Below are 141,008 nucleotides of genomic sequence, written 5' to 3'. Positions count from 1 at the left end.
CACAAGGCTGAAGAGCACACGGCACTTGAGTCCCCACTCGCGCATGCAGGGTGAACTGCTCAGACCCTGTTTGTTTGTGAGTCCTGAGCTGTGTCCTGAGCGTGTCTCTGCCCACAGGCACCTGTTCCCCGCGCCCACGCCGATCTTCGCGGGCGGCGCCAACGACCGCTGGGTGCGCTCCGTGTGCTTCAGCCACGACGGGCTGCACGTGGCCAGCCTGGCCGACGACAAGTGAGTGTGCCCGGGGGCTGCTGCCCCTCCTGCCTTCCTGCCCCAGCACAGGAACCTCTGCACTGTCAGCTCGGGCTCCTGGCGCCTCCGCCGTGCTCCAGACTAGTTTCTTGTGCAGCGTACAGAAAACACCAAGCACGGTTAAAAACCCACTCTGATAACTTCTGTGTTGTCCTTCCCCCTCAGAATGGTGAGGTTCTGGAGAATTGATGAAGAATACCCTGTACAAGTTGCACCTCTGAACAATGGACTCTGCTGTACTTTCTCTACTGATGGCAGTGTTCTGGCTGCAGGGCAAGTACAAACTTCTCTTCCTTTTTAAATACAAAGGTAGCACAAGAGATTGAAAACAGTGGCTCAGTGTGCTGAAAATCTTCAGTTTGACTTGCAGCCTGGTGCTTCTGACTGGTACTGTTTGTTTAAACATCCCTGGAATAGCAGTAAAATCAATCAGCTGATAAGCTCATTTCTTATCTTTAAAAATAAATACGTGAGGGACCCAAAACATGAGGATTGGAAGAAGCCCATCAGATAGCCAAGGGCAGATGTTGTGTGTGTGGCACAGCAGTAGCTGCTGGGAGATCTCCTGTTGCATAGACGAGGCTTATTGTGCTGCTGCAGGAACTGGAGTAAATCAGTAAATCTGGAGCAGCTGGAACTGAGCACCAGCAAGTCCCCTAGCTAGTCATGTGTGTGTGAGTTGGTAGCAGGCTGAGCTGGATCACGTGGAATAACCTGGAGGGTTTTGTGTGTTTGTGCAGGACCCAGGATGGCAGCGTGTACTTCTGGGCAACCCCGAGGCAGGTGTGCAGCCTGCAGCACCTGTGTCGCATGGCCATCCGCAGGGTGATGCCCACCAGCCAGGTCAAGAACCTGCCTATCCCGGGCAAAGTGCTGGAGTTCCTTTGTTACCAGATTTGAGTTATTTGAGAAGAAAACAAAAAACGAAACCGACAACTGGGAGGTGGCCCAGCTGCTGAAACTGGCTACAAACACTTTACAGAATCCTCAAACTGTACAGCCTTTAAGCTTAAAACTCTACAGGTTTTCAAGAGCTATTTAAAGTGATAACCTAAATACTATTTTATCAAAATGCCTGACAGGTAATTTTTTTTACTATTTATAGAAAACACAGTAGAAGTATTCCTGGTGTTCTCAATTTTCTAAAATGTAACTGTGAAAACATGTACATATATAGACATAAGCTGCTACATGTTATCAGTGTACCTTTAAAAATTGCTTGTATGATTTTTCATGTGTCTCATGTATATATTGCTTTGGTAGAGCCATGATGCATCTGAGCTGTAAGTGGAAGGACAGCTGTTCTGGCACACTGAGGTAGGAAAACTATTGACTTACACAGCAGTTAAGCTTCCTTCTGCACATTGGTTGGGGTGCAGAAAGCTGCCCCCAGGTCAGACTTTGTGCTAGTTTGTTTGTGAGGAGGTACAGCGTGGCTTTGTAGAGAGCAGTGTGTGGGGAAGGGCAGGAGGGTAAAAGGGGTGCAGTGTATCTAACGAAACCCAGGACCATGCCTGAGTCAGCTGAAGGCCTTATGCTCCATAGCAGCAAACCAGGTGAAATTTCAGTATTGGGCAGTGTTAGAGAACGATTTCCTTACATTTCTGAAAATCTGACTACTGTATTTTTGCCTGATACTGTGTCTGTAACGAGAGACATTTGCAGACTCAGTTTATTATCCTTTAACCCTATAATATCTGTTTGGGGGTGATTATTGGTTAATGGCCAAAGATAAGCAAAATACTTGGTTTTGCCTTCTGTTATTTATCTGTACCTGCAGATATAAAGAATGTATGCATTGCATAAAATGCCTGATTATATATATTTTTGTTGAATTTTGTATTAAAAACTTGTATAAAAGTTTTCTGGTATCTCATCTGGTGACTGATTCATCAACACTGTCCGGCTGCAGCGTTCCAGGCTGAGCTGGTGAGGCCTGGTTTGTGCTCCCAGACAGATGCTACAGAGCTCTCTAAAGCCATGACAGTGTTATAAGCATGTGTGAGCTGCAAATCTGCTTATTTAAGCACCTTCATGAGCTGAGGTAAAAGCTGGGCTTGCCATGAACCTGTTTCTGCAAGATCACAGTTCCAGCCTTGGATCAGTGAGTAGGACTTAAGTGTGGGGTCTTGCAGGAGAGGCTTACTGAAGGGTCCCCTCAGGCTGGGTTCACCAAAAGCTCTGATTTATGGAAGTGGAGGAAGAAAACAACATCCCAGCTCCCCCTTTCACCACCTCTGAAAGCTGCTTCTCCCAGCTCTGCCTGCAGGAGTTCCTCTGTTTGCTCTAGCCTTTCTCCCAGGACACAAATGGCAGTGTTAGACCAAGTACACAAGCTTTCCTCATTAGCAAGGCTATTTATAATAATGTAGCACGTTTACAAGCCTCTTCCTGCCATGGTGGGACACCACAAGGTGAGGCCTGATCCCCAGCAGGTCCCAGCTGTGACCACAGCACAAAGCTGGGTCCTTCAGCACGGCTCCTCCCAGCTGGGGTTCAGCGACCGCTGTCAGGGGGAAAAGGGAACAAGCACAGGGCAACACCATGGAGCTACCAAAGAGCCCTGTCCCCACAGCCCATCCAGGGTGGGGGACGGGGAAAGGAGGGCTCAGGATGCAGGGACAGGGGACAGAGTGGCCTGTGCCTGAGGCACTGCCTGCAGTGGCTGTCTTAAACAGTGATGGAGAGAAGCAAGTCCAAGAGAAAACTGGAGCTTCAGACACAAGGAAGTTTCTCTGGAATGCTCTGAAAACTCTTCATTTTCTGCATTCATACATAGCATCTTAGCTGAATCATGACCAAATAACACTGCTAAGTATTGTGTGGGGTTTGTTGTTTCAGTGCTAGATGAGGACTTCCATCGGAGCACTTTAGAAATAGGGTGGATGAATCCTGTGACCTTCTCCTTATATATTACAATAGTCTCATAAAGGACAGAGGTTATGTAAGATCCTGTGGGAAATCTGTAGAGGTGTCAAGCAGAAACTGTTTAGCCAAGTAATTATTTCAGATTAGAACCACCTGAGTAAGGCAGGCAAGGTTCCTGTGGGATGCTGGCTTCTGCACAAGGACAAGTTTGTTTTATAAACACTGCTCCACACCCAAATCCCACTGCAATGAGCTGGATCAGAACAGCCCTAATTATTGATGTACTAGAACCAAAAGAAAGCCAGAGTAAACTTCAGATAAGTCATGATAACACTGTTAGTTATCAGCAAGGTTATGCCTTGTGTAACCAGCTAATTCCAGACAGAAGTTCTGGGGCAGATATGATTTATTTCTAACATGAGATTAGAAGCTTCTGAATGCTCACTTTTATTACAGCTGGCTGAGTGCTTTGTTGCATCAAGGAGAAAAATATTTATTTACAGTCTCTAATAAGAGTTGCTACACTGGGGTTCCCTGACAGAAATCATAATCCCCTCTCCCTCTCAGAGTTCACTTCTCAGCCTACACAAACTCCTGCTGCCCCCTGCACACTAACTCCCATTTAATTGGAAAGTTCTGCCCATTTCTTCAGGTGCCTGACACACAGCCCCATCTTCCAGCTGTGCAGCTAAGGACTACTGCCCCCTCCCGTGTGAAGCCAGGGCAGCTCATGGAGAGCATTTCACCAAGCCACTATGGTCACTGATTCCTCTCCCCTCCTGCTTCAGAAGGCAAGCACTTCTTTGGAAAGACTATCTCAATCTGCTTCCTGATATAACAGCAATTGTAGTAAAACTCTTGTACCAGAATAAATGCCAGGATGGAAAATTTAAACTGAAATTAGATGGGGAAAAATCTATCAGTGTACATTATTAACAGTGTAAATTCACACCTTCTGGGGCAGCTGCCCAGGAGCTATTAGGATGTTTTGATGATAATTATTAATGATGACCAGCTCCTTGTGGTCACTGCAGAAGGAACAACTCCAGAAGAAAGACTTAAAATATTGCTTCATCTTAATTGCATCAGAGGAAAGGAAAAAAAAAAAAATTCCAAGGTCCACTGCAGATAACAGCAGTGAGAAGAGTTTGGGCAGAACTTTGGTCCTGATGTGGCATGTCACAAGACTGAGATACGTGTTTGCTGCTGCCCAGTCCAGAGAGCTGTGCTGGTTTTTGTGAGGTCACTGGCACGTAAGGAAAAGGAGCAGCTGAGAAAGTCCCCTCCCTACCTTCCAACAGGCCTGTGACTCAGCCCCAGGGCCACCTGGCCTCTGAGGGAGGTTTGAACTTGCCACGTGGTTTCCTTCACGCTGATCCCAGAAGTTCAGATAGTTCTGGTACTCACGTGAAGCACCTGCAGTTGGCACGCTCTGAGAGCAAACAGCAACTAGGGGGTGCACGCTTCTTCTGTGACTGTATAAATCAGCACTAAATCTGGCCTGCAGTTTGCCATTTCCCTGACCTTAGTGGTCTCACAGATGAATTTGATCTGCTGCCTAGAGAACCCTCTCCTGACTCCAGCACAACATTACAAAAAAAATCTAATTAAACAGAGTCCATCATGGCAATAATCTGAGCAACAACTGACCAGGCTCTAATGAGGCATATTCATAGCAAAGGCTTGCAATAAAGCAAGGGAAGTTGGAGATACACACATGTATATCTCTGTGGGCTGATGTGGGGGGGAGTGCCTCCATCCATGTGTGTCTGTGTGGAACTCACACACAGGGGTGCCCAGCTCCTTGCCAGGGGTTATTCTGGAGCCTGGGAAAAGCTCTGCTTGCACAGTGACAGTACTGCACTGGGAAGGCAGCAACTGGGAGGGCATTTACCTCCTGGGGGAAGGTGCAAAGACCCCTTGGCATCCCCAGGTTTATTGACTCTGTCCACTGGATCATGAGACATTAGAGAAGCTGGAAGTGACTGACCTGCTCACAGCTTTGTGTTTGGTGAAGAGCTGCCAGGATGGCATTTGGCCAACACGAGTGTTGCAGCTTCTGAACACCAGCACAGCCCCAGCCATGCCAGTCACACACACTGCAGGGTCAGACCCTGCCCAGCACAGCCCCAGCCATGCCAGTAACACACACACACAGGGTCAGACCCTGCCCAGCAGCTCTGTGCAGCTCAGCTCCACCATCAGACAGAACTGCTACTGTCCACAGCATGGTACACGGGCCAGATCATGAGCTCTTTTGGCAGCTGACTACAACAGAAATGAATTCAAGATGTCCATCTGTGTGGATGGAGAACTTCTGAAATTACACTTTTCCTGTGGAGCTCTTTGCCCAAGGAAACTCCCCTGAACAGGGATCCTCATACATTGTCTGGGAAGACATTCTGTGCACTGTGGTGTGGTGAGAAGGGTTTCTTCTTTTTAGTACCACCTCTGCCTAGTAATTAATAAGAAATATGATGCTGAGGTGGTTTTTTTTAGCCTATTTTTTCTTGAATCTATAATAGTTCTTGGCTTCAACAGCAGATATTCTTAACTACTTATTATTCAGAAACAAGCCAGTATTCTGACTAACCAATTATCTTAAATCACACTTTAAACAAAACATAACTCAGTAGCATTTATGGAGAAATGTAAGGATAATAACATTTGGAATATTTATGGGAACCTGGAAATGTTTGAACTATCTTCATTTGTGCACTACAGTAGCATCCAAGCCTTTAATAAAGAAGTCTCTCTAATCCAAACAACTCCTAAATTAAACAGACAAGAGACAAAGATGTGAACAGAAAACATAATCCCTCACTTAGAGGCAAATAAATGAGGCACAGAAAGGGATTCTAAAGAAAACTGTGGCCAGCCTCAGAATCTGGTTTTCCTCCCTGATGTCAGAAAGTCCCTTTGGCACAGGCCTATCACGCTTTCCAAACAAATGTCAAATGTAAATGCAATTCCTTATGGTCAGTGCAGGGCCTGCTCCAGAGGCTTGCCTTCGTTCAGCAGTTCTGCTGCTGCCTTGATTTTCTCTGCTCTTTCAAACTCTGGTCTTGTGGTTTCACACCAAGTACCAATGCTCTTAAATGTTCAATTTCCAGAGCAAAGTGATCTGAGCTGAGCCCCTTCTCAGAGCAAGAGGAGCACGATTCTGTTGCATTTCTAGAGAAATGTTCCAGAACAAGATCTCTAATTAGTTCTGTAGCACAGTCCAGAGGTACCAAGGCACCACATTATTTTGAAGGCCCCGTGCCTTGCCAGGCTCAGCACCCCCGGGGAGTGAGGTGGCAGTGCCGCACCAGCCCTGACCTGCGGGCACCCTGACGAGTTTTCAGTGTGCCAGATGACCTCGGCGAAGCCCTGGGCACTCCTCCTGGAAAGGTTTGGCTCGTCGCTGTACCCTCATGCCTGAAGAGAAAGGCCTGGGAGGGCAGGAAGGGGAGAAACCCAAACCCCTTCCCCAAACTCCCAAATCCTTCGCCAACCCCAAATCCCGGCAGGGGCTCCGGGCGCGTGCGGGCACCTGCCGGGCGTGCGGCGCCCTCTGCCGGGCACGGGGACTGCACACCTGGGCACGGCAGCCCTTGCACACCTGGGCACGGTGGCCCTGCACACCTGGGCATGGGGGGCTCTGCACACCTGGGCACGGGGGCTGCACACCTGGGCACGGCGGCTCTGCACACCTGGGCACGGGGACTGCACACCTGGGCATGGGGGCCCTGAACACCTGGGCATGGCAGCTCTGCACACCTGGGCACGGGGGCCCTGCACACCTGGGCATGGGGACTGCACACCTGGGCATGGTGGCTCTGCACACCTGGGCACGGGGACTGCACACCTGGGCACGGGGGCTCTGCACACCTGGGCACACGCACTTCTGCACACCTGGGCACGGGGACTGCACACCTGGCACGCGCCCCGCCCCGATCCCAGTCCCGATCCCGATCCCTGTCCCGGTCCCGGCGGCTCTCGGCTCCCGGCAGGCGGCCCTGGGGCTCACCCTGGCTCCCCGTGTTCTGCACGTAGACTCGGAGGCCAGAGAGGAGCAAAGCGGCTGCTCCAGCCCGCAATAACCCCCACGGGAGTGTTTGCAGGGGGATCTGCAGTTTGGCCCAGGTTTGGAGGGGAGATTTCTGCAGCACCTCCACTCTGCATCGTATCAGTGCCTTGTTTCCTGCTGCAGGTCGAATTTGTCAGCTTTAGAGAAAGAAAATGAGCTGGGTGGGAATTTCTGTCTCATCAGGGTGCTGTGCTCTCATCAGTGGGAGCTGCCCGTGTACACTGCAAACAGCAGCACCGAGCATGAAAGAGTTCTGCCAAGGCTGGGAGACAAACCTCGGACTTCTTTTGTTTCTTCTTTGTTAATTAGGAAAGAGCCAATGCATGAAACACAAGGAGTGCCAGAAAAGCAAATAAATGTAAGCCTTTGATGCTTTCTTTCCCTGAACACACACCTCTGTCAGCTCTTTAGTCTCTCATCCCTTCAGAGGCTAAAGGTCAGAGGGGCCCCCTGTGAACTGCTGCCCTGGGAGAGGAAGAGGAAGGAAATGACAAATTAGCTCTGCTTTCCAGGCCTGTCTTGATACACTTGAGTGAGTCACCAGAGCGTGACAGCAGTGGCTGCACACTGGCATCTATCAACACTTGGTTCCTCTTCTGAAGCTCTCACGTGACATCTGCAGCCGTGTTTCCCTGGGCCCGTGAACAGTCCTGCAGCTCTTTGGTGGGGCTGCACTGCAGAGTCCTTTTACTGGGCAGCGTCAGCAGAGTTCCAGCTAAACCTGCCTATTTTCATCACTTCTGGGAAGACCAGACTGATTCCTGGCTTAAAGAAGAGTGGAAAAACTGCTCTTCGAGCAAGTAATGAAGAATTGCTTTCTGAAATTGTCCCAAACACAATAACGCTGCCAGTCACCACTTCACAGGCTTCCAGCTTCAGAACAACTGTGTCACACACAGATGACATTTTGTTAAAGAATTGAGGCTTTGTTGCAATTTCGAGGTTTTGTTTTGCTCCCCATCCCCAACCCAAGCCTTGCTAACACCATCTCTCACTGCTCCAAAGCTAACAGCTCCTTTTCCAGCTCAGCAGATGGGGGAAAGCTGGATTTAAGACAAAGGTAACTTGATTCCAGTTCCATTTCTGCAATCAGATTCCTGTTTCATAGTCTTAACCTCGTGGTGCCTCAATTCCCATTATCTAATGGATGACCTGTTAAACACCTGTATGCTTTCATTTTCTTTTTTTCCTGGAGTCCTGAAGAATTTCCTTATTTTTTGTTATTAAAGTGAAATCTGAGGATTACATGAACCCATGCAACTGCTGGCAATGGGGCTTTTAAGTGAAAACACTGCAGCATGGACTGCAGATGTGCAGCTCAGAACTGTATCTCCCATTCTGACACCACGCCTCCCTGGACCACTGAGGAAACTGTCCCGTAGCTGCTCAGGAACAACGGGTTTGTTGCTTTTCAAGGGATACCATCACTTAGACTCTGGAATCAAACACTTCCCAGAGATGGAAAGTTACAGCTGTGGCAAGAAAGGAGGAGCAGGAAATGCTGGCAGTGTGAGGAGGCAGTGGCAGAGCTGGCAGGGTAGGAATGAGGGGTCTCTTGGAACACTGCAGTGATAATGCCGTGTTTGACCCCTAGTCATCACACCCACACCTGGGACAAGGGGCCTCTTCCTTGTAGACAAAGTGACCTGAGGCCCACATCACACCCAGCACTGGCCTTGCAGCAGGCTCCTTCAGGGAGTGCATTTGGGAGGGGCTGCCCTGGGCCGTGCTGATGGTCAGGAAAGCAGCTCCAGGAATAGCAGGTAGGAAATGGTGTCGTGGGCCCACACACAACACAAGGGCTATTCTTGGGAGGAAGCTAAAGCAGAACTTTACCAGGGAGTGTTTTCAGACTTCTGTTACAGAGATGAGGTCAGTTAAGTGAGCAGTGCCTGAGTTTACAGTGTTACCTGAAACACCCGAGGGTGCCAAAGAGGGTTTTTTGGTGCAGGACAGGAAAATGCATGGGACAGGGTACCTTGGGTGACCTGCACGGTGTGCACTGAGAGTCAGAGCAAATGGTGCCCGAGCACCTGTGCCTTGGACATTCCCACCTTCCCTTTGCTCCTGCACGCCATGACCCTCATGGCCTCGTTCATAACATGTCTGAGCATCACCTGCTTTGACACCAGAACACCTTTGGGAGGTGGAGAAGTTCTGGAACACATCTGAAACACAGAGGAGCTGGGTACCTTACCCAGAGTCACACAAGGACTCACAAGGAGTGTCACACCAGAGATGTAAGCACAGCTTTGCTTGGTTAAAACTGCATTATGGAGGTGTGCATCTTCTTTAAGCTCAAAAGAGATGGGGCTTCCTGCTGGAAAGAGAAGGCAGCATTTTAATGATGCCCTCTTTCTAAGCAAACGTGCTGAGTATTTGGTAACCGTGTCACACCAGAGATGTAAGCACAGCTTTGCTTGGTTAAAACTGCATTATGGAGTTTCTAAGCAAATGTGCTGAGTATTTGGTAACTCTTAATTTATTAATTCAGAAAAAGAATTAACAAGACTAGCTAAACTACTTAATCTACTAATAAAATGTCAAGACCTATGGACGACACTGCTCTCCTTGGCTGTTTTATTGAGGCACTATAGTGGTCTCCACCTTTTTTTTATTACTTAGAACTTTTGTTTCTGTTCTTGTGCTCAGGACTTGCTTGCTAGGCCAGAGAGACCTGCTGTGCCTACTGGAGGTCAGTTTCTTTAAATAAAAAAGTAATCCAGATCAATGTGGGATTACAGGGCACGAAATCTCCTCATGGCTAAGCAGGGTCAGCGTTCTTGCATGGCAAAACTGCTCTGAAGTTTCAGTTTGCAGTAAAATACCTGGCTCCTTGCTGGCTGCTGTGCTCCCCTCCCTGCAATGAGCTGTCCCCAGCTCTGTTTGGGGTTGAACTCACCACAGACCACGGCCCAGCCAAAGGGGTGTGCTCCACATCCCCCAGGATCCAGCAGGCACCGAGAGGAGCTACCTTAATGGTCTGGCAGAAGCAGGAGCATTTTGTTCAGACTGAGGCTCAACAGAGGCACTGTTCAAGCAGTGCTCAGAACACACTTCAGGAAGAATCTTCCCATCAGGATTCCCCAGCACTGACACAGAGGGGGTTTAACTGCAGGGTCCCCCAGGGTGCCACAAAACTCTGTCTCCACAGGAAAGGAGGGATGCCAAGAGTGCCTGGGGGCAAAGGACAAGTGTGCATTGTGGCTGCTGAATGACACATCTGCCTGCTACAAACAGACTCCTGCAGAGCCCTGCATGCACTGACAGCTGGCCACCAGCCTGGAGGGACTTCAAAGAGCCGAGCTGGGCCCAAGAGATCCAACATCCTCTTCCTCTGAGCTGTACAACACCTGGGCTTAAGCAGCAGCCACCCCCACAAGCTCCTTTTCCAGAACAGAGATGCTCTGACCTACACAACAGGGGCTCCAGACAAAGCTGCACCAGGAACATCAAAGTCAATTTCTACTGGCAACTGAACGTTTGAGGAAAGTAGGATACTGCAGTGCAGGACATTAGCCATGATTTTTAAATAGCTGCGTTTGAAACAAAAATAACAACTTCAACAACAGGAAAACAAAGAAGGGAAGGACCTGAAACCAAAGTTCTCCAGCAGAGACTATGTTACTGCACAGGACTCCAGTGAAAAGACCCAATTCCACAAAACAGCCACCTGAAACAGTATCTCATTGGGATTGTTACTGTGTAGTTGAGATGGTCTGAGTTGGTCTGAGTCACTCCCCACATTTACCTCTCCGTTTCAGCTCCCCGTAGGGGTGCACTGGGCGGGTGGAAGGACAGGTACCACTCCCTTCAGGTTGCTCTCAATCACTAGGAATGTATTTAATTTCATCATGCCCACTACCAGAAACCATACACAGGCTGTGAGAGAAAGTCGATTTGACAAAGATTTATGCAGCAAGTCTGTTATGAAATTTTACACGCCTCTGCTATTTTATAACACACACAGGATGGGTTTTAAATGTTTTGGGGCAGGAATAATTTTCTTATTCTGGATCTGTCCCTAACTACATTCCTTAGTGATTCAAACAGTGGGGAGGCAGACCACCACTGAGGCTCCCAGGACAAAGCCATGAATAAATGCATAGCACAACGAAGAGCAGAATGTTTAGGTTCATAAATGATAGGCCCACAGGAGATGCAAGAGGCTTGTGTAAGCAGGCCTCGATGTGAGGGGAGCAGCTTGCACTTGTCCCCACTGCAAATGTTCCTTGTGCATGAAACAGCCCCTGGACACAAGGGGCAAGAGGACAGGGAGCACAAGGGCTGGCTCTCCGCGTGGTTATGCTGCTGTTATTCTGCAGGACTGCTCTTGATTTATGTGCATCAAAAGCGTGCAGGGCCCTTATCTGTGCTGCCCGGGCTCAGCCATAGAGCAGAAGGATCTGTCTCCAGGTTGTTTTACACAAATCACACCCGTGGCCGCACGACTCCCGCCCTGGCAGGCGGCGGCTCGGGCCGGGCGAGCAGCAGCGTGAGAAGTTAATCTAACGAAAGTTAATCTAACGAAAACAGCTGTCTCCGGCAGGATTACCGATTTTCATTGCCTGCCATGCTCTGCAGTTCCCGCCGGAGCCCCGGCCCCTCTCCCCGGGCCTCTGCGGCTGCAGAGGGCACCACAGCGCCGGGCAGGAGCCGCTGCTGTCCCTGCGAGGGGACAAGGGACAGCCTAGCGCCGGCCGCAGCGCCCAGAGAGCGGGGAGCCCCCGGTCTGTGACGGGTACCCCGAGCCTGCCGCGGGGAGCCATTCTCCCCCAGTTCGTCTGTTACGAAACGCTGCCCCAGCCTCGGGACCATCTGGCATCGCTGCTGCTGCTGCGGAACCAGAGCCGGTGCCGCTGTGCCAGGAGGAGAGCAGGGATTTACGGCCCCGGGGGACCGGCTTCGCCTGGGTACTGGCTGCACGCCAAAACAAGTAGCAATAAACACATTGGCCCAACCGCCTCAGTTTCTTACTTAAGTAATTTCCCGGACTGGGAGAAAATGCAGAATTGCACAATGTTCCTGGGCAGCTGTTTTCTCCCTCTTGTGTCACTTCAAGGCACAGGAGATGTCACTAAAAGTGACATAAAATGCTGAGTTTCAGGTGTGACCATATCCTTTGGCTTTTGATGAATTCAGTGAGCCTGTGTCCCTCCCTGGCTCACGGGAGCATGCTCTGCATGTAATTGGGGGAGAATGGCATAAAAACCACGCCTCGGTTTGGGCAGAGACAGCATTGATTTAGACGCAAGTCAGCTGGGAGCTTTTGCAAGACTTTGAGGCACTGGATGAAGTCCACAGGGAACAGGAAATAAGCACTACTCTAACATCAGTGCTCCTTGTTTGCAGCCCTCACTGCGAGCTGGCAGCTGTTCTGAAACTCCTATTGCAGCACAGAAGTGTTCACACTCCTTTATCCCAGCATCTTCAAACAGCCCCATTCTGTGCGAATATTGACCATTTTACTGTGATTTCCAAGTGCTGAGATCTCAGCCCTGCACAACCCAAACATGTCAATATTTCAGGTTTTCACCTGACTTTAGCAGACACGATCCTCCATTCCCAGTGACAGAAAAGCACTGCATTTTCCCTATGACCTCATCATTGCTCTCTTCCTGACATCACTGCAGAACAGTTATCTGAGCAACTCGATAAGCCCTCCAGGGCTGGGTTGTTGGGGTTTATTTTTCCCACTTTTAAATCGGTAAGAACTCCATTGTTGCTACAGATAAGCAGTCATTTGGGGTTATTTGAGTGCAAACTGCAGATAAGACAGTGTCTCCTGAAGGCTTTTGTTGTCTCTTTTTACCAGGGGCTTTTTGTTTCCCCTATCTTTATGCATAAGCTCTCTGAGGTTGTTCTGTGTGTGAGGGAAAGTACAGCGATCACAACTGCTTCCACAAGTGGTTGGGGAATCTGTACTGCCCCTGGGACACCCAGCCTCAATTTGCAAGTCTCACTTCCATGGTGAGCTGGCACAACCCTCCCAGGGCAGTTTCCCAGAACTCCTGCAGAGAAGGCTGGGCAGGTTCTTTACTGGTGAAAGCTTCTCTGCTACAGATGCCTGGGAACCAGGATCCTTCCGTGAGGAAAATGGGTCCAGCTCTAAGAGCCCTGGAAAACACCAATTCTATGAGCTTACAGCAAGATTCATGGGAGGAGAGCCCCTCCCCTTCTGAGTGCTGAAGTAAATGGATATGGAGTCTGGGATTTGGAAAAGGTAAAAGGGATTCAATTTCAGTTATAAGAGTGAAATAGTACTACAAGCTGAAGAGAAAGTTTTAGCCAGCCAGGATTGATCCAGCAGGTTCTGATTCCCAGGATTCAGCCTTGTAGCAGCCATTGCACTCATGAGTGCCAAAGGCTAATAGAACTTACCAACTGAAACACATCTTCCACAGCCCAGGTCAGGAGGATTTAATGTGTATAATCACTTGTTTTCTTCCTCTTTGCCAAATAATTTCAATCACAAAACTCATATGAAGAGCTGACCTACAAGCATTGTTTCTGTGTGCAGATAAGCTTCTGCTGGAGCTGCAGCATGATACTCTGCCTTTCATCTCAGTTTTTTGCAGCTCTCAAGAGCAGCAGGGAGGTGTTGTGACCATCCAGCACACATCTGGAGAGCCCAGGTCAGAGCCTTCTGTGACACCCTGACTGCATTCCTGTTCTTTGCTATCACAGCCCCAGGTAATAATCAGAAGGGAGTGTCCAGTCACATGAGGGATGAGCCTGTCCAGCCTGTTTCCTGATTTTCAGGATCAACAATTTCTTATATCATTCCACACTTACAGAGCATTTCCCAGGTGGAACAGCTGCAGTCCACTTTTCAGCTCTGCCAGTAGCCCACAGCTTCAGGCAGACACTTTCCTCCCTGCCTTTCCCAGGTCCTGCAGGACTTTGAACAGCGCTCATGTCTAAAGGCAAGTTCAGAGCTTGCCTACTAGGGCTTGCCTCCAAAGAGTACACTACATAGGAGTCATCATGACAAATTACTCCTAATAAAATAACCAGCCTTCTCCAAAACCTTGTGAAAGAGACAGCTGGGTAAGTTCTATCAGCCCCAGTTTACAAGGAGATCAGAAGATCACCTGTGAGATGTGCCCAGAGCTACATGTGACACACAAGGAGGAGGCAGCCAGTTCTGCCTTCCTCTCCTCTGCTGTCCTCTCCAGAGCATGCTGCCTCCAAACCCAGCCTTTGGCAGCACAGCCTCTCCTCAGAGCCCTCTTTTCTTCACCTTTCTACATGGTAGATTTTGCTTCTTTAACATGCAGGAAGAGGCACCTGAGCTGCACCGGTCTCTGAGGGGCCCCACCCTTGTTCCAGGCCACTGCACCACTTACTAACCCTGCCTTGCATCTTGGTGGGGCTGTCTAGGATGACCACTTCATTCTAGAAAATAGATACCCTGGGGAAAAAAACCCCAAACCTAGCAGGTGTTTACTATTTCTGCATCTCCTGGCCATCTTACTATTTCTTCTTGTGGTATATTTTCAATTTCAATGCATGCAACTACTTCAATCCATATACCTTAGAAACACCTGTTAAAAAGAAAGGGTTAAATACAAACACTGTGTGCAGCAGATGTGCATTGGGATGACTTTGCTCAGTATTACCCTCTCCATTATTCACAAGCTCCTACCAGTCTGCTCTCAGCAGGGATACCGTATGTGGGATTAAAGGAAGAAAGGAAACAAGAACCAAAGTCAGGTTTCCCTGGCAGCACAGTTTATGTGCCTTCCTAATGTGCTGCTTTATCTGTCTAACAGAATAGCAATAGCTGCTGCAGAAGAGAAAAATAAATTATGCCTTAATTAGGCACTTCTTGGTTGCTTTTCTAGTGTCCCCAGGGAGGCAAGGCTGTGTCATTCTAACTCCATCCATTTAGGAAAAAAATCCATGTACTTGGGACCCTTGGGAATATTCTGTAAGACATGAAAGCCCCTGGCACAACCAGCACACTGCAGTCCATGTGGGGATTTTTCACTTGCCCAAATGCAACCCTCTGTGTTCTTTTCTCAGCTCAGCTGCTAATGCATAACTTTACTTTTCCTTCTCCTCTGTAATTCCCAATTGATTTTCTGTGAGGAAAGCTACTGTGTTTGGGAATGTCAAATTGTGCTGACTGCAAGAGCCCGGATAACCTGACTGAGGTAACAAGCTCCAAACAAAGCATTTCTAATGGGAAAGTCATTGCTGAGAACCTTTCTTTGGTGTCTAATCAGTAATGAGTTCATGCTACAGCTTGGCACTTCCATCATAAGATTATTTTCCCCAATCAGGCAGGGATTTAATTATCACTAATACCTTTACCCTTCTATGACATTTGTTTGAAATAAATAAATACTTTATTAGGAAGTCACACAAGCTGCCTTGCTGTACCCAATACTTTCACAGCATGTGGAGCAGAACTCTGTGCCCCAGCTCCATGCTGAGAGCACAGCCCACCCCTACCTGCATGCCTCATGCCCCAAGACAGCCACTGGTTTGGACTGGGAGCTGTCTCTGGAATGACTAATGCAGTCAGAAGCCAATCTGGATTAGTCCTTCTATACATCACTCCTTTTTCCCCTGGAAAAAGAAGTGCATTAAGCCTGGCCCTCTAAAAGCTGGGTCAAAATGCTTTGACCACATCACAGTAACAACACTTAACAAGGCAAAATGTCTCCTGTCAGAGGCTATTCCCAGCCCTCCCTCACTGCTGCACCAAGCCAAGCAGCCGGTTCATTTTCCTAGCACAAGCTGACCTTCTGTGCAGCCAGTATGTGAAGCACATTGTCTGAGAGGGAGCTGGCAGCACGGAATGATGCAATCCTGTGAGTGCACCTGAGCGTTGGCACTGCCGACTGCACCCGTCCTGCTGGGCTGGCAGGCTCAGGCCCTGGCACCTGCACCTTTGGGCTGGGAATTCTTTGCAGATGGCTGTGTGTGCTCGGCAGAGGGCAGAGGCAAATTCCACCTGGTGCTCCCAGCAGCTCTGCCCTAGGGCAGAGGGGACATGCGAGCACAAAGGCACCTGCAGCCCCAGGGCTGCTGTTTGCTACGCAGGCCAAGGCTGATGAGCCCAGCTGGGCAAATTCCTCTAACAGCTGGTGGAATTTTCCCGGTTTGAAGGATACCAGAGGGGTCAGGATGTGGACTACAGGGAGCATTGGCTGAGCTAAAATTCCCAGTCTCACGGCACGGGTGAACAGCATGTTATTTTGAAGACATCTAGGACAACCAACAACTGCTAAAATTCTACAGATGTCTCATTTTTTAACAGAAATGCAGAATGGAAAAGGACCACATGGGTTCTTTCATAGCTTGAACATCTACATAAAATTATTAGCAACTCTTAACATCCTGATTATCCTTCATGAAAATACTTGGATGCTTGTGGCTTTGATATTTCTGACTTCCTATTTTAAACGTGAATTGTTTGGGGTAAATTACAGTGTTTATAGTTTGAGGAGAGATGTTTTGTTTCATGTTTTGGTAAAAGACAGGCAATACAATTGAACAAGGCTCTTGAATTTGGAGGAGTTTGCAAAGGGGGCTCATGGATGGATGGGAGTTTGAGGCATTCTATCAAATAGCTCTGACCACAGTCTCATCAAAGGAGCACCCCATGAAGCATTTAAGTCCAGTATTCCAAGTTCTGACTTCACTAAGTTCAGTGAATACGTGGAGTAACTCCACTAAACCCATGGATTCATGTTTTATTATGGCCATTGTAATGGGCAAAATCTGACCTTTTGAAAAGGGTTCTGGGAAGCGCAGATGTGGATCACATCGACCCCTTTCATCTCCTAAGTTTAATTCCTCAGTGCTCTCCATGGTTTAAATAGACATGTCAGACAGAGGAAACATTCTCATCTCTGGTTCGTGGGGGAGGCAGACAGACGAGATGATTTGCCCATGGCTATACTTTCTAAAAGAGCCAGGAACTGAACCAGACTGGTCCAGTCTCAATGTCTCAACCACAGGGTCATCATTCCCTGCCTTGAAATGGTTTCTGAAATCATGCACCAAAGTGTGGATATGGACTTCAAACTAACTGTGCTTATGCAACATTCTGAATACAACCACTTTCCTGCACTGAGCCCTCTCTCCTTATTATGATCAAGCACTATGGTCTTGTCAGGCAGAACCAGTGGGACCTGGACCCTTTGCATGGCAGAAGCAGCAGCCAGGGACAGCTGCCTTTTTCTTAGCTGCTGAATTCTCCCATTTTGCACTCAGAGCAGGGGTAAAACATGCAAGCTGCTGGATCAGAGAAAACTAAACTCAAGTATGAGGGAAAGTGGTAAGGGTTTACTTTGTCCTTTCCTGTCCATTTGTCTGCCGTGAATGCAGAAGGTTTCCTATTTGGTGCTGTGGGGTAAGAGCCAGAATTTTCAAAACTTTGGCTCAGCCCCTGCCAGCATTCATGTGCTCTTATCTTGCTTCCGGTGCAAACTATTTCCAGAGATGGTGCTATTGACAAAGTCAATGACTGTGATGGAAACTGAGGAAGAAGAGTGAGCAGAAAATCAGGAGACTGAATTCAAATGCTGACAAGAACCAGCTAAGACCATTCTCTCCTCAGACACTCTCAGCAAGATCAGAGTGTGCACTTGTGCAGAACTGGGGCATCTGAGCCCCAGCATGCTGGCAGTTACTGACAGTTTCTCCTTTCAAAATGAGAAACTCAAGTCAACAGTTAAACTTATGCCCATTTGATTTTATAAAGTATGTGGCTCACCCTTTTCTCTGGCATCATCAGAAAAAGGTTTATCTGCTTGTGCATTTGTTCTTGGTGGGTAGTTTGGGCAGCATCTATCTCTTCTGTGAGAAGTTAAGCATATGCATGAAGCTCTGTGACCCCACTTTAAGCAAGATTTGCACAGTCCTGCACAGAAAGTTTAGGCTACCATACTCCTCACACTCATGCTATGCATGCTATTAGCTGGTTAATTAATGGGTGCCCTAAATAGCTTATGTATTGTACGAGTGCCATAATCCACAGCCTGAACTGTACGCAGAGTTCAAGCAGGGATTAGGACAGTACATGCCCTTAAAGGTCAGGTGACTTTCAAGAAAAAAAAAAAAAAGAAATATTTCTTTGCTGAGAACCAAGGTGTACAGAAACAGCCTAAAGGTATTTTAAGGACATATCTTTTTATGTCTCTTTCACCTGACAAACTCCAGCTGCACCAAAATAATTTACTATTTATAAACACACCATCAAGTGAAAACTCCTGGTACAAATGTCTAGTGACTGTCCACACCCTAATGGGATGGGAGCATCATCAGAACCTTGCCAGCATCTCTTCACACCACCACAGCCAAGACAACAAAAATTTGCAACTCTCAAAGGCTCACAAATCAAGACACAGACCTCTTTTATGTCACAAATTTGGCCTACAAATTGTCACAGAATAACAGGGGGTAGGTTTTTTCTTTAACTTCAGAGCTAAGACTGCAGATTCTTCCTGCTGCTTTTGTTTTCTTTATAGTCTGACTTGCCCTGTCCCTCCAGCTTTATTTTAAAAAACTGCAATTGTCCAGTGGATGCACAGTCACAGTTTCTCTGTGCCCTTCAGTATTTTCCTCCTAAACTTGAATTTCAAGCCATTGGCTACCTTGAGACCTGACCCAGTTTTACACAGCATGGCACACAGAACCCTTGTTCCCGGGGACTGACACTGACTTGAACAGAGTTCTGCACACAGCTTGCCTTGCAGCTGTGGTCTCTGGAATACAAAATGAAAGGAAAGGGTTAAGTTTTTAGCTAGTTCTGAAAAATAGGGTGTCACTGTGAGACAGAATTAAAATGAGAATGAATCCAGACTGCAGTTCTTTAGGATACACAGTGTTTTCTATAAATCTCATTTTGCATCTTCCCTTCAAAATCCCACTCTGTCTTTAACATATATTACAAGTATTATAATGTTCTACAGAATTGTCATTAAGCATAATTAAGCAATGTCATGAAATCTAGCAGATCAGAAACCAAGATTTTCCCTTTAAATATGTTTCTCTCCTAAACAACTTAGCACTACTGTAATCACTGTGAACAAAGAAAAACTGCCAGACTCTAATCAGCACACAGCAGGGATGGGTCATGGACACATTTATCTTCCTCCTCACAAGCCTCCCCTGGATAAAGGAAATGCCCTAATACTCAAGGCATCTTGGACACCAGATGGCTGATTATTAGACATTTTATGAAGAGGAAGGAAGTAAAGAGAAACAGCCTGAATTTTCATGGTACTGTAGGGATAGGGGAAAGAAGGGTGGAACAAGGACTTAATCCAAAACTTACTGGCTGGGAAGACACCGATTTCAAAGAACTTTGAATTGGAAGGAACAAAAGATCTGTGTTTACTTTTCCTTCTGCAGATTAATTCTCAACTCATCAAGAGCAAGAATGATTGATAGTTGCATAAAATGTCCTTTCTATTATCATGCTCTAAGGACTTCCTGCTGAAGTAATTTTTTTTTGCAGCGGACAGGTTTAAGTTTCTAAATATTCTTCAGTATGTTGCAAGCTTTCTTTAGACTGTCTGCAGGCTTTTCACAGGCCTGGTTTCCAAGAGCCTGACTCAGTAGAGCAGGATCAGGCTGTGAGGCCAGGAGGAACAGCAGAAGGCACAGGCAGCTGCATGCAGAATTCCATCTCCAATGAAGGAATGCCACAGGCAATGCCCCTCAGATGCATCAGGGCAGTCCCTCCATTCTTACCATTTGGCCCAGCCTCTTCTACAGTGTCTCCATGTTTAGAAACCTCTAGAAGTCAGCTCCTTCCATTTTATCTATGGCAGAGTTCTTGCAGCTCTTCTAAAACAGAGCTGTCAGTGCATGCAAGCTCTCCCCAGGGACCACTATAAAACTGAGAGCTTCAAGACATGCACCAGAATGCTTCAGAAAAAGATATTTCCTGGATGTTTCACGGGGGAAGATGGCAATAGATCCTCCCAGGTCCCACCATGCACAGCAGAGGGATACAGCTACATCAAAAGTGCAGGTGGATGTTGGGAAGAATGTGGATATTGGATCTAGTGGTCTTTGTGGTGCTGCCCCTCCCGTGAAAGGGATGTGGAGTATCCAGCAGACCCTGATGATCCCAGGACAGCATTCCTGCCAGGTATGTAATGACAGACATAATGTACTGCTTGAGAAATGGCTGTGGTCACCCCACTTGTGAGGCACTGCGCACACAGCTGCGGAGGAAGGGTTGCAGAACTGGAAAGGAGGCCTCCCACAGAGCAGGACAAGAGCTGGTGGTAAAATCTCCACACAGAAGTGGCTGCATCAGGAGAACTTTGGTTTGTTTTTTTTTTTTTCCTTTTACCAGAAAAACTGGCACTGTTTCAGAGCTGCCAACAGACATAGGGCACGGGGATGGGAGGAGTTTGTTCTCATTTTGCTAATCAACATAACTCCGTTGGCAAAACCCGAGCGCAGGACGAGCCTCAGCAGGGCGTGCAGAGCAGTCTGGGCCCGGGGCCCTCCCGGAGGGCTGTCACATCAAACGGATCCGAGTGCCCGGGAATAATGGCAGCAGATGATTAACCCGCCCAGCTCCTCTCCTTTATTTAAACACCAAGAAAGGGCTCTGGGGAATGAAGCTAATAGCCATGTGGAGTCCCAGCTCCAGAATCATAATGATGGACCTGGAGCCTTTTCTCACCCAGATGAAAGAGGGGCTGTTGTGCTGCAGTTCACAGCGTGCTAATGACAAACACAACTAAAACCTTCAGCCTGTTTCAGACTCAGGCCTGTAATCTCCTTATGCAATACACTTGACAAAGCTCTCTTGTGGAATATGAGCCTGCTTTTTCCACCACAGTATATACCCCCTCCCTCACCAGACTGTGCACTACTGGACTTGATTCATTTAATTATTTATTAATTATTTTTACTCTGAGACCATTTAACAAAATAAACAGGTTATTTTGCCGCAAATAAAACAAACATCAGGAAGCTTTGCTTGCAGGGATACGCCTGTCTGAGGGGAAGAGCAGCAGCTCACCTGCTGCATTGTTCTGAGAGGTAAAGCTGCCTAATTATTTTTTATTATCCCTGTGTTGTTTCGTTAACCAAATATTTGTCTTTTTGCCTCACACACATATCTAATGCCAATATACAAATTGCACAAGGGGATTATGCCAGCATGAGTCAATCTAGGGTGTGTTTATCCTTGGAGAGACATAAGCCTCTGTTTCTAAAGGCGGGTGTTTCTTATCCTTGTTAGACCTATGAATCTTTCGCCAACAAAATTTGTCACTTTTCACTGTTGGCACGTCTGCTGCAAGAAAAAAAAACCCACGGGCTGGCAGGGCTCCAAGTGGGGTGGGGGCTAAAGCCTCTGGGCCTGTAATTATTGAATATTTATATTACAGCAGAGCTCAGAGGCTTCTCGCTGAGATTCAGGCGTTGCCGTGCAAGCAGACAGTAAAAGACTCTTCCTGCCCAAACAGTTTATTTTACTGGTGATAAATAGCAGACAAAAAGGCAGCACTATTGCAACACAGCTAATGCTAAAGAAAGACTGCAAAACCCATGAGATTACTCTAAAAATAAATGTTGGGGGGTTTATTTGTTTTATAGACAACTAAAATTCTTATGTTCTTAAAGCTAGGAAGTTTCTGGTTGCTGTAACAGCTGCAATGCTTGTTTACTCACGTGACCCCAGAAAGTAAGATGAACACATCACTTCAGTCCTCCTCCTCCCAGTCCCATCTCAAAGTTTCTTTCTGTTGAAGGGGAAGTGAGCAGGGGGTTGGTGGTGCTTAGCTGGCAGCTGGGGTTAAACCACGACACCTGTCCACAGAAAACACTGAGTGAAGGAGCTACACAGCAGTTTCTTGTGCCTCCCACTTGTGGGGCAGAAATTCCCTCAAGATTGCCCAAACACAACTGTTTTCTCCACCCATGAAAATTATTTTTAAGAAAAGGAGTGGTGTTTAATTTTCACATCTTTTCCTCCATTATTGTCAGCACACAATTCAGTTTCCTGTATCTATCCCTGACTGACTGGGATCCTCCACTGCCAAACCTGTGGATTTGCTGGTCCATCCCTGCATTTGACTGTGCCATTTGACACAGACAGTTGAGCAGGAAAAAATCCATGGAAGAAGCGGACTTAGACTAAAATTTTTCTTAAAGGTGGAGGTCATATCTTATATTTGTGTGAACTGGTTTGGCTCAGTTGCAGGCCATGGAAATATCTAAACTGGGGAATGGTGAGGATTTGTTCCGGGAACACCATCTCACCATCCTCACTTTCTCTGTATATCCTAACAAGAATATCCAGCAGCATGTCTAAAAATAGGACTTAAGTTTCTCAGCTTCCCAGCAGAGGAGCATGCCAGAGCTACTGTGTATTCCTGTGCTGTGCCGGGGAGAGGAATACTCCTATGGCTGTGTAGGAGGAAGCCTTTGAGGGGAAAATCACCGATAATAAAGGCCTCTTTTATCTGAAATACCTAACATTTCAGCTCTTCAAATCCCAACACTGCATTTTCTTAAAACAGGTCTCTATTATGTGTTAAACACATCAAATAGAGCAATTCAGTCTCATCATCTAAATTCAGTGTTGTGATAGCTGAATGAAATTGGGGCAAGATAGCTAAAAAGGTAATAGAAGCTTTTCATACAGGCAGCATGTGAAATGCACCAGTGCTTTTCTTTCTCCAGGAATAAAAGAAAAAGGTATTTTTCCACAGTGAGCTTATTTTACTGAGTCCACGACCATTGCTATGGTCCAGGATATCCAGGGGAGCTTAGCAAGGTTTTATTGAGGTAGCTAGAACCTGATCTGTGTGGGCAAGAGAGATGGGGGCAGTGGGGAAGAGAAATCCCCTCAATCCTTAGGCCAGTGGCTTAACCAAGGAGTTATCAGTTTTCTCCGATCCAGTTCAGGCGTTCCACATTTTATTGTTGTTTTCGAAACGATTGTTTTTTGACACAGTAGCAAAAAACGTCACTGTACAATGAAGTTGACAATGTGGGTATGGTTCACTCAAGTCAAGAAAAAAGCAGTTGTTTAGAGAATGCAGTTCTTATGTCCACCCTACATGAACTGAACATTAAAAGAAAAATCCTAAGACGTGCATCAATAAATGTGTAAAGTACAACACAAAATATGCCACTTCCTGAAATCTCTGGGAAAAGAGCTCCTTCAGTGTGCTCACACAGTCCTCTAGCATGACCCAGCCACGGTATTTCTCTTTTCAAACCCTCAGATAAGCAGTGCTTTTACCCCATCTCCTTATAGACAGAAAGCTGTGGTTTCAGACAACTTAAACCACCAGGTCTGCACACAAAGTCTGTGGTGGAAGAGCAGCCTGAGCTCCTGGGACGGGCGCCAGCCCCACAACCTGCGAGGCAGCAGCGATGCTGAGCAGGGATGGACGCAGCAGAGGCAGTGTTTAGTCAGCACATTCTTCCCGCAGGCCCAAGGGCAGCCCTGTGTGCTGGGACTGGAATGCTGCCCATGGATGGCAGCCGGGTAATGAGGCCGGCACTCCCAGCACACAAACACTGCAGGGAATGCCAAGTATCCCGTGATGCACGGCCCACAAGTTTCCTAGGTTGCTTTCTTATGCAACGCGCTCGGCCCCTTGTCTATAAGCAAATGGATATTCTCAGGTGCATACAGAGAAATGTCTACAAGAACAATATCCTGCTAATAACAATCCCGAGTTCCACAGTCACCTGTATTTGAGGATTTCAACCTGTCAGAGTCCTAGAAATTAAAATTTCCTGTGCTAAACTTCTAGTGCTCCTGAGAGCAGACAGGGTAGATAAAGGCTTTTTCACAAGGTCAGAAATATGGAGGTAATAAGCAAAATTACTTTCCCAAAACCACAGGACTCATCAGATGGCAAACTAATTAAACCCTAATCCAGCAAAGCCCTTATTGCGTATGAAATTTACAGCATGTGAATAACGACAATGAAATCAAATACTTAACCTGACCCACATTCTTAAGAAAATTACTAAACAGCATATGCCACACTACTTGATGCAAATCCACACAAACTAATGTGGATACCAGTATTTATCTAACCATGAGAAAAACAGCTCCGTGTCAGCTGCTTTGCCCTGTTCCACTGCCTCATGTCCTAAATTCATTTTTTTTTTATTTTTTTTTAATTTTTTTTTCCCCAGGAATCTCCCTTCTGTATTGCCACACATGGCTCAGATGTCATTTAAGCTTTTAAAACCTGGTATCAATTTAGTGCAAATTAAGGAGGCTGTCTTCTCCTGTCAGTAAGGTATAACCTAACTGCCTCTCTGGTTCCGTCATGTCAGATGAACAGTCCCAATTCTAATAATCGGGATATGAGTGGCTCCTGCTCATATATGAAAGCAAATGTAATGCAGTTACCTGCACTATTTTTCTCACATCTCCATTGTGAAAACTGAAACCACAGCGATTCCACAAGGACATCATGAAGTTCCCTCCTACTCATGACAGGGATGAACCCACACACCTACTGCAAAGCTTATATTCACTAAAATACGTTTATCCTAATGCCCGCTCACACCTCCCCGGGGCTGGGCAGGCCCCCCCTGCCCCGGCCCTGCTTCCTCCAGGGTCATGGAGGGGAGCGGAGCCCACCGCGGGCTCCTCGGAGCGAGCTGCGAGCCCTGACATACCTGAGGGGAGGCTGAGGGGCTGAGGCGGGCGCGGAGAGGGGAGAGGGAGACAGCGAAGCGGGGACTGAGGGCTGAGGCGGGAAACGAGGGCTGAGGGGCACACTGAGGGCTGAGGTGGGCACTGAGGGGTGAGGCGGGAAATGAGGGCTGAGGGACACGCTGAGGGCTGAGGCGGGCACTGAGGGGTGAGGCGGGCAATGAGGGGTGAGGGACACGCTGAGGGCTGAGGCGGGCACTGAGGGGTGAAGCGGGAAATGAGGGCTGAGGGACGCGCTGAGGGGAGCGCCCCGGGGCGGCGGCGGGCGCTGAGGGCGGCGGCAGGGGCGGAGCGGGCGCGCTTGCGGAGCCCGGCGGCCGCGCATGTACCGGGCGGTGATTGCCCGGCGAGCGCAGCGGGGCGGGTCGAGCCGGGCCGGGCCGCCTCCCGCCCGCCTCCCTCCCTCCTTTCCTCCCTCCCTCCGCCGCTCCCCCGCCGCCGCCGCCTCGCCTCCCGGCCTCCCTGATGCCGAGGGATGGATAGAGCGGCTGCCCTGCGAGCCGCCGGCATGCTGGAGAGGAAGGAGCGGAGCGGCGGCGAGGCGGCGGGGCCGCGGGGCTTGCCGGCCGTGCGGAGCACGCTGCAGCAGTGCGGGCTGCTGCAGGACCTCATCGACATCTCGCTCTCCAACCTGCGCGGGCTCCGCACCAAGTGTGCCGCGTCCAACGACCTCACGCAGCAGGAGATCCGCACGCTGGAGGTACGGCGCGGGCTGGCAGCCGCGGGCGACGCAGCGGGGCCGCGCTGCCGCCTCTGCCCCTGCGGCCGGGGCCTGCCGCTGCCCGCCGCCCTGTCCCCTCGGCACCGGGGCCGCGCCGCGCCCGCTCCTTCTCCCGCGGGCCGAGCGCTGTTGGCGGGGACAGCGGCGCTCCGGCCCCGCGGCGGAGCTGTCAGCGGGCTCGGCGCTCCCGGCGCGGGGCCCGCCGCCCGGGGAAGCCGCGGAGCGGAGCGCGGTGCCGCGGGGCGCGGACAGGTGCGGGGCAGCCCCTCGGGTGCCCCGGGCGGTCGGGCGGGTGCGCGGGGGCTCCGTGAGGCAGTGTGCGGCCGCGCCCCGGGCCTGTGCCGGGCTCCCGTGTCCCTGTGGAGCGGGATGCGATGTGAGGCGCCGAGCAAAGGTGACTCGAGGCTCGCTGGCAGGAGGTGTGTCCCCACACCGCTGTCCTGGCGTGCTGGGAAAACTCCTCTTTGCCTCAGGTTCTTGGTGTTTGCTCCTGATGCTTCCTGCCCTCTGCTCCAGGCCTGTCTCTCTATCCCTGGCTCAGTTTCACTGATCTAATCTGATCCTCCTTTTCCCTCTGTTGCTGTGGCTCCAGCATCATGGACAGGGCTGGAGAGATATTCTGCTCTTTAGAAAGATTATATGAAATGCTTCAAACACAAAACATGCACTGATGTTATGCTCTCAGAGAAGAGCTGTATCTGTTTAAAAGTCTGTATAAGTACATAGGAAAGGAAAGTAGATGTATTTTTCTTTAGCTGATTTGACCTTTAGAAACTTAAATAGCATTTCCTTTTACCTTCTGTGCAGGTAGTTTTGCTCTAAGCAAGCAATCCCCTCCTGTCCCCTTCTTTGATTCAAGTTTGATATAAATGCTAATGCTCCTCTTCTCTACTGGTACTGGAGACCGTGGAGCTGGATAGAGCATTAGGCTTTTTAGGAAGAAAGGGTCATCACAACACTGTAACTGTAATAAACCTACATGCTGAAAAATCCATCACATGAGAAATGAGGGTTGGGAAGAAAACCATGAAACAATAGGTGGTAGGTAGCTTTTGGCACAGCCTCATGGAAATCTATCATTCTGCCTTTATTCTTTGTCTGACTTTTTTTGTGGTTTTGGTTGGTTGATTGGTTTGTTTTGTGGGGTGTGTTGTTTTGGTTGGTTCCTTTTTTCCCCCCAAATTTATAGTGCTGTTCTTCCTCCTGTCACCTCCAAATAGCATCCAAAAGGCTATTCTCTGTGAAACAATATTTGTATAGCCTTTTGGCAGCCCTCCTTGAGGGCCTTTTCGATGCCCAAACAATGTTGATCAGCATCATTTTGGGAAATGACCATCACTATTTTGCTTGTGGACCTGTTCTAAAAGAAAACCTTTATTCACAAAAGTATAAAGGCCTTTTATGATCTTGAGGCTCTTAAAGCAATGAAAGCTGTTTCTAGTGATAGTTGTTGAGTGTGCACACAATCCTCTTCAGCATTTATCTGTTTAAACAAATGGGTGCCACATTCACCAATGATCATAAAATTTATGTTCAGAAGAAAATCTCTTTGATGTACAGTCCAGTATGTGATTTTTCTGGGAGTTCAACCAAGTGCTGGATCTCTGCCCACACATGGAGCTGTGGGCATGGGTACAGACTCCATGTTCTTTGCACTGTTGGGTTGCCTGTACCAAAATACATGTCAGGCATAGCCCAAGTCTTGTGCTTCACTGTGCCAGGCTGCAGTCACAGAGCCAGACTGCAGGAGCTCAGGGTCTGTGTTTGCTTGCCCATTGCTTGTGGTGCCCCTAAGGGAGGTGGGCCCAGGGCTGTCTCAGGTACCAGGGGGAGTTCCTGTGCCAGCAGTGCCACTGTGGCAGTGTGCCTCTGCCTGTGGGGTTGTGCCAGCACAGACATGAGCTCTGCTCCTGCAGGGAGCTGGGTACTGGTGGGTGGACTCGGAAGAGTCCAGAGTGCAGCTGGGAGCTCGGAGATCTCCAGGGCCTGCTGTGCTTCCCTGGTGACCTCCATGAGTCACCAAATGGCTCTGTGGGTCATGATTAGTGTCTACTGGTGGTGCAGTGCTGTGAGCACTGTACTATACTGCACTATATCTGTACTATATGTCAGTCCTGGACTGGGAGCTCATCTAGGCTCGGGCTGAACTCTCACAGGGCTTTTCTTCTGTGCAAAGACTTCAGAGGAAGAAGAATTGTGAAAACTTAGTTCCATTAGTATCACTGGTAAACTGTGTAGTGACGTGTAGTCGCCAGGTCAAGAACACCAACCTAAGGGCACTTGGGCTCATGCTTAGCTCCCTCCCCATTTACTGCAATGCTTTAATTCCTTCCTCATTCCTCTTGCTTGTAAGGTGTTCTCAAAATAAAACACATGGTAGATAAGGATTTCAAACTGGACCTTGGCAGGTACAGATAAGCATTCACAGTGGCTTAGAAGAGTTCACGGAAAACTGAGATACAGGAAGGAGAGGAAAGAAAGGGCTGTGGGAATTGCTTGCAAGGGATGTGTTGAGTGTAATGTGTTAGATGAGCTGACCCTGTTTCAGGGTAGGAAGGCCATTTCTTAGAAGGGCAGGGAGTTTCCCTGTAGTGGAAAGTAGGTTCTTATAGTTTGGTTATTAGCAGACTGGGTTCTTTGATGCCACAAGATCTGGTTTGGTTTTTTTCAAGTTTTATATCTTCTGCCCAATAAGTGCTTGAGTGTTTTTCCTTTTACCCAGTGCTGATCTGTGCTTTCAGTTCTGTCCTAGCATGTTTACTCACTTCTCAAGTTGACTACAAAACTGAAATGGAAAATAATGGTAATTTTAACCCATATGTAAGAGAGCAAAAAATGTCTGCCATGTAGTGAGCATCCACTGTGTTTCCAAGCATCCTTGGAAAGAAATAGCTCTGTAGTCTTTACCTCTGTCCTTACACTAATCCCTTGTATGACTCAAATTGGTTTTGCAAAGTTAGAAGCATATTATTTTTAGCTGTATTTCTTTGTGAAGGCAGTATCTTTCTGGATTCATTTCCCTGGCTGGGAAACTGCTGGTGGGACTAGACATCTGTGGTGAAGCACATCCAATTTCCAACCTCAGCTCAAGCCAGTCTGCTGGAGGTGAGCAGGAGAACACAGTCACAGGTGCTGGCAGCAGGAAAGGTTCCTGTGGTTTCTCAGCTGGAAGCAGCTGGTTTGGTGAGCCGTGGGAATCCCCAGGCTAAGTGGGACACCTTCCCCCAGCACCCCCCAGTTTTTATTGCAGCGAAGATGAGGGAATCTGCTGGAGGTGAGCAGGAGAACACAGTCACAGGTGCTGGCAGCAGGAAAGGTTCCTGTGGTTTCTCAGCTAGAAGCAGCTGGTTTGGTGAGCCGTGGGAATCCCCAGGCTAAGTGGGACACCTTCCCCCAGCACCCCCAGTTTTGATTGCAGTGAAGATGAGGGAGGAAGGCTGAACTGCGAGACCTGGAGTGGATTTAGACTGCAGATGTATTTTCTTTCTAGCTGAGTTCTTGCCTCAAGAGCTGACTGCAGTGGCTCTGGCATGGCAGCTGCCTCCAGACTGGTTGTGGTGGGAGTGTCGGGGTGAGGCAGTAGGACACATTCTGAGTTCTGCCTGCTCTTTGGGAAAACTGTCCTTCTGGCTCTCTGGCCAGACTAGATCCGTGATAGAGACACTCCTGGCTCTGTGTGCAAAGATCAGTTTGGCTTCTTCCTCGGGAATGTCTTCTGTTCAACACCTTCAGCAAACAGAGCACCAGATCAGAAAGCCTGACTCCAGCTGGGCTGTCTCACAAATAAGTCAGTCTACTCTCCACAAATCAGTCGTTCAGTGGCAGAATGGTACCTGTGGATTAAATCTGTTTGAACTTGCTTTGGCATTATCTCAATTCATTTGGCAATTTGTCTAGAAAAGGCTTATCTTACCAAGCAATCTCTGAACAGAAACAAATGCTTTGAAAATGGGGGGAGGCATGAGAGAAGAGGAAGAAGGATTGTATTAGTCCACACTTGCAGGTTGGAAGTTGGGCATGTGGTATGTATAAGGGAAGGATAACTGTGTTTGTAAATTGGAAGTAGGGGGAGTAGTGAATTTTTCAGCCAAACTGCAACCTGTAGCCACATGTTTATGAGCTTTGTTCAGCTGAAAAGACTTCCTTTCCCAGCAAGTCTTATGTAAGAGAAGAAGAAAGTCTCTTACTTCATCTTACATTTTACATATATGCAACACATTTGTTTTTCTTAAAGTGTCTTTTTTTTTAGGACTCTTTCTCCTTTCTTAAATTCGTGCACTTCTTGTACAATATAGTCTTCAACAGAGATCTATTTGACTTGGAAGAAGGGAAGACCATATATTATTATCTAGTCTGCAGACATCATCTTTCCTTTGTGACAGTTATGATCAGAATTTCCACATCATAATGGAATTTAGCACATCTCTTGGCACTGATTTTATATAAACATTGACACAAAAACTCAGCAGCAGTGTTTTCACTTACCTGGAGTTCCCAGGACAAGCTCTGGTGAGCAGGTTTTCATCAGTATGAAGACAGGACAAGGGACCCTTCACTTTTCTGTCAGGCTCTGTGTTTTTCTTGCCTTGTTGGATTCCATGGTGCACTGATTGGGAAACAAGAAAGGAAGTGTCAGAGTAAGGCTGTGTGCTGCCTTTGCCTTTCTAAGGCTGCCTGTGTGTCACTGGTAACAGCATTGTTGCTGCTTACCCTCCTGCAGCCCTGGAGCTGCAGGGCAGGAGCCCAGCAGAGGCTGGCTGGGAGCTCGGTCTGTGCCTGCACACAGCGACAGGAACGCACAGCCTGTGGTGCCACACAGGCCTCGCTCTCTGCATACAACTCCTAACACAGAACTGATCTAATCAGGGAAGTAGCCAAGCTGAGCCCCAGCTGTGTCCAGCTGAACTCCTGGTTGTGACCAAGCTTGCCCAGATCCCACCTGCGCAGGCCTCGGGCTGCTACTCCAGTTCCAGTGCTGTCAACTGCATTTCACACAAGGAAAGCCCCCATCAGTGTTCCAGCTGCATGCTAGAGACAGATGTACAGCAATGAGTCAGCATTGGGTACACTAATTTATCACCTGCTTTGGTCATAAATAGGAACACTTAACAAAGAAGTCAGGTGACATACCAAATTATTTAGGGAATAGTGTCTGTTACAATGATATTTCCAACTAAGTGTAATCTATCAGATGCTTGAGGGATAAACCCTCACCTTTCTTTTAAGATTAATACTTCTTACCCTCTATTTCAGCTTAGAGGGATTTTTTTTTTTCCTTAATAGAAGGAAAATGGTGCTGAAAGCAAGCCTGGCTATCTCCCACTGTTAGGGGGCTTGGAGAATGTACTGGCTGGATTACTGCTGTGGTGAAAGGCACAGAGTGATGTATGGATGATCCTGACTTAACCAGCTCTCAGACTTCCCTCCCTGCTCATTTCTCACTCCTATGGAGTAATCCCACACAGTTGACACTACCAGCAGCACAGAGTTGCCACAGCAGGCAAATACAGGGAACAGAAGCTCTCTGAATCTGGAAACACACCTGCTCCAAAAGAAAGGGGGAGTTCTTCCAACACATGACTTGTGAGCAGTTGTGAGCATGGAAGTGTCATGGGCATTCCTGCTTGGTGGTGGGAGTCTGCACCTAGTCAGACTAGCACATGATTAGGAAACAGTGTGGCATTCTGGCTTAGCAGCCAGTCCTCATCGGCACAGCCCCTGGAATCTAGGACAGGATCAGTCCCCAGTTAAACTGGATAAACTCTGCCTTGCTTGTGGGAGGACAACTGGGAAGCACCAAAGTTTACAGGTGGTCAGAGAGGCCTTTGGCCTTAAGCCAGAGCTGCACAGAGCTCCTGTGCCACCTACAGCTCCCCGAGGCGTGTCCCAGCCAGCCGTGCTCCCACTGCACACCTGCAAGGACAAGAGGTAATCACTGCTGCAGCTGTGCTAGGTGACAGTCACCTGTGCTGTGCTCGGCTCCCTGTCCTCCTTGTAAACCTGCTTTTTGCATGACCTGTTTAAAAGGAGCCCTGGAGCATTCTTGAGGTGGAAACTCAAGCCTTTGCTTAGGCCCTGCTCTTAGGGTTTGAGGGAATCAGAGCCCAGGCTGACCACAGGTGTCTGGTGTTTATCCTGCTCTAAGTGCAGCACAGAGGGCTGAAGTCCGAGCTCTTGAGGCTGGAGGCAGATGAAAGATCCAAATCTCATTGGACTTACACACCTGAGCTCAGGACTGTTCAAAACCTGTCTTTAAAGGTAAAATGCAGTTGTAATTTGTATATATATTCTAAAGTGAGCAGAGGACAGGTCTCTCATTCCTTTTATGCCTAGTGAGAACATCCAGCTGGTTCTGTGTGCATCTCGGGGAAGCAGGGAAGGATCACAGGACACTTAAGCAGCAGAGTAGAGAATCATGCTTTGGTCAGGGTTATGCAGTGCCCCTGATAGGATGATTAGTAGTTATCCCACATGGAAGAGCTCTAATAGCAGAGGCTGTGAGCTCTCTTTAGAGCAGTAATTAACGTGGCACTGAGGAATGCTGCTGGGATGCAGCAGATCCAGGCTCTGATCTGGTCTGATCTGATGCTACCAGAGCAGGTCATTGACCCCAGTGTTCAGCATGCTGCCAGGAGCCTCAGGGCTGGGGCCTTGCAAATCTTCAGAAGCTTTTTGCGATGAGTTTAGTACCTTCCTGCCCAGTTCTGCTCTCCTTACATGCTTCTAAAACTTAATGCAAATCTTCAGAAGCTTTTTGCGATGAGTTTAGTACCTTCCTGCCCAGTTCTGCTCTCCTTACATGCTTCTAAAACTTGGGTTTGTTGATTTATCAAAGAACTTTCACTTCTGTTTGAAGCAACCTAAATTTGGAAAAGAAATCTTTAGCTCCTTGTTGTTATTGTGCATGGGTTATTGTTGAGGCCTGCAGGTTCCAGTGTGAGGTTTTATTTATAAACTGAAGAGAAGAAATAATTAGTAGGTTTTACAGACTGAGAACGACACACTGATTTTTGGCCATCAGCAGTAAAAGACACTACTAGGGGAGGTGATGGGTTTGTCAGTGAGTGCAGTCATGGGGAGACGTGTGTCCATGCCCCTCATGCTGCCTACAGTGCTCTTGCACAACCTCTCCACACCTGGTTCCTACCAATTTTCTAGCAGCATTTTTCTTCTCCAGTTTTTCCCTTTTATTTCTAGAGCAAGCTAGAGGACTAAATCCTGCTTTGAAATACAGTTACATAGCTCCTCTAAAATAAGCTGAAGTAGGGAGATTTTGTTTTTTTTAAAGCTTCCTGACTTTTTTAGATGTCTCCTTAAAAGCTGTTCTTTATCTGCCAAGCAAAAGACTCCAGGCCTTTTCTCTTTATGAGCAAAACTGAAACTTTCCACAGAGTTCTAGCTTCAATTTCCCATAATTTCTTTAGAGACAGATCTGAGTGGCTCAGGCCAGCACCAGCCAGAAGTATAAAACTCTGAGTGCAGATCAGATGCAGTGTTCTTTGCAGCTCCTCTCCTCAGTCAGCCCAGATGCTCATCTAGTAAAGGGGTAGATCCTGCCTCTAGCATTTTATTAACAGACTTTTCAATGTCCTTTTGAACTGTTGTGCCAAACCAGGACATGTTTCTCACTGTTAGAATCTACTGCTGTACAGCAGAAGAGGAGTATACCACTGCAGGGGAGCTTACAGAGACACCCATGCTCATTTCTGGCTGTCTTCCTTATGCTAACTTAGCCAGGACCAGCTAAATCCTGCTAGGCTTAACCTCCATCCTCTTTCTCTTAATGCAAAATGCTTCTGGTTCTTCATCTTTGCTAGGCAGGGCTCTGTGATGTCCCTGCTGCCCAGTGCCTCCTGCCCGTGCCTGCAGTGGCTGTGTCCTGCCTGTCCCCACCCTGCAGTGTCTGCTCAGCTCTGCCTCAGCACTAGGCTTTGTCCTCTGGCCCCGGCACTGTGACAGCCTCTGCGAGGCCCCACAGACATGGCCTGACTCAGCAATTTTCACACTTCTGGCTTGATCTTTCCTGCAGCTGGAAAACCAAGGTGCAGAGGGGAAGGGGAAACACGTGAGGAAATGCATGGTCTGATGGTCTGATCCCTGCCTCTCACTCCTCGTGGATCCTCCACATAAATAGGCTGGCTCAGCCCTTTCAGTCTTCCTGTATTCCTGACACGAGGAGCCTGCTGTGAGGTCCCTGCCATTGCAGGCATGGCCCCTTTATACTGCAGAGAATAAAGTCTCCACATTCAGGCTGTATTTTACATGGTGGGTTAGCAGCACGGTCTGTCAGCTTCCCTCACAGAGCCTCAGTGGTGTGGGAACAGCATCAGTGAGCTCTGCAAGTCTCTGCATTGCTGGAATTCTTTAAGAGTTCTTCTAAGTGCTGAGCCTTCAGCCTCTTCATGCAAGTAGCTGTGGCTCTGAGATTTATCTAACCTCCAACTCTGGGAGAGAGAATATGGGGTAAGTTGGAGAGCCACCCTGATGCATGAGGGATTTTGAAATTTATCATTAAGAAACACTCATTTCTTTGGGAAAAAGAATTTTGAGAGCTTTTTCTCTGAGATCCAACTGACTGCAAACAGACCATGGCTTCTGGGAGGTCAGGGTGGGTACCATGGCACAGCTTTGCTTTGATCTCAGGTACCTGCACCAGGATCACATTTAATTACTTTGAAAGCCTGTAGAGCAGTACATTCTCTGTCTGTCTCTGAGCAGTAGATTCTCTTCCTCCAACTGGAATGGACTTCATTACACAGAGGACAAAAATCTGTATTTTCTTCAGTAAGTTCTTGTTTTCATGGAAAACGTTGAACAGGGTGATACTGCATTTGAACTTTGGGGCTACTTTAGATTTATACTTGACTCTCTGATGTTAGTTTTATGTTCATATCTCTTCTTAGATTGGAGGTATGAAATAAAGCTCTTTTCTTCCTCAGAAGTTGAAAGACATGGAAAAGTCTTCTGTGAGCTGTGTTGCTTTATCTCAAAGCACATATAATTTCCAGCAAGGTAGCTGTCACATTTCTGTAATGTATTGTCCAACTATTATTTAATAAGACATATATTTCACAGCAGATACACAGCTTTAAAGCCAACGGCCTTGCAAAGCTTATAGTATTGGCTACCAAGTATTGTCCTCTAAATGATTTTCTCATGTTCCAGTGAGCTTCTGCTTGCCATCTGCCCTTCACACAGTTGTCATATCAAGTCTGTTCTTTAAAAGACAATTTAATTAGATCTTCTTTCAGTAGGTTTTAATCAAGTGTTATGGGGTTGCTGGTGAATTATTTACAGCCGTATCACTTGATGGAACACTTGGTCTGCTAAAGGTATCATGTAAGTGACATCTGTAGCAAAGAGTAGAGCTGGCTTTGACTGAGGACCCCACTTGTGTTCCTTGGGGTTGTCCAGTTGACATCAGATGAATGTCGGGTTATGTGAGCCCACTTTCCTTTACAGGAGTAGCAATGAATGTGACTGTACTGAAAACAAAGGAGTTGAAGCAGTTTAAAACTAGGGTAAGAGCTGAATTTAGCTCTAGTCTCTGCTGGCTCAGTTCTTTTATAAGTGCCTTTCAAGGCTGAATACCTTAAACAGCATGGCCTTGACCCCCACTTGAAGCTCCAGCTATTTAAACACAAGTACTGTTGTACTGTCTTCAGACTTGGTCTGATGTTAAAGTGTGTTTTGAATGAGCAAGGGACTAAAAAACAACATTCACATAGCAAAGGATAACCAACTGAGAAAGTGGATATTTTTAGAATACAGAAAGATTCTTTCTGTACCTTATTTCACCTGACTCTTGGTAGAAATTCTACAGTTATAAGATAACCTTTCATTTTTCATCTTGTTGAATGCACGTTTCAGCAACATGGCTCTTTTGCCAGTTCAGCTCCCATTCTGCATGAGACAGCCCCAGCATGAGGCTGCCACCCACCCAAGCACACCTGGAAGTTTACAGCAATAACTGTTCAGCTCTCTCTTAGCATCCAGAACTGACACTTTATTGGTCTTCTCCCTTTTGAACCATGTATGTAGCAAGAAATTATTATATGATGCTCTCATCCATAACATGAAAGTGCTGCTACCCACTAATAAATAATAGTCACTGTTTGTATGAAGATTTAATTTGCTCACATCTGTCTCTGAAATCTCTGCCACTGAAATGATTACAGGAATGCTTTAAAGTCCAATTACTCTTAAACTCCTTCTCTGAATTTTTAAGTGCTTGGACCTTTTCCTGGGGCTGATAGGGAACTACTAGTGCAGCTGGCAATCAAGGACTGTGTGTAGGAAAGCGACCCCTACTATTGCCCGATCCACGCGTTCTTTCAGTGGGTAAGTGCCGTTGTTTGACTTCAGGGAATGATGTACAGGGAGGTCCTGGAAACCCCCAAGAGACCAATAGAGAATTTAGCAGGTCATTGTAGCTCGTTGGAGATTATTGTGTGTCATGGGCCTTTTGTGAAGGACAAGACTAATTTACAATTTAATTGTGTTGAAATCCTGGATGTGTCAGCATGCTTCACAGGCTCCTCAGAAGGGACAATAGGGTGAGAAGTTGTGTACTCTGCAGTTCCCTCTGCAATAAGAGGGACATTGCCTACACTCAGCCCATCCTTTGATCCTTCCTCATTCTCTAGAATGACCAAAGACGAGGAGGGAGTTTTTAATGTTGGCAAGTGAAAGCTGAGTAGTTACAGTCTCACTGAGAGGAACTGAAAGCAGTGGGCCTATTCATGAGAGGCTTTTCTGACTTCTCTTGGCAAGTAGCAAGGGCAGACCCATTTCAGAGAAAGTGCTTCTAGTCCTGATTTCATTTAGTGTTTGGGCCAGGACAATGTGGAAGTTGGGATAAGAAGGGAATTAACTGCACCTTTATTGCCCTGTAATTCTCATGTTGCTGCTGCAGGTGGCCTGGCTGGGAGACAAAGGGAGCCTTAGCATTGCTTATCTGGGTTGGATATCTGGAGCACACACCTGACAGGTTACTTTCGAGTCTCAAGGTTCACGTTCAAGTGATACTGCATAGTAGTAGGCTTTATAGTGGTTCCTCTCCTTTCAGCTGCTGTGGAACCCACAGGTGTTTTCCTCTCTCTGTCTGCCATTGCTGTTTGTTGGTCCCATATGGATCATCCCTGGTCCCAAGCCTTGTGCAGCTGCTGGGAGAGCCTTTGCAGCAGAAGGTGCTGCTCCGTGTCACTGAGAGCTTTCCCCTCCCCCAGGCTGGGATATTCCTTGTGCAACGTGATCTAACCCAGAGTGGTTGGGAACTGATGGTCCAGAGTTCATTTCCAGTTATTATTGTAGTAGGGAGTCAGGCTGGATCGAGGTACTCATTTCCAGCACAGACCATATACCCTTTGAAAGCATAAACAACCTCTAGGTCAGTTTTACTTAGCTTCATACACAAGGGTTTCAGCTAAACAGGAAGAGCAAGTGGGAGCTGAAGCACTGCAAGGAGCTGGTTCAGCACTCATCCATATTGGACTAAGTAAGGTCCCTTTTTTAAGTAGAAAAAGATACACATGGAGGACTAAGCTCTAAAGCAGCAGCGGGAGCTCCCTGTTTTTGTCTTTTGAGTTGGTCATCTTAACTGCAATGCCTTTTTTTCTCTTTATCCAGGATCCTACAGAAGCCCTTTGTAGACAGGATCTAGGATAATTTAGAAGGCAGGCATGTTCAGAAGTTATTGTCACGGTCTCTTAGAGAGACTGGAGATTAAAGGGGCTGAACTAGGTGAATAATTACCCTCAAAGTATGAAATTGTAGTGTCGGGGAACCATGCCTGGTGTTTGTGCAGACCCAGCAGCAGCAATCCGTGTGTAACTACAGCCAGGATGGGAGCACCAAGTTAGCAGAAGTAAAGCCTCCCTCAGTTGTACTTTGCTGCACACTAATACAGCCTCTTAAGATTTGAGGCTGAAAAGACACTTTGCACAGCTCAGTAGCTGTATGTGGAGATGAGACTAACTTGTGGTGGCTGGCTGTCATTGCCTGTTCCAGCTGAATTTGTGCTGCCCTGGGAAATGGGGCTCAGGCAGCTCATGGAGCAAGCTGGGGTCAGAGGCTGTCAAACTCAGAGTGCAGTAGGCCTGCACAGCCAGTGGGGAAGGTGAACCTCTGGGCTGGACAAACAGGTCTCACAGGTTTCCAGACACTCTGTCCTACCTGAGCAGAGCTCCAAGGCTGCAGGAGTTGGATCCTTCCAGGTAGGAGCAGCACCAGCACTTTGTGAGATAGTTTGGCAGAATTGAAGTTCCATCAAATACTGGAGTGTTTAAGCTCAGTTTAGCAAGCATCCATCAGAACAGTCAATAATTTGACTTCTTTGTAGTTAATAATTAAGTTCCTCCTACAAAGCACCACTGATATAACTAAATTTAGTTTCTGACTCAAGATTAACAGCTTCACTTGGTCCTTGCTATAGCCTTTCCTTTAGGGAGAGACCAGCTCGGATATGAGGATCTGACCATTTAGGGAGCAGAGGTCACATCCTGCTCTGTCTCTGTAGAGGTGACTCCTACACTCCTGCTCTTCCTGTTGCCTTGCTTGCTCTGCCTGTGGCCCTGCAGAGTAGCAGAGGAGTAGGAAGGAAGAACTAGTCCAGTACAAAACCTCACTGAACAGTCAAAGACACCCAGCAGCTGACCAGCAGCTTTAGAGCAGAGTAGAACACACAGCTCATCCCAGTAACTTCAAAACAAAAGCAGGGAAAAGGCCATAAATAAAACTTCTCTGCAACACCATCTTCTGTCTCACAGCCTTTCCCCACATCCCACGTTTAACCCAAACTTCTTCAAGTAATCCTTCATTCTCACTGCAATTATACTGCCTCCATCGGTGGGATGGTCCTGGGCTTTCAGGAAGGATCTGCACAGAGGTTAGTCTGAGACTGTGAGGTTCCTGATCTTGAGAGAGCAGGAAGGCTAACCCGAGGATGGGGAGCTGCAGAGAGATGGGGCTTTGGACAGGTGCTGCTGAGAAGGAAAGAGAGCTGACCCTGGAAGCAGACTCACTGGCAAACGGCATCACCAGTCCTGGAGGGAAGATAAGGCTCATGCAATCCACTGAAAACATTTTACTTTTTAACTGTTTTAGGAGTCTCTCCTAGAGCTGAGCTGTGAGGGACCCGGTTAACCTGGCAGCTGAATCTCAGTTACACTCACAGCTTTTCCAGTCCTGTATTTTGTGTCTCAGTGCCTGTACACATTGCTCTGGGAGCATTCTTGATAATTGGCGAGCAAACTGAAAATCTCCGATCCCACTACATGGCAGAACATACCAAAGCTTTTCTTTTTCCCTCTTAAAATCTTGGGTTATAGGTTCAAAGCATTTTGTACAGAGTGGGGTTTAGTGTATTTTGTTCTTCCTGACAATCCCAAAGTACAATCTCATAGCAGCTTGTTAAAATAAAGCTGTTTTGCTGTTTTAAAAGAGAATGTGGCAAGTTGCCACATTCCAGTTAAGCAATTTCCTAGTTGACTTTTTTTTAATGCTCGTTTTTTTCAGCCGTGTCCCTACTCTGTTTTCTCTGCAAGAAGACAAAATACCCCAGACAAGACAGAAGCCCCCACCTCTGTATTAATACTTGAAGCAAACTCCCATTCCTGAGTCTCATCATGAGAACAGAACACGGAGCCTTGGCACGGGGGACTGTAGTGTATGTGGCAAACTGGAATTTTTAAAAACTGTGGCTTTTTTTGGAAACAGCATTTTCCTTCATGGGGGTAGATTTGCCCTTTTGTTGCAGCAGCCCTCAGAAGCAGCTCTGAGATGGAGTGGTTGGGATCCTCCCCGGGCTGTGCCCAGCAGCGAGCGGGCGAGGCTCGCTCCCAGCGCCCGGCTGCCCCGGCTGCCCGAGGGGAGCAGGATGTGCCTCGCTGAGCTCCGTGGGTGGATGGTGTCCCGCGAAATTGGGCTTTGGCAGGTGCTGTAGGAACTGAGTAACTGACTTGAGAACATCTGCTGAGTAATTGAAAAGGAAGAGCAGGCAAGTCCTCAAGGTAGTGAGTAATGCTACAGCTTCCTATTTCTGGGTGACTGTGCTCAGTCCTCTGCCTTTCTCTTTTCAGCTGAAGGAAATGATTGGCAGTGGCTGTGCTGAAGAGGCAAGACTGGACATGCAGGGACTTTGCAGGCAGGCCATGGAAATGGGCTCCAGAGCTGGGGCAGCCAGACTGCTTCTGTTGAGCTCCCAAATGCCTGTGTTTGTAACCTAACCCAGCACGAGGCTCAACTGTACTGCTGGGGGAACGGGCAGCACGGGCAGGACCTTGTCCAGCATTCAGGGAAATCAGGGCATCTGGAAGTTTCAGATAACTTCAGTACTCCAGTGTTCTTTGAATGACATCACAGCTGGAAAGCTAATAATAATGTGCTGCTGATTATTTGCACTTTCAAGATTATACTGTAAACAATCTAGTTGAATTTATAAATTTCCTTTGCCAAAACACAAAAGAGAAATAAGACTATCTATGAAGGAGGAATGGAGGTACAAAGGTTTTTTTTTCTTTTTGTTCAAGATATTTTTGGATTCAGAAGCTGATTGTAAAGCAAGACTGCTGATACTTAGGGAATCCTGCTATTTTGTTTGCTCATCCTGTGATGGCTGAGCACTGTAAGTTTTGCATGTGTGGAGATCCTCAGAGCGACTGAGCTGCTCGTGCTCTATTTTCAGACAAGCCAAGTATTAGGAAAGCTGAGTGTGGGCACTGACTTTGTGCCTGTGAGACAGGTAAGAAGCTGTCTGCAGATCTGCTGGATCCCTTAGCCATTTATAGGCCTTCACTGGTATTCTGGAGGAGTGCTAGAAAGAATTACTCCCAGTAGTGTTTTACAGCACACCTGGCAGGAGGTGTAGTAGAGTAGCAGTGGCATTTAGAATCTCCCACTGTACAGGTGTGGCATTGCAGCTTTCTACAGCATTCTCAGGATCCAGGATTTTCAGTAATGCCTAACTTATCCATGTTCCTTTTGGAGAGATGGAGGTGAAGTACTGTAAATGAAAGGAGTCGGACAAACCCATGAGAGATCTTTGTGTAACGATGGAAGCAGAGCTGCTTGGCTGCAGTGAAAAATCTCAACTCCTGTGGCATGAATTTGTATCCAGCACTCAGAGCTGTGCCGCTGGCAGGCAGAGAAATGCAACACAGAATCCCTTTGTGTTTCCCCTGCTCCTTGGGAGGAGAGTATTTCCATGACAGACTAGCACACAGGCTGTTACAATGGCTTTTTCTTTTCTCCTCAGCAGTTGGGGTTTGTGTGTTTCTGGTCGATGGGGCTCAGCACAGTGAGTCCCTCCTCTGGGCTGAGCAGGGCCAGTTGAAGCCCTGAACCCAGAGCCTGCTCAGCTTCTCTCCAGCACATAATCCAAGGAGATGCTTTAAGACAAAAGGCATGCAACTCAGCACAAGGAATGCAGAGGGGTGATGAAGAAGTTTTCTGAAGAGTATTTCGTAAAGAGCCTGTAGAGCATGAAAAGAGAAATGGAATGAAAGCATACAAGTGTATAAATAAGGTTTTAGAAATATTTCTTACAGTCTGATGCTCTAGATTTTTTCCTGAATTGTGGAAATGATGGCAAATGTGAGAACTTTGCTGCTCTAAAAGCGTTTTTCCAACCCCCAACTGGAGTAAAAATGTCAGGCTCAGATTTTTCACAAATTCTGCATAAAATAATTTTTGGATACACAAGCAAAATGCTTAAACTCCGATTCTGAACTGGCACATTTTCTTCCATTGTACACTTAATGTCGATTTTTATTAGAAGAATATGTTTTGAGAACTTTAATTTGCTTTCATAGAATGCTTTGAAAATTGGTTGAGAAACTTGGTTTTAGCCAACTGTTACAATACACTTCTCTTAAATTAACAAAACCAAAGGAAAACCAACCCAACCCCAACCTCCTGTTCTGCTTAGGTACAGAGACAAATGTGGTGTGTGAAGTTTCTGTGGAAATTCACAAAAGTATATGGATATTGTACCTGCCTGAAAGATGCTGAGCTTGGAGCTTGTTATCTTTTGTATTTGTGATCTTTTTTCAAGTGTTATTAAAATGTTTCCAGGCTGCTCTATGATGCCAGGTAGCTGTTGCAGAACTGTCTGGTGTATGGCCAATTGCTGCTTATCAGTCCCCTCTGTATTTTTCCTCATACAGCTATTACTGGGTCAGCAGCTGTATTTTCCTCTACTTTTTAAGTGGGCACAACATGGTTTGGGTGAAAGTCTCAGGGTCATAAGAAAAAAATGTTCTTTTCGTGGTTGGCAATCTGGGTTCAGGTGTCTGCACTCTAAATCCTGTATTTGTATTTAACTAATGATAGAAACCTCTCATGGTTGCTACAGGCAAATGTGAACCAGTAAGAGAGAGCCCCAAGGAGACTTTTTGAAAAACAAAATGTGAGCAGTGAGCCATGGCAGCTTTCTCACTCAGTGTCTGTGAACAGAGAAATGTGACCCCAGTCCTTGCCAAAATAGCTCAATTCTTTCTAGCAGAAACCCAATAATTGGGAGTATTTCAGAGAATACAGTTTCTTAGCTGAGATTTCCCAGGGTGCAGAGACAGAACGTCTTCAGCTCCAAGACCTGCAACCTGCTCCTACAGAGATTTAACACTTTTCTGTGTAAACCTCTTCCCCAAAGCCCAGCCCGGCAGCAGTCTGGGGAACTGTGTGTGCCGTGGAGGAGGGGAAGGTGGAACTCTGCAAGTGCTCAAATAATCGAGTCAAACAAGCAGAGGATTGGATTTTGTTGTGTTTTTGTTTCCTTCCCTTGGTGTGCTAATAAGCCTGAGAACAAACTGCTAATCTGTCTCCTTCCCCAGCCAGTACGTGAGGGAATGGTAGAGACTGGAGGTTTGTGCTTGTATTTTATTGAGGCTACAGAAAAAGAAATGTGTAAGACAAAAGGAAGATCGCTGGGAAGGCAGGGGAAGAAAAATGGGAAAAAGCCTTTGGGAGTAGGGACGCCATCCTGGGCAGCAAAATGCTCCATTGAAGGAGCTTGATTCCTTCCAGGACCTCTCAGTTCTGTCCTGGGGAGTGTCCAGACCTCATCCAAGGTGTTTGCCTTGGAGCTCACTGTCTGTGCCAGCTCGAGGTGCTCAGGACCTGCAGGATGAGGCTTGCAATGAGGAAAGGGAAGTGCAGGAATATGACGGGGATCTACAATTAGTCATTCTCTTCCTGACCTTGCTGAAGGAAATGTCTGGCTTTATATTGTCTGCTGTAAACTCTCCTTTATTTAGGCTCTAAGTTTACACACGCACAGCTTGTTGGTGTCTTTATTTCCACTTCCTGAACCATCAGTCAAATATACCTGAGAGTTCTGTCAGAGATGTGTGAGAATGATTAGTGCCATCATAAAAACTATGGAGGATATTCTCTTTAAAGGCACTTTAAGTTTTGAATTTTACAGAGAGATCCATGGGCTGTGACACAGCCCCTACTCCCAGAGCATGGCCTGGTGCTTCCTTTCCACATTCTGAGCCTTCCATGGTCTTTCTCCCTGTCACTTGCTTGCCTTCTGCTGCAGTCCTTGGAAAGCCCACAGGGGTGGGGGGTAATTGTTTTCTAATGGGAGGAGAGATCCAGTGGGTTTGCCAAGATACTGAATAATTACAGAGAGAGGCAGAGTATTAGTGTTATGTCTGGGCTGCATTTGCCTCTGTTGGACTTCACTGGGTTGGACAGGTACTTGTTTACCTGCAGTACTTGGAGAAGTCTGTGTGCTCTTCTTCACAGCAGGGTAAATCCATCCCCTGCTCAATGGCCATGCACCAGCTCCGTGAGGGATGGGAAGCCTGAGCAGGTCTGTAGGGCAGTGTGGCTTAGCAGCACCCTTTGGGAAAGGCTCAGGGCAGGAGCAGGTCTGTAGGGCAGTGTGGAGTGGCAGCATCCTTTGGGAAAGGCTCAGGGCAGGAGCAGGTCTGTAGGGCAGTGTGGAGTAGCAGCTCCCTTTGGAGAAGGCTCGGGGCAGGAGCAGGTCTGGAGGGCAGTGTGGAGTGGCAGCATCCTTTGGGAAAGGCTCAGGGCAGGAGCAGGTCTGTAGGGCAGTGTGGAGTAGCAGCACCCTTTGGAGAAGGCTCGGGGCAGGAGCAGGTCTGTAGGGCAGTGTGGAGTAACAGCACCCTTTGGGAAAGGCTCGGGGCAGGAGCAGGTTGCTGTGCTCCGTATGGAGGCACAGCTGAGCCTGATGAAGCGTGCCTGAGGTGGAGAAGCTCGCTGGTGCTGGAGAGCTGAGAGGAGCAGAGCTGCAGATCTGATGTGGCAGCAGCAGGGCTGTGCTCAGCAAATGGCAAGTACAGTTCTTAGTCTGCAGAGTGCTCTCAGTCATTCTGTTACACTTGTGTGTCCTCGGGTTGCAAAGGAAGGGGGAGGGCTTTCATTTTTAGTGTTCAGTGGGTGTGAAATCTCTGATCTTTTAGCAGAGGACTGTTCTTGTAGCTGCATTAGGCTCGGATGCCTCGCTGGGATGAAATCTTTGAAGAGAATTATGTTATGAGGTTCAGGGAACTACTTGATTGTGCAGTTTCATCCTCCCACTCTTAGCTGGGAAGGCCTCAACTGAATGTTTACAGCCTCAGTCGCTGGGATTGTGAAAAAGAGAAGAGGGGAGAAGAAAAGGAGTGGTATGTGGCCTCCAAGTGACCCAGAAATGATGCTGTCTGCATCATTTGACAAAGCAGAAATAACACTGTAGTGTTTGGGCAGTGGCTATTGTGTCAGCCTCAGGCATGACTGAGGGTTCAAAGGAAAATCCATCCATCTGGTGTTCCATCTCTCCCTACCCCTGTACCTCTCTGTGCTTTTATTGACCAGTTTCTCCCAAGGCTTCTCCCGTCCAGCACACCTTGCCTGCACGTTTTCCTGCTGGCTTGTGCTGGGTCCTGTTTTGCAGGGTTTGTTTAGCAATGCATTGAGAACTATTTCCTTTTCTGTTACAAGTGCGCCCAAAGTCCCTGAGCGGCACAGCTGGGTCCTGCAGGAGCACCAGGACTGGCACTGGGGCTCCATTGTGGGACTGCCACCCAGGGGCTTGTTCCATGCCTGGCATCCTTCTGACACCCTCTGCTTTTCAGAGTCTCTGCTGTTGGGAGCCACTGCTTAGAGCAGAGCACTGAGAGAGCTTTCATGGACCCTTTTCAGAGCTGCTCCTTCACTTTGTGCAAACTATTTTAATCCTTCTTCCTCTTTCTTGTCTTTAACAAGGTGCTACTGCATGGTGTCCTTTGAGTATATTGATGTTCCTGAGGTGTTTGTGGCACTCAAAGCGGGGTCACTGTTCTGCAGCCAGTCTTGTTCAAGGGCATTGTGCCTGTGGCCCAGCACAGCAGTCACCTCCAGACCTGGAGCCTGTGAGTGCACCTGTGTGATCAGGGCAGGGGGGGATAGGAGATGCACCCAAGCGAGCAAGGGCTCTGCTACCGCTTCAGCAGAGCTAAAACTACAGAAACCAGGCTCCCATTCTGGACAGGTGTCCTGCTCACTGCCAAGCTGCTTGCTGAATGAGTCAGCTGGGTTCAAGTAGAGAATGAATTCCACAGGCTGCAGGTCAGAGGCTGACGTGTAAGTAAGTGATCCCCTTTATTTCTCAGATGCCACTTCAAATAAAGCAAATGACTTTGTTGCCAGATATTTCTCTGTAATATTTTGTCTGATATCTATTTTACCACGCATTGCTGGTGAAAATACAGGTCACAATGTCATCCTTTAGTAGCTTCAGTTCTATTGGTTTTGAGGGCAAAGCCATGTTGGGTGAAAAATGGAGTGACCTAATTTTTTAGGATACAAATAATTCCTTGAAATGAAGTGTTTTGCTTCTCTTCCTCGTACTTTGGGTCTTGTGCAGATCCTGTGCTTGCCTTGGAAAGAGCTGTTCAAATTTCATGCTGATCTCAAGGTAGTTTGGAAATTTGTGAGATTGTGAGACTCTGCAGCTGAATCCTGCATTATGTGACTGTTCCCAATGGAAGCACAGATGGGAAAGATGGTTTCTCTGTGGCTGAACGAAGTGTTCTATGAACAGGTTTGGATCAGATTTCACTGCAAATTGAGCATATGTCATGTGAAAAGGGTACAGACCCACTCTCTCAGTTTAAGCAAGCAGGTTTGGTTCTAAACCAGTCAAAACCAGGCAGTGGTTCAATTCTCCCTGTACTAGAAAGGGAACACTTCACACTCTTGTCAGGTACCTTTATACCTACAGGCACAAGGAGGAGTTCTCTGAACAGAGGGGGAAATGAGAATTTCTGAGGCTGCAGTTGGTGCTGGTGATGCTGTGATCAGGTGCTGATAACCATCCAGATAGCTGGGGGCATTCAGATGAGTCAGCTGCTGAGAGCTGGAGTTTGCAGAGGAGCAGCTCAGTGCTGTGCGGGCAGAGCTGCAGGCACGGTTGGGTTGCTGTCAGCTGAAGGGCCCTGCAGACCCTCTCACTGGAGCACAACTGGTTTGATGGTTGGCTGCACAGCACAGAGAAGCCTGTCCTGTGCCTGCAGATCCCTGGCAGAGCTGAGCCTCGAGCTGTGTTCTGTGATCCCCCATCCACACTGCGGAGACCTCGGCACTCTTTCTGTGCAATGGTTCCTCAGCCCTGCTCCAGTCCCCTCCTCAGACACTTGTCCTGGCGTATTCCTTGGAGACCCCTCTGGCCCACACCGTGTTCAGGCTCAGCAGCACTCTGATCACACCTGAGATTGCCTTGATTCCTGCTTTTGGGGGAAGGTTCTGCTCAGGACATGCTCAGCATTGCTGCTTTCAGTCCCAGCTGGAGAACCAGACAACATTTGTACCTCTTCAGTGTTTGCTACTTCCACCAGTTTGGCATACCCACACAGATAGTGTGGGATCTGGGGGACTTGTTAGTTCTGTTGTGCTCCTCTCTCCAAAACCCACAGGGGCAGGGCTGCTTTGGAGGCTGTTTCCGAGGTAGGTCCTGAGGCAGAGCAGGCACTGACCCCGTATTTCGAGTGGCTGTGGTGGGTGCCTCGCAGGGGAGGGCTTGGTTCCTTGTGTGGGCACCTGCACAGGGGCTTTTTGAGCTCTCCAGAGCCCAGGCTCTGCCCCAGATCCCAGTGTGCTGTATAACAGTGACATCCTAGGTCTTTCTGTTGCATGGATCAACCCTGCTGCACCCTTTCTTCACTTTAAACTGGATGGCTTTGAGAAAGTGCCCTGAAGTATCCTCACATGCTGCTGCTCTTCCAGCAGCTGGTGAGATCTTTATCAGTTTCTCACATGGTTGCCAAGCATGACTTCAGAGACAGATTTGGTAAGTCCAATTCTGACCTTTTTATGTTCTCTTCAATGCTCAGGTGGCCTAGAAGGTTTGTTTGATCTGACATAGCATTTGTGTATATAATGGCACTGGGGAGAATAGATAAGAGTCAGCTAAAGGTGTGAAGGGAATCCACTTTCACTGGATGCCTTCAGATGACTCATCTGACTTTCCCCAGTGCCCTGTGCAGATAAACTCCAGTTCAGAAGTTTTGTCTTCTGTTTGAGGAGGCAGAAATGCAGAACATCCCTCATGCTCTGATCCTGATCTGGCCAGTGCAGTGTCCTGCTGCACCAGGAGCTGCTGGGGTGCTTCAGGGAGTGCTCCCTGCCCCCTGGGCTGCTTCTTGGCAGGAGGTTAATAGAGGAGTTCCTTCCTGATTAATTCCTGTCTGAGGCAAGATAGATGATTTGCATTTCTCTTAACCACATGCAAGAGCTGGGCCATACATTGATCTGAGCCTTTTAAAGCCTCAGCCACCAGCTGGGTAAATTGCAGGGCAGGACTTGGTTGTAGCCTTGGAAGTTTCCGTGTAAGCTCATGTTTATTGTCTCCTCCAGTGTTGCCAGGCTCCCTGAGATTTCATCTCCGGGCACAGGAGCAATAGGATCTGCTTTTGACCATGTGCTTGATTTGTTGATTAAATCATGACAGTTGTTTGTTTTGGGTATTGCAAAACTCCTCTTCTAAACATTGCGTATGTTTCAAGTCAACAAGAAAAGTTGCAGGCTTCACTGAGCAGATTATAAGTTCTGTGAAAGTGTGAAAACATGGCATTTGGTTGTGAAATGTATGATTGAATCAAACTTGGTCTCCAACTGTTGATATTCTGAAGAAATCTTGGCTGGCACCTTGGTACAGCAGAGTCCTCCCTCTGCCTGTCCCCAAGTTTGGTTTATGATTGCTATTCTCTGCTATGGTTTCCCTTTTTTTTTTTTGGCAATTGAAAATTATTATTTTTGCTGCATTTATAGAGTATTTCAAGATATGCAGATTAAGAGCATGAGACTAAGCTACAGAAGGCTTCAGAGAAATGGGGAGTCTTCTAGCCTTTGCTCCTTTTTCCATGTTTATTTGGATCAAGTGCAGTGGATTCAGACTGGGTTTTTGACCAAGTGCAGAGGCTGCAATAGGTCTAAGTTTAATGCCTTTTAGTGACTCTGGAACAAGATGCCACTTTTCTAAACATGAATAAAACATAATCAACAAGAAGCTTGGGAAATTGACCCCCAAATGCATGAAACTTGATTTATCTGGTTAGACAGCATAACTACTAATATTCTCTGACAAATGAAGAAGCTAGAATGTGATTTCTGATCAGTTAACTAGAGGTCAGAAATACCCGGGCTGCAGTTTGACTACAGAATTCTTCCAGTTCTTCCCTGTAATATCTCCTGAATTCTGCACCCCGATGTCAGTGATCTGGTTTTTCAGATGCTTTTCTGTGCCATGTGTGCAGAAGTGCAGCTGAAAAACTTGTGGGCATTTGCTTTTTGTTTGTCATCCTCTGAAGTCCCAGCTGTTGGCTGGAGGTCATGGATACGGGCAGACTTGCATCTCAAGAGATCTGCTGTTTATTTTGCAGAAATAAATAAAAAAGTACAAGCTTGGCAGTTTTCTCCTAAACTTCTTGGACCTGCTTCTCATCTGTGCTGTAAAGGGATCTTTTAAAGGCGCTGTAGGGAGATGAACACGCATCAGGAGCAGCTGGCAGCATGGGCCCTTCTCAGAGCAATGAGCACTCTGTCCTGGCCATCAGCTGCACCAGGCAGAGCAGCAGGGCTGTGCCCTGGGATCACTGATCCAGCTGCTCCATATCCTGTCTCTCTCCTTGTCCTTTCCCATCTCTGTGGGTTCAAGGCAGTTGGAGTACTGCTGCTCCTGCTGTGGGGTTTGCCATTTGTGATGAGTAGGACGTGCCATTTAGCAAGCAGGCAGTGAGTAGCTGCTGTTGGCTTTATCTCTCAGTCTAGTTTGTGGTTGGAGACCTGTGTGCTGGTTGTGGGTTTTTATGTGCGTCACTGAACCCAGAAATTTTATTATATTCTCAGAAAAGGGTTTTGCAACAGCTCAGCTATTAAAGCCAAACCATGTAGTTTAGTAAAAAGTCTGGGCAGGAAACAACAAAATGAAATTCATCCTAGGGGAGAAGCGTGGTGCATGTAGGCTGGGAAGAGAATGCAAATACACTATTTATAGGACTAGAGGAAAACAAATTTGACTTGAGGAGTAAATGCGAAAGAGTTATCCGGGAAAAACCAGCCTTGGCCCTCTGAGACACTCAGACCTGTGCTGCCAGAGTGCTTATCCATTTTGGAGTTTGTTACATTCCAACAAAGGAGAAAACTTCGACGTTGAAATCCATGCTGCACAGAGTCCCTTCCAGCAGTGTCTTTTAGGAGTTTGTGCTATGGATGACACCTGGGAAGGGGAAATTCTTGAACCAGTATCTTTTTAAGCAGTACCAACACAGCTGAGGCCAGCGCCTGCTCCAGGGAGTTCTGCAGGAGGAGCAGGCAGAGCTGCGTGCAGGGAGAGGGGGAGGCATGAGTGCATTTGCTCCTGATCAGACAGATCTGGTCAGTGGCAGAGCCAGGAGTGCAGCCCGGCTCTGTTCTCCTACTCATGTGATGCTTCTGGAGTTACTCTGAGGTTGGCCAGCAGAACTTTGTGAGGAGTGCAAGAGCAGTGCTGTACCTCGGCGATATCCTGCCTCGAGCAGCGTGCTGGCCTCGTGACACTGCACGCTCAATTGGGTAACGTGGGGCACACACTTTCTCTATAGTTTCTTTTACATAATTTGTGATTTTTCATTTATAAATAGATGCTAAGCCCTCCTTTCCTTCCACTGTGGTTTTTGGAACAGATTCTGACACCTCCATTGCCTGCAGTTCCCTGCTTTATTCTGGATCATGTGCTGCTTTTAGGGCATTTGCCTGTAATTAGTGTTCCATATAACGAAGTGTGGAGCTCTGGCGTTACAGAGTGTGCTGATAGCTCATCCTTCTTCCAGGAAAAATAAATCTTGCCTGATGGGAGCTCCTACACTAAAATAACAGATTACAGTCAGACTGCAGAGCTGAGCTGCTGCTTTAGACACAGGCCCATCAGGGCTGGCTGTACCAGTTCCAAAATCACTGTGCAATCTTGCCTCTGTCCCCAGGTGCTCTGCAACCCTGTGGCAGGCACAGGAATGGGGAAGGGTGAGGAGAGCCAGGGGCAGCAGCAGCAGCAACATCCCCCAGTGCCCTGGGAATTCCATGTACAGGCTCACAAACACGCTGAGCTGCTTGCCTGGGGCTGGATGTTGTGGTTGCAGTTTGTATATCAGTGCACATCTCTTCATTGGCCCTTCTCTCGAGTGGCCTCTGCAAAGAGACAAGGCTTGGGTGATTTCTGTCTTCCTTCTCTTTTCCATGACATAGCTGTTGCACAGTTGGGAAGCTGTTTCTCATTTGTGTAAGCTGATTTTTGGCATGCTGGGGGCTGTTGAGTCTACAAACTTCCTGCAGCCTCTTCTTTCTGCCTGTCTTGAGGGGCCCTTGCCCATCTACTCATCCCAGCCTGCCCAGTGTCAGTGTCCACAGAAGGGAAAAGCACACTGAGAAGAAAGAAAATTTAAACCAAGCCCCGAGCAGGAAAAGCCTTGGGACAGCACCTGCAAGCTCCTTTCTGCCATGGCAGTGAACAGGAGAGCCCTGTGGGCAGGCTGTTGTGGGAAAGGACGTGTGACAGTGAGAAAGCAGAAGGTCAGCACTGAGACAGCCTGTGACACGTGTGTGCCCCAGCGTGCACAGGGCTCCCTGGAAGATCCCAGTTTCCTGGATGATCCCAGTTCCCTGGATGATCCCAGTACCCTGGGGGATCCCAGCTCCCTGGATGATCCCAGTTCCCTGGATGATCCCAGTACCCTGGGGGATCCCAGCTGCCTGGAGGATCCCAGCTCCCTGGATGATCCCAGTTCCCTGGATGATCCCAGTACCCTGGGGGATCCCAGCTCCCTGCTTCAGAGCCAGGGGAACTCAGGGCAGGGCACAGAGAGGGGCTGGTGCAGAGAGGGCAGCCAGAGCACAGCCTGCAGCAGCCCCTGCCCGTCACACGGGGCCCAGCACATGGCACACATGGCAGAGCCCCTGGGCACTGCCTGGCACACAGCAGCAGCGTGGCAGCCACTGGGGCCCAGGCACTGCTGAGCCCACAGCCAGTCCCTCCTGAGACTGGTCCTGCTCTGCTGTGCTGTGGCCAGAGGAAGCAGAGCAGGGGTGGAAAGAAGGAAGTGCTGTCAGCCCCTTTATATAAAAAGAGGTACTGAGAACAAGTGGTTGGGATTTCCAGTTCATTGCAGGGCTGGTGCTCCAGAGCCCTGTTGGGAAGTTGTGGTGAAAAGGCTCCTCTGGTTTCAGCAGGGGTGGGCAGAGTGAGAAGGCAAAGGGATGGCTGAGTTTCTAGGACATGGCAGTCCTGGATTGCCTCTCCTGGGAATGGCAGTGCTTTGCATTGCTCTGGGCATTACAGGAATTGGAATCACTTCACTACTCACACACTTTTTGGTAAATCTCAAACTGCATGGCACAGCTGTCACAATTTGGTGTGTGGGCAGGGACAAACTCGTTATAGCTGATAGTTGTAAGGAATAGATTGCTCATAAAACATGCTCTCAACTAACTTCATAGGAAAGCACTTAAACTCTAAGAGGAGACACATGATAATGGTCAAAGGATCCATGTTTGCTTTTTCCTTTACATTTTCAGTCTGATCATGTCCCACATGCTAAAATTTGTTGACTAAGAACGTTTTGATTTATAAATCATGGATCAACTTGCTTTGAGGCATTGTTTTGTTAGGAAGGTTTTGAAGCTTAAGCCTGCCTCATGGGAATGTGTGACACAGTGAGCAATCTTTGGAGAGTATTTTCTTTTTGATAAGCAAACATAAGGCACAAACAATACTCCTTTTTGCTGTTTTATTCTTTTGTGCCTTAAGTGAGGAATTCTGTATAGTGCATTTGCCATGAGATGGTCAGGTGATAAAAGCTTTGGAATAAAATTTTAGAATAGATGTGCAGAAATCATCTAGTCCAACTGCCTGAATTTTTGTTCTTTTAAGTTAACTGGATTTAATGTTGATTTTGTAATAGAAATGCCCATCAGATAACAGGCCTCAGAGTCTTTAGGTACTTTGGCTGTTTCTGCTCAGAGCAGGTCCTGCCTTCTGCTGAAATGCTGAAGAGCAAAGATGCTCAGTGTGAGGGAAATGCACTGCGTGGATTTCCCCGAGAGCTCGTAGGAGGATGTCACTTCTGGGTCATGAAAGAGCCCTGCTCACAAGCCAGCATGCCTTGTGAACCAGCACAGCCTGGCAAGGGCCAGCCCGTGCCAAGGAGGCTCACAGTTTGTGTTCTGGGTCCCCAGGTGAAGCTGATTGACTACATCCACCGGCAGCGGCAGTGCAAGCTGAGCGTGCCCCTGAGCGACCGCACGGCCGAGCTCAACAGCTACCCCCGCTTCAACGACTGGCTGGACATCGTCAACGTCAGGAAGGAGGTGGTGCAGGTAAGGAGGGACACAGCCCTCACAGAGCCCTCCTGTCCCTGCACTACATTCCCAGCTGCCTGCTGGGTCTGAGAGCCACAGCGGGACTTAATCACTTACTGCCTTTTTGTACTAATAGTTCTGTGCTGCACTGTGTTCTGTGTCCAGCATTAGCCAAAACAGACCATTGTTACAGTCTCACACACACACACACGTAGAGCTCAGTCCACTGACAGGCTAAACAAGGCAGAAAAGGCTTTTTCTATTCTTTTTCCCATTTTTGCCTCTGCAGGCCAGGTCACGATGTTCTCATTCAGTTTCCTTTGATCGCTAAACAACCAAAATTTTTCTTTGACCTCAGCAGGAATCTGCCTGGCTGAAAAATTCCACAAATTTTCATGGAAGTTATCCCAGCTTGGTTCTGATGTAACTAAGTGGTCTCTGGTGAAACAGTATGGGTTCAGGACCAAGTTGTTCCTTTTATTTCCTACTGTTCATTTTGAATGTGGTGCTGGTGTTGCCTTCCAGCCCAGCGAGGTTTTGGGTGACACAGCCAAAGGTGCAGCAGTGACAATGAGAGGACAAAAGCAGCCTGTTGCTGTGGCCAAACTGCCAGGCTCCCAGCTAGTATTGGTTTCTAAGGTTACTGGAATTGCCTGAGTCTAAAAGAATGTCTTTGTAGCTCTTTTATAAATCCTTTGTGATGCCTACAGAAAGGAGGGGGGAAGAGGTGAAGAAAAGGGAGGGGGGAGGTGGACAGTTCAAATCTGTGACATTCTGCTAATTCAGGAAGCAGAGAGGGTTGAGACTGCCCTTCTGTATGTGTGGTCACTAAAAGGGGTGAACAAATTCGGCTTTGGTCTAAGGCAGAATGTATTTCCCAGATCTGTATTATTTTGATTCGTGCTCTCTTGCTGCCCCCTCCCAAGCAGTGTCCAACTGAATGAACTCTTTTCCTTCTGGGACAGATCTGTAAGTGTACAGAGCACTGGAATTCCTCTGGGATTCCAAATGTATGGTTATCTTTTAAGGGTTCTGCATGCATTTCATGCAGCTGCAGGCAGCTTCTGTAGCACTTGTATTAACTGGAGAGCAGAACTGCAACACCCTGTGGGTCATTAAAATAATTTCTGAGTAGACATGCTGGAACAGGCTATGAGCTGGGGGAAGTGGAAATAGCTGGGCTAATAAGCTAAGTGCTCTGCTCTTGCAGTGATTTTTCTTTTTTTTTTAAGTCCTGTTATTTCACTGCTCAAAAAATAGCCATGCAGCCACTGTTGGTGTTGGACACTGACATCAGCACAGTGCTGAGAGCTGTCTGGGATGAGTTACCTTTCAGAAATGTCTCAGGTATCATGGGATCATTCCTGCTGTTGTTTAGATTTCATACAGCATGTTGAACTGCATTTCAGCTGAAAGCTTTCAAAATGGAAATCACTGACAGAAGGAGCTTTAATAGGTTAGTTATTACAAAATCTAGTGGTGTCCTGCTTCATGCACACTGCCTGTGACAGGATGGGGAGGAGCCTTTGCAGACAGGGTTGAGCAGGTCATGCTGTGAAAATGGGCACCCTCGAGTGGTCTGGCTCTCTACTACTAGGAACAGCTTCCCATCTGCTACTAGGAACAGCTTCCCATCTCTCAGATACTGTAGCTCGCTGTAAAATGGAAATAGGCATGCTGGATTTCCTTCTTAAGGATTCCAAAAAATGGTGTAGAGAGGAGGAAAACTGCACAAGTGTCACAGTGTGGTCACCTGGCACACAGCCCTCTCTTCTTATGCCTTTTAGGCTCTGAAACTAGTTGGAGAGGTTTCCAAGTACCTGTGGAGTCTCAGAAGAGCTGCCTCAGAGCCCTGCCCTGGGCACCTCTGAGAGCTGAACAGAACAGCAGGTCTGGCACAGGAGGAGGTGCAGTGGAGGGCTCTCTGTGCCTGCTGCCTGTCAGGGACAAACCAGGAGAAAGGCCTGGCTTGATGGGGTTTTTGCTTTTTTAAATGGTCCTGATTCCCTTTGCATTTCTAGTGCTACTGGAGGCAGTATTTTCAAGACTGTGCTAATCTGTGACATAACACTGTTGAAAAGCAGCCTAATTGCAGGAGTTCTTTAGCTCAGCGGTGAGAGGAACAATGCTCTGTTTCTCTGTCTCCCCTCCCCTCCCCTCACTCCCCCCGGCCCTCTCCCAAATAAAGCTGCCATGCAGGGAAGCACAGAAGCTCCCAGGCTCTCCTGTCAGAAATAGAGCAGCAGCTCCAGTTTAGAATATCTGCTGACTCCTCTACTCCTGAGTGAAGACTATTTTTGCTCAGTGACTTGCTCTAGACATTGTGAAGCTCGAAAGCTCTGGTGATTATAATTGCTGGGCTCCTTTATTTCTTTGAAAACCTATATTTAAAACGAGAATAATGACTGCCTGTAAAATCCTTTAGTTCTGGAGGAGATTACAGCAATAACAATGCAGTGTTTATGGCGTTGGGCAACAGCTAAAGCTGCCGAGAGCGCGGACGGCAGCGAGCCGGTGACGCTGCGCCGGGTGCGAGGGCTGGGCTGCGCCGACCTCGCGGGCCTGCAGGTAGGTGGGCACTGCCACCCAGTCTGGGAGCCTCTTTGGGAATGCACAGTCTGAGGGGTAAGGACACTTGGAACCCACACCCCAACCCGTGCCATTTCTGTCGCTTTGTTACTGTTAATCAGTTGCCAGACAGATTTTTTATCATAGAATGTGGTGGCGGGCTCTGCTCTGGAGCTGGGCTAACGTGGTGCTGTAACTCAGTGTTTGATTCTTATAGGCAATGCTGGAGTCCTTGTTTTTGCTTAGGAGTTCTAGAATCTGATCCGTTCTAGAGATTGATTAATTCCAGAGACCGATTGTATGTGTAGTTTAATGCCAAAAATTATGTACAAATGGTTAAATATGCTGGGATGAAAGTGAGCAAAGAGGTATTTGAACTGAGACCTAGAAAAGACAGGGCAAGGAGCCCTACAGACAGAAGGTGTGTTCATGCTATGTAGTCATCTTCAATGGGTAAAAGTTGCTCTGGAAACGGTCCTAGAAAAAAATACATTGCTCTGGACTGTCCTGCTTGCCTTGGGAGTTGGCGTCAGGAATTGGGAGGGCAGTGGGAGGGAAGGAGGATGAGAACAGAGTGCTGTCTCCACGCCTGAGCTGATGGAAGAAGCCTCTTGCTATTTACTGGGTTCTCAGCTTGGAGTATATCTGCCAAATAGAAGAGACTAAAAGAATTCTGTTGGCTTATTTTCTTCAGCCCAGAAAGCGATTTTCTCTGCCTTTATCACTGTGCTTCCCAGAAACATAACTATTGTATTTGCTCCCACATGTAACTTGTCACTGTCTTAAAAACTAACTTAAGAACAGAGTAATCTCCTTATCATCTTCTGAAGCATGTCTGGGCCAGCCCTGCTGGCTGTGGAGCAGGGGTGCCAGTCAGTCAAGCTTGGAAAGCTGTTTTTAGAGTGGGAAACTGTCCTGCACAGGGAGGGGCACATCCTGCCCCGGGTCTGTCCATCAGCAGGGCTGTGTCACCAGGGAGACTGGGAGCAGGTGGAACAGGGCAGTGGTTGGGGCTGCTTTGAGGCTGTTCCTTTTGGGAGCAGATTTGAGTCCCAACTGTACCCTTTTCTGGGATACTCCTGCCTGCCTGTGAAGCCCATCCCCAGCCAGCATCGATGCCAGAGAGCTGCAGAGCTGAGCGAGGCAGGGGCAGGGCTGGGCACAGCAGGAAGGGCTCATGCCTTGAGCAGGAATTGTCTGCCCAGAGCCTCGTGCTGCCCCTGGGAAAATGTCCCTGCCAAGGGTGAGCCACGGGCCTGGGGCTGCTGCTGTGAGCCCGTGGCAGAGGGTTCTGTCTGCACAGGGTGGCCCAGCTCGTAGCAGATCTGTCATTGGAGGAGTTGTGAAGGTTTTTGTGACTGCATCCTTTGGATGGGGGATAGAAGAGGCAGATCTGCCTACGCCTATCAGGTTTCCCCAGCTGTATCCTCTCATCTTTTTCTGTCAGCATATCTGCATGAACAGGCCATGAGGACCGTGGCTGTTTGCTGGGGATTTCCATGGGTCTGGCAGCAGGAGCTCTGGCTGGCCGGTCAGATAGCAGAGATCCTGGATGTGCTAATTGTGCCTATGCAAATTAATTCTGTCCTGCAGGCTTCCTTGAGCTATAAAATTCCTTCAGTGTTCCAGCTGAAGGCCCCTCCCCAGTGTAAACAGCTCCTGGAAGATTGTCTCTACCACTGCCAGGGCTCCCCTTCCCTGCCAAGGGCTCCAGGTGCCCCTTGCAGCTTTGGGCACTCTGAACCCTTCATGGCTTGAGGTCAGCCCGAGGCATCTGCAACTGCTACACCTGTCTGCCACAGAAGAGCAGTGACAGCAGCTCTCCTGTCCCCAAAGAGCCAGCTGGACAATGCCCTGAGCCTGTCAGCTCCTCTCCAGCCTCTGCTGTGAGGTGGAACAGTGAGGGTGATGTTAGGTGGAACCATGGCCTGTTTATGCTCACAGCTTAATGCAAGCTGGAAATTTCAAGTGAGAGGCTTTCCAGAATGCCCATAAAATCTCCAGGAATTTAATAATACAGCAATTTTTCAGTACCTTCATTGCTGGGCACCAGAAAAACACTACAAAATAACAACTAGCAGGCACAAGATGTTCTTAAGAGCATCTTTACATGCTTTGCTTAGAGCTATCAGTGGGAATTTAAGCACCTTATGTAATGGGCTTTCTCTTCTAGCATCTGCTGCTTCACGGGAGGATGATTGGAGAGGGAATGTATTGATTTAAGAGGAGGCATTTGGGGCCTTGACAACTGTCCAGCTTTACAGGAGGAGCTGTGGCTACTGGGTCGAGGAGCAGGTCAGGCTGATTTTGCACAGTGCCTGCAGCAGCATTAGCTACGTAGGCTTATCTGCAGGGTGGAATCTTTACCAAAAATAACCCCTCCACTGTGTTAGATACCAGCATTTTTGCCATGTTTCAGGGATTTAAGTTGGACACCAGACAAGATTAAAGACTGTTGTGAACTCTTCACCCAGACTAATTGAGACTGACCCTTGGATGGCTCCTTGGATGCATTGGTACTCACTTTTCTCTCTTCAGACATGTGCACCATGAAGTGAAGTCTGTGTCTAATAAGCAGGAGGGCTTCAGGGAAAAGTCCTCTTACCTGTTGTAGAGAGGAATAATTTCCTGCTTTGGACTTTTTAGCATCCCTTCTGCTGAGCAGTGCATGGTTAGGCTTTAGATTTTGCTGGCAGTTATGAGGTGCTGAAGATTGAAAGCAGATTCTGTCTTCTGCTTTTTCTCTGTTTTTAAATCTGACCTTATTAGTAGAGTACTGTCTGAGTATCTTGCAGCTCTCCCTGTCAAGACAAGGTGTGCCCAGGGAGGTGGTGTTGGGCTTGGTCCTAATGCAAGCCTTTAATCTGCATTTTTAAAGCTGTTTTTTTAAAAAAGCCTCAGCACCCACTGAAGAAGCAGGTAAAGAGAGGTCAGCTGGACCCACATGTCTCACCATCAGTGCTGAAGAGTGGGAGTAAGCCCTGTGCAAGGGCCCAGAGCTGCACTGAGGGGCTGGAGCCCCCGACGTGTCCCTGAGCAGGGGCCCTTCTCCCCCCACAGCAGCTGAGCCAGGGCAGCAGCAGAACCTGTTTGAGAGCCACCCTGAACTAGTGACCCTCCTCACTGTCACACTGCCTGGGGGGTGACACACAGCCAAGGCAGAGCAGGCCAATCTTACAGGGATCAGGTTGACCAGTTTTATATTAAGCCACCACATATGTGCAGCACATGAGTGGCTGTTTAAAGAAAGCCTCTTACTTCCCCTCCCTCCCCCTCTTTGAAGGCTTATTTCTTTTGTCGCGTGTCATGGGGGCTGGCAGCAGGTTCAGAAAGTCTGAGCTCTCCCAGCTCAAGGTCATTGGGATTGTTTAAATATAATCTCCTTTTCTGTACTTTCTACTTTCCTACAACTTGCTATTCTGTCTTTCTAAAATTAAACTACAGAGCAGAAGAGGAGCTTGGGCTCTGTGTGTGGGTGCAGTCCCCCCAGCAGGGTCTGTATGAGAGCTGAGCTGGGGGTGTGGGGACCACCACAGACCAGTCAGCTCTGGGCAGAGGGAGACTGTCCTCCAAAGGGATGGGGCAAAGGAAGAGTGCCCTGACACTTCTGAAGTGCTCAGTAGCTTGGGAATCTTAAAAAAAAATTGTTTTCTCTGCAACCAGGAAGGCTTGAATCCTTGATCCAGCTTGAAGGTTGGTTCCTGCCACAGAACAGGCATTGAGAAACCAGATCCCCAGCCATGCTGCCACCAGTCCACCAGCTGGGGCTGCATTCCAGCTACCCCTGGCTGTGGTGGGAAGGCTCTGCTCTCCTGAGGAAGCCTTGGTTTCCTCCACTTCACCAGCTAACTTACTAACAGCTCTGGTCAGTTCCTGGTTACATGTGTGCATGAAAGCTTGGGAAGTGAGGGGGTCCTGGGTGATGGGACTGGGGAGCTCCTGCTGGGATCTGGAGTGATGCTCCTGCCTACAGCAAGGGCTACATAGTCTGTGTTGTTTTCTTAGGGGAGAATTTTCTTAGGGGAGAATGGTGAGAGTGAGGAAATGTTTCAAGATAATTCAAAAATGGCATCACTGTAATCCCACTTACTCTAACAGTATGAAATAGGATAAATGTTTTTGTAAGACACTGGCTTTTTCTTGTACTTAACAGAGCACCATTGGCTTCCTGGCTCCAGGAGCACCTGGGCTGGGGTAAAAAGCTGTCTCCATGTTCCACTAAACCTTGATCCCTGTTTGCCCCTGTCCCCTTTAGAGTGCTGCTGTCCCCTGAGGCCGAGGGGCTGCTCCTGTGGGGCAGAACAAAGCTGCTGCTGTGAGCTGCCAGGGGTGCAGGGGAAAGCACTGACTGTGAGAGAGACTTGGTGCAATTCTGGTGTTACCAGCCTGGCTCAGCTGGGGCTCTGTGTGAGCAAACTGTGCTGCCTTCATGCTGGGGTGCTGGAATCGTGGAAACACATTACAGGTCCAGCTCTGAGCATCTGGATCCCTGAGAGTTTTGTTTTTTGGAGTGTGATAGCAGGGCAGGAGTCCCAGGAGACAGATTTTGCACTGTCTCTGTTCTTTCTGAATTTTCTTCAAGTCATTCAGGAACAAGATTTTGTTGCAGTCTTATGTCCTGCATTCTGGTGGTGCAGATGTGCAGAAAAATGAATAATACCCAGCATCAGTTGTGATGTCTGTGCTTTTGTTATTCTGCAAAGATTAGTTAGAGAACAAAAAGAAAATCAACCCAAACTTCATTGAACTGTGGTCCTGCTTCATGCTTACTGCTCATTTAAATTCCTGGCCTCCCCTTGACTCAGCTGTGTTTTGTGTTTCATCCAGTTCAGGGCATGTGACAGAAGATACAGGATGTGTTTCTTAGACTTCTGCCCTTTCTTAATTTATTCTTTTTGTTTGCTCCATGCCACAGTTACTAAAATTGGAAACTCTTTGTGTTGCCACCTACAGAGCTCCAAAGGTTGGGGCTGTTGGGCACTGTCACAACTGAAAGTCCTGCGTCAGCTCTCAAAGCAAGAGTCTGGGTTAGGAAAGATGCAATTGCTAAAGGACATTCAACACATTCACGTTTGCTTTCGAGTCAGAAGTGGGGTTTATGGACTAGAGGATTCCAAGCTTTTTGTTTCACCAAGCAGTGAGACACACTTTTGAGTTTCCCCTTCAAATAAAGTTCAAAGCCTTTTATATAGTTTGATTCCAGGAGCTGAAACTTTAGGATAAAGGCCAAATATTGTGAAATTTGTGATCTCATTGTGAGAATAGGCAACAGGGAGGTTTGTTTAGGCAGAACTTTACAGGGAAATTCCTGGGTAACTGGGCTAAGTATCCTGGTTTTGTTTATTAACCACAATTGCTGCAGACTTACACTGGAAACATTTGAATGGGGGAGGAGAGAGAGACACAGCTCAGTTCTGTGTCAGGAAATACCAGATCATTTTGTGTTTTCCAGGCTCTTGTATCTTTTGTGTTTGCCTGATCTGAGCCTTATCACTGTGGGGCTTTGGTGTATTAAGATGTAGAAGGAGTTCTGCACAGATATCTCTCCAGGCAGGATATGGGTAAGGCTGGTTCTCTGATGAAGGGAAAACTGCTTGAGGAGGAGGCCATTGTCTTTGTCCAAACATTTATTTTTTGTTCAAATAAAGAAGTAATTTTCCTCACTGTTTCTGCTGTTCACTTCAGTACTGAAAAGCCAAACATCCTTATCTGACTCTTTTTCAGGTTTCAGACCTGTTTTATTTCTGACCCTCTTTTTAATGAAAAAGTTAAGTTTCATTAGTAGCTTTGCAAAAATTTCCCACAAGGGGAGGAGTATTTTGATCCCCTGTAATCCTCAGTGGAATAGCAGAGGATGAGCAGTCCTGGAGTGCAGAGCACACTCACACCCCAGGCAGGGGACAGAGCAGCTGTGGGCACTGCTGGCCGTGCCAGAGAGGGGCACTGCCAAAAGGAGTGAACCACGAGTCAGCCCAGGCAGTGAGACAGTGCCACTGCTGCAAGTACAGGCAGGTGACACTCATTATACACAGAGAGCCACAAAAAGGGTCTCTTGCTTTCCTGCAGAGAATACCAGAGGAGCTGACCCTGGATGCCTTACTAGAAATGAATGAGTCAAAGGTGAAGGAAACGATGAAGAGGTGTGGAGCCAGAGACGAGGAGTGCTCCAGGCTCAACGGGGCGCTGAGCTGCCTGCGGAGGGTGACGGAGTCAGGTACAGACTGCCTTGTCCTCCTGGGCCGGTGGTGCCCAGCAGCCCAGCCCCCCTGCTGCCCTGCACACACTGCTTGGGGATGTGCTGTGACCAGCCTGTGGCTCTGCGATGTGCACTGATCAAACCTGTCTGGAGCTGTCAGCTGGGTTTGGTTTGGACATCAAGTCAGATAAATAAATGGAAATAAATGTATCTAGAATCCTCTCCTACTCCGTAGATTATATCCTTATTAGCCCTTTTGGTTCAGAGTTGTGTCTAATGCTCCAGTCCATTCTCCGTGGGTCAGTACACATCCTTGACTTACTTAAACACAAGCAGATTCCTTGTAGGTGATGCCTTCCCCAAAATACTGCCAGCTCAGAGAGAAACCTTTCCCTAGCACTTCCACAGGCACTGTAAAATCTGTTTGTACAAGAGCCTCTCCCAGCAGACTGGTACTCACATGCACCACATCTTTCTTTGTAGCAGTTATCAATCTGTCACTGAAAGGTGATGTTTCCTGTTGGTATTATGACAGTTCATCCATTTGCAAATGGTAAAGATTAGTTAATGGAAAAAATCAGCAAACAGCTCAGTCTCATGTTTCCTTTTTTCTAATCTGTCTTGTCCCAGGCTGTCAAATATTTCCCATCCACACTGTATAAACCAGCCATTGCTCAGGAGTTATGGCATTCACCTCTTAGAAACAAATGGCATTTTTAAAACCCCGGGTGTATGTCTCTCAAAGCTCAAACCCGGCCCTGTGCTGAGTTTTCACAGCCTGGGGCCCTGCTGAGGCTCAGGGGAGATCACTGCCAGGTGGAACGGGCACCCGAGCCCTGCCCCGGGCTCCGTGCCCGCAGTGCCCTCCCTGCGGGCCGGCACTAACGCTGCTCCGTTGGACAGGAGGGGAGCTGCGGGACGACGTGCCGATGGCCCTGCCCGAGCGCCGGGACAGCTCCTGCTCGCAGCCGGACCCCGCCTGCCCCCCGTGTGCCCCGGCCCGGGCCGGCCAGCCGCAGCCGCGCTCCGCGCCCGCCTCCACGGCCCTGCCCTGCGAGCCGCCCGCGCCGAGCCACGGGCCGTGTCCCCCGGCAGAGAGCCTGCTGGAGCCGCTGGTGCTGCCCGGCAGGCCCAGGACCCCGCACAGCATCACCGTCACCCCCCCGGCCACGCCGCAGCCCAAGCGCCGGCACCGCCTGAAGCCGCCGCGGACGCCGCCGCCCCCCTGCCGCAAGGTGTTCCAGCTGCTGCCCAACTTCCCCACCCTCACCAGGAGCAAGTCCCACGAGTCTCAGCTGGGCAACAGGATCGACGAAGTTCCTCCAATAAAGTGAGTTTGCTGCCCGACTGGAGCTGGGGCTCTCCCCGGCAAAGCTGCCCTATGTGGGCAGGAAAATGCTGGCAGTGCAGCAGCCTCAGGAGCCTGTGCAAAGCCAGAGGTGCTGTAGACCTGACAGCACATGCTGCAGGCAGCAGCTCCTGCTCTAGCAAAGTGTGTACCTGTCACAGGAGTATCAGTGCCTAAAAAAATATATCTTTTCTTCTTTCTAGGTTCGGTAAGAGGTTCTCACAGGGGTGTCTGCAGTGCCTTGCTGAGAGAGAAGAACCTGTGCTTGTCAGCTCCCTGTTGGCCATCCCTGGGCAGTCTCTGGAGGTTCTCCACGGGCCCTCCTACCCCAGAGCTTCTGTTAACTGAGCAGGAGCTTGGCCTGCCACAGAACTGCAGGGTTTTACTTGGTTGCACCTGGTATTTTCTAAGATGACACAAGCAAGGCAAAAGAGTACTGATGTTTCAAGGGTTAAAGCCAGGGGGGTGCTTACCTATGACCTCAGGCAGCTGGCACAGATGCCTCTTGGTACAGGAATTTCACATCTAACCATTTAGTGGCTTTGGATATGCATTGCCCAGTGTCTCTGCAATGAAGTTAAGGCACTGGTGTGCAGCTTTCTGAGGAAGCTGCAGCATGTGCTGGAATGTGGGCTGTTCCCTCTGTGCTGAGGAGTCTGTTCATGTGGGTGATGGCTGGCAGGAGCAGGGCTGGGTTTCTCCAGGGCCACTGGGAGTTCTGGCCATCCTGAGGTGTGTCCCAGACACAACCTGTAACCTTGGAAGCTAATGGAGAGAGATTGGAGCAGCTTGGAAAGTGTCCAAAAGTATCTGAGTATTAAAAGCAAGTCCAAGCACTGCACATATATTTAATGCCCTTTAAAACAAAAATCTCAGGAATTACTTTCAGAAATAGAAAGATTGTAAAATGAAAGTGCCAGCAGAAATCTGAGCATTTCCCTGGGGAGAATGAAATAATTGGTGCAATAAATGAAAAAGGCATTAGACTAAATTCAAACAGAAATGAAGGATTTTGGTGCTCCTCTTCATATAGACCTATAGGCTGGGGTGAAGTGTCTGCTGTGGGCTCTGCGAGTCCCAGACAATCCCAGACTGGTTGATATTCATTCAGTGAGGATTTAACCATCTGACCCGATGTTAACAGCCTTCTTTACTGCTGTGCTGGGATTGTTTGGATGGCCACACTAGGCCAGCAGCATTCCTTGGAAAAGCAGCTAGCCATTCCGGCCTTTTCCAAGAGGCTGGGGATCACAGATGCCTTTGGGAGCTCCCTGGACTAATGATAAAAAAGACTGTGGTGCCATCTATGGTCAAGTGAGGAGACTGGCTCTGAGCCAGCCCTGCTGCTGTGCTGACACTTGCACGTTGGGGTTTGCCTCAGATGTGCAATATTTCTGGAGATTTCGTTGAGGAAATATGCCACAATTCTGAGTTTTGGAGAGTTTTCAGAAAGTTATGTGCCCTAACCACTGGCATGCTGGTTTGGCATTTGGAAGTCTAGATCTCCCTTTCTGCATTTAGCAGAAAGTGAAGAAACATGTATGTTTGTATTCTGGGTCATGCTGACCCTGTCTAGAAAATTGAGATAATTTTCAGTGAAATAGAATATTCTGCAGGAAAACTGGGTGATGGCATTTGTGGTAAACCAATTGGGAGTAAACCAATTAGGAGTAAAGTCTGACTTTCCACTTTAAGAATGGCTTAGACTGATCAGATGGGCTTCTGTAATCCCTACATGTAAAACATCATGATTTATCCAATCATATGGAAACAAATACAAGAGCAACTTCACAGGGGGCAAACCAGTCTGAGCTGTGCTCCTGTGACACCTCATGGCTGGAGGTGCTGGCCTGGGGCAGTGACTGCTCATTTTCTGTGCAGGTGGTGGGCACATGTCAGCAATGCTTCCCTAAACCCTCCTCTTGTCTTGTTGTCCATCAGAGCTCTCCCAGGGATCCCCCCAGACGGTACGAAGAGACTTTGGCCTGGCTGTGACTCACAGGTGAGCAGCCAGGGACTGGGCATGGCTGTGGCTCACAGGTGAGCAGCCAGGGCCAGAGCCCAGCAGCCCAGGCAGGGCCATGTGGCACAGAACTCTGAGATGGGTTTGGAGTTGGGTTGGGTGTCTCAGCTGTCAAGTTCAGTTGCCTACAAATGTTCATTTTCCCTTGGACACCAGCTGACATCAGTTTTCCCTCTCTTGTCTCTGGAAGGTTCTCTACAAAGTCCTGGTTGTCTCAGATTTGCCAAGTGTGCCAGAAAAGCATGATGTTCGGGGTGAAGTGTAAGTACTGCAGGTGAGCACACGGGGATGGTCTCCTTCAGAACAGCCTGGAACTGGACTCACCACAGCCTGCAGTGACTTTATCTCTTGATGTGGTGCACTTTTGTCAGTGGCATCATTTTTTCAGTCCTTCTGACCTGGCACAACCCACACTTGAAGTTGGCAGCCTGACATATGAATGAACCAAATTTGTTTCCCTGCCACAGGCTTCCTACCTCATCCTGGGCAAATCTTGTAGTGGGAGCTGGATCACTAAATAACAGCCAGAATATTAATTTTTGTTTCTCTCTCAGGCTTGCTAGTCCAGAGGACTGAGGTTTTACTACTTCATGGTTGCTGGCTGAGAGTTAGTAACTTCATAAAAAATAAATCAGATGCTAAGATATGTTTGTGGTTTCAGTAGCCTAATAGAATTCTCCATACGAATGCCTGCTGCTCTGGGGCTGAGCATTCCAGAACTCCTTCTGAGATTAGCATAAGAATTACAAATTAAGGGTAGGCTTCCTCTTTTTGGGAAAGAACAAGTTGCTATTTAACATGTAATGGTTATCTTTCAGATTAAAATGTCACAACAAATGTACTAAAGAAGCACCTGCTTGTAGAATATCCTTCCTTCCCAGTAAGTAATTTTCTACAAATTCTTGTCACTTCAATATAATTGATGGTATGGAAAGAATAAAAAGTCTCATTAAAGATCTTTTTCTCCCTTCTCCAACCTGTTTTGCAGTAACAAAAATAAGAAGAACAGAGTCTGTCCCGTCTGATATCAATAACCCAGTAGACAGACCCACAGAACCCCAGTTTGGAACTCTCCCCAAAGCACTAACTAAAAAGGTAGGAGCATGTCCAGAGTCCCTGGGGAGCTGCAGTAGGGAGAGGTTGGATCTCACTGCTTGTTGTGAGAGCTTTCCCTTTGCAGGACTTGGATATGAGACATTTTCTCCCTGTGAGACAGGGGTTGTGCAGACTCCAGGTGCTTATTCAGCAAAGCAATGCCACGATCACCCTGGGAACAAGTTCCCTCTGTCTGTTGTCCAGCAGACACTGAGGGGAGCTCCTCCTTTCTCCTTACTGCTCTCTCACAAGTGTCTTTCCCTGCTTTGCAGGAGCATCCACCAGCAATAAACCACCTGGACTCCAGCAGTAATCCTTCTTCCACAACCTCATCCACTCCATCTTCTCCAGCACCTTTCCAGTCTTCCAACCCCCCCAGTGCGACGCCGCCCCCAAACCCGTCCCCCATGGGCCAGAGGGACGGGCGCTTCAACTTCCCAGGTAAGCTCCTCTGTGCCAGCAGCCTCTGCAACAGGCTGACCAGGAATTCCTGGGGAGTTGTAGGTTTCTGAATACATGCTTGTGCCTTGAACAAGGTGTAAAAGTGTATCTCATTATCTGATAAAATGAAAATGTCTTCCTTACAAATTCTTAAAGGGTATCAGCAAGATATCTTTGCAGGAAACAGATGATTGAGGAACGTTTCTCCTTTTCCTTTTTGGAAAAGGACTGAAGAAAAAAGCTATTTTTTTTCTCCTCCTTTCCCCTTTGTGCTGTACAATGCATGCTGCCTGCAATGTGTGCTCACCAGGGGCTTTCAGTCAGGAGGGAGGTGCTTGCTGGAGCAGGCTGTGAAAATGAGAACTGGAATGAATTACTTTACCAGAGCCTTCCAAAATATAACCCACAATCAACACCAACTTTTAAACCACTGTCAAGCATGACTGGTGGAGAGAAGTTTACCCTTCATGCCCTATAGATTGAGAGCCCCAGTGTGCAGCTTCAACCAGGGCTGAGAGGGGCAAGTATCTCTGACAAGGGCAAAGATCTAAAGAGTGAGAATAATGTAATTCCTTTGACCTGAAGTCACATGGTGCGCAGTAGCTGCTACATCTGGCCTTCAACACTGCTGAATTTTGCATCACCTTCTGACCTGTGAGTTCAAGTTGCTGTTTGAGCCTGCTAAAAAGGACCACAGGCAGTTCAGTGTAAGGATTCCACTGCAGCTACTTTTGCATTGGGACAAACTGCTCAGATTCACTGAAAAAATACAAAAGGCAGACGGTTCATGAGCTTCAGCTTCTGTGGGGGCACCTCTGCAAAGCTGAGACATGAGAGCACATCACATCACACCTGATGTGGGCCTGCCTTGCACGTTCCTGGGCTCTCCCTTTGCTCCTACCCCTGGGGATCCAAGGCTGTTTGAGAGAGGAGGCACAGCTTGTGTGTGATACCTTTCATCTGTCAGGGCCCTCCCAAAATGCATGTGCTGAAATTCCCCCCAGCAGGCTGATAATCCACTAATCTGTTCCCAGCAGTGACCTGGGACTAATTCATTGAATGCACATGAGGCACTCACTGATGATCCTCTAACTTGTTTGTGTTGTTTTGTTTTTTTCTCCTGGTATTTTTTTGCTGTTCCTTTTTTACAAAACCCCAATTAATTAAAAAGCTGCCTACTACCTTCAGCATAGACAACAATTTATCTTCCCAGGTGAGTTGATTGTTTTAATTCTGCTAATCAACTTCTTCTGCCAAAACATAGCTTGTTTGTAAACCTCTGCATGCTGCCCAAGAACAATCATTCTGCTTTAAAAAACCTGTCTAAAACAATCCAGACTTTCTCTTATCTCAGTGTGTACTCAGGCCTCTCTCCCCTAATCTGAGGTAGTGATGTGATTTATGTATTGAGATGGAACTTCGAATATTTAGCTGTAGAACATTTGTTTCCTGATGTGGGATTCTCTTCACATCCATGTTCCTCCTTTCTAAAGATTCACTTTTGTGGCTCTGTGCCTGGCCAAAAGGACTTTACAGATAGGTGGGGGAAATGGAAGAGGACTGGGCTCAGCCAACATGCAGGCACAGGAGAGATGAGCATAGTTTTAAGTCAGTAAAAGTATAAAATCACTTTGTCTGTGGTTGAGTTTATAATTCCTAAATAAGAAGCAAATAGTTGCTATTGCAATATTAAAACTTGCAGTCTACAGGAGATTGAAGTGTAGAAGATGTATCATAACTGTTTCTACTTTCCCAGAAATTCCCAGTCCTGCACAAACAGCACAACTTCCAGAAACTGCTGCAGACACTAAGTAAGTAGAGTTTTAAATCCTTTCATTTGCACAGCATTTACCTGGTAATCCTCAGGTTAGCCCAGAAGTGCTGTGTTATGGCCAAAACCAGATTTAACACCTGAGAATTCCCAGGGTAACTTTAATCAGTGAGGGTGATGCTGGTATTGCCAGTTTTATAAAGCTGAATATGACACTTAACTTTAAATGGCACACTAAGGAGTCCAAGCCTTTAATATCTAGTCCTGGTTGTGTGAAGGGTCAGATGAAACAGCAGTTGGAGTTCTGTACCTTGAAGGGCATGGCACACTGGGCTGAAAGCAAACAGCTCGTTCAAGATCTCAACTGCAGGGCATGGAAAAGCTTCCAGCCTGCATTGCCAGCTGCTCCACTGCAGGTGTTTCAGGGGTAGGAATGGGAGCATCTCTTCCTGGAACACAGTGTATTAACAGAGCTATGCCACTGCCAAATCAATTCCTGCCACTTAATTATCAAGAATCACTTCCAAGTCTTTGTCCCTCATTTGCCAAAGTGAGCTTAGAGTCCTTCCCTTTTACACGGAGCAGGAATTGTATTTTTCTCTGCTTCTGTAACTGTCAGGATCTGTTCTGTATTGGCTTCTTCTGCTCTCTGATGGCAGCAGGGGCCCCGTTCCCCAGTGATGCCAAAGGTTGTTTTCACTGCTTCTGTTGCAGCGCTGCCCAGCAGCCGGGCACGGGCGGAGGCGCGCGGGAAGCACAGGTGGGTCTGCTGCTTTGCCCCGGAGGTCTCTGGAGCAGCCTGTGCTGCTGGGCTGCTCTGCCAGCCCTGAGGGACTGCGAGCACACCTTTCCCTTCCCTTGCTGTGGGCAGGTGGAGGAGCCAGAGGCGAGTAAGTCGGAGCCCGAGGACGACGAGGACGAGGTGGAAGATTTGCCCAACCGGCGGCCGCACCTGCAGGGGATGATCTACCGCAAACCCAGCCAGACCAGCGTGTACCTGCAGGAGTGGGACATCCCCTTCGAGCAGATCCAGCTGGGGGACCCCATCGGCCAGGGCCGCTGGGGCAAGGTCTACAAGGGCAAGTGGCACGGGGAGGTGGCCATCAGGCTGCTGGAGATCGACGGCAACAACCAGGATCATCTCAAGCTCTTCAAGAAGGAGGTGATGAACTACAGGCAGACCCGGCATGAGAACGTGGTGCTGTTCATGGGAGCCTGCATGAACCCCCCTCACTTAGCAATCATTACCAGGTGAGGAGAGAGGTCTTTCTATTAGTTCTACTAGATAGGTATTGTAGAGCTAGCTAATAGTGTTCTTCTATATAAACATTTCCTGTAGCTTCTGCAAAGGAAGGACGCTGCACTCGTTTGTGAGGGACCCCAAGATCTCCCTGGACATCAACAAAACCAGGCAGATAGCACAGGAGATCATTAAGGTAAGGGCTTGTTCTGCCAAGGGAGCCACTGGGTAGGGCCTCAGCCAGAGCTCAGAGCTGCACATGGGACTGGGAGCTGCTCCCTCAGCCTCTCCCAACACCTTCCTGCACAAGTCCCCCAGGGGCCCTGCCCCCAGTTACAGCTAACCCTTGACACTGGAGTTAGGAAGGGGAAATGTGTTAGAAAGCAGAGTATGCTTGGAAATAATAAAACCCCAAAAACATTTCCATCTCTGCTGTGTTTCGCAGGGCATGGGGTATCTCCACGCAAAGGGGATTGTACATAAGGATCTGAAATCCAAAAATGTCTTCTATGACAATGGGAAAGTCGTGATCACCGACTTTGGATTGTTTGGAATTTCGGGTGTGGTTCAGGAAGGAAGGTAAGTGGAGGTTTCAGTGCTTGGTTCCAGCTCTGGAATGACAAATGGTCAAACAGGGAAACATTTCCTGCAGTGCATGAGAAGCATCCATTGGATTAGTACTCACTTTGCATTGTGCATGTTCACTTTGTTTTCCTTTTGAGCAGAGTTCTTCCTACAGCTGCAGTAGCACAGCTAGAGAGTTTGGATTAAGACTCAGAGCACAGAACAAACCAGACTTAAGCCCAGGAAGGAGCTGTGAGTGTCAGGCTAACATGTGCTTATTTGTTAACATGGCAAGAAAATTAGAAACAAAACATCACCAAAAACATTGGAGTAAATAAAGCCAAAGCATCAGGTGCAGCACAGATATGGCCTCCACACCGATGTTTTAGTCCTGCTTCTTTCTTTTGGACTCAGGAGGGAGAATGAACTGAAGCTGCCTCATGACTGGTTGTGCTACCTGGCCCCTGAGATTGTCCGTGAGATGGCCCCAGGGAAAGATGAAGACAAGCTGCCTTTCTCCAAAGCTGCAGATATCTATGCCTTTGGGTAAGAAAGGAACACCCAGGAGTACCAGGAGAGCTTGCTGAGGGAGACTGGCTACTGGCCTAAGCCTTCCAGTCAGTGCTCCCCTTCTCTCAGGATTCCAGCCTGGGACACATTTTCCTCACCTGTTCCAAAAGTCACGGGTGGAAGGGGTTTGCTGCAGGGCCTTAGGCACCTCGCAGAGCTCAGCTGAAGCAGCTGGAACTGTGCCAGCACTGGGTACTTTGTCTGCCAGGAGCAGCAGAGGCCTGACAGTCTGTGGCATTGCAGGACCGTGTGGTACGAGCTGCAGGCCCGGGAGTGGCCGTTCAGGACCCAGCCTGCAGAGGCTCTCATCTGGCAGATCGGCAGCGGAGAGGGAGTGAGACAAGTCCTTGCCACTGTCAGCCTGGGCAAAGAGGTCAATGTAAGTACCTCACTGCAGGAGTCCCTCGTACAGCTGTTGGTCAGGGAGAGGGGGGCTGCTTCAAGAGAGTTGTTATACTCAACTCAAAAGAGAAAGGGCAGGAAAAAGAGAACAGATGGGAATGGGAGACCAGGTTTAGCCTGTGCCTGTAACTGTGGAGCACAGTGAAATCCCCAGCACGGGACACTCCTGGGTTCTGGCAGTGTCCAGGCCCTCTGTGAGCAGTGTCTGCCTGGGCTCACACACATCCCCGTGCTCAGACAGTTTTCTGGTCTGCACAGTTGACCCATGAGCTGAGATAATGAGCCACCACTGTCCTCTGCAGGAAATCCTCTCGGCCTGCTGGGCCTTCGACCTCAGTGAGAGGCCCAGCTTCACTGTCCTCATGGAAATGCTTGAAAAACTGCCAAAACTGAACCGCCGGCTCTCCCACCCAGGGCACTTCTGGAAGTCTGCTGAGTGAGTACCTGCTGCTGGTCACTGCACTGATGCCATGCAATTTGCTGACTGGTCATTTCTGAGCTTTATTTGCTTTCCTGAGGCTGTCAGACCTGACAGGGTGGGAGCACTGCTCCTCTGCTTCTCTAGTTCCTGGGAAATGATGTGACTAAGCCATGAGCCTCAGACAGTTTCCTACTTCACCATATTCACCTCTCCAGCAGCTGACTGATTCCCCTGTTTGTGTCAGAGAATATCCACGACAGCATTGGGAAGGGCCCACGCTGACCCCAGAGTGGTCAGAACTGGCCCTGTGCTGGTAATGGCAGTACAGGCTGAGGAAGGGAAGGGCCCAGGAGCAGGCCACTGTTTCCCTCTGAAGTGTTCAGACTGCATGGGTTTGAGGCCACAGGCACATCTGTGCCCAGTGCCCATTCACCACGTCCTTGGCTCAGTGTTTCTTTTCATCTCCTCAGCTGCTTGTATTTACTTTCTCTTTTTTCTGATGTTTAACCCCCCCTTCCCTTCCTATAATCCTTCACCCTCTTCCTGCAACACCTGATCAGAACCACCCAAACTCTTGACACAGGAACTGTGGTGGCAGTTTGGTCTCTGCTGGGCTTGGGGGCTTTGGAGTTTTGGTTGAAAATTCTGCCACTTCTCCTGTGTGGTTTCCCTCCCATTTGTACTGGATCCCTGACACACAGGTGATGTCCAACACTTTAAACTGCAGAAGGCTTCCCCCAGACTCTGGCCTCCCCCTTGCACAAAGAACATGCCCTGGGCAGTGGAGCTCCCCCACCTCACCCAGATCCTTTCACACACTGCACTAACCCCTGCTGCAGCCTGCTCAAAGCTGTACAGTGTGTAGTTCTCAAGGGCTTGCTTTAAATAACTGAAAACTAACTCTCATGGTGTCTTTTTCCCTTCCCTCCCGTATTTCTTTGTAGGTTGTAGCTACTGGTGCAATAACGGGCTCCACCTTGCATGCTTCCATGTGTCGTATCCTAACCGGCAACTTGGACAATCACCTTCCATTAAAAAAGCAAAAACAAACCACGAAATTAACCCCTGGACATAATCAACACTTTACCCGAGTTCTCCTCTCCGCCTTTCGCTTGGTGTGGGCTGTAGCTTCAATAACCACTCCTGTCTGCGGGACCCCCGTGGCTGCAGCGGCTGCTGAACCTCCTCTGGGAAGGGCCAGGCCCGCTCTCACTGACCAGGTGCACACCACGGCAGGGCTGTCCTGCCCGCAGCTCAGGGCTGTCCCCAAACTGCTGCGAGTCCTGCCAGGCCCCCCAGCCCCTCTGGGGCTGTGTCCTTAGGGCTGCAGCTCTGTCTCTGCAGGTGACAGGGACATTGCCACAGCACCTGCACTGCAAACCAGCAGGAGCTGAGGCCAGGCTGGTTCTCCCTCGGGCACAGAGCCAGCCCTGGGGCCAGGGTCAGTCCTGGAGTGGAAAGAAGGATGGTCCTTGCTCTGCTTGGAGCAGCTGAGGGGCCCTTGCCCACTGAGAACCAGGCTGGGGCAGTGTCCGGGGCAGGTCCGCCTGGGTCAGCTGGGGTCAGCTACAAGGCTGTGTAAGAGAGGAGGAAAGCAGGAGCGCCCTTCAGCTCCTCCCCGTGCAGATCCAGGCCCTGGAATGTTATGGTTTGCTTCTGTTTACATCCCTGGGCAGCAGTGTAGGGCCTTGGCAGAGCCACAGCTGCCACAGCAAACATGTGCCTTCTACAAAAGGTCTGGAGGGGAGAGGACAGGGACAGAGGAGAGCACCCACCAAGGGGCCTCTGCTGTCTGAGGACAAGCTCCCACATCATTCCCTGAGCCTGCTCAGGAAAGCTCTGAGCTGAAAGTGCTTCTGGCTCTGCCAGCAGTGTGAGAGCAAGGGAGAGACCCCTTTATATGTGTGTAGAGGCTGAGAGGAGCAAATGGGTTTGGGTTTGTCCTGTTTGGGGTTCTTAGCCTGTTCATGTACCTTGTCAAAACTCCTCTTTCTCTTACAAAGAACATTCTGTCAGTTTTTCCTTCCCTTCTACTTCAAGAGAAGCAAGTGCCCACTGAAAATCAGCGTCAGGCTTCTACCCACGGTAGAGACCTGGGAAAACTTCCTGCTCCTCCCCCATAGCAAATCAGATTGTGCAGTTTCTTCCCACTGATAATGTTTGCATGAATAACTTCATGTGTTTGCTGCTGAATTACTCGAGCATCTCTTGGGTGATCTGAAGTGATGTGAGAGCAGAACCAAACTCATTTCAGCTCCTGTGATAGGGCAGTAGCTTTGTAAGAGGAATCATCAGTAACTGTTTCCCCCTCCCTTCTCCTCTCCTCCCCACTCTCTGCAGCATTAACAGTAGCAAAGTTGTCCTGCGTTTTGAAAGATTTGGCTTGGGAATCCTGGAGCCGAGTAACCCAAAGCTGTAGCCCGGTGTCATTGTGGCCATGCTGGCTGCCTGCTCCTGCTCCCACACAGCGCCAGAAACCCTCCCTGGCTGCTCCACTGAAGACCATCAGCTCAGCCCCGTGTCCTGCCTGAGCACCAGCAGTTATTTAACAATGTTTACATGATACTTTTGTGTGAACTATATTTTTTTAAACATAATAAACAGTGAATCAAGTTGAACTACAGCCATTCTCAAACAGCACTGAAAAAGAGCTGAGCTGTTCTGGTTCCTCCTTGTGTCCGTGGTCAGGAGGAGCCACGCTGCCCTGAGGGCAGTGGAGCAGGAGTGGCTCCTCCTGAGGTCAGCTCTCTCCTGAAGGCAGAGCCAGCCTGCTGCCCTGGGACTTGCCCAAGGCACCCATTGTTCCAGCAGGGCTGCCCCAGCTCGGGGTCTCCCTGAATTCAGCTTCACCAGGATGGAGCTGCTGCAGGGGGAGTGTCTGGCCATGGGGGCTGGCTCTGTTAGCGACTCAGTGCTCTTCTCCACAGAACTCACACTGAAACCTGCTCCTTCTCATACAATCCCAGAGGAATTAAGAATTGCTGGCCTTAAAAAATAAACTCATGACTTGCCACAGCTCTGCACAGCGACCAAATTCTTCTTTTGAAGTTCAGACCCAAGTTTGAATGCAGGGAAAGGCAAGAGAAACAGGACAAGTGAAAAGCTGTCCCTAAATAATGCATTAATTAAGGCCTTGATGCACAGACCTTCAGAGCCCCTGCACACACACACACAGTGTTGCCACTGCCTACTGCTGGCCACGATTGAACTTGCAAGTTCCTTGTTTGAGAAACATAGGACCAAAGCAGATGCTTTGAGGAAAAAAAAACCTTTAATAATAACAAATCTTGTAACCAAGAAGGCAATATCTGGGTCAGGTTCTGCCTGACCCAAACACCTCAAACTTGTTTCAGAGGTTACTTTTAAAACCAAAACCAACCCTCTCCTCCAGTGCACAGTGTGGAAGTTATGGAGGTGACAGCCAGTGACCACACTGAGGTGACAGATGCATCATCCCCTTGGAAACCACCTGCAGGCCCCATTAGCAGAGGCTCCCCTTTCCCCACATCACCCCGAGGCTCGGGGAGCTCCCACGTCTCTGAGCAGGCAAAGCAGCAGCCCTCAGTTTGGCTGCCTTGTGTGAGGAGTTAAGGGGCACAAAACCTGAGTTCTGTTGAGCAGAGAGCCTCAGTCCTGTGTGCCAGTCCATTGTAGCTCTTACAAGTGTTGACAAAGACTTTTTAAATGTGTCTCAGATCAAAAAGAGAAATGTGTTTGGCATGGCCAGGCACTGCAGTGCTGTCCTGATCCCTGTCCCCCTGGGGCTCTGCTCTTCTCACTACCATGTGTCAGCAGCCTAAAGCAGAAATTTTCCCAAAAGTGCTGCTTAATTAAGAGCAGCACAACACAAACCCAAAGCAGGGAAGAAAGGTGCTGCCCCTCGGCTGGAGCCCTGCAGGGGCTTCCTGCCTTAGGGAGGGAGGGCAGGAGCTGCTGCTGGGTGCAGACCGGCCCTCAGCTCAGTGGGTGTCGAGGGCAGCAGCACCTCGGGGTGCTCCTCACTCTGTTTTTGGGGGCGTCAAGCAGGCCCCGAGAGCTGGGACAGCCCAACGTTCAGTGTGGGATCACGGCCGGGCTGTGCAGGGCGCTGGCTCCTGGCAGCCAAGGCTGAGCTCGGTCCCTCCCGTGCAGGCCCTGCCTGTGGCCCTTTGTGTCCTGCCGTGCCCCGGCTCAGGGTGTGGGACACTGGGACGTGCCCCAGTCCTGGCACAGGGTTTGTTCATTGCTGCCCTTAACGGGGGCATTGGGGTTGGAACCCAGCCTGACCTGGGTGCCGTGTGGGACACCCGTGAGCTGCCCTGGGACACAAAGCTCCCGCTGTGCCCCAGAGCAGCCCGACACCGGCCGTGGGGTGTTTGTGTGGGTGTGTGTCTGGGGGTGGTTTTTGTGTGGGTGTGTGTCTGGGGGTGGTTTTTGTGTGGGTGTGTGTCTGGGGGTGTGTGTCTGGGGGTGGTTTTTGTGTGGTCAGCCAGGGGCACCGGCCCAGCCCGGCTCTGGGCACAGCCCACACACCAAGCCAAGCCCCTGGGTTGTGTTGTGTCACGCGTCCTGCCCCGGTGGAGCTGTCAATGTGACAATGTGTCAATGCTGCTACAGGAGCCACATGTCAGTAGTGAATGTAAATGGTCGTAACATGGTGAACATGGACACGTTTTCTTTTCAAATGTGATGTAAACTTTGTACAGTACAAATTTTTTTTTTATATTTTCTATGAACTGAGTGTCTTCCAGAATTACTATTAAATTAATTACAAATTGTTAGAATTAACAACAGTTTCTGTATTAGTTTATGCAACCAGAAAAAAAAAAAAAAGAGAAAAAAGAGTGCATTCTATGCTACTGGAATTCTGGATATGTAGGAATCTTTTCAGTGAATAAATCTTTGGTCTGGATAAAGTGTTACTGAGTCCTGGTTTGACCTTTCCCTCCCACTGACTTGTAGCTGAACCAGAAGAGGAGCAGAGTCCCACGGAGCCCCCGAGCACAGCAGCTCCTCCATGCCCTCTGCTCCCTGCCCATTCCCTGAGGGACCCCAGGTGATCCCCCCTGCACAAGTCCCTTGCACTTACCAAAGTTTTCCCTCCCGGATATGATGAGTGACATTATTAAATGGGTAATAAAACCAGCACGGAGTTTTCTCGAAGCACTGCAGTGTTGAAGAAGCTGCTTCCCTCCCAAAAGGACCTGAGGCCGTTCTGGGACCCCCAGCACCTTCTCTGTCCTTTGCACAAGGTCCTGTCACCACCTGCCACCTGCAGAGAGGGGCAGAGCTCTGCCAGAGACCCGGCTCTGCGCACTGGAACTGCAATTACCGGGTGTTAATTAATCCCAGGAAGGTTCTGCTGCTGCCAGCAGCTTTGTGCTGGGAATAACGGCAGCTTTGTGCCATCCTGCCAGGAATGGGCCAGGGCATCATAAAAGCACAGCTTTACATCCATCCATCTTATCTACATCTACATGCAAACAATAAAAAGCTTAAGATAAGTTGAGCTTTGTTGTCTTTTATAAAGAAATAATAAAGTTAATCCTCAATCATACTTGAAGGGCAGAGGTGTTTCATTTAACAAACCAAACCACACAAACTCCAGTCCCCAAGCACAGAGGCTCTGCCCTGGCTGTGACTGGAGCAGTTTGATGTTTCCCTGCTCAGAGCTGAACCCCACAACTGCCCCAGGAGGCCCCAACATCGGGGTCCCTGTGCCCCGGGAGAGCCACGGGAGCAGGAGCAGCCCGCACGCCCCCGCAGAGACAAGCCCAGCACAGAGGGAGCATTTCCAGCGCTCAAAGGCACTCAAAGCCCCACAGGAACATTTCACACTCGCCCGGCAGTAACAAAAATGCAAAACTGCTGATAGGCAGACTGAAATCCTGGAGGTGCCTCAGCTCGGGGAGGAGCCCAGCCCACCTCACCACAGCCTGAGAGCTGCTTGTTACTCTGCCTTGCAGGCTGGAGCCAAGAGCAAGAAGAGCTTCACTGACCCGCACGCTTTGCCTCCGTATAAAGACAGATTTTATTACAAACAAATCAAGTAAACCAGAGCACAGAATTCAAATGTACAAAGTGCTTTGGAATTTTTGGAGCCTTCCTGCTATAGGCTCTGTAACAACAACAGCAACAGCAGCTGATGTCCGTGTAGCTGAGTCCCCCAGAGCAGAGCTGCCCTCTGCTCCCTGCTGAGCAGACCCGTCCGAGGTGGATGCAGCAGGTGCTGCCACCCGGGGACCAGCACATGATTATTTCATTTGCAAACATTGCTCCAGATCCAGGCACGTGGCCACACAACTGCCAGCAACACAACCCTGCATTCACTCGCTTTCAAGTGAAGATAATATGCAAGTAAACCAATCTGATATAAATAAAGTCACAAAGATAAACAATACATTTAAAAAAAAAGATTTCAGCTCTAGCTAACTTAGTACAAAACTGTAGATTTTCCTTGTACGTATAAAAATCACCAGATTATACTAGCATAGATGGTATTAAAAAAATAATTTGCACTTTCAGTATTAAGATAATGTATTAAAATGTCAGAATAAATAGCAACAAAATTTAAATTTAATATTTTACTTAATTAAGGCTGAAGTTTAAGAGCCAAATCCTACAACCCTATACACATGCATGATTGAGCAAGTATAAGAAGAAGGATTGGACTCTGTTTTTTGAAAATAACAAATGTGCAAGCATTGTCTAAAACACAAGTGGATTTCTTCTTCAGCTGGTGGGTTGCAAAGCTCTTTTGACATCATGTGGGAACACAGCCCCAAATATATCTTCATGGTATCGCTTTTGGCTCTGCAAAAAGAAGGACACGCAGGAGATGAATGAAATGCTGCCAGCTACTCCTTATCCATCAGTTCAGTGACTAAAAGGCCTTTTGCATTTGCAGCACTGGTTGTGTGGTTGCAGACTTTTGCTGCTGCCAGTGAAAGGGAGCTCCCTGAATCCGGGGCACAAATGCACCAGGACGAGTTCTGGTAACAGGAGGGTCTGAAAAAGCAGCAGCCCCAGGCACTGGGTTTGGTGAGGGGCCCACGAAATTCCTGAACTCACTTTTCCTCTGTTGGTACAACCAAGCCTCAAGCTCCTGGTGTTGCCAACACCCTGCAAACCGATCCCCAGGACCCCGGTGTGGGAGCAGAGCCCCTGCCTCCCCCTGGCCGCTCGCGCACAGCCCGGAGCTCAGGAGCCGCAGCCCGGGCCTGGCTGTGCCCACCCGCGCGGGGCGCGCTGTCACGGGGTACCTTGAGCTGCTGGAGCTGCTCGTGGGCCTGCTGCGGGCCGAGGCGCAGGGCCCGCGCCAGCAGCGCGCGCAGCGCGGCGCCCACGTCCCGCGCCATGCGCACGTCCCCGCACACGTAGACGTGGCCCTGCTGCCCCTGCAGCACCTCGCACACGCGGGCCGCCAGCTGCCCCCGCAGCACGTCCTGCACGTAGACCTGGCAAACACAGAGACATCAGCACGCCCGGATTCTGGAACGCTGCTTTGGCTGCTGGCTCCTCCGAGCCCAGCGCGCGTCTGGCTCAGCCCAGCTCCGAGGGCCCAGCTCTGTCCTGCACCGCAGCAAAGGCGAAAAACGTCTTCAGGCTGCCCTTTACAAGCCCAGATTTGGAAGCTGGGCCTGTCTCTCGATCAAACTTGAGCAGACAAAGACTCTTCTACATGCCAAAGTCTCCTAACTGCCAGGAGAGCTAAAAAGAGGATAACTTTTATTCAGTTGTGTTTTTTCCCAGTCAAGATTCTTCTACATAAAATTAATTTCCATGGTCACCGTGTCATTGAAATGGGGAAAAATGGCCAGTGCCAACTCATTTCTAACTCATGGGCTAATCAAATCCTGCAAAATACAAGGTTTCTGAAAATGTTGCAGTTCTAGTTCCAAAGGCTGTTTGCACTGGACGTGCCTCTCCGTGGCAGTGAGGGGTTATATTTATAGCAATTTATAGCACAGCTTGCTTGTGCTGGAGTGTACAGGATTTTCCTTCATTTGAAGAAGTTCAAACCTGCTCACAATACACTGAAGGAAAATGCTAACATTTTTTAAAGAACAAACAAAGAGTCCAGATCTTAACTTGAGCAGATTCTGGAGGAGTTAACCCTTAAAGAACAAAGGAACCAGCCTTACTTTCTCTTGGCCAGGCAGTCTGGAGTAAGCTGTGTAGACATCTCTGAGGACTCCCCTCCTCTTCATCTCCTCAGTCTCCTCCCTGTAGATGTGATCCAGGTCTGGCCGCCGGCAGCCGAACAGCAAGGTCATGTCCCCTCCTCTGAGCCCTGAAACCGCGTGGGACAGTGACAGCCTGAGTGCCTGGGGCAGCCCCTGGCACACAGCACTGGCACACAGACTGGCACAGCACTGGCACAGCACTGGCACACAGCACTGGCACACAGACTGGCACAGCACTGGCACAGCACTGGCACACAGACTGGCACAGCACTGGCACACAGCACTGGCACAGCACTGGCACACAGCACTGGCACACAGCACTGGCACACAGCACTGGCACACAGCACTGGCACACAGGCTGTGCTCTCCAAGTCCCCAAAGGACCCCTGCCCACGGGAATGGTCCCTGGGGGATGGACTGGCTGTGCCAGCGCAGTGCCCGAGGAGCCTGGGGGGGCCAACATCTGCAGAGCCCTGGCTGATGTTTGTGGCTGTCAGTGGCTGCAGAGCCCTGGCTGATGTTTGTGGCTCTCTCTGCTGTGGCTGCGGAGCCCCCGCTGCAGCCCCGGGCTGTCCCTGAGCCGGCCCTGCCCAGGTCCCTGCAGTACCTCTGTGCTCCAGGTCGTAGAGGCGCTGCAGCCAGAAGCTCCTGAAGGGAGCGATGCCCGTGCCCGAGCCGATCAGAATGCAGGGCTTGGCCGGCTCCTCCGGGAGGTGGAACTCATCAGCACTAAAAGGCAAGAATGTGTTAATTAGGTACCTGGTTTCTGACTGAAACTCGTGCTCAGTTGCTTGAATGACTGAGCAGCACAGCCCCAGTGTGAGGTGTGGAAGCAGCAGTGGGGCTGAACTGGGTGCTCCTTGTTCCCTCCCCTTTCCTTGCTCTGCAGTGGAGAATGGGGTCACAGCAATAGAATTATTTCAGCATTTTCTAATGATTTGTAATTTTACTAAATGTAAGGCATGGTAACAGGTCTAATCTCTGGAAGACAGGGAGTTCCCTCTCAGACCCAACTGTTCCAACTTCAACTCAGCAATCCCTTGAAAATATGCAAAGGAAAACCCCCTGCAGAAGCTGAACCCTGAGCTGCTGTTACTTTTTTCATTTCCTTACCTGCGGATGAAGCAGGGAACGGTTTCACCCAGCGCGATCGTGTCCAGCCACGTGCTGCAGACTCCGTGGTGCACAGGCCCTTCTCCATCTAAACACAGCAAGGCAGAACACCTCTGATAGCACCCAAAAGCCCTCTGGTTGTGAAAAAGCACACTTTAGACTTAAAATTATAGCTTTAAAATACATGTATGTCTAGTAATGATTTATAAAACGTGCAGACACTGATGATGGTGCATGATTTTAGCAAATCTTGGCCCAGGAGGAACACCTGCCCTGCAGGTACCATTCTGCAGGTATGACAACACAAATTTTTTATTACAGATATGCTTCATGCTGTATGGCAGACAGGTTTTTTTTCCTGAACCACAACGTAGTCTAAACACCATTTAATTAAGAGAGAGATGAAAACAACAGTTCATTACCTCTTGTCCTGTAGTTTACAACTGCAACTGTCAGATGAATCTCTCTGGGTGTCATGTCACAGGAGGAGCTGACAGAATAGTACCTGGGCTTCAGGAGGGGCAGCTGAGTCAGCAGGAAAGCTGTGGAGACCTCAGCAGAGGGGAACTCCTCCAGCACCTCCAGGATGTTTGGGCTGTTGTAAAACTTCCATTTATTGTATTCTTCTGTGCTCTAAAAGTCAAAGGGCATCACCACAACATTAGCAGGTCATGCTGAGTTCAGGAGAGCAGGTGTATTTGAAATGTCACTTATAAATAAGATTCCTGCTTTACATTCAATTAAATATGCAGGTGAATCAACAAAGAGTTCTCAAAACTTTGCCAGGACCAATACTGGTCTGGGGTTTCCTAAGAAATAACTTAATTTTGAACACAGAAGTTCAGAACCCCACTACAATGTTCTCAGACACCTGCTCTCTCAGTGAGGATGCAGAAACTGAAGTAGGATTCATTTCTCAGCTCCCTGTCATGGCACACCCATGAAATTGTGTAGTCCCAGGTCCTGACCCCTTCCAAGCCTCCCTGAACCTGGTAAGAGGAGCCAGCACTCACCACACCTTTGAGCCACTAGTTAAAGCCACATCCCTCTGACTCTCAGGGCAGCAAATTCTCTGACAAACACATCTGCCAGCTCCCCTGCAGCTCCTCCAGGTGCAGAGTGTTAAAGGATGTCTCATCAGAAACCACGGCGAGGCAGGAGAAGCAGGCAGGCAAATGACCCACCCAGAACCACACAGGAAACAGCAGATGCTGGCTCCCACACCCAAGCTGAGCCTCAGACCCTCCTGCTCTCACCGTGGCTGGCTTTCTAAGACCACAGAATATGTAACATAGGCATAAAATCCATCACTACTAAAATTCTTAAGCTTCTGCTACAAAGGGTATCAGAGGGCCCAGTGGACAGCAGTGCAAACAAAGCTCCAGCCCTAAGGCTCACCTGACACAGCACCTCCAGCCTCTGCTTGTCTCCTTCTGCTGTCACCAGCTGGGAGAGCTTTTTTAGCAGCTGTTGGGAGGGTGGAGTAGTGATATCAAGCAGGTATGTCAAAGCCTCAGGTAGTGTGCAGGCTGGAATCTTTTTGTGACTTGCCCAGTACCCACCTGGAAATGAGGGAAAGAAAAGGACACTTAGCAACACCTGTGGTATTTGACAGCTGTAGAGCTTTGCAAAACACAGTGTCCTTCAAAATACCCCTTCAGGTGAGGGTGCAGCAGGTCTAGACCACAGGGCCCTTCTGAAAGAGGTTATTGTGAGGTTTTGAACATTTTGTAAGGGGAGGATCTGACACAGAAAACTTCACGACAACAAAACACTACTTGGAAAGGCAGTCTTTCATTTGGGGAAACCATCTTTCTGGGTTCAGAATCCTATAATTGTTCCTACTAATAAGGGAAAGATGGGCAGGACATATATGTCTATTTTAGGAATTTTACATGTAGCAATAAGCAAACTGCTGATTAATTTAATTGCAGTCAATGGCCAATTCAGCAACTGAATTGCAGTGTCACCTCAAGGTACCTCTGCCAACCCTGGTGAAGTCATGGTTTTTCCAGAAAGGGCAAAATCAGAACCAAGAATTATAACTAAAAAGCAGCAACAAAATCCTATTGAAACTGGAGAAAAGGACCATAGAATCAAATTCAGTCAGCAAAAATTCTTGGGAATTTTAAAGGAATCTGTCCCACACCCTCTGCTGTTTTGTCTAAAGAGACCCAGCTTACCATCAATGCAGGTTTCCAGCCTGACAGTCTGGCCAGCTGGAGGGGCATCCTTGACACGTGCAATGATGCCATGGACTAGCTCTGCCTGGTTGCCCGGGAAAACCCCGACGTGCTCCCCAGGAAGGTAGTGCACTTCCTGATCAGCCTCACAGTGAAGTTTAACCAGAATGGTGACACGACTGCATAGCAAAGAAAGAGAAATGAGACACATCTTGGTTACACTGGCAGGATTTCCATTGGATTGCACAGGAAAGGAATAAATCTGCAGTGGCACTTGGCAAGGGCTCCCCTGTGTGCATTACCAAATACCAGACCAGCTTAGGGCTTCACAGAGACCTAAACAAATCAGAGTCCAGGCATGTGAAGTACTTGTATCCAAACAAACTGGGTGCTGAAGTTCTCCCTGGTCTGTCCAGTAAGAATAAACATGCCTGGAATCAGCCAGTGGAAGTGCTGCCCCACTGCAGACTGCACAGCTCACATGCTTCTGCTAAGGACAGTACAAAAGTCCAGTATCTTTTGTAATAACTGCAGGGAGAAGATGTTTATAACCAGGCACTTCAGATGTTTAAGCTTTTAGTAAAATGTAGTATTGCAATATTCAAAAGAATGAGGTAGCATACCTGGACTTCGAACTTTGAAGGTTCTGCCTGAATTTCAGCTTCATGGGAATTACATCCTTGGCATGAATGTTTGCAAGAGCTGGTGAGAAAAGAAGATATGACTAATTAATTTATTAATTATTAATTAATAACTAAGGTTACTGATGGTAACATTGTGATTAGGTTTGTTTAAAATGTCTTCAAGTAATATGCAGAGGAGAACTGAACCACGCTGGCCCCAGAAGGGGGGCAAGGGACTGACCAACCATCATCAGCTGTGTGTGCCCCATTCCCTGACTAAAAGCAGTGCATCTCAGCTTTTGTTCCTCTGGGGCTGTACAAATGTGTGATAGTTCCAGTGTTACTGTGCTGGGAAAGATAACTTACACAATGGAAAACAGTGTCTTTTTAAATCTGACTGTGTATTCATGATATGCATTCTACCATCCAGCAGGGCCAAGAGCACTTCTGAAAAACCTTCACAGTGCAGCAGAGGGAGGGGAAGGTGGGAGCAGTACCTTTAGCCAGGTCCATGGGCTGGGAGTCATGCACTAGCCTGTAATTGGTAGGGTCCCAGCTTTCCTCAGAGGTGTAGATCTCAGGCAACTGAATACTGTGTCTCCCACGGACGTTAAAAATGTCACAGGCAGCCTAGATAAAAAAAAAAAAAACCACCAAAAATAAAGGCTATTCACAGTAAAAAAATATTCTTAGCATTGTCATAATCCTAATAAGGAGCTATCAGTTTCACACATTGCTGGTTTTTAGTGCCTCTGGTGTGTGGGTTCAGTGAGTTCAGTAAGGTTCCACTTCTATAACAGTATAGCCAAAAAAGATCTACTGCAAAAAATGTTTGATGCCACACTTGTTCATACTGAGCATTCCATTATCCAAAAGGCTTCACACTATTTTGTGTGGATATTAAAAAATAATAGAAAAGGGACCCAGTTCCCTCTCCTTGTTAGGCAAGCAGTAGAGAACAGGGAAGTTCCAAATTCAGATGTTTGGTTTCCTTAATTTTCCCTCATTTTTATGGGAACTGAACTAAAATGAATGGATGGGTGCCTAGAATATGAGATGTATTTCTATATTCACCTGGAAAGCACTGACTGCCCAGCTGCGGAAAGCTTCTTCTTGCCCATTGAGTTCATCCCCTTCACCCACTGGAGTGAGCTGGGAAGCCCCAAGCTGGGCCAGTTTTTGGTCAATGGCATGAGCAAAGGCACAGAACTCTGGGTACATGCTGGACCCCAGGCCAAACACAGCATACCTGCAGAAGGAGATGAAAAGTAGATTGCTGTGTTATACTATATGGACTGCTAAAGGACTCAATCACATGCAAACCAAATAATAAAGCATTTTTACCTAATTTTGTTTCTCAGCAATTTCAGTCTGAGCAAGGAGTCCTTCAAGGCCTGCATAAAAATACATAAAATACTTAAGTTAGAAAAATACTCTGAATATTCTGATCTGAAACCTGATCCATACCTTACTGAAGGACATGAGATAAATGAAAGGTTTGTCTTGGGTGAGCTGAGTCCCATACACACTTGTGAGGTGAACATTACCTTTCCGTTACCCGGAGAATCTCCATTTCCAAAAGTGCTAGTTACCACTAAAAGAAGTGTTTCTTTTTCCAGGTCACAAATATTGTACTTGTCCATGCACAGCATCTGGAAGGAATAAAGCTCATGAGACATTGCTAGCAGACACAAGAACTAGCCTTAGATATCTCAGATGTCTGCTGACCAAACTCACACGGCATTATGCTAAATGAATACAAAATCAAAGTTCTAGTCCAACTCGTATTTACAGAACATTCCAAACACAGGTTTGGAGAATGGAAAAGCCTGCAGAAGCCGAACTCCTGTCTCCACGAGGCGTGGCTGCTTTGCAGTGCTCACCTTGGTGCTGAAGGCACAGCTGAACAGGCTGCACAGGTTGCTGGCGAGCGTCTCCGACTTGCCCGTCTCTGTCGCGTAGATCACGGTCACCTTGGCCCTGCTGGCCACTGCCCCTCGCATGAGTGAGGATGCAAAGAGCACAGCCCTGGGGAAAGAGCAATCACACACAACTTTTAATGGAGCTACACTAATTCAGGTTGATTCACAAACAAGCTAGGAAGGACTGAGCTTGAGCATGGCTTTTCTTTGGAAGATGGTTCAGAAGCAACACGCTCTAGATAGCCCTGAGCAAGAACCTTGGATAGGAATGTTACCTCAGGGTGGACAGGTAAGGCTATGATTCAAACCTCTCAAGTGGTCCCTGTTGTAATATTTTTTTTAAAGAAGTAGAGCAGAAACATTACAAGAATAGAATAGTTGGACAAAGCATGAAGAATCTTATTTGGACAACTTACTTTGCCAATATTCTAAACTTTATTTCTTTTTTCCTTGGCCTCCGGGTCTCATCATGCCACACGTGTGTTTTCCATGCATCCACCTTTAAAGAAAAAGAAGTTATGCTTTAGGTAAGGAATGCAAATAGTAAATAAACAATCTGTGTATCTTTAAGGGGCCCAGATCAAATAGCATCTGTATATACAATCCACTGAGTAAAAACATGGTGTTGCATTAAACTGCATTTTAGTTAAAGCCAGAGAATTCAACAGAACTAGCAGCATGTCCCACATAAAATAGCTCCTTCTGCTACTTCTGAACCTGTCTAGTGAACTTTCATGAACCAGGGCTTGGCACCCAGACTCCCTCAGGTCCCGTATCGCATCTGCACTGCTGAGGTTGTCTGCTAGAGTCGGTTTTTCTTTTTGATGATGTGTACCTGGTAGTAATAGAAGGGAGTGAGGACATAGTTCAACATCTCTTGGTGGAACACGGGGGTTATGCTGCCTGACATGGGAGGCACAATCCACACCCAGTCTGCGGGGCAGCCGCCCCGCGCGCGGTACTCGCTCTGCATGTACTTCAGGAAGGACTCGGAGGCCGAGTGGTGATCCATGATGGTCACATTCTGTTTCTAGAACAATGGCAGAGAGAAAAACATGCATTAAAAACCCTATTCTGCCCTTCTACCTGCTGTAGCTAAAGTAATCCTCTTGCTTTGGTCAATATTTCAAGGACTTTACTCAGAGTAAAGGGAGTATTTTATGGGAAATAAATACTATCAGCAGTTACTGTAAAGATACAGATTGAGGCGCGGGCCTTTGATTAAGAACTCTTAGATCTTTCCTTTAACATCAGCATTTTACCTCTGCAGCACTGGGAGTGCATGCTGCAAAGCCACTGACTCACTTTTACCCACTTTTCATATTGTCATGATATGTTAAACTGGAATTGGAAATAACATATATTAATCCAATGGCTTTATATAGGTTTTGAAACATAGATAAATGTGTTAAAAGAATGGAAAATCTTTCCCTTAACTTCATATACTTCTTTCTCTTCCTTCTGCTTTTACCTGTGAGGAAACATGGATTCCTCCACTTTCTCAGGTGAAAATCAAGAATAATTCTATTGGAATCATAATGCCATCTCCATTGAGTGAGAGGAAAAAGGGACAGTGAGTGTTCAGTGTCTTTTCAGATCTCACACTCAGTGACCTACCTGGAAGCTGTGAAGCACAGCCACATTGATCTCTACAACAGCTCGGTCCTTCCATAATGATGACAGTTTGTTTGTTTCCAGTCCCATTCTCCTCCCTACCTCCTACATGTGATAAAGAGAGAGAAAATGGAAAAGCAAATTTACTATATGGAACTCGGACCCTATGATTTCTCAGCCTCATCACCTTTGTATCAGGAAAAAGTTGTGCAGAAGGGGAGAGAGTCAGTCTCACGCTGGGGAAAGTGAAGGCAGCAGAAACACCTGAGATTAAAGGTAAACTGGAATTTTGGAGTTCTGTTTCTTGAGGATGTTCCAGCTTCACAAAGCAGGAAGTGGTTCTCTTTTCCAAAACCTCCTGCACCGAGGTCCCCCCGTGCAGCCCAGCCCGGGGCCCTGCAGCAGGTCACCTTGAGGACGTTGTAGCGCTGCGCGTCGCAGAAGTCCCGCACTCCGATCTCCGTGCCCATGTACCAGCCATTGAAGGGGCACGCGGGGAACTCCAGCCCTCCCACCTCCAGCAGCATGCCAGCCACGGCAGGCAGCGCGTACCACCGCAGGTCCAGCTCCTTAAACCACTCGTACCTGCCCAGAAAGCAGTTTGAGTTATTATTTGTGCGCCTTTTCCTCGAAAAGGAGAAAAGCCCAGGAAGATAAAGAGTACCAATTCTAGGAGGAACCCCTGGACCAGGGTCTGCAGAAACTCACAGCAGTTTTCAGTACAATGTTTGGGAATCAGCAGCTACAGGAACTGCAGAACCATATTACAGAGTTCTGCAATCTGCAGGCCAGTCCCAAAACAAAGAGGAAGAAAAAAGCAATGAGAGAAAGGCAATAAACACTGTTATGAGTGCAGTGTTACATGTGTGTTACACTAGCATAAGAAATTAGGATTTTTAAAATTCTGAGTATAATTGAAATGTAGATTGGGAAAAGAGTTTTCCAACAAAATGGTCATTTGCTTCCTTAATTTAAATCTCATTTCATTGTTCTAACAGGCATTTTATCTTTCAAGACGATTTATCATCATTTCATCCTGACAAAGAACTCATAAAACAACTGCCACAGGCACAGCCCAATAACCTGCCAAGGTGAGGCAGAGGCAAAAATGCAATTATCTAAATCTTGTGTTCTTACTTTGGATGCTCCATTGGCACTTGGAGGACAATTTCTGGAGGTAATTCAAATATTTCTGGGTCTTGGCCATTTGCTTGGAGAACAAGTGGAAGCACATCAAAGCGGCCATATTTCGGCTTCCACCCAAGCTCGATGCACAACTGCAAATACAGAAAGCACATTTTGTGTTCTTTGCAGGTTTCCCCTCCAGATCTGAAGACAAAAGAATTTTAACCCTCTGAAACCTGCTGAGCTAAATTCTAAGTGAGAAAGGTTCTCTTTGCCATTCGAACAATGTTGAGCCATGCTGATGAAGTGCAGGTTGTGTGCCTGGTTGTGTCCCCTGGCAGTATTAGCTCACCCTGTTCTGAGATGGAGGGCAGCACTTTTGTATCAGAGCTGTAGGAAATTATTGTTCCAGCCCGCACCTGGAACTTGTGGGGCAGAACATCCCATCCACTCCTCACCTCCCCACCACTCTGCATAAACACGTGAGGAAGGAGCCCCAGGGAGGTGGGTTAGCCAAGATGGGAAGCAGCTGTGGTGGAGTTTGGAGCTGTACCTGAGTGAACTCCACAGTGGCAGGGTCTCCAAGGACAGAGCCATCTGGCCTTTGGTAGCCAGCGTAGCGGATCAGCTGGCTGTTCCACACGCGGAAGTCGTGCTGCCCGTCCGTCCTGGGCGGGAACACCGTGATGGCTGACCTGCCCAGACACAGGACACACCTTACAAACACATCCTCACTGTCCACACAGAAACTGGTACCAGCAGAAAATGTTTTACATTTCTAAAATGTAGGAAAAAAATCATTCATCCTCTTTATCCACCTCCCCAAATCTTCAAGTCATCTCTTTTCCCAAGGAATTGCAAAAGGTTTTGTAACATCAGCCATGAAAGTTATAAATTTTCAAGATGGCTGATGGAAGACATGAGAGGAAAATTTAAGTACCAGGAAAATTAAGAGCAGAGACAAGTTGTCAAAATGTTTAGATAGACCATTTCATGTGTTTTTGATGCCAGATCTGGATGTGATTTTTGTTGTTTAAAATTAAAATTAGAGACCTACCTTATATTACCATTGTTTGTGGCATACTGAATATGATGACAAATATGCTCAAACATTTCCTTGGCTGTTTTACAGTCCCGTGCATCAAACACCTGTGTGTTTCCAACAGAAATGTAAAGAAGACTAATTTTGAAACAGTAATGCAAAGTTGTTATTTTTCCTATGCACTTAAGGAATGGAAAGATTGTGGCTCCACTAGGAAAGGTTCATTTTTATAGTTCTTATATGCATCATTTTCAGCCATAACAATCCACCAAGGACCAAAACACGTACCAGGTTCCATGACACACCTGGTTCCTACACTCACACTGCTACACATTTTCATTCAGCCATGAAGTAGAGAACTACAAAGAAACCAATCTCCTGATATGGACAGGAGGGAATCCTCAATGGAAACAGTGACCTGTTGTAGCAAAGGAAAGGCCATTGTTCTGAGTCACAGCAGGGGACTGCTTGGCTACAGCTGAGGTGTAGATGCACAGCTCACCTGCAGGTTGGCCCACTGGATTCTCCCGATGCACCTGGGTGCATTCCTCCAGGCCTGCTTGGCAGCAAAGGTCAGCTCGTCCTTTGTCAGCTGGTAGGTTCCTGTTGTTTCTATCTCCTTGGTCACTGCTTCCAGCCGGCCCAGCTGTTCTTTGGGTTTTGGCCTTTTGAACAGGAAAAAGCCAGGAAAAGAAACAATGAGGATTTCATTCAAAGTGCAGACGTTCTCTTTATATTTTGCCTTCAGAATTTAAGACTTGTCCTTATGGAGTGCAAGGACAGAGCCTTCTGGCCCCATGAAGAAACTAACACACTAGAAATTTAAGTAGTGACACCATCCTTTCACCACCCAATACATGCATGGACTGGCCACAAGCTATTCTGTGTAAGTTTTTGGTTAAAATTTGGATTTTCTAGATGAATTTGAAAAAAACCACAAGGAACTCAAAAACAGAGAACAGGTGAGTTTCAGGGCACATGTAGGCTGAGAGTGACTGTCCTCTCAAAGATCCATTGTGTTTACAAGGCCACAGCTCTTCTGAGTAAAGTAAGTAAGATTTTCATTCCTAAAGGGAAGTGCTGAGCAATTCCTTTGTCAAGGAAACCGACTCTAAAATTCTTGAGTTCGATAACAGACAGTGAAGTCAAAACATTAGAAAATATTTATCACAGCAGAGACAAAAATTGTTTTGTTGTCTTACAGACAGAATGAAAATAGCCTGCACTGTCTGAGAGTTTTCACATTTTCAGCAAGATGAAAGATCAAGGGCAAGCATATGAGATAGTGTAAATCAATGTGATCAAACAGCCATGAACAGAGACACAGGGATGTGCAAGTACAATAGGCTGGTGAGGAAGCCTGTGGGTAATACAGGGACTTTCAGAAAGATTCAGAGGGAAGAAAGATTTGAAAGTAGTTCAAAGTGTCTAAAGAAGTGGCCATTATGTGGCTGAGTCCCTTTGAAAGTTTGATAATGTTTTCTAATGGGATGAGCAAACACTGAACTGTTGCTTGAAAGCTCATCATGTGGAATGTCACTGCAAGCCCTTGGACATCAACCAGCTGTTCCAGCATTTCCTGCAACAAGATGCCTCAGCACCATGGCCATTTTTGTGAAAACACAAACCCCTCTCAGAATGCTCAGTGAGCTTATGCTGAGAGCACAGAGCAAGGGTGAGAAGCAACACTGGCCTTCCAATCTTTGGCTAAAGCCTTGAGAGGAACACAGAGAAAAGATACTTGGAACAGCAGAAACAAAAGGCATTTTCCACACTGAGACTGATCTGAGTGCAGCTATTCCCAAGAAAACAGGAGGTAACACCCTGGCAGAGTCTTCAACGAACTGGAATGTAGCACACTCCAAAGGGATGGAGCTGAGGAGTGCATGGTCCAGGTCCTTCCCTGTGTTCCCAAGACCTTGGATTGGCAGATGGAGCACAAGAAGTGCAATGACAGTTTGATCTGGCATTTTTAACAGTCTTTACATATTTTTGAATGCATGCTATCTAACAGGAGAGTTACCAAGAGCTGTGAAGAAACCAAACTCTCCTGGAGGCTCACAGATAGACAGGTAGGTAGAGGATTTTATACCCAAAAATCAAGTTCACCTACTCTTTAAATGAACTGTAGTATTGCTTGAGGAAGTCTATTGCCTGAGGTAAAAGATCCTCTGGTGGAACTGGCCCATCTCTGGTACCTCTCACCAGGCCCTTTGGGGTCATGAGCGACCCTTGGCAGGCCTTGGTCTGGCAGCTGATAACCTGAAAAACAATAAAATGTCAAAAAACAATGTTGCACTCTGCGTATTTTAAAATTTCTGAAAACTCTCTGTTCATATTTCCATATTTTACCTCTTTTGCAGTCAGGTGCAGTGTGTCAAGAAAGCTGGATCCATTTTCCAAGTTTCTTATTCTTACATGTCTTGGACATCCTGGTATTTGGTTTGAAACTTTGATGTCATTTGGAGGGAGATTCTGGGCAGAGAACAGACAAAAATGCATACTGTCTTCAGAGCTATTGAATATCTTTCAGTTTCATTTTAGACTTAAAGTTAACATCAAAATATTTCAGTTTAAATTCAATAAATTAGATATAAATGTGATCTGCTCCAACATGATTATTTGACTACAAAACTACTGAGCTAATCTACAGTTTGATATGAAATGAGGGAAAAAAGTATTTTTGTACTAATCAAACAGGGTCTGCCACTGCAAATACCTTTACAATTTCAGTAAATCCTCTGAGTATCTCTGAGCATTATAATCACAGTCTCAGGAAAACAGTGAACCAATTCCAGAGACAGGACAGGTTTGTTACTAAAGGCTTTCAAAGGTATATAAAGGAATCAGGCATCCCAGTCCCCGTGGGGTCACCTCTTCCTTTGAGTCTTATCAGTGCTCCATTTTCACAGAAAAGAACTTTCACCCAAAGATGTCCCAGCAGTCCTAACTCCTGCAACCTCAGTCAGACCTCTCCAGTTGTGAGCAGCAAGCACCACTCACGTGAACTGCCACCATCAAACACTGATGCTGGGAACAGACCTCTCCTCCCTCACTGGGCTTTGCTGGGCTTATGATAGGCAGCCTCTCCATCTGCTTCTTGCTGGCATTGTGCAATTTGGCATCATCCTTTTCTGAGCTTCAATAGAGAGAAAGAAAAGTCAGCACAAGGCAACGTCCTTTACTTCAGGCTTTGCTTTCAGCATCAGCAGGAGATGCTCAGTGCTGTCTCTGAAATGTGTCCTGAGCCATAAGCCAGCAGGGGCAGGGGGCAGGACTCAGCAGGAAAGCCACAGAACCCCTTCCCAGAGCACTGTGTGCAAGGGAAGGGTATGAAACCTGAAATAAGTAACACCCTGAAGACTGAGAAATTTAAGATGCATGTGCAACTTATTTTATACAGTGTTGTGTATGAACTGCATCACAGTATTACTTCACCAACTTAATTACAGTGTAAATAATCACTTTGCTATTTTTATAGCATACACACCTCCTGAGACTTAGAATACATGAAACCATGTTAACTCACAAAATAAATTTAAGACTATGAAAGAGAAAGCAAGATGATTTAAATCCTCAATGACTGTTTAACTTCAACACAAGTGTTTAATGTTCATTACCAAGTTACATCACCCAGAGACCCACAGTCCTTTATGTTAATGTCAGTATTTTGGAAACACATTACGGGTTTCTCCAGGACCCAAACCACTTAATATCTTCCCTTTTCAAATCAAAGATAAACTATGAAACCATTAAAACCAGGATCTTACCCATGGATCTTCCTATTTTTCTCCACGTTGTTGTTGATGTCCTTCTCTCTGGGGTACTGGCTCCTGGCAGCATGAGATTTGAACACAAACTGCCACGGGCACAGCATTTCGTATGGTTTTTTTGGTGGTTTTACTTCACTGTGCTGAAACCTTGTTTTGTGTGATGTGGGAACACTTCTAAGGACATAAAAAACCCAACAAGGTCAGTTTTTACCCAAGAGGGCAACTCCCTTTAACATCTTTCAGAAACTCACCAGCCTAACTGATCTGATCTGACATCCTGTGTTTAAAACGAAAATTGCTCAATTCTTAGGATCGTGATACTAAAACTAAGACTTTGTCAGTGTAACATGCAGCCATGTATTAATCTAAAACACTGGCAAGAGAATTTCAGATGACCCCTGGTCGTGTAAAGCGGCAAATATCGGTGTCAGAGCAGACCACAAGCTTAGAAAAGGGATGTGAAATGTTGCTGTGTTAATCACACAGTAATGAAAAAGTCTTGTTCACATATGAACCTAACCATTTTGCAGTGCATCCACCTGCCAGAGACAAAGAGGTTTCTGAGAGGCTGAAGTCTGTAGCTTTTAAGATGTGTAGCACTTATTTCAATGTAACACATAGCATTTATATAAGAGGGTACAAAGTTTATGCTATTCATTTTAACACACATCTTCTGCTCATTTCTGAACATAAGATGGATTTTGTGCTAGGGGTGTGACAGAAGAGAATGATCAAGCCAGTAAATTGCAGGGATAGAGAGAATTAGCCCCAGCACTTGAATCTGGTTCATAACAGAAAAAACCTGATGTTTCCAAGAAGTTAGAGACAAAGGAAGAAAATAGACATTGTCACACATTCCTGATGTAAATTATGTCTTATTTTGATATTTACATTACTTTTACAGTGAAAGTTAAATTTATGCTGGACTCTGAAGATACTGACTGCTCTGAAGTTACACAAGAAGAGAAATCCATCCAACTGTCTGTGCAGAAACTGCAAGGTGTTAGGATTGTTTGCTACTCCAGGTGAGAGAAATAATGTGTAATAAGCATTTCCCTGCAGTCACAAAATAGGAAAAAAAATCTAAATTATTATTCTGCAATAAAAAATGCTGTGATGTGCCTATACAATTTTGTAAAATACAGGGTGAAAAGAGAGGAGAAATGGAGAGGGGGAAGAAAAGAAAGAAACAAAGAAGGAAAGAAAGAAAAAAAGGAAAAAAGGGGGGAAACCTCACACAAACATTAAAAAAAACACAGGGAGAAAAAGGAGGAAAAGGAGGATGAGGAGGAAAAAGATGAAAAATAACAGGAAAAAAGAAAGATAATAATAAAAAGAAAAAAATAAGAAGAAAAAGCAAAAAGAAAGAGAGCAGACTCACATTTCCCTTCACTGGCACTCAGCAAGAAGCTGCTCTGTGTCCTGCCCCGTGGGTTCTCTGGGGAGCACTGTCAGTGTTACCATGCACAAACCTTTAAATCAGCAGAAAGGAGGGACAAAGTTTTCAGAGCAGCTGGACAGCTTGGAACTAGAGCAGGAGACTGAGTCTGACACTTTGCTCCTAATACAGAAAAAAAGATACAGTTTGCCATGTAATTACTTTGCCTGTGAGTGGCAGTAAATGAATGACAGAATGAACACCTGGACATGGTGCTTCTTACCGTGCTTTTGTGAGAGGTGTCCCAGCCCTCCAGGAGAGACTCCTCTCTCCCAAAGCTTCTTGCCTTCCACCTCCCAGGCTCTGGATCCCTCCCAGGAGGCAAAAGCATTTTATAGTGCAGACCATGTATGCAAAATAGCTCTGAGCAAGGCTGGACATGGACAGTGCAGTTGGGGATTCCCCTGATTCCTGTCGTGTCCACTTGGAGAAGTGGAGGCTGTGTGGCTGTGAGCAGCATTACACAACCGGTGCGAGGAGGGAGGCAGCTCCTGCTGCTGTCAGCATCCCTCCTTCCCTGCTGCAGCCTGGACTCCTGCTGGTGCTCCTGGAGAGGGCAGGCTATGGCACTGAACCTGCCTGCAGCCTTGCACACAGTGTTAAAATGAAAAGAAATAAATGCTGAAGGGCTTCTGACAGCTTTCATCCCTGTGTGGCCAGTCTCCAGGCACCCTCCTGTACACCAGCCATGGCTGTAGGAAGAGACTGAGCAACTTCAAGAGAAATGTTACAGAGCTGCAGAGCTTTACAGTACAGGCCAGGAAAGAATTAACCATGTTCTTATAACTAAGGACAGGTATTTTAAGTTTCACCTACACATACTTCCTTACTTTTTATCAAGTTTTAAAGGATCTTTCTCAAGAGAGTATTTGTAGAATTTCTTGCTCTCCAGAGGTTCCTGTTCTGCCTGTTGCTGCCTGTGAGATTTGTCCCCAGGTGCTTTTCCAAGGTATTGGGAATACTGGAAGGAAACTGCAACTTCCTGAAGTACAAACCATTCCCACCATGCTATATGTGGGAATACCAGAGGGACAGCTGGATGAGGAAGACAGGATTGCAGAGCTGATTTTCGGTGTCTGACAACATGTGAGCACGTACCTTTCACAGGACCAGGCTTCCCCCTGCGGTCTGGAAGGCAGAGCCCCCCTGGGACAGGGCTGGCAGCAGTGCCCAGTGCTGTCAGGCACCTGCAGCCCACCAGTCTGGTGCCAGACAGTGCCCCAACAAGGATTTTCACCTGCCTTATTTGTTCCTTCCTATTATGTATGGCTATTTTAAGGAAACTGTTTACAAATTAAAGATGACTAATAAATCTGCTGAATAATGTGAATCAAATGAGGTACACTGATAACTAGGGAAAGATTTACAGTTGCTGACCAAAGATCTACAGAAATGAAGCATAAGGCAGCCAGAGAAATGAGGAAATGTGTGTTCTTTTCTCATCTGTCACTCTTCTACTGGGCAAGCTTGGGCAAGGTGTTTTCTTCTCTGTGTCTAGCTTCTCTGTTTGAAAATGAATGTTAGATGATTATGTAAAGCATTTCTAGAGGCAAAGCAAGTGCTGTGCACACGTGTTCATGCATGAGATCCCCTGTATTCATCCCATCCAGGATTGCTAGAGATGAATCTCTTCATACACAGACCTTTTCTGAGCATTCATCTCAGAGTTTTCTGAGCATTCATCTGCTTGGCTTTATCAAGCCTGTGCTGATAAAGGCATCCACTGCTCATGAATTTTCACAGTTGGATTTTCCTTTAATGTGGTGCCTTTCTTCTCACCAGAATTAGCAGGTGAATCCCTTTGTTTAAAATATTCCAGTCATCAGGCAGATGTAATCAGCAGGCAGAAATGATGTGTGAGAACTGTGCCACTCAATGCCAAGCCAGAAAATTCTGCCTTTACATTCTTCTTTTGCAATTGCTACTTTGTAACAGGGTTTAAAAAATTCTCTTTTCATCCTTTCCTTTCTTATTAATCTCTTTCTTCTATAGAACATGGGAAATCTTAATGTCTAGTACTGGAAGAAAGAACATATCTTAGTAGAAGTTTATTTGAATTCAGTGGGTTCTAAGCTTTTAGTATTCACCCTCCTTATTTCCCTGTGCTTGGGACTGCTGAAATCTAGGAAAGGTCATGTAGGGATTAGATATGAAAAATCAGATTTGGGATCACCAGAGGAGGAGAAACATCTTTCCTTAGGAGAATTGTTAAAAGGATTGGCTCAGGTACAGCCATTCAGGGAACTGCTTAATCACTCCAGTTGCTCAAACAGGACCTGATTTTTTACTCACTTGAAATCAATAATAAAACTCCCTCTGTACAGTAAGAACAACAGAGAACCATTCAATCCTCAGGTGGATCAGGGATTAACTAAACAAGCTCACTGGGCACTCCTTCTACAAATATTCTACAGGGCTTGGAAGGTTTTTCCTTCAAAAAACCAATTCTGCCCATTTGAACAGACACTTCTTCCTCTGCCATATCAGAGTGCAAAAACTGCTTGCTTTCCTTGCATTAACTTTGATGAAAGAGGTGCCCTTTCAGAGCAGACTTTGACCTATTCAATGCTGTCATCTTGACTTAAATTTTGTTTTGTTTCCAAGTGTCTGATGGTTTGTAGCTTCAACAATCAGCTCTCTGCAATCTCCTTCCAAGTGAGTCACATTCTGTGTCTGATATTATAATATACATCATATCTGCAAGACTCTGCATGAGCTCAAGCAGTCATATTTCTGAAAACATTTACAAACCAAGCTCTGGTTGTAAGGTTGCTCCTCTGAGATCAGGGCATTTTGAGTCTTCAGAGAACTACGACACTGAGGCAAAGCTGGTGACAAGGAGGGCTGATCTTCCCAGCTTCATGGAACCCAAAGAGACGTTCAGCTGTCCCAGCATTTCACAGGTTATTAGTGAACTCTTTCTAACTCTCTTTTCCTAACTAGTGTAACTATTGTCTGAGATGCCTCTTGCAGCAGTGCTGCATGTGACTGCACAATAAATGCAGGACTGCAACCCCTGTAAGCACTCAGCATCTCAGATTTGTTAGAACTACTCTCACATCTGGTGGTTTCTGACAAAGATACAATTAATAACAATAATAATTATTGCTGTTCCCAAATATCTCCTCTCACTGACTACCGTCAGTCATCTTCTTTTACACTGGCTTGGTTTTTCATTCCCCAAAGAAAATTTGTTTGGTTTGAATCCTCCCCCAAACTTTGGGGTATTTTTTGGTGTGTTTGTTTGTTTGTTTGTTTGTGTTCTGATTGCTGACATTCCTTTAATGGTTTTAAGACATTCACCATTAACTGTAGCCCCTTCTTCATTGGCTTCTTTATTATTTCAAAATGTTCCTGATAAAGTGGGGATAATAACTCTACCAAAAGCAAAAGAAAAGATCCAGGCCTTGGCACTTGAAAACATGCAAAGAAAAGTAGGATCCCAGCCCAGTCTGGACTGTTTTTCAGTTTCTGCAGATTTAAGGTACGTTCAAAGCAGCAGTTTAGTGTGGAAAGTGCAGTGTTTTGTTTACCACGTCCTGCTCTCCAGTGGAAGATTGAGTGTCAAATGATGGCAGGGCAGGGTGGAAGATTTCCCAGTATGACCATCTGAGGGTGAAAACGAAAGTTAAGGAGAGTGCTAAATTTGCAGAGACGTGCCAGTAAACCCATTCCTTCCTGTCTGCCTGCTGTCAGTTAGGCCAAACTCAGACATGCAGAAAGAACAGAATTCCCTCATCAGTCACCTCTCCAAAATTCCCAGGGATGAGGAAGTGAGGGAGGACCAAAGGCAGTCAACAGCCAGACTTTGCTGTGCCTGGCTGCACGTTGGCTCGGGCAGAAGCGATTGCTGACACCTCCTGACTCACCCCTGAGATCCTCAGCAACAGCTGCAGCAGCAAAGGCAAAATTACAGCAAAAAAAGAACAAAATAGCAATTAGCAGTTGACTGGGCCTAAACCTGGAGTCCTGCATGTGGCTGTCACAAGCTAGGCTCTGTGTCCTGCACTCCTGGATCATTTCACTACACTGAAGATGTCCTTGTGTGGAGTATAAGGAAAAGCTGGCATGTGGATCTGGAAAAAGTATAGAACAGTGTTTGGTACTTCTGCTCCTGCAATGCATGCTTGTCACAGCAGAACAGGAAAAAAAATACTGAGAGATTACTGTGTGCAAAAAGAGTTTTGTGATTGAAAAGTAACAGTGAACTACAGAGCTGCAAACGCCTTCTTTAGCAGAATCATGGGCTGAAGAAGAAGCTCCAATTTCAGTAACAGAGCACTGGCTGAGGCCAGTAGAATCTCTAACCAAGGACAGGTAACAGAAGAGATTTGAATACTGGTTTTGAAAAAACAACCCATAAATTTCTGGACCAAAATGAAAAACAGAATATTGAAGTATAGAAGTAACTTGAGTTCTGAATCGAAAAACTTTGGTGTTTTTACTCCAGAACACAAAGCACTGTTGGAACAACTCCAGTAAAATGTACGTGCTTCTCTTTATTGGTGACCTCTGAGTCTCTTTTCCTTACACCTGCCTTTATCTACTCAGTTGTTTCCTGCACATTCAGGTGTCACACTTTGGACAGTGTACCTTAGTCTACACAAAACCAAATCATGCTGACCCGCTTTCCATGTTTCCTGCATGGAGACAGGGGTTTTCTCAGGTAAATTTATGGCTCTGCTTTATCTATAAACACTGTTTTACTAGCTCAGTTGTTTTTAAGGACTCTTTGCTAAGCACTACAGTTAGGCCAGTCTTGCCTATGCCTGCACAACTCTCAGTGTCTGCATGCATTACATCACATTTTCAAAACTTTCCATGAGAGTGAAATTGCCTCCCCTCTGCCCTTCCCAACAGGGAAGTGATGCCAGAGGGTGTGGGGTGTGAGCTTACAGCTCCTTCTCTAGCAACTATCTACCTTCCCCTACTAAAGAAGACAATTTCCATGGCACATTCTTCAGAGTATTTTTAGTCAGTTTTGATTGATTTGGATCTGCAAGTCCAGTACAATTGGTTTTCATCTTCCACCCCTGCAAAGAGCCTGGCTCCATCTCCTCAGGGACCTGAAAGCCACTGGAAGGCTGCTCCTCTTCTCCTGGCTGAACAAGCCCTGTTCCTCCAGCCTCTCCTCATGAGGCAGCACCGTGCCCCAGCCCCAATCACCTCGATGGCCTCCACTGAACTCACTCTTTGTGCACTGGAGGCCCAAACTGGACTCAGCAGCTCACCAGTGAAATACTCCAAGCACATACTGCTTTTCCTTCTCTCCTTCTATAGGAGTTCCAGGCTAGAGACATATTATTTAGCTTGGTTTCTATTCAGTGAACAAACATGCTGCTGACTGAGACAACTCATTGTTGACCACAGTGACAGAGAGGATGGTCTTTGAAGCTACATTTGGAATGGGGGACACCACTTGGGAGCTTGACAAGTCACTTAACTGAAAATACAAAAAAGAGATGTGGAGGAATATGTGTCGACAAGGTCAGGTTCTAGAAAGGGATGGGTGGCTTTATGGAGTGGGTTAACTCACAGGGGTTAATCTGTAATGAATGGTCCTAGTACGCACATCAAAGGATTGTTACAGATTAATTAGCAGGTGCTATTATTAGCCATAACAATTTTTGTCTCAATTTCTGAAAGGATAAGATGCAAAACAATTACTTCATTCAGTCTAAATGTTTCACCCAACTCTTGCAGCGAGGGGTATTTGGACCACAGCCTCCAAAGCAAGAGGAGCTGATGGAGAATGTGTATGTAACTTACAGGACAGAAATAGCATCTTTTTTGGTCAGAAACACGTTCTTGCCTCACCTTGTTTTTATGATGATTACTTTTGATTTAGTCATCTGAAACCTGGCAGAAGGGAAAATAAAGGGGAATTTTCTGTGATTTACAACACTGTCCTTTAGGTTTGGGCAGCTCAAGAGACCTCTCTGACCAGTACAAGCTGCAAACCACTATGGCATTTCCTTCCTTCTTCTCATGTACCAGCTTTGAAGACAATTGCAATCTGAGAATTCTCCAAAAGAACACACCACTCCTCTTCCTAGTGGTGTTTTTGGGACCAACAGTTTCTGTACTTCCATGAAGTGTCAAAGTCCTTGTTCAACGTAACATCTCTGATCCCGATTTTCTCCCATGTTTTTGCTTTTGAAGTCCCATTTCTTTTTAATGGAAGAGCAAAGCTGCATGTGTGAAAGACATGATTGCAATGATTCCACATTCATAAGAGAGAAATCCTCGCAGTTAATGTCTTGATTTGGTAGAATGACCATTGCAGAAAAGGTGACTTCTCAAATTCCTGCCACCTTCGGAAAAGGACGTTAAGAAATGACAGCTTGTGCACGGTTTTGGTAGGGTCTTGTAATAAGTTCCTACCCAGCTGGATGATAATTTTGCAGGAAAGACACCAACCCATCCCTGACTATGCAGCAAATTGAGTGCACTGTGGAGAAGGAAGGACACAGGCCAGTGGAGAGACACAACTGAGCACAGTATAAACCACTGCCCAGCAAACCATCAGCTCATTTTTAAACAGACTGCTGGATTTAACACTCATAAAATTGAAAACAAGAAAAAAGGAAGGCAGTTCTTCAGCACTAAAGGCAGCAGCAGAATTTTTAGTATTTATTTTTCCAAAAGAGCATATGAACATGGGAAAAGAAAGCAACTAATTACTGAACAAAAAAAACTTCAGAATTCTTTCTGCCTTCCACTCACATAAAGTGAAGCCTTTGGGCCCAGATTCCAAGATGATTTATGGAGGATATATTTGCCTTCAGTATCACACCCACCTCTTGAACTTGTCCACCCAGGCTGCTGCAGACACTATGTTTTATAAAACTGAAAAAACAAAACTGTTTCACTTTTAATTCTGGTAACCATGATTGAGCACACCACTCCTCTGAGTATTCCAGGTACTGCAAAATGGTTTAAGATGGTGAACACTACTGAAGTCATGGAGTGTACATGGGAGTCTTTGCCTTTGATTCCAGTGGCTTCAGCTCAGAAACAAAGGACAGCATGGAGGGTAAACATCCTGATAGGCAATATCCAGACTGCCTTTGTTAGTACAGACCCAGACAGAATTAGAGCACAAAGGCAAGACTGATGTCTCCCATTTAACAGACAGTCCCTAAGAATTCCAGAGGTTCTTACGAGTATTACGGAGCTCTGTGGAGCAAAGTTACATAATTATGAGCTGTGATTTCTTTCAGAGAGTTATAAAATTGAAAACACTTCCTATGTAGTAAATAAATAAGGCCCTCCCCATGTAGTGCAATAAAGTGAGCAGATTACAGGTTCAGTACTGTACCCAATCTATTCCTTTCACAGCTTCATTGTTACATCAAAGGGTTTGTGGTTCTGCTCCTCTCTCAACCAGACATGGATTGCATTCAAGTTACTTTTAATGCTAAATACCACTCATATTGTGTACATTCTTTGTATAATTACACCAGCTGCACCTTTGCTTATGAGGATAATGAAGCTGGAGTGCAGGGACTGGCTCTCCATCTCAAATTTCATAATAAACCCTGGATGCCTTTTCATTGCATTTAATCAATTAGAAATAACCAGACCTGGCCTAGTGTCACTGTGACATCCTACAGGCTCTATTCTGTCAGCTGGGAGCAGGATTTGGAGATCTCAATATTTTTAAGCCATGTTCCTGAAATAGCTGTAAAATGATCATGACCACGTCAGTACCCCCTACCTCAGAGCCATGCTAGTGGAGAATAAGCAATTTCCTGATGTTTGTCCCCTGAGTCCCAACCTGCCTGAGAGCTTCTGTGTGCCTTTTAAAGGTCTTCCAAGTTAAGCACCTCAAAAACAATCCAAGAATTACTTTTGAAATCTTGGCCAGAAAGCTGCAATGTACTCTGTGAGGTACTTCCAGCCAGGAGAAGGACAAACTCAACAGAGCTCTTGGGGGAAGGTCCAAGACTCAACAGGTTCTGCATTCTGTACTGTAAACTGTGGTTTAATACACCATTTCTGTGACCTATAGAAATGGGAGGGGAAAACAGAAAATAAAAGAGAAAGCAGCCCTTGCAGTTGCACAGTTGTGGAAACCAAAATAATCTATTTTCAGCATGAAAAGTCAGTCCCCAGATTGACTCAGTGTAAGGAAGGTGGTTCCAAAATATACAACCTTTGCCTGTGCCCACCATCATGACACAGTATTTCCAGACTAACTTCTGTTTGACATTTGTTTTCTTTGTTCCTTGTTTCACACTAGCTGAGACACAGATCACTTTCTGTAGATGAAATGACTGCTAAGAAATTGAAGCAAGACTGAGAAAATCCCAGATCCCATGTGATTTTATTTAATGCAGAACATGAGTCAACCTCATCAGCCACAAGAATTTATTGTCAATTTTGCATCTTTTAAAATGCATTCTGTAGAAGGGGAGAATATTAATCAAAACACCAGCAGTTTTGAACTCCTCTCATCAAGAATGAATACCAGAGACAGTGCAAAATATAAGGTGTAACAATAAAGATCTTAAGTGCAGTGTTTTTTAAACAGATGATGCTGAACCCCAGAAGAAGGAAGCCCAAAGGTAATGAGGCCACTCAGTCTGAAGTTGTGCAGCTGCAGCTGGAAGAAAATATTTTATATGGGGTAGTGATATAGCCTGAAGCTGTGCCAGGGGAAGTTCAGGGTGGACATCAGAAGGAGTTTCTTCACAGAAGGGTTGTCAAGCACTGGCAGGGGCTGCCCAGGGAGGTTTGGAGTGCCCATCCCTGGAGGTGCCCAAGGAAGGGCTGGATGTGGCACTCAGTGCTCTGGGCTGGGGACAAGGTGGGGATTGGGCACAGCTGGGACTCCGTGGGCTGGGAAGTCTTTTGTGTGAATGATTCTGTGAAGCACCCAAACCAAGCTGGCTCAGAAGGTGCTGATTAAAAAAGCCAAAATCAAATGAATCCTTTTCAGAATGGATTCATGCAGAACACGAAGGCAGATTCTTCTGGGGGGAAAGTCACCCAGGTTGATAGTTACAGAAGGGGTAAGTTCAGTGTCCACAGGTGAGGACAGCAAACAGCAGTCCCAGAACTTTCCTCTTCAGACTACAAGTGCATTGAGCAATGCCAGGGACCTCTCCCCAGTGACAAACACAAACACTGTTACGCTCTTAGGTGCAAGTGACAGATGCCTCCCTCTGCTTCTAGACTTTAAAAACCTGTTTTAAATATCAAACACAATTATGAGGAAAACAGAAAATAGTCCTCAAAGAACAGGGTTTTTTTTAAAGTTAATGTGTCTGCCCTGCTTAATCACAAGCTAAAAGGAGTACTTGATGACTGGTGTATACTTCAGTTAACACTATTTCATAAAGCCTGGCTTGACAGAAGTATAAGATAAATTAATCAAATAATACAAAAGCTGAAAGATGCACCAGCTGGCTCGTGCTCCAGCAGAGGTACATCAGCTGTGAGCAGCAGGCAGTGCTGCAGGAAAGGGACAACCAAGTGGGCAGTGCAGTGTGTCCAGCAGTGCTGTGTGTCAGGGACTTGCTTTAGACTGCTCACCCCAAATCACCCCTTTGGGGTGACACTGAGGGACATGACATCGTGCAGCACACAGCTCTAACGACTCCTTCTTACAGTTTAAGGTCAGGGACTCTCACAATGAATAGATATTATGATATTGAGTATTTAAGACTCGCAGATGTGCTGCCTGTTCAGTTTGCAGCTTATCAAAGCTTTATATGAAGGCACAATTTATAATGCCATGTTAAAAGCTTTTACAAATAAAAAACTGTTTCCTCTAAAAAAGATGTGAGAGAATATTATTTGTTTCTCCCAGAAATAGCATGCATGCCTCTTCCTTACAGCATCACAGTAAAGATTACTTCCTTATGACATTTGAAAATGAGCCAAACACCACAGAGGAGAGATTTTTGTTTAGCATCAAGTCCTCATGCTCAAGTGTCCATCCCTAAACAAAAAGCAATGCCTGTAACATAATCCACTGCATGAGGAAGTATACAAAGTGCTAAAGAATGATTTCAAGAATATTCCATTACTGACAAATGGTGCTAAGCAAGGCCTGGCCTGGGTTGGAAATATTCTATTCAGCACCCACAGGGCTCAAATGACTTTGGTGGTGAGTGTGAATGGAAATCAGTAACACTCCTGACACAAGAATGTGATCAGAAGGGTACTTGTCTCTGGCCACGTGAAGGGCAAAATGAATAAATTTATTACAAAAATAAATAAAAGGGAAAGAGTTTCCCTACACAGGAAGCTTCTGCATGAGGCTCCAAGGCTGGTAATAACCAAAACAGTCTTTACCATTTCTCTGTGGACTGAAGAGCAGGAACATAAACACTAAAAATACATTGACCAACCCCCTGCTACTGCTCCATCTTTTGACATGTTGCTTCCATATTTGTAATGTACAGATTATTCACACACAATTTCAGCTTTAGGGTTCCAAGGCAGTGTATACACAGAACAGAAAGTACAGCACCAGTGTTGGTTGTGGCCTTAGACTGGATGTTGGTAAGTCGGTAAAGTGATTTAAATTATTAATTCTCCATACTTCAGGAATGTAAAGCATGATATCACTTTATTAATCAGAGGTCTCCCACTGTCTTTCCTTGTTCTAATGTTTGTCTTGCTCTTGCATAACAAGCCTCCAGTGAAACCCTCACTACCTCAATCAAGAGTTGCCTGCACACAACATTTGTTGTTGTGTCACTCAACTCCTAACTGTGGAGTACTTAGGGGATGTTATTGACTCAAGATCCTACTGGAACCAGCTGTTTTTGGCAGTGTTTTTGGGTTACTGCAATCACCTATCAACAGCCCATCACTTACCAGAACTGGCACAGAAATGGGTTCCTCATTGCAGTAAAAGAAACTGAAGCCTATGAAAGCACTTGTTTCCTTTTACTGACGTTATCCCTTGCTCTGTCAGAGCCTTGTGAACATCATGAGTTTTTTAAACTCTTAAAAAATAATTACAGAACACAACACAACCTCATTTACCCACCATCCTTATGGTCAGAGATTCTGGAGGACTGAAAATGGGAACACAGTGTATTTGGGGTGTCTGTTTTCTACCCAGCTGCCAGAGCAGAACCCGGGAGGACGCTGCCTGTGACTGTGCCTTTGTCACCCTGGGCAGTAACTGCCAGCACAGCAGCACCAAGGGAATGGGGAACAGCTCCTCAGGCTCAGCAGGGCTGGGTGGCAGAGAGGCAGAGAGCTGCTCAAACACAGGGGAAGAGAACTCACTGTGTAACTCTCAGGTCAGGCAGGTCAGTGAGTGATAAATTTGGACAACTCCAGGGTCAAATGACTTCTGAGCAGATCTTTTTGGAATAATAATTTTGGTCAAAAGTACTAAAGCTCTGCCCAAAACTCCTTTCAGAGTTCAGGTTCTCATCTACATCTGGGTTACTATAACATCTTTGGTCTCAAATTCTGCTGCTAGAGAATGGAATTTGTATAATATCTTGAAAACACAAAAGCCTCAGCTCTGCAGCTGAAGGACTTTTCAGTCCAGTCATTACAGAAACATGTCTGAGGTACTGGGGTTACTCTTACAAGGAAGGAAATAGTTGTTAGCATCATAGCTCCTCACCATCAGAAAAATTACTGGTATATTGACTAAATAAAGTTATCTTTGACTCTATTAAAAGTCTTACTTTGAAAACGAGATTACATTTGTACAAAAGTCCTTCAGACATCTCGTGCCTCCAGTTGAATTACTGCTACCAAAATATTTAGTCATGATGTCTCCTGCCTCACCAACCATGTTTGCTGTCTGTACCCTACTGAGAATTGAATGCTTTATCACTTTCCAAACCTTAAAATTCACAGATCCTGGTCCTCCATATCAGTTACATGTACCATACCTTTGGTCTGATGCTCCCATATCCCAGCTGGCACCTCAGACATCTGGAGCTGCAGACAAGCCATGGCTGTACCTTCCAGCTCCATGGTCCTTTCCCTCTTGAACTAGCCATAAATTAAATAACAGGCATGTAAGAATGATTTAAACACGTGCAATTATCCTTTTTGTAACTCAACAAAATATTACATCTCACACTACCAAAAATCAATTAAAGCCATAGAGGGGTGTGATCATTCCACATTTAAAGCTCAGGAAACTGCCATGTTTCCATACACTGTTAATGCCACTAAGTCTGAGAGTTTTTAATCACTATTGCAGTGATACAAAATTCAGTGCATCTCTTGTGCTACAGACCACACACAGAGAACAGGCCTGGAGAACAACACAGGTCACCTGTGTGCTGGTCTTGATCAGAAGCAGCACATTCAGAGAGCTTCTACCAAAAATGCTTGAGGGTTCTTATTAGTGTTCAGGATCATAATGGATATTCCTTGTCAACTGCCAAGGCTGAAGCTTTCTGTGCTCTAGCTTGCACAAAATTATTTTGAAAGTTTAAACCAGAATAGCTGCAATTTCAAAAAAAATGTACCTAGGCAGAAAGACAAGTGGCTTTCCTCCCATGGAGAAACACCTACTCTTTTGAGACAGTCTATTATCTTCCTGCTTTATCTGAAGTTAAGCAGAAGGCTGGCTCCAGCATAATACTGAGTATCATCTGGTGCAGAAAAGGATTTGAGGAGTAGAAATAAGGGAGGTAGAGAGACAAGATGAGAACAGCATTAAGCAATAGGTAAAACAAAGACGCCAAAAGTTAAGGGTGCATAAGGGTGACGTGAAAGACACGGGAGCAGAGAGAGTGGCGGTGGCAGAGGGAAGTGTAACAGAGAGCAGGAATCCCAGGAGAGGAGGGTTAGCAGAGGAAAGGCAGTTTTTTGACACAACACTGCATTCAGCGGCAGCCCCGTTTCTGGCGCGGCGCTGCCAAACTCCGCTCGCGCCCGGAGCGCGCTCCTGCCCTGCCCTGGGCACGGCGGCACCGCCGCCTGCAGGCGGCCCGCCGCAACTGCAGCCGGGCGGCGGCGCGGGCACAGCGCGGGCACAGCTGCCCTCCCTCGGGAACCCAGCCCGGGCACGGCTCCGCTCCCTCGGCAAACCCAGCCCGGGCACAGCTCCGCTCCCTCGGCAAACCCAGCCCGGGCACAGCTCCGCTCCCTCGGGAACCCAGCCCGGGCAGAGCTGCCCTCCCTCGGCAAACCCAGCCCGGGCAGAGCTGCCCTCCCTCGGCAAACCCAGCCCGGGCAGAGCTGCCCTCCCTCGGCAAACCCAGCCCGGGCACAGCTCCGCTCCCTCGGCAAACCCAGCCCGGGCACAGCTCCGCTCCCTCGGCAAACCCAGCCCGGCACCGGCGGGAAGGGCTGCGCCACAAGGACACGGACTCCCCGCCTAAAGGACATTCATTGTGTGCTGCAAGGCCTTGTGAAGCCTCTGAGCTGCAGAGCATGGCACAGGGCACAGACCCGGCTGAACGGGCACCGACCCCACTCAGCAGCACTCTGACAACACCGGCCGTCCCAGCAGAGTGCCAGTGTCACACACACAGAGGATGAAATGCTCAGTCCCCAAATGCACGGAGACTGATGCAGGGGAACCTCGTCCCCAAAGAACCCACACTACAAATGATATCACGCACTGCTAGGGTTGATTCAGGCCTAACAGTATAGTGGAATAAGTTACTCAAATGTTAGGCAAGCTTGGGCTTTAGCTTAGAAGTTCGTGATTATACAAGGCAATTTACAAAATTTAATTTCTTCAGAAATATTAATTTAGCTTCATGACATCTCAGTGAAATGTAAATTATTGTATTTATATTATCCAAGACAAAACTTCAGGCAATAATTCTAATACAGTACTGGGCTTGACTGCAAGTCCTCTAAGGATGTTTACCAATGTCCTCCTTGGTTTCATCCTTCCTCTTCTACTTCTGGTTTTTATACTGAAAAAAAAAAAAAAAATTTTTTTTGTGGAATAGAGCACATAACTAAGTAAAAGTTAATACCAACAAGGATTTACAACTCTTCTTCATGATCCACATAAATTTGTGTCCATTTTCTTTAAGTTAGATTGAAATTTGGTAGGTTTTCCCTTTGCAGTATAAAACAATAAATCAGGCACAGTTATTGACTAGATTGTACCTGCTGGGATTTGGTTACTGCTAAAATATCATAATCTGGGACTAATCCGTGCTCACTCCTGTAACAATTCTCATTTGGATTTCATGGACTGGCAGAGAGAAGGACTTAACAGTCACTTAGTAAATTAAAGCACAGATATTTAGAGAGAAAGTTGAACTTTTGACTTGTTTCATTATACACCATGTTAAGGTATCACACTCCCCGGCCAGACTGAAATCCCAGGAAGCACGGGTGACTCTCAGCTGTCTGATGGAAACCATCCTCATTCTTCCATCTGAGAAACCAGTGTGACAGCACAGATCCACTGGGTGACAGCTGTGCACAGGCAAAGCACCACAGCTTTGCCACTGTGTGCTCTGCCCCTGATCTCTGCAGACACGGGCAAGGTCTGAGGAAAAGCAACAGCAGTTCTGGAAGTTCATGTAAATTGTCTGAGGACAGATGCTGTTAGGAAAGTAGATGATGCACAGCAAGATGTGGCTTGCAAAATGCTGTATTTTAATTTTTTCTCCTATAATAGAGTGATACTAGCCACCACTGCTATTTAATAGAATTCTTCACAGAAACAAAGACTTACACAGAGACCAACCTAAATTGTTACTGGTTCTGAAAAAACTCCACCGTTAGTTTATGCTGACTAAGAGAGTTTTTAAACAAAAAACGTCAATCAGAGATCCCTCCTGGCTGGGTATTTCCTTTCACCAGACACTTCAACATCCAGGACAATTCGCTATTCAGAACTTGCTTTCCAATGTTTTCTTCTTTGTTCTGAACTGGAACCAAAATGCAGCACTTACTTTATTCATCACCCAGTCAGCATCTTCAATGGCTCTCTTAATGATCTGCTGGATTCGCTCAGGATCGTCTTCATCAGCATGGACTTTGAAACTCTGCAACATTCCAAGTGTCACTGACTTGTCAACACAACAGTTGTCAAAATAAAGATAGCATTTAAATCTCAGAAAAATATTTGTTGCAAATACACTGATGGTCTAAAAAGGTAAAACTACATATTGTAACACCTGGCCATCCTCTTTCCATAACAAATCTGGTCATATGGAATTTCATGTTAAGTGTCTTACTCCTTTCATACATCAACAACAAAAACCCCAGAGAACTTCAATTCGGAGCAATTTAAATTGTCTGGTATGTTAAAAGTAGAAAGAGGACAACGGGTATGATCAAAGGCATGAAATTACTTCCATATGAAGAATAGAATATGAACAGTCAGATGAGATTTCCCCCAGTGGGGGTATACATAAATGACTGACATGGAACCAGTAGGTTTCACCATAAAATATGTGTTTATGGAGTAAGTAATGACTGCTCACTCTCTTGACTAACACAAGAACTAGAGATGAAAGCCAAGAAAAGCAGGTTCCAGATTCAAAGCAAACAAAAAGAAACGGTTTTTCACACAGCCCTCCAGAGGCACTAAGGTGTCCGGGCTGCAGGAGAGCCCAGCGCTCACCTGGCGGATGGCGTGCCGGTAGTGCTGCTGGATGGGGCCCGCGGGCAGGCGGCGGCAGCAGCGCAGCAGGTACCGGTACAGCTGCACCGAGCTGCGCACCTCGGGCAGCGGGGACATGGCCGGGCCGCCGGGCTCGGCAACACGGCAAGCCACAGCCACCGGGAGCGTTACCGACAGCGCGGGTTACAGCACGCAACCAGAGCAGGGCCGGCAGAATGAGGCTCGGCAGCAGCACCTGCAGAAACCTCAGAAAAACCCCAGCGTGAAATGAGTGAGAGCTTGCTGGGTTTCTGGACAGACGGGGTGGCTGTACGGCTCAAGGGAGCAAAGCACAAAGTGCGGAGCTCACTCCGGAGGATCACTCCGTGATGGGGACAGCCCGTGAGCCACAGTGCTTTACAGGCAGACTGCCAGGGTGACTTTCGGTGAGTACCCAAACCTGTGTCACAGCCAGGATCCTGAAAGTCCTTCAAACTTCAGTGCTTTCCTCGAGCATCCCGAGGAGTTCATCCACACGGTGTCTTTTTAGAATAAGGACGCTCACAATGGCTACAAATGGCGCTGGAATTTAACAGTATTTCCTATTTTGTCATTCTGTCAAGAATTTCAAGGCTTCACCTGGAAACGACATGGATAAATACAGGAGAAGAGAGAAAGAAACATTGTTAGGTCTGAAATCTTACATGTATTGGTAACAGCAACAGGAAAAGAACAAATCTACCAAGTTTCACTTCCATAACTATATTTACATGTCGTAACAGTAAGTCCATCCAAGTCCTATAAAGTGCTAATCAAAGACTGTAAATGCCTTGTCATTTAACAGATGGTTGCCATCTGCAAAGAACTAAATTAACATTGGGAAAGAGGCACTTTTTACATCATTACTCTTAAGAATAAAAATAATAAATAAACAACTGAATAATGAAGTAGGTGCATGCCATTGTTTTAGCACTCATTATGATACCTACTCGTTATTTGAAATAAGTTTTTCCTTTTTCTTAAGTAATTTAAGTCCTTTAGCCAAATGTATTTCAGAGTACACCACGGCAGCTATTACATGCCTGGGCTGTATATTTGCACAGACTAAATCTTGTTGCAGTGGGGAAATTCTCCTCTCTATGCACCTATAAATGTCCATCATAATGGGATCCAAATACCACCAAGCTTCAACACATTCATCTCTTGTTTTCTTCCTATGTTTTTTTCTGTAAAATATCCTTTTCTCTTTGCAGTGAAACCTATGCTGGGCATCAACTCCATGCATTTTTGGTTTGGATTCCTTTCACTTTGGCACTCAGGTAGGGGAGGTGATTACACGGCTGACACTCAGCCGAGAGATCCCAGATTCCCCTTCAAGCAGCAGAAAGACAAGCAGCTCCAAAATGTGACTCCTAACATACAGACTGAATTATTCCCTGCCCTTCTCTCCATGAGAGAGAGAAGTTTTTATCATCCACTACAGAAAACTGGAACATGCAGTTGGATTCAAATTGATCTGAACCTAAATTTAACTTTGCACACAAGTTTTTTTGGCTATATTCTTGGCTGATAAGAATTTGTATAATTCCACTGACCCTAAGAACCCAACCCTGCATTTCACATATTCCCACTTAATACACTGAAACATCCCAAAATTCAATACAGATCCCAAAATACACTTTGGGACCAGAGCCAATTTGTGAAGTTGTTTCTAGGCTTTGATGTGTAAACTCATCATATGTCACTGTGCTCTAATTAAACCTAAGTGGTGCAATAGATTTCCTGTCACAAATGCAAAGATCCCTCTTGTGCTGGGAATGTCCAGGACAGCTTGCTCCAGCACACAGAAAAGCAGCTCTGGGAGAGAGGAAGGAACCAGTCATGGAAACATATGGATATGGAAAGAGGAAACTGATCAATAGAATTGAAAATGTTTCACTATAGATAATTAGGAATTTTCCACTGCAGTAATTTTTCATAGGAAAATGATGAGCTGTTGAATTCAAATTGTGTGACAAATACATTTGCATGGATGAATTTTTTTCATCCTTTGCCTTTCATAAATACTGGACTTTCTAAAAGGTTTGAAGATGGAAATTTTCACCCCACCTATTATCCTATGAGGCTCTCATATTCAAATTAAAAAACCAAACCACCTGAGTTCTGCCAGATTCACAGCTCCAAAAATGCTACAAATGCTGCAATGTGGACAAGCTTCACAGGGAAGTTTATCACCAAAGATCTATGTTTTTCTTAGGATGTAACTTCATCCACTGAAATCTTCACTGGAAATCTACTACAACACATGGGAAACTTCATAGCTGTTTTGGTAAAGTGGCTATTTAATAAGAAATAATCTCAAGACCTGCCCATTGTTAGGTTCTAAGATACTGGTGCCCTGTACAAGCACACCTGGCAACAGGTAATGCTACACCCTGCTCTTGTGCACCCCGAAGCACTGGAGAATCTGCACAGCCTCTCCTGTGATTTGCCCCTTCCTCGGCACAAAAAGGACAATGAAGCACAGTAAGAATCTGCACTGTTGCCTTTTGTTCAGAAAACATCTCCCCTCGAATCCCACAAATGTTACCAGTTTTATCTGCCACGCAAAAACCCTCAACTTCACAAAATCTGGCTAAAATCCTGACTAATAATGTAAATCTCCCTCTGATAACTTAAATATCGTGCACAGCACAACAAACAAACTATCTACACCAAGAACTGTTGAGTCAGAAATAAAATAATCCGCTAATTGTGCTTTTCTGGAATGGATGACTGTATAATGTCCTAATCAGAAGGCTGAAATCACATTTGCATTTAGATAAAGCCCCGTTCACAAAGAGACAAGTATAAAAGGAGACACTGAGACTATTGTGGCATTTCTCTGCATTGCATAATCATTTACATTCCTGATAATGATATTCAGATAGTGAAGCAAAGGCTGACCAAAGCCAATTAATCTTCACTCTGCATTAGCAGGTTTGGCAATTGACCCCGTGCACAGCAGAACCCTGATGAAGCTGACACTATGCCACTGCTCTCAGTTTACTTTTTTTTCTGCTATTGTGGTTTTCAAACAAATCCCCACAGTTCAACAGTCATGATCCCAATCCCTCCGAAGTAGATAAACAGCCACCAAAGCTGGGCTCCAGAGACTAGAAGTGTTAATTAAAGGACTGCAAGAGTTACCTGAGCTGTTGCTGTTTACAGGTTGGCTCCTCCTTCCTGCTCAGCCCTCTTTCCCCAGTATACTGGCTAGAGATGTGTTTTACTACTTGCAAGTATTACACCCTCAGAAGTCTTGACTCAGGAATTTATGATTCCCCATCCTCGTCAAACCTCGTGATCTCAGGAAAAATAAGAATGCCAAAATAACACAGAAATCTGAAGTCTTTTGAAACCTCTTTAACCACAAAACATCTTAGTTCATGTTGTGACATCAGTCCAGGAAGGCACCCAAGTGGACTGCTGCTACCCAGAAGGTTCCTCCTCTTTGGTCACATCCATCCTCCCTGCCAGGTGTCCCAGACTGAGGCCTGTGGGTCCAGGGCAGGGAGAGGGGCTCTGCTGGCCCAGGCACAGCAGCCAGTGTCTGTCTGTCCATCCGTCCCTGCCTGCTCACAGGCACGGAGAGCCTGCAGCCCCAGCCCTGCCGTGTGGGTGAGCACGGACAATGCTGCATCACTCCCAGCAGCCGCGCCGCGCTGGCTCTCGCTGAGACCGCGGCTTTGATGTGATCGCTTCTGACGAGCGGGCCGGCATTGTTGGGGTTTTGTCCTTTCCAAACACGAGCTGCAAAGTCCCCTCGCAGGAGTGACGGTAGCCAGGCCTGTTCTCTTCTATTTCTGCTCCTCTCCCCTTTGTGCTTTGATTGATGCACGAGGCAGAAGCAATGTCAGGTGGCTCTGCAGAACAATTTGGGGGGCACAGTCCTGCGGTGTAAAGTTTGCTTTGCACAATTTTGTAGAGCACATGAAGGGTTAAGAACTGGCAAATGACAGATCCTGAAGATTTCTTTGTTGACAAGGAATCACCACTGCTTGGACACCCTTCATGCAGTCCTACAGCATCAGGATCAGGCCTAATGCTATTCAACAATGTCACCAGTTTAGAAATATAAAACATAATAAATTATAAACATAATATAAATACAAAATATAGAATTGTAATTGATAAAACTGGAGAATGACAAAGAGTGCTAGAGCTGGGCATAATGACTACTTGTATAAATTAACCAAAGCCACAGGGCAGATGTCTTACCTTACAGCCTGGTTTGGTATCACACAGCACAGCCATGCAATACTGCAAATAAAACACTCAGGCTTTTGCAATCCTACACCAATGAGGAAACATGCTGCCCATGCTGAGGCCAGATTACCTTGTGCTGTATAATTAATAAGCATGATCAGACTAACTAGAGTAACATTCTTTGGTGCATACTCACTAGTGAGGACAGGAACCTTCCTGGTTTAGGTGCAATTCAAACTTCTCCACATTTTTCTCCTGAAAATGATTCTCCCAGCTTAAAGGAAATTCTGAAAGGCACAGTCTCAAAAGAACTTTTTCTTCTCAGATCTGAATTGCTCAGTTCAACTGCTGTTAAAATTAATTTTGTTCACAGTGGCCAAATCTGTACGTATTTACCTTTGGGATCATGCCTGAATAGGAATTGAGTTATCAACTTTAAGCCAAAATTGCCTGTTCATTCCTTTCTTGTAAATATTGTATTTTTAAATGATCCACTGCTTAGTTCCAGTTCAGCAATTGTGATTTTCCCAACTACTTCATGTCAGTTAGTGCAACAGCTTTCTGGCTGAGGTTGTATCACCTTCTGAAACATCCAACTGGGCACCAAATAAGCTGCCACAACTGCTCTTGACAGACAGATATCCAGTTGGCAGCATAAGGCATGGAAGAGCCTTTGAAGGGCAAAACCATGCATTCTGATTAATGACCACATTAACTCTGTGGACTATGGCTCAGACAAGCATGGGAAGAATAGTAAGTCTTACATAACGTTTTGTAGTGGTTTCTCACTGTTCAGGAAGGACAGAAATTGGTTAAAGTTTATTTTACCATTGTTCTTTAACACATGCTTACTTTGCTCATGCAATTCAACTGTATCATTTTTTCAAGAAAAAGTCAAGACAGTAAAACAAGGAGCTGTCAGTGCAGAAAGAGCTCCTCTTAGGAAAGTACAAGAGTTGACAAACTCGTAAAGGTGGAGAGTCAGAATTTCATACAGCAAAAGAAGTCATTGTGATCCACACTATTGATTTAAAAACATTTGGTTTTTTAAACCAAAAATACCTAACATACTCCTCTGAGCCTTCCTTTAGTGCAAACATCCCACCCAGCCTACAAGGGAATAAACCCTGTGCAGTGTGACCTCTCCTTTTCCTGCTGCCCCAGCACATCCCTTCCAGCCCTGGCTGTGCCCATAATCCCTGGATGGTGATGATGGGGCTTGTGCCCTGCCCTGGGATCTACACCTCATCCTGGAGTTGTCCTTCCCAACTCACATTATCCTTCACAGCAGTGTCAGGAACAACTCAATGTCTATTATTCCAAATCCACACCTGCTGAAATCTAGCATCTGCCAATCCTTCACTCTCAATCACAGTAATAATCTGAGCCAACCCCTTTCCTGGCATAAACCCTGTCTGTGGTGGAATTAAACCATGGATGAATTTGAGCCACCACATCCTGAGCACAATCCACGTTCCTGGGAGCAGTGTTTATAAGCAGCAGTATTACAGGACGTAAGTCTGGGAGCCTTTAGCCTCTTAGGGGGATCGCCCAGCTCACTAATCAGGGATTGTTTCCATACCAACAGCTAATCAGGGGCACATCCTGCCATGTCTTGGGACACTTCTGAGCTCTTAAAGCCACAGCTCAAGTTTGCTCCAAAACTTCAGTGTCACTCTCCAAGGCCTAGTCTAGCTCAAAGGCAATCTGAGGAAAAGGAAGGTGTGGGCAGTGAGAAGAGAACCCCCAGGAGATTTGCTCTCGGGGGTACAGGGCTCACTCGTGACTGATTACACACAACACACAACTCTATTGAGTAACTACACTCATTTAGAGCTCTGGCAGAGGTGAAGGGGGGTGAGAGAGAACTCTTTTCCCTTTGCATTTATCAATACTCATCTGAGTGAATGAGCCTGGCAGGACAATTCTGAGTGGCAAAAGCGTTTGTTGGAAATGGAGCTGCCTTAGGTTTCACCCCTGATTCTGGTTTGTTTACATTTGGTGAAACCTCAGGAAAAGGGGGATAAAAGCTTTGGTTCAGTCGAAGTCCTGGTGGTAACCTCCAGTGCTAATAATTAACTCAATTATGCTGAATTAATTTGATATAATTATCGGTGATGAAGCAGAGACAGCAACCCAGAGAAACTTTGAGAGACAGGAAGAACAGTAGTCTTAACAATACAAAATACCCGATAAATAGCATCTTTTTTTCCCCCCAAACTGAGTCAAAGACACAAAATGAGTTATTACAGTCATCTGGCTTCACTCAACCCTCCAAATTACCCCTGTACCCAGACAAATAGCTGTGAAATCCAGCAAGTGCACTAGAATTACAGCAGGCCCTGACGAATTTGACATAGCACTCAGCACAAGCGTCTGTCCCCATCCAATTACCTAAACAATGAAGATTTAATAATACATTTAAGAGATCCACAATGCTTCTCCTTTAACTGAAGATGTTAATTAAGAACACTGTTCTGTTGTACTGTTGTCAGTTGGGTGGTTTTTTTTGAGGAACAATCTGGAGGATGCTGCTTATGGAGTATTTTCATTTGATCTGCAGTTTTTATCTAGGATTTTCAGACTTATTCAGTTCAAAACAAACAAACCCCAACTATAAAAATCAAACATCTATCTTTTTCCTCCCCCATTTAATATTTCTGTGATTTGCTTTGAAAGAGTATTACAGAAATGCCTTCCTTGCTATGAAAATACACACATTTTTACTGAGGGTTTTTTAATGCTTATGTGTTTAAAAAGAAAAGAAAATGTCAGTGGAAGCAAAAATCAGATGTGATTAAGTCTTGGGAAGTGGGTTAAATGACAATGAAATCCAAGGAATTCTATGCAAATTAATGCTGGAAGCAGCACCAGAACGTCTCAGGCCTGTGCCCTGCTGCCTCCCCCTGCAGGAAGCAGCCCTGGCCGGTTCCAGGGTCAGACAAAGCCTTCAGCACCCCGAGCCCAGCAGGGCAGAGCAGCCTAGAGCCCCAAGGCTGTCCCTGCCCCGGGCAGGACAGGACAGAGCCCCAAGGCTGTCCCTGCAGCCCAGAGCCCCAAGGCTGTCCCTGCCCCAGACAGGACAGAGCCCCAAGGCTGTCCCTGCTGCAGGTGGGGCTGAAAAGCCCCAGGTAAACTTTCCTTGCCTTCTTCCCCTCCAGGGGCACTGTGTGCATGGATTTAGCACTACGGTTAGGACTTGCCTGTTGTAAGGAATTTAACAACTGGCAGCAGCACTCGAACGTTTCACAGTCCTGCAGGACCAGTGACACCCAGCCATGCAGACCTGGGTGCCTTTGCTCTCTGGCTTCAGCCTGAAATGCTGCTTGACTCACCCCTGTCACCATGCTGTAAATACACAAGCTTCCAAGCTTCTACCACATTTTCATTATCCTTGGTGACAAGAATAAAAATATTACCTCTGTCATCACCAATTGCTTCTGAGGAGAGATTCCAAGTGCTTAGATGTAAGAAATGAATAATATTTTTCCAATTTGCTAAGTAGGTGCTGCTCACACACCCCCAGATCACTTCCTCCCTGAGTTCTACTGGTTCTCAAACACAGCTGATCTTTCAGAACTCGATTTAATTGCCACCAGGCTCTGATCAGACTCATCAGTTCAAAGCAAGCTCCATTACATCCATAATTTATGCATTTGATTTCAACAGATCCTTTTGTGCCCAATACTGAGGGGGCAAAAAGCGTTCTCCATGAGGAAGATACTAATGTTTTCTAAAGAAAAAGTTTTAAAAAATATTATTTCTGCAGAGACACTACATTTTAACGTGGTGTGAGGGATTTTTCAAAGGCTCCCACACTTATCTGGACAGCCACTCAAACTTTGTCTGTGCCTCTTTCCTACAATCTTTCGTTTAGAGAGCTGAGTTATTGCCGCATGGGGAGACACCCTCGGGAAAGGGCAGGCACAGGCTGGAGGGAAGCACAGCTCCCTCCTTCGGGCAGCACACAGCATCGAGCTGTGGGCTTGCAGAGCCCCAGTGCACCTCGTGCCCATCTGACACACCAGGGTGTCTGCGCAAGTGAGGAGCTCAGCATTCCCTCCTGCCAGCCCCCCGCCTCCCCCAGAACTCCCTCTGCCCACCCCAGCCCTGCTCTGCCGTCACAGCCTTCATTTTCCCTTTCATGGATTTTTGCTTGAAAAAGCATCACTGCCTCGATTGTCTATTTTCAGCCTGTATTTAAGAAAACCCTTTGGTTCCATTTGTAGCCACATCCTGTCTCAGCCTCCCCCTCTTTTTGTTCCTAAATATAAGGCTGATGCAATTTGATGTGACATGACAAAATAGCACATTTGCATTGGCAGAAACTTTCTCTCAGCAGCAGTAATTAAAGGGAGTAGATGAGACATTGCTGAAATTGGTGTTTATTTAGCCTGGAAATAAAAGGCTTCAAGATGTCTTGAGAGGGATGTTCAAGTGTGTCACGACCAAGAAACTCATCAATGAGTGCCACCTTCTACAGGCTTCCTTTCTGACAAAGAAACGGTCACTCAAACAATGTCATTGATTTAAAGAGGTAAAAAAAGAAGTCAGAGTTCTGTACACCATACTCCTAACCTGTGAAAATTATTTCATGCGTTTCCTGGGATTATAAATAGTACCAGGACACTTGTGGTTCCATGTAAGACAAGGCCAGTCAGTCTGTAACTTTAGAGCACAGGCTCTCTCAACATAAGAAGAAAACCAAGATCTCATTGACCACAGTGAGAATTAGGCACTTAAATACCTGAATTTTTGATCTGAGATGCAACAGCAGAGGACAGGTACTCACCTTCACTTACAACACAGGCTTTTATTATTTGCTGAAGACAGAAATCCAGAAACAGCAGCCTGAATCCTGTAAGTTCAACAGGATTCACACTACAGATTAAAGTTCATCTACAAAACTCATGAAATAATTTACTGTGCCTAGTTTTGCTGAACAGATGCATAGCAAATACCTGACAGGGTCAGGTAATGTCAGCTTTCTGTACTCTGTTCCATTATTGATGACAGCAGTAGAACACAGTAGTGGAAGAAGAGAAATATTTAGAAGTTGTGGGGGTTTTCTTGATATTTAGAAGGTAAATTTAGTTTACTTAATCCATATGAAGCATTCAGGGAAAGGTCTGGTAGCTGTTCCACAGGCCACAGGATTTAGCAGACATAATATGGTTTCAAGTGAAACTTCCTGCTCAGGAGCATCTCCCCTCTCCTTGTGCACACAAGGCTATTCTTTCAAACCCATCTGTGATCAGCTCAAAACCGGCAGCCCACGTTTTGAGCAGGCTCGTTTCCATCCTAACACAGATGGCACCAAGAACAGGGCAGGCCAGAAAAAAATCAGTTTGCATATTATGCTTCAGTTTTTATGGGTCAGATTACCATTCAAAGCCATCAAAATGGCAACCCATATGTGATGTGTCTGCCATCGGAACTGAAGTGATACACCACCAAAATCTTAACGGGGTTGGTTAGACAGCATTTCATTAACCATTGACTAAACTCTGATATTTAAAAGTAAAGACATTTTCCTTCCCAAGATTTTTTTTACTCTGACAGATCAATAAAATTGCTTTGGTGAGTCAATAAGGAAAAGACATTTTGCCGTCTTCATCCCTGAACAACTGCATCGGCACGGCTCTCTTGGCAGAAGGGAGCTCGGCTTCTATGCCAAAAATTCGCTTCCTCCGTGAGCCAGGTGCAGATGTTGGCTATGTCATCTGTTCCAACTTCTTTGTTCTACAAGCCAGAAAATTGTTCCCACAGCTTTGGGGAGAAAACGGGGATCTGAAGAGCTTTTATTGGTGTAAGAATATCAGATGTTTTTAAGACACCCTCGCAGAAATAAGAAATGTGTCATTCCCCCCACTTGAGACCATTAACCCACAGAGAACCGTGTCCTATGGATCCCAAAGGGATGCTGCAACAAGGTCAAAGCCATGGCATTCTGTTCCCAGTCTCCTACCCACCCTCTGCCTCCGTGCAGTGCCAGCTACAGCCCATTGCCTGCTCTAGGGAGGGCATTGTCCCAGATGCTCCAAAGACTCTGCTGCCTCAGGGTCAGGTTTTAAAGTGGGCAGGCCTCTTCTGGGAGAAGTCTATTGAATAGTAAAAGGTCTTGGAAACACCCCGCTATGTTATCATGGCACCTGGAACTCAACTGCCATGCTGACTGACAGCCAGGGCCACCATCTGTGTCACTGCCAATGGGAACATTCTTCATTCACAAGTTTTTGAGCCCTCTAGCCTCTCTACATGATATTTTGGTCAATGCTGATACTTCAGGTGCATATTCTCAACCAGATACAAGACACACAATGAAAAATTCACTTACAGCATCCACAGTAGAGGAACTTTAATTATCTTCACAGATTAGGCCTGTCCAAGTCCAAAAGTAAGCAAGAGACCTGCAGAGAGAATCAATTTTCATTATCTGTTTCTCCTCAACTCGCTCCTTGAAGTGCCATTAATAAAGAAGTGCTGAGAAGCCCATCCACAGCTCAATTTATCCCTATGGGAGCTTTCACTTTCGTCTGACCAGTCACATCAGACATGAATGTATGGCTTTAAAATGAACAGGTGGTTGCTTTCAGTCATCTACTCTGAAAAGCATTAAAAAATATACCCTACAAAAAGATTTAAGTAGAGAGAGGAGAACTGACCCTTCAATATTTCCTGATAAGAGTTGCTGGAGGTAAGAAAGCATTTACCTCCCTCAAAGAGCCACAGTTTCTCACACTGAGAACTCTACAATGACATAATAATTACTTTACAGTATTCTCCATACAAAAAACTGCTTTGGATCCAGGCAATAACAGACGGCACACAAGAAACTGTTTTTTCTCAAATACACGACTGTACAGTGAGTAAAGCAAAGCAACTCATTCTCTAAAGCCAACACTGATTTGTTTATTTAGAACCTCTCCTAAGTTTGTTGAAGTCAAGCAAACAAATTTCTCTGGCTATCCAAAGACATCTGGATCAGGTTTTATCTCAGATCCTGTCACAGAAACTTTCAAAAACTACTTAAAACAAAAGTCCTGGAAGATAACAATGACAGAGACTCTGAACTGATCTGTTTTGCCTCCCTTTGAAAGATACGATTCTTTGAAAAATCTAAGGCAAAACTCTCAAGCACATTTACAAACACAGGGATCAAAGACAGCTGTTGCCACAGAGGATTTTTTTTCCCCCCAAGTATTTAATAGTAGCAGAACTTGGTGACATATGATCATTGACAACAGCTTGGGATGTTCAAGTTTTGGTATCTAATGTCAGCACTTGCATTTACCCTCTGAAGGCCATATCAAGATGCTCACAGGCAGACTTACTGTAACAGGCAATGTGAAACAGGAACCCAGAAGAACAGATTCAACTTTAAAAGCTCATCCTGAGTCCACTGACACTTTCTAGCTGTGGTATAAGAACTAAACACCAAAAGCTGCCTTATTTTAATCCATCACCTAAATTTTCCTTTCTGAGAGGAGAGGACCTCTGATAAAGATCTTGGCTGAGTGCTGCAGAGAACTCCTCTCATTAGCATTGATAATTAGCACTGAGCAGATACACCTGCAGTTAGCTATCCCACCAGGATTCACCACGCCCTTTCAGAAGTGCAGTCCTCCTCTGTTAACTCATAGCCAGTGTAATACCCAGAGAGCAACACAATTAACTTCTCCTTAGGCTGGTATTCAAACCAGCAGTTACTTCCATAATTCGCTTAGCAGAGCATCAAGCACCTGGGCTCAGAAAGCTTTCCAAACCCACTCCAAATACACCCAGCTGAGCTTTGGGAACACAATAAAACAGGATCAGTTGCTCTGTTTCATTGTTCAGTGACAAACAGTGCTTAAGGTCTAACTTGAATTTCCACTTAGTGTCTTTTAAAGAAAAGCTCATGTCAAACGTGAGGTTCCTTTGTGCTGCCAAAGTGTGTAAAGAGCACTGATGTAAATGTGAATTCCGCCCCTGACACGGTTACTAACTGGTATAAGTTAGTTAAAGCCAATAATCTCCAACTTGCTGCCCTATTTTTATCTACTAAAAGCCCAGTGCCTTCTTGTGATCCTCCAGTGCAAAGCTGACCTGCACTCAATCCCTTCTGTGCATCAGATTGGTGACAAGATTTCTGCATGTTTGTATGCCACCTTCCAACAGCTGCAGCCTTGAACAATGGCTGCATGATACTGTTGATTTTATATAACCTTTCAAAACAAATAATAAAAATTCTAGTGTGCCCCTAAAACATCTTTCAGAAAAACAGGCTTACTTTCCATGCACAGCCATATTTCCAAGCAAAACTTGGGAGCCCATGTTCATTCACGTCTATGGTGCAGCAACAATATTGCTGCTCAATTTCTTACTTATCCTGTATCATACATGCTCGTCATACCCAAAAGGAATACAGAAATGCTACCTGTAAAGTCTTTACACTTTAATAAAGTGATTTCTAATAATTTACTGAAGGTAAACAGGTTTAAATCTGCTGTTTCTAGCATGCTAAAACTTATTTATCCATTTGTCTTTATGGAAATTTGTTTCAGTGGGCAAAGATCAAAGCCACACACACACACTCACATTATTTTTCAGAGGGCTGTAATGTTTGTTCATGGAGTGATGAATCCCATTTATTGCATTACATCCCTGTCTCTGTATGCCACAACTCTGCTTCCCACTGGTGTGAGAACAGGACCAGGAGCAGAATCAACTGCCCTGCTCACACCTTTCCTCCCCAGCACAAACCGGTTGGCTTCTACTGGGAGAAACATTTCCATAACAATCTGACCAGACTTCTCCCTCGTTTGTTTGCAGTGAAAGAGTTAATATCTGTGACCCAAATATGGAGACCCATTTTAAACTTGCTGAAAATTGCTTTTTAATCCTAGCTCTCGAGGATTTCCTTTGAAACCATCTGCCATGCACGCTGGGTACTCTTTCCCTGTATATATGCAGGATTACTACAATATGGATTCTTTTGTGTAACTTAATACATTTCAGCATATTAAAAAATTAGTTGAAATTTCCATTCTTTTCTGATTTCAAGTGCCATAAAAATGACTGTAGAAGTCAAAACCATTGACTAGTTCATGGCAAAGCCAGCACCCATATTTATCTTATTTACTGCAGTATTTACCTCGCAATTCTAATATTTAGTCAGTCTGACACTGGCTGGGTTTAAGGAATAGTTATGAGTTATTAGTATAACTAATGCACATGCTTCAAATCAAATTCAAGAATTTTGCTGAATAGGAATGGATTTAATCATGTGCTTTACCATGCTTAAATTTCCCATGCTTACTTTCAAGTCTGGAAGACACAACATCATAATGATGAGAGATCAGAAAATGTTTCCCAATATTATTTCAAATCTATTGCCCAGCTTTTTCCATTTTCTTGCTATGAACTTTTATGCAATTGTATTTTTATAGTACATATACTGAAGAGAAAGAAAAACATCACACTTGTAAATAAACTAAATTTTAAGACTGGCACATGCCACTATGTATATTTTAGCAAATATCCAAGACTTAAACTAGAGAAAGTATATTGCTTACTGTCACAATAATCACAGCCAGAGTGATTGAAAATAGCAAACATTCAGCAAGCTAGATTTAGAATCAATTTATTGAATCAGTCTATAAAGAAAAAAAAATCTAAATCCCAGCACAATTATCAAGCATCTTCAGAGTGAATACTTTTTAAAAAATGTGATTTCCCTGCAAATATTCTGAGAACAGAAAATAAAGACAAATATTTGCATAGGTTTAATCACATAATGTGACACTGATATTTCAGGAGCCAGACAGCTGACAGCCTGTGAACTTCTTTGTTCCACATAAACACATCTCAGAGCACCAAACCTGTGCCTGGGCTTCCCGAGCAGCCCTGGGTGCTTGCTCACACGATTCATTTCACAGCCAGTCACCCCAGAGCTAATGCAAGTGAGCGGCAATGCAGAATCCCCCTCCAAAGCAAAGGGAGGATCCCATTCCCTTTGATGCCTTTTCCCTGGAAAGGAGTGTGTTAGATGGGATGAAAGAATACACACGATAGATCTACACATGCAGATGCTGGCAGAATGTAGAGAGGAAAAAACAAGCAAATAATTTTGTTTCAGCAGTAACAGATGTTGAAGCATCATCCTGCAGACGTTACTTTTAATACAATACTGCTCATAAAGAGGGGGGAGGACAGAATAAATGCCCAATTACCCAGTTTTTTTAGGGTTTCCATTTTAATGAGCTTCCTAGATGATTCTGTCCTTTTAATTTTCCTCCTCTAATAATGCTATCAAGTTAGTTTTGTCTAAAACATCAGCAAAAAGAAAATCAGCTGTCTAACAAAATCCTAAAATTGCTGGTAGCAGGTTCTTTAAAATGACACGTTATACATCATTTACTTCTGTATAAATGCAGAGCAATTCCCAAGATCCTACAGCACTGCTGGGATTAGACTTGAGTGACTGAAAACAGCCTCATGTCCCGACACATCTGCTAATGGGAAACGGATAGAAACAGACTAACAGTGCAGTGGCATTTGCAGATAGATCAGTGCTGAAAAAACAACCAAATGCAGAACAAATAGATTAAAGCCACCTTTCAGTGGCTAAGGGAGGGATTAGGGGAAGCCGGGCCTGCATTCCAGCTGCAGACTAACCTGCTTTCCTGCCAGACCGCATCTGCCACTCCCGTTCCCAGCAGTGCAGTGACTCCCCACCTGCCACCTGGGCAGCCGTGCGAGGAGCTGCTGACCCGGGGGGCCACAGAGAGCACACAGAGCCCACACACATCCCCCGAGCCCACCAGGCAGCACAGGCCCAAGACAGCCCTGCCCCAAACACCCCCAGAGCTCCCTGGGACCCCAGAGATCCCCCCTGACACCCCCAGAGCTCCCTGGGACCCCAGAGATCCCCCCTGACACCCTGCACACCCTCTGCAGGGAAGCAGTGCCCGGCCTCGCAGGCAAGGACAGGGCAAGCACGAGCAAGAGCTGCAGTGATGGCACCCAGAGCTCTAAACAAAAAAAAGTACAGAGAAACCCCCAACAGCCATAACTGTTTACACAGCAGCTTTTTACAACCCACTGGTCCCCCAATACCACAGGAATTAGTGATGCAGAACTAATTGATACAAATCTCCTGAGGGGAGAGTTGCTGCTGGTTATCTCAAGATGAGAAATTTAGTCCAGAAGCATAAATTGGACAGACAGCTGAAAAGCTTTAGTTCTCCTGGTAGGAAAGGAATTGATCTGGTAAAGAAAGCCCTTAAAGAGATATTATTATGTCAAAAAAACAGGACTAGGAAAAACATTAGTAGTCTTAGGACAACTGAGAAACCTCTGAAAACTGTGTTTATATCAGTACAGCTAATTATTCCCACCTTCACACAAAAGATGAAAAACTGAAGATGCAAAAATTTTAACATTTCTCCTAGTTAAACTTATGTTATGAATATAATTATGAAACAGCTATAAAAATCCCTGTTCTTCAATTAGAGATTTAATTTTTGCATCTAGTATTTTTACTTATCAATTCCCCTTCCACCAAGTTGAAGAAAAATAGAAGTATTCAGATATTCACAGGCATGTAAAAGATTCTACTCATGATTCTGGCAAAAGTTTTTAGCAGACTTTTCTGGATTAATTTTACTGCCCAAACCCTCAAATCCATCCATTACAATAATTTTTTTGACAAACAAAATAACAACAGTTCATGTGCACGTCACAAGGGCAGCCTGCATTTTTTGCTCCAAAGTGCACATATGCAAGATATACTTTCTTAAAAACATCTGATTTCAAGGACAGGATTATGTAGCAACAACACAACAATGAACTCTCAAAATGCACCTGCAACCCGTGGAGCATTGGCTCATCAAGTTGTGGGACTTCAGACGTGAGCCCTGCGCTGTGCTCAGGGACAATGGACTGTCACCATCCCTGCTGCTGTGTTCTGCTGCTGGCCCAACGCTCTCCTGAGGCTGCCAGGGAATCAAACACCCCAAACCAGCTGAGGGTGGAAAAATCTCAGCAAGAGCTCCTAAACTAGCCAGATTCTCCATGTACAACCAATGCCTGTTGTCGGTCTGACCACAGAGGCAGAGCTTCCATCACCTGAACCAGTGACTCCAAAGTTCCATGGAAGGGAAGATTTCCAAAGCTGCGTTCTTCCTTGGACAACAGGATTGAATTGAGACAGGAACTGAACTGCATGATGTGACCCAATGCTGAGTTCAGCCTACCCAGGCTGTGGCACACCTCACCAGCTGAGAATCTCTGCTCTCCACAGGGGCCACAGCCACCTTAGGGTAATTCAGAGCACCTCTACTCAACTTGTGGCTTGGCATTATTTCAGCTACCAGTTTACTTCAGGAACAGTGGATCATGGAGAACAAGGTCAATCAACATGTCACATATTTAAACAAGCAGCAAACAGCAATGCAACTCTTGGAAAAAACATAAAAATACCATCACACAGAGATTAAAATCATGCATTGCTTTTTGCCTGGAGGAAAAGGAAGTAGCCTGCTTCTATCCCCTCTCCAATACCCATCATTTAGGGATGCTGCTCGCACAAGGACAAGTGCCTTGTGGTGATGCTTTCAATTCTGCACCTTCTAGGGAAGATAACACACTGCGGAGCTATTTTAAGAACATCTCATTCACAAAGGTCTCCAATTCCGTCTTCAGAGACAGAGACGATTTTCTTGCTGCTTCAACATCTTTACTGGCTTGACATTTGCTTCAGAGGGAATTCATTTGCTGTTCCAACATCAGAATGGAGCAAGAGCAGCTGCCAGGAGAGGGATAAAAGGAAACACTGTCGACAAAGAGCAGCAGGGTCATTTCTGGTGCAAAGAAAAATAGAACAGAGAGAACCGCAGAACTGACACTTTCTCCAGAAAGCAGCAGGGGATAAAGATGTCCCCTCTGCCTCCTGCAACTGGTGTTTAGGAAGGGACTAAACAATCAGGCTTAAGTTTGTAAATGACGAATTATTACAAAAACCAACTGTAAGCCCCTAAGCATTCCCACTTAAAGCCAAGTTCACGCTTAAATGCTGCAGTCAGCAAAGAACTCAACAAGTCCTTCAGAGCTCTCCCAAGAAAACACTTCTGGTTAGAAAGCTCTCCTGGTGGCCTGACTGACAGCCTCACCACAGGTCACCTGCTTGGCTGGATTACTCGATTCTTTTCCCTCTATCTTATTAAAGTGTTGCCCTGAGCAGGGCAGGGATTTGTTCCTCATTCCACAAGACAAGCAGATCCTGCCCTCCTCCTAGATGAAGGAATATTGCCATCCCTTCAAAAGTTAAGACAGAAACCTTTATACACAACCAAAGCTAAAACAAAATATTCCTTCCACTGCTTCTCTCTGAATTTTATTAATGGAGGAATTTATTCTTTTCCAGTTTCATGGAGAAAAGGTTTTAAAGACAAAAACTCAGGAAAATTATTCCTTGCAAAGAAAAGGGCTAACACACTCGAACAGCAATTTTAATCCCTTGGTATTTCATGTATATGCTTATTCTGTTGCACGTTAGGATCACAGTTTATTTGGAGCGTGGTATTTATCTGACTAACCAAACCTGCTCAGATTCACAGGCATGAGCACCATGTTTCTGACACCTTAAGGGCTCCAGCATCAGGATTTATGAATTAAATATTTCCAGGGTGTTACAGAACACTGAGGACTGTATCTGCAGAGTGTTATATCAGGGTATGTGTGGGCTTGTCAAACACCCACATGATAAATTATCAATAGTGCAGCTCAGAGCACCCCTTTTGTGGATCAGAGACAAATCTGTGCATTTTATTATGCTTTGTTCCACTTAATGTTATTTTTTTCTGCATTAAAGGCTCACAAAACCCCTACATGCCTAAATGCTGAAGGACATTCATACACAACACATGATCAAAAGACTTATTCTAACATTTCAAGTCCTGTTTTCAAAGCTAGTTCATGTGGGACAAGAAAAAAATGCTGACAAGTTATGTCTGGAACTGGACAACTACATTTTATATTGTTCAAGATGATACAATCTTTTGTGTAGAATTTTAAGGTTTGAACACTGCTGAGGAGCATTAAAGAAACAGGGCTAGCTGATTACAAAGGGTCTGCCATCCCTTGAGTGTATGCAGAGCACTGTCAAAGAGACTGTACCCCTGCAAACCAAGTGTCAAATCCGAGAGGAAAACAAATCTCTCAAGAGTCAGAAAAGACTAAGCTCGAAGCTGTGGATTTTCAGAAATGAACAAGTGTGAGCCCTGTGTTTCTGATGCACAGAATTGACTTGTACATGCAGTAACAGACCTCTGCCGAGGAAACAAAGGGTCTATTAGGCGAGCACTTTGCAAGTTCCATCTTTTCCTTACTACCCTTCTGTTTTTCCTTACACATACTTCCCTATGAATCAACCCCAGATCTTGTCCTCCTTAACTTTCACAGCATGAACAGCCCAAGAGCAGTTGTACTGAGAGCTCTTAAGTTTCACAGTGTGACAGAGGCCAGGGACACCAGTTGAGAGTGTTTAAGAACCCAGTGTGCAAGGCAGATACACTGGTTAGGGTGGGCCACCCAACGCTGGCACCTGACAGAACTCCATATGGGCACCAAGATAAGTGAGTGCATCCCTCCCCAGGCTTCACCTCACTGAGCAGGGCTGCTGCAGCTTCCCAGGGCAAATAGAACAACATGGCTGTAGCGTTTAGTGCATCTGAAATCAATAAAGTGGGTCCCAGATTTTATGAACACTTTACAGATGGAAGCTGGGGAGTGAGGTTTGGAGTGATCTGGTCAAGGACTCTCAGGAAACACGTGCCAGCGCCAGGACTGCAAACCCTGCACTTCTGCTGCTGAGAATCCACCGACATGACAGCATCTAACAACACTTGCACGGTACTTCTAAGGCAAGACACTTGTTTACCCAGTAAAGTACCTAACTGAACAAACAGCTAAGGTGACACTGTGAGCTTAGACTTGAATAATGGCACTGAGACACTGACCTGCAAGTGCACCGAGAACCCAGCTTCCCATACACATTATTAGGCCACTGCTCCCTTTTACTACTTGAAGAGAAAAAGAAAAGTCCATAATGAAAATGTGTGGGAGAGCTTTAAAAGCCTTCTAGTCCTGCCAACACAGCCCTATGCCCTTCTGTAGCAGCTTCCTTCCTTCTCCCCCACAGCACACCTCCCCAGAGCCCGAGGGGAACAGAATCCAGGAGAACCCTTGGGGTGTGCTGTGTTCAGACCCAGCTTGTTATCAGCTTCAACAGAAACCTCAACCACACAGCTACAAATGTGAGTTCTAAGTAAGTATTCTGTCTCTTCTTCCAACAGTTAATATAAAATGGCTATAAACCAAAATTTGCTTGCCTTTTTTTTTTTTTTTAAGTGCGGTCTCTGTTTTTAAAATGGTGACATGACAGCAAAACTCTGATATAATTGCAGACTGGACTATTAGTAACCGTATTTCCAGGGATACACAGGGATATATATCCTGTGTATGGGTTCCTTTAGGAACCCATCTTCAGTCCGGCAAGACTTTACTTGATTACATTCTCAAAGAGCAGGCAAAAATTACGCAAACCCCATTGTTATAAAGTATCCCCAAAGCACCAAACCCATTCCTGCAAAGATTTTGCAGTTTTGGGAACCACAGCAGGCTGTCACATTCACGCTCTCTCTTCCTCCCCCGCAGAGGAGCCCGATGCTGTCCGGTTTCCAGAGACGAACAGAAAGGACAGGTGACAGGACGGCACCTTCAGGGCTGCTTTCCTGCCCGCACAGGAGCCAGGGCCAGCGAAGGAGAGGCTGTGAGCCCCTCCCAGCACAGCAGGAGCAGACCCCCGTCAGTCCCTGCCTGCCTCTGCTCCCTTCAGTTACCTGAAGGAACCTCCTCATCACCCTCACGGTAATTTAACTCTACCGCCATGGGAAAGGCTCCAGTAACCTGGGAGAGTTTTCCTGAGGTAAAACTATTAATCAGATATGATTAATATTCACATGAGAAAATGGAAGGTGTTAAAACTGTCGAGTTCTTACCCACCCCCGTGTTTTAGGGAACACTGGTGCCTTACCCAAAGACACTGCAGTCCCCAAGCATGCAGACTCATAGCGTGAGGGAACTAAAACAACCACCAAAGAACATTTCGGTCCTGGTTAACACGTACCTCGCGGTGAGCCCCCTGAGCGCGTTCTGAGGAGGGAAGGGAGCCTTGCAGACTGCCGCGGGCAGCGGTGCTGCTGGGAGCATCTACAGCCTCTCATTAGCGCTTTACTTCCCTCTCCTGCCAAGGGGAGCTCACGCACGGCATGACATGCTGCCCCAGCCCAGGGGCCCCGCTGCCAGCCCCGCATTTGCGGCTCTCCAGTCCTCAGGGACTGGAAAAACAGGCCCCGAAACCCCACAGACCGCCACGCCCTTCGCGGGCAGCCCCCGTGGGCCCCCGTGCTGTGGGACCCGAGGGCACCGTGACCCGGGCGGGAGCAGAGCGGGCACAGAGGGAGCCGCTGGCGGGCGCCGGGAGCGGGCAGTGGGAGGGCACAAGGACACGCCGGGACCCGGCGCGGCACCGCAGCCCGCCCTCACCGCGGCTGGCACCGCGCTGCCCGCCGCCCCCTCAGCGCCCACAGTGACCCCGCGCGCGCCGCGTCCTCACCTCACCCCGCCCCGGGACGCTATTGGCTCCGTCCGCCGCCCGTCAGCGGATCTCCTCCGCCCATTGGCCGTTTAGCCGCCTGTGGGACGGCGGAACGGCCGCTTCCTCATCCGTCACGCGGCGCCGCGCTCCGTGATTTGTGGGGCGGCTGCTCCTTCACCGCCCACCGGCTCCGTCCACTGGTGAGGAGAGCTGTCGGTCACGCCGCCGCCCCGCCTCCCAGTGCCATTGGCCCAGTAACCTCTTTTCGGGCTTTCGTTTCTCTTCATTGGCTAATTGGATTGGATGGGCCGCTGCGATTGGGCGAAAAGCGGGTCCCGGGGGCGGGACTTGGCTCAGGAGCAGTGTCCATTGGCCGGCGGCCCCCTGTGAGTGGCAGGAAGGTGAGGGAGGCGGGGCCGCCCGGGGTGAGGGTTGTGTGAGGTGAGGGAATCTCGCGGGGTCTCGGCGGCTCCGGGCGCGGCGGCGCGCGGTGATTGGCCGGCGGGGTCACGGGGGCGGTGCCGCGCCGTGGTGGGGATTCGCCACTTTTCCCCCTCCTCCGCCCCCCCCCGCGATCCCTGTCCTGCCCCGGCCCTTCCCTTCCTCTTTCTGTTTTTATCTTCTTTTAGCCCCCTCGCCCCCCTCTCCTCGCCCTGCGCCCCCCCCTCACTTTCTCTGGGTCCTTGTGTGTGTTTCAGGCCTTCAAGGAAAAGTTGCAAACTCCCGAGTTGTTGCTGCTGTGAGGGAGCAGGTGCCTGGAAGGAGGGAGCAGGTGTCTGGAAGGAGGGAGCGATGATGTAGGAGGTGCCCGGGCTCAGGGAGGTTCGGGGGACACATGGAGAGGGTGTGGGAATGGCAGGGCTAGGCTGGCCGGCCCTCGCGGGGTGTTCAGGGCAGAGGCTCCGAGCCCTCCCTCCGGAGGGAAGGGGGATTGATCACGGTGTTTAATTTTTATAACAAGAAAAACGACAAAAATAACCAAAAGTGAAGGAAAAAACCCACCCCAGCCCCACCCCAGCTGCCCAAGGATGGAGTTGGAGTAGCCAAGCCCGGCTGGATGCTGGGGAAGGGGTTGGCGCCCGCACACATGAAGAGACTCCCCGAGTTGTTTGGCTTCGCGAGGAGATAAGGCCAGTGGAGCTCCATGTTTTTAAAGGTGGGCCGTGTATGATGAAACCCAACTTCTTTTAAAGTGTAGCAGATTTAATTTTTGTGGCCAAATGACAGCTTGACCCAGTTGTTATCCAATCAAAGGGCATTTTTTTGAATGTCTCTTTGTGGCACAACAGCCAACGCAAAAATGATGGCGGCTTACAATGGCGGTACGTCTGCGGCAGCAGCAGGTCACCACCACCACCATCACCACCACCTTCCTCACCTCCCTCCTCCTCACCTCCATCACCACCACCATGCTCAGCACCACCTGCACGCCGGCTCGGCGGCCGCGGTGCACCCCGTGCAGCAGCATGCCTCCTCGGCCGCCGCGGCCGCCGCAGCCGCGGCCGCCGCCGCCGCGATGTTGAACCCAGGGCAGCAGCAGCCGTACTTCCCATCCCCGGCCCCGGGCCAGGCCCCCGGACCGGCTGCAGCAGCCCCAGCTCAGGTACAGGCTGCAGCAGCTGCTGCAGTCAAAGCGCACCATCATCAGCACTCACAACATCCACAGCAGCAACTGGACATTGAGCCGGACAGACCCATCGGATACGGAGCCTTTGGTGTTGTCTGGTGAGTAGAGACAAAAGTGAACCGATACCTCCTTGTCATTCTTTACCTGATCATAACTCATCCTTGTTTTTGTCATTTGAATCAGAATACAAGAGAGCTGCTTACTAAGAGTTTTTTTGCTGGTTCTTCTCCGTTCTTAGAAAGTTGCTTCGCTTGTTTGCGTTGGCAGAACGAGGTTCCCAGTGGTGAGGAGCCACCTCTGACTAACAGCCCACCCTGCCGTTCTCTTCTGAGACAATGCAGCTTGTTTGTGCCCTTTCTGTACCTTTAATTAGAGTGTGCAGCTAAGCCGTGCTTCCTAAAATTTCAGGTTAACAAATGAGCATTAGAATATTCATTTTGACCCGGCTTAAGAGTCAGAAATGAAAAGCGTATGAAAATGTCTTCCTTGTGCAGTCACCTGTCAAGATCTTTGTCTCACGGCGGTTTGACCTGCGGTAGTGCTGTGTGCTACCTAAAACAGCACAGCTGAACTTTGCTCCCCTCTCAAAAATGGAAATGGGATTTCCTGCCTCGCTGTAGCTCTGCCTCCGGCCCTTTTATCCCCCAGCCGCATTTCAGAGGAGTCTGTCAGCGGAGCGGAATCTCTCCTAATGCATTTTGTGACTACCTTAGAGCCATGTATGTAATTAGTGCCCTTCAGGAGCACCGACACAAAGCTGGCAGCAGTGTCTATATATATTTGTATATAAATGTTTGTCAGCGTGCCCTGCTCCGAGCTGTGCCTGGGAAGCACGAAGGCTGGCAGGGGGTTGTTCTGGAGAGCAGGCGTGTTGCAGTGCACTTCCTGCAGCACGAATGCAAAGTTTGCAGCGTGCAGCTGTGCCTGGTGTCCCAGCCCCCTGCCTGGTTCCCAGCCGAGCCTCTGGGGTGCCCCAGGAGTTTTGCTTTAGGCACTGGCCGAGCTGCAGCTCCAGTGAGAGGAGTGGCCGGGCCACGGCTGTGCCAGTGTACCGAGGCAGAGGGCTCAGCAGGGCAGGCCTCAGGAGAGAAAAACCCCTCGTGCCTGCAGCCCAGCCCTTCAGGGTGGCCACGCGTCACCAGCCCGGTGCTGGTAGCAAAATGGTGCTTTGTGAGAAGGCCAAGGGAGCTGCAGGAGCGAGGTGCAGGTCAGTGCTGTGCTTGCTCTCGTGTGCCTTCCCTCAGAGCTGGGGAGTTAATTTAAACGCCGAGTTCTCCCAGTCGGAGGGGAGCTGTTGTGCAGTCAGCACTGCCGTGCTCTGGCTGTGGTACAGCATTAAAAAGTGGGTGTAAAAGAATGAAAACTGACAAGGAATCTGCTGTAAAAAATTATCTGAAGGTATTTCCATCAGTTTCTGTATTTTTTAAAGTATGGCGTTCTATAACTTAATTTGTTACAGTCTTTGCTTAAATTTATGTCGTTATGTAAGATCAGCCCTTTTTTTACCGGTGTTTCGTTTGCCTGTGCATTTCCCAGGTCTTCGTTTTCCCAGTTCTGTTCGCCAAAAAGCAGGGTGCAGAGAGAGATCTGCTTCCATGATATTCAGTAGAATGAAAGGTCACGCTTGCATATTTAAATATAATATCATTAAGAGTGCTGGGGGCAGAGAGGAGGTGTAGAGGGAAGGGTCTGACTGACATCAGGTAGGAGAGAGTGCCAAAAGCATCCACCCATCCCGAGCCCTGGGCTGCACACCTGCGGCCGCCCGGCAGGTGCCCCGGGGGACTGTGCCTGCAGAGCTGCAGCTACGGCCTTGCTTGGAGGTAACAACAGCTCGGGAAAGAGAAAACAGCAGAGGGGGAGGGTGTTAGCTGAAAGCAGAAGCTGGGAGCTGGGATCCCTCCGGCAGAGCTGGGGCTGCACTGGCCGAGGGTGTCATTGGTGGGAGTGAGTTCCTCTTTGCTCACGTGGGTTTGATTTCAGTGGTCACTGCTCAGCTTTTGGCATTTCGTGTTAACTTCTGCTGGTGAGGGCAGGCTCAGTTTAGGGGTCTGTAAGCAGTAATTAAACTGAATTTCAGTTTCGTTCAAAATGTGCAAGAATGCCCGTGTAATTGAATTTTAGCTATGTGAGATAAAGTAAACACTGACTTGAGTATTTATAGTTTGAGGTGACTTGGGCATGAGCAATGTGCACTTGGGTTCAGGCGTGACACGGGATTCAAAGCCTGAGTGACTTTGGAAGGAGGATTCATTGTTTCTCAGTACCTTGTCTGAGCATTATTTGTGCTAATAGGTGACTGAAAAGTTTTCATCAGTGCTTCTGAGGGAAATGGTTGTTATTCCATCGACAGTCGGGGTACTTGCACGAGACTTCCACCTGCTCTGGTGTGTCAGTGCTTTGTTGGGAGGTACAGCTGACCTGCAGTCAGTTCAGTGCATCACACGAGCGATCAGCGTGCGGACTTGCGCTTCCCGTTACCTCACCCAGAGAGATTTTCTCTTGGCAGTTGAATTAGCATTTGTCATTAGTTCATTTGTCTGCTACTCGATGATGTTTCGGGGTAGCTAATGTGCTGCTGGAGTTTTTCACTCGGGAAGAGCCAAAGCCTGGTGCTTCAGCACTTTGGTTATTAACCCCTGCAGGCAGGCGCTGCTGCCCTGGTGTCTGTGCACACAGCCACGTCCTCGCTCAGCTGGGCACCACTTGGGGGAAATCAGCTGTCCCTGGCACAGCATCTGCTCTGCCTGCTGACCTGGCACGGGGAGGGTGTTGCTGAGCAGGGGCAGGTCTGCAGGGACTTTCCCCCGGTCCTGCAGGTTTGTTTCCCCGCACTCTGGCGTGGTGAATTGCTGCAAACCCAGTCATGTTCCTCATTTGCCAAAACCAGAGTGATTTGCTCTTGGAGTGTTCCCTGCTCTCATGTTCCTAAAGTGCTGAAAAAATCCAGATTTTAGTGTCATCGACAAGCTCTGTCTGTGTCCTGTGGTTCAGACTGAGTGGGACTGAGTTTTGGAAGTCTTGTGTCTGTTCCAAGAATGAGGAGCTGTCCTTTGGAGAAGTGCTCCCAGTTTTGCTGGGGAGACATGCTGCTGCCATCTGGTGGGATTCCTAAAAAAATAATAATAATGATAATTAAGAAAATGTATCAATTGAACCTGCCAAGGCTGCTAGGTTTGAAAGGAGGGGTGAAGCCTCAGTCCCTGTGCAAGAGGTGCTGGTGCTGTTTTCATGCAGGTTCCTGGACTGGTGAAGAGGCTCTGCAGCTGCAGGAGGGACATAGGGAATAATGACTCTTGCTGCTGGTTCAAGGTGGTAACCCTGCTGCTGAAATGTGGAAATGTCCTGTTGGCTGGGATGTATCTACTCCAGTGGGACAGGAATGTAAGGGGTGCGGGAATTCTACTTGTCTTCCTTGTGTCTCTCAATTTTGAAAAGTTCCTGTCGTTCATCAAAAACTGTGGAACCAAGCAATCTCTCTTAATAATGTCAAATCCATGTTAAAATGCATCTCTGTGGGAAATCTGTTACAAGTGACAATAGAAGGAAGTGTTTGAATTACTATTTTTTAAATTCCTGATTTACTCCATTTGAAATTGTGTGTGTGGGTTAATGTACTTGCACCTAATCCTTTTTCTTCAGTGTTCCAAACAGTTTGGCTGTTGGTGTTGAGACAGGACATCATGTTCAGGCTGTCATAACTTTAAGGGCAGAAATAATTTAGCCTTAATCTACTGTTTGTTCCTGGCCTGCAAAGGCCTGAAAATGCCAAAGTCATTGCTCCATGAAACCCAAAAGAATATTGCATACAATGGATTGTTGCCTGGACCCTGGAACTATTTTAAGAGGGTTTTATCCCAGCGCTGATACTAAGCACAGCAGCAGGAAAGACGTTTCCAGGATAAACTGATAATCTCCCTTTCCTTTAAAGGAATGTGTCCTGCTGAGCAAGGAGGCAGTGGGGATAATGTGTTTGGGACAAAATTGCCAGAATGTGTATTAAGGAAAAAAAGGTGTTATGGGTTCAGAGAAGTCTGAGAAGTGGCAGGAGAAGTTCCCCTTGTGCTATCTGATATTGCTGAAAACCACAATGATGTTTGGCATAGTTAATACTACAAGGATGCCTAGGCTGGTAAGCAAGGAAAGTTTAGCAAAAGCTGAACTATAGACATTTATTTTATGAAATGCATTAGGACTTTTGGTGGGAGAGGCTTTTTCTGAAGTTAAAGCTATAATGTTTTTCCAGTCCCTCAAACCTCAGTTGCTAGCAGAAGACAGTAGTTGACCACAGGAAGTACTCTCTGTTAATTAACAGGTAACGTGACATTTTGTGTTAGGCTGAAGCGACATTTTTGTTACTGCGGGGCAGTGCTGGCTCTGTTCTGCTGCTCCCCCACCCCAGAGGAGAGGGCTGGGGTGGAACCCCGGGCCCAGGGCACAGAGCAGGGGCACAGAAGGGCTCTTGGCACTGCGCTCTCGCCTCCCCCAGCGCCGCGGGGCCGGGCTTAGACCGCGAGTTTTGCACTCTTTGTGTTCTCCTTCAGTGAGTTCTGCTGTTGTCTGATGCACATAGACACTGATTTCATAAGGAGGCAGAGTCATTTTTATCCAGTTATTGGAGGGAACCGGGAGGATGCCTAAGGCAAAGGAGGCAGCACTGGCAATGGGCACGGAGTAGAGTGGGGATGGGGTTTCACATTCACCATCACAATGGAAGGAGCTGCAGGTCCCTTGGATCCCTGTGTCAGGATTTTTTATGGGATTGCTTTATCTAAATTGGATTCTGACCTTATTTGTGAAGAAATGTAGTAGAACAATGACCTTATTCAGGTTTTTCTATGTGGGAAATTTTGCAAAGCTTTATATGTTTGAGTGGTTGGGGATTTTTTTTCAAATTTCCTGACAAGAAAAATTCTGTTAACATTTAAATGACTGTTTCCCAAATGGAGTGAATTAAATGAAATGGATATAATAACTCCTTGCATTCAAATTAGACGTTGGGATTAGGTGAAATTCTATCCAAGTAATATACGAGTTGTTCATTATTGTCTTGTAACATGATGCAAGAAAGAAGGAATGTGAATAGCATTTTTTTTTCTCTCCAAGTTGGGCAAGGACCATTTGGGATAAATTAGTTCACTGTAAATTATGCCAAGGTCAGCGTTTCAGAGGTCACTTGAAATGCAAGTTGCTGTGCAGCACCTGCAGACCTTGATGTTGTTTGTATCCACACAGGACTGGATGCTGATAATCCAGTTAGATCCTGGTAGCACTCAGTGTTTTTTCTTCTTTCCTCTGAATTCTGCAAATGTTACAGCTTGTGACTGGATCTGCAGTCTAATATTGATTTTCCAGAAGACACATTTCAGATGTTCTTTTCCCTCTCCCCCTGACTCTTTCATCTCTTTTTAAGAGGATATTTAAGTTGTTGAATTCCCTAATCCAGTACAGAGCTGTTGGTGTTTTGGGGGGGTGAAGGTGTGAGGGTGCAGCCCAGAGTGTGGGATCCCCCAGAGCAGGAGATAAAGGCTGTGAAAGGATCTGGGGGGAGGCTGCTGGATGTGCCTGGGCTGCTTCATTTCTCAGGGAACAATGGGATAGAAAGAATAGCTTTGGGCAGGTGAAGTGGAGGAAGCCTTGGGGATATGTTTGAAGCGTTTTTTGATTACTTGTAATGGTTGTATCTGGGTCTCATGTATCTTTAATCCTCTGGAAAGTTCTGCCTCCTGGTCTGGAGTAGGTAATGTGCAGCTGTTCTTGTGAGAAAAGCTGGCTCAAAGGTGTGTCGAGTTTGCTTAAGTGGAATTTGTGTTCATTAATGTAATTGGCAATGTTTTTTAAAAGGTATGTTAAAAATCCACAAAGAGTTTTAAGTGCTAGAAGATCTCACAGTAGCTGCTGTAAGTTTTGGTTTATTGGTAGTCAGAGTAACTACTGCACCTGTTTTGTAAAAGCAGACCCCTGAGTAAGGTGGGAGATGCTTAAATCAAAGTGGCAGATGGCAGGCAGCACAAACATGTATGAAAGGATAGAGACTGCTGGGATCAATGCTTTCTTTATTGATGGTTGCATTTGTTTATAATCAGCAGTAGCAGGGAAAAAGTGGATGGGATGGGCACTGAATGGGTGGTAGCTACAGGTGGTACAAACCATAGTCATCACCTGTCTGAGAGGGGTTAGAAAAGCTAATGTTGTTGTAGCAGTATTTTTTTAAAATAACACAGGTCATATATTTAATTTAATTTTTATTTCCCCCACTGTCTTTTTCTGACTTTTTCATCACTTCTCCCCATTTTTCTTATTTTCTGCCATTGTCTCTGGTACTTGGTATAAAGTGCAGCTTACCAACAGCATGCTTAAATGAAAACAGTAGTGTTTGGAGCCAAGGGGTAAATTGCAGAAAATAAATAACGTTTCCCTGTGGAAATCACTGGAGCTCCATCCATAGTGCATTGCAGGAGGAACCTGGAGAAGAGCAAAGTCATCTCCTCTGGAAACACGTGGCCATCCTAGGTGTGTCCTGTGGGTGCAAACTGTGAACACTGGTGGTTCCAGCATGTGGGTCACAGAACTGGGGCTCATTTGGGGAAATCCCCAACTTGCCCATGGTCACAGACGCCTCAAAATCACTGAGGAGCTGCTGCTTGTAAGGTTCAGCTTTGTATTGTGCGTCTGCTGAGAGCCTCGATCAGTGCAGCTGTCACTCAGTTCTCTGGGTTCACAGTTCCCTAGTTTTGCTACAAATTGCCTGGGGGGGTTTCAGTAATTGTGGAAAAATGCCAGTCGTGTTCAGGTGAGCTCAGGTGTGCGAAGTGAGTGCACGTGGTGCTGTTCAGGCTGCTGTGGGGACAGGAGGGCACAAAGCTGCAGGGGAGGACAGCCAGGTACCAAAGTGCTGCTCGAAATGCACCAGAACAATCCACCAAACCTACCAGAATAATCTGGACTTCATTTCAGTATTTAAAGCTGCATCATCTTTTCTTATGCAATCGTGATGGATAAATGAAGGCAGACTTACACCAGCCTTGATATGGAACAACTTCCATGGCTACAGCTCTGGAACATGGCCATGTACAGTCTTTAAAAGTGCTTAGTAAGAATTTGAGCTTTAATCTTGAGGGCTGTGGCAGAATCAGTATGTCCTGGTAGTATCATTCTTTAATTTCCTGACGTGGTGTTTTTCTATAAAGGCTTGGAAGCATTTGTGTGTGAGTGGAATTTTTATGCTCTTTTTGCTGTTGGATATAACATCAGAATGGTTATAGCAGAATCATTGTGTAAAATACATATTCTCTTATTTCTTGAATTTTCTTAGAACATTATATGATGGTTCCTATGTGTAATTCGAAAAAAGAAGAGGTTATTCAGAACATTCTGTTCAAAAACTCTTACAGGAAATTTTGTGGAAAAGTGGAATATACTGGGAACTGTAGTAATCCTTGGACTTTAGAGGAGGATTTTCTTTCCTCCCTTCTCTTTTATTTGAAAATACATTTTAATAGTTGCAAAAAAAAAAAGAAAAAAAAAAAGAAATTGCTCACGAGAGGAAGTGGTGTTTGAGTTTCCTTGTCATTTTGGAGTGGTGCTGATCCTCAGCCTGCTCCTGGCTCACAGCAGTTTGTCTCCATTCCTGGGTACCAGCAGGTGCTGCTCTCTGGGTTTGCTTGGTTTTCCCACCCCAGAGGTGTCAGGGTAGGGCCTTTGCTCAATGGGACCAGTGAAGCTGGTGGCCAAGTACTTATTCAGGGTTTGAGCTCCTTTATTGTGCTTTTTCTGAAGAGTGACTGACTCTGCCTTCTCCCTTGGCAGTGTGTGTGGAGTTGGCTATTGCAGGTAATGCACTTTATTGTTTGATATGAATTCATGTAGCTATGGAAGAGTATTTGTCTGGAATAGCAAACCTTAGTGCAGGAAGGCAGTGGCAGCTCCCAGCAAGGAGCAGTGTTCCTCCTGTGCTCGGCTGCTGGGGTGTGTGCTCTGGGGGTGAGGGAGGGGAGCCTGGACGGGCTCTGGGCTCTGGGCCAGGGGACTGGCTTTCTCTGAGAGCCATTCTGCTCGGCCTTAGCTGTTTTGGTTCCGAATGGGTTAAGGTATGCTACAGGAAATACAGAAACAGTTCTCTCCCAGTCCGTTCTGAAGCCCTTGATTGATGTAGGGCACTCCTGTCTGGAGTGGAGCTACAGGTCACTGGCTTCTGAGCACAAGTGTGTCTCTGCCTTTTAACTGGGGGCCTGCTTGGCTTCCTCCTGCCTTCGTTTTTAAAGGCCCTTGGCAGCCCATGTGAGACTATTTGAAAGCCTCAATTAGAGCTTTTTCCCCCCAGAGATTGCATAGTGACAGGACAAAAGCATTGTTTAAAGGCTGTTCTCATCTTGCAGTATAACTTCTCTTTGGATGTTTCTCTAAGTTCTGCTTGGCTCGTTCAGAGCAGTCTTTGGAAGGAGGATTTCTTTTCAGGACGAGGAAGAGAAGGCATTATTATTTCTGGGCTGCTTGCCATCCATCTTTCTTAATTGTATCAATTCCTAGGCTAGCGTTTTTGGTAGAATGAAGAAAAGAATTTCCTGCGCCTCTCAGTGCTTTCTTGTCCCTGATGTGTTTGAAGAGGAGACCAGACCTTGATGTGGATTTGTAGCTGGTGGGTATGGTGATGAAGCAGAATGACTGTTTCTGTTGCTGTTCTGGCCAGGGCAGGGCTGTGGGTCACACAGGTCCAGGAGCCGTGTGTGCCTCGCGTGCGCACGCAGCGCTGCCCAAGGTCACGCGTGGGCTGTGTGCAGGGCTGTCCCAGCACCGGGGGGGCACCTCAGGCCTGCTCTCAGTCTTTAAAAGAAACAGAGTGAAGACAGTCAAAACAACGCAAGGGGAATTGAGATACTATTTCTGGTTTTGAACAGAAGTCAGGAGTCTCCCGATCAATTCGCGTTTTT

The 141,008-nt window shown here is 46.9% G+C and overlaps 5 protein-coding genes across 11 annotated transcripts in view; 3 read left to right on the top strand and 2 right to left on the bottom strand.

Moving 5' to 3' along the window:
• WSB1 (WD repeat and SOCS box containing 1) overlaps window positions 1-2,115 on the top strand; it is an 8,243-nt gene extending 6,128 nt beyond the window's left edge. Inside the window, exons 7-9 of the mRNA XM_041482610.1 lie at window positions 118-231; window positions 418-525; window positions 993-2,115. Of these exons, the coding sequence (XP_041338544.1) occupies window positions 118-231; window positions 418-525; window positions 993-1,152 (382 nt within the window). The 3' untranslated portion in view covers window positions 1,153-2,115. The remainder of the gene's footprint in view (window positions 1-117; window positions 232-417; window positions 526-992) is intronic.
• A 23,159-nt stretch (window positions 2,116-25,274) lies between these two features.
• On the top strand, window positions 25,275-75,439 carry KSR1 (kinase suppressor of ras 1). Of its 5 annotated transcripts, none has more exons than XM_041482615.1 (20): window positions 25,276-25,569; window positions 52,285-52,425; window positions 61,042-61,189; window positions 62,075-62,501; window positions 62,723-62,727; window positions 64,461-64,521; window positions 64,733-64,816; window positions 65,361-65,422; window positions 65,531-65,637; window positions 65,910-66,078; window positions 67,250-67,291; window positions 67,835-67,889; window positions 68,564-68,609; window positions 68,721-69,100; window positions 69,189-69,285; window positions 69,535-69,668; window positions 70,068-70,199; window positions 70,467-70,602; window positions 70,928-71,061; window positions 73,387-75,439. In XM_041482615.1, the coding sequence occupies exons 1-20, from the start codon at window positions 25,345-25,347 to the stop codon at window positions 73,463-73,465; spliced, it is 2,664 nt and encodes an 887-aa protein (XP_041338549.1). In that variant the 5' UTR covers window positions 25,276-25,344; the 3' UTR covers window positions 73,466-75,439. The 5 variants fall into 5 exon arrangements, with proteins under 5 accessions (XP_041338553.1, XP_041338549.1, XP_041338551.1 ...); XM_041482617.1 differs by lacking the exon at window positions 73,387-75,439 and adding an exon at window positions 71,991-73,365; XM_041482616.1 differs by lacking the exon at window positions 67,250-67,291 and having other exon boundaries at window positions 25,277-25,569.
• Window positions 75,440-77,002: 1,563 nt separating this feature from the next.
• On the bottom strand, window positions 77,003-94,087 carry NOS2 (nitric oxide synthase 2). Its single transcript, XM_041482601.1, has 27 exons — window positions 93,988-94,087; window positions 92,604-92,780; window positions 91,837-91,972; window positions 91,186-91,308; window positions 90,947-91,095; window positions 89,336-89,498; window positions 88,849-88,940; window positions 88,345-88,486; window positions 87,804-87,943; window positions 87,077-87,251; window positions 86,670-86,771; window positions 85,888-86,082; window positions 85,469-85,551; window positions 85,014-85,158; window positions 84,678-84,782; window positions 84,475-84,524; window positions 84,205-84,379; window positions 83,628-83,760; window positions 83,131-83,209; window positions 82,508-82,686; window positions 81,723-81,886; window positions 80,747-80,957; window positions 80,325-80,412; window positions 79,819-79,940; window positions 79,170-79,318; window positions 78,288-78,482; window positions 77,003-77,838 (listed from the first exon to the last, which is right to left on the bottom strand). The coding sequence occupies exons 2-27, from the start codon at window positions 92,708-92,710 to the stop codon at window positions 77,758-77,760; spliced, it is 3,483 nt and encodes a 1,160-aa protein (XP_041338535.1). The 5' UTR covers window positions 92,711-92,780; window positions 93,988-94,087; the 3' UTR covers window positions 77,003-77,757.
• An 11,827-nt stretch (window positions 94,088-105,914) lies between these two features.
• Window positions 105,915-110,022, bottom strand: LYRM9 (LYR motif containing 9). 2 transcript variants are annotated; one of them, XM_041482603.1, is made up of 4 exons: window positions 109,583-110,022; window positions 108,909-109,001; window positions 107,864-107,912; window positions 105,915-106,023 (listed from the first exon to the last, which is right to left on the bottom strand). In XM_041482603.1, exons 1-3 carry the CDS (start codon window positions 109,697-109,699, stop codon window positions 107,895-107,897), a joined length of 228 nt encoding a protein of 75 aa, XP_041338537.1. In that variant the 5' UTR covers window positions 109,700-110,022; the 3' UTR covers window positions 105,915-106,023; window positions 107,864-107,894. The 2 variants fall into 2 exon arrangements, with proteins under 2 accessions (XP_041338537.1, XP_041338536.1); XM_041482602.1 differs by lacking the exon at window positions 105,915-106,023 and having other exon boundaries at window positions 107,763-107,912.
• Window positions 110,023-131,121: 21,099 nt separating this feature from the next.
• Window positions 131,122-141,008, top strand: part of NLK (nemo like kinase) — a 35,841-nt gene continuing 25,954 nt past the window's right edge. Inside the window, exons 1-2 of one of the 2 annotated variants that reach the window (XM_041482871.1) lie at window positions 131,122-131,607; window positions 131,741-132,176. In XM_041482871.1, the coding sequence (XP_041338805.1) occupies window positions 131,752-132,176 (425 nt within the window). In that variant the 5' untranslated portion in view covers window positions 131,122-131,607; window positions 131,741-131,751. Of the gene's footprint in view, window positions 132,177-141,008 lie in introns of both variants that reach the window. The other variant, XM_041482870.1, reaches the window with a different exon arrangement.

This window comes from Pyrgilauda ruficollis, unplaced genomic scaffold (assembly GCF_017590135.1).
Source record: "Pyrgilauda ruficollis isolate IOZ18807 unplaced genomic scaffold, ASM1759013v1 scaffold59, whole genome shotgun sequence".
Taxonomy (NCBI): Eukaryota; Metazoa; Chordata; class Aves; order Passeriformes; family Passeridae; genus Pyrgilauda; species Pyrgilauda ruficollis.
Note: the sequence above shows the minus strand (reverse complement) of the source record. Positions and strands in the feature narration are given on the sequence as shown.

Coding starts and splice junctions, on each gene's coding strand:
- NOS2 (XM_041482601.1), bottom strand. CDS start 92,710: ATGCTGTGCCCGTGGCAGTTTGTGTTCAAATCTCATGCTGCCAGGAGC. Junction 85,552..85,887: donor CTCCCTTCTATTACTACCAG/GTACACATCATC, acceptor TTTTCTTTAAAG/GTGGATGCATGGAAAACACA. Junction 78,483..79,169: donor GACTGCCTGGCCAAGAGAAA/GTAAGGCTGGTT, acceptor TGTGTTTGCCAG/GTCTACGTGCAGGACGTGCT.
- KSR1 (XM_041482615.1), top strand. CDS start 25,345: ATGGATAGAGCGGCTGCCCTGCGAGCCGCCGGCATGCTGGAGAGGAAG. Junction 66,079..67,249: donor CGGGCGCTTCAACTTCCCAG/GTAAGCTCCTCT, acceptor TTAATTAAAAAG/CTGCCTACTACCTTCAGCAT. Junction 67,890..68,563: donor GAAACTGCTGCAGACACTAA/GTAAGTAGAGTT, acceptor CTTCTGTTGCAG/CGCTGCCCAGCAGCCGGGCA.
- LYRM9 (XM_041482603.1), bottom strand. CDS start 109,699: ATGTCCCCGCTGCCCGAGGTGCGCAGCTCGGTGCAGCTGTACCGGTAC. Junction 109,002..109,582: donor ACCGGCACGCCATCCGCCAG/GTGAGCGCTGGG, acceptor GGAATGTTGCAG/AGTTTCAAAGTCCATGCTGA.